Source organism: Callorhinchus milii, unplaced genomic scaffold (genome assembly GCF_018977255.1).
Source record: "Callorhinchus milii isolate IMCB2004 unplaced genomic scaffold, IMCB_Cmil_1.0 Scaffold8, whole genome shotgun sequence".
NCBI classification, from domain to species: Eukaryota; Metazoa; Chordata; class Chondrichthyes; order Chimaeriformes; family Callorhinchidae; genus Callorhinchus; species Callorhinchus milii.
In genome coordinates this window covers 21,337,545-21,457,330 of record NW_024704749.1, presented here as the reverse complement: position 1 = coordinate 21,457,330, position 119,786 = coordinate 21,337,545, and the positions used below count along the sequence as shown (strand labels likewise).

The following is a 119,786-nucleotide window of genomic DNA, read 5'->3' as shown; positions in this document are numbered from 1 at the left end:
TGACATGACAGTAGATGGAGTCTGTGTGAATGCTAAACTATTTAGACCCGGGGAAGCCCGCGCTCTATCTATCTATCTATCTATCTATCTATTTATCTTTCTTTCTCTCTCTCTCTCTCTCTCTCTCTCCTTCTCTCCCTGTCGTTTTATCCCAACGTCCCATTAATCCCAATGGAACTGGGTTGAGTTTGGGACGAGAGTCCCGGGGAAGGAATGAGGGCTCTCTCTCTTTCTCTCTCTCACACACACTCTCTCTCTCTCTCTTTCTCTCTCTCACACACTCTCTCTCTCACACACTCTCTCTCTCTCTCTCTCTCACACACACTCTCTCTCCCGTTTCCTCTCCTGTCCCGTTAAACCTCGGTTGCGCTCTCGACTCGCGGGGGGAGGGGAGGGGGGGGGGGGGTCCTGGGGGGGATGGATGGAGAGGGAGAGTAAGGGGAATAAAGCGGGAGTTAAGCCCCACGAGGGAGGGAGTGGGGGGGGGGGGGGGGTAGGTTAGTGCATCTCTACCCCACCTTTCCTCCCATCCCATCCCCATCCCCATCCCCACCCACCCCTTTCCCCATCCACCCCAACCACCCACCCCACCCCACCCCACCCACCCCAACCACCCACCCCACCCACCCAAGACACCCCACCCCACCCCAACCACCCAAGACACCCCACCCCACCCCAACCCTGGGGGTCAACAGTGGGAAAGGGAGCGAGAAGATAAGAGACGTTGGCACAAACCTGGTGAGTGTGAGAGAGAGGGGGAGAGAGAGAGGGAGGGAGAGAGAGGGTGGTGGGTGGGTGGGTGGGTGGGATGGGATGGGGTGGGGGGGGGTATCCCCTGTTGATGGGTCGCTTACTTGTGTGGTGTGTGTCTCTCTCTCTCTCTCTCTCTCTGTTTGGGATGAAGGCGTTTCTCTGTGGGGCTTCAAGGGCAGATGGCTGGTCGGGGCTTTGACGCAAAGCTCTCTCTCTCTCTCTCTCTCTCTGTCTCCTTCTCTCTCTCTCTCTCTCTCTCTCGTCCCCAACTTAATGCGGAGGATAAATCCCTTTCACATCACTTTCAATCACTCTCTGAGCTTTTATCTGAGCGTTGCCTCCAAGTCTGCGGAACGTCCTTCCCTTCCTCTCGCGCAGCTCTTCTCTCTCTCTCTCCTCTCTCTCTCGCACTCTCTCCCTCTCTCTCTCTCTCTCCCCCTTTTTTAAAAGGGTAACGCAACTCAATTCAACTCACGAACCCCCTCCCAACAAAATAAAGCGGACCCCACTCTGGGTGGGGGGTGGGGTGGGGGGTGGAAAGAGAGGCGGAGCGCCACACACAGAGTGAGAGAGAGAGAGAGAGTGGCAGAGGGAGTGGCAGAGGGAGAGGGAGGGAGTGGCAGAGGGAGAGGGAGGGAGTGGCAGAGGGAAGGGTGGTAGAGGGAGAGGGAGGGAGTGGCAGAGGGAGAGGGAGGGAGTGGCAGAGGGAGAGGGAGGGAGTGGCAGAGGGAGAGAGTGGCAGAGGGAGGGGTGGCAGAGGGAGGGGGTGGTAGAGGGAGAGAGTGGCAGAGGGAGAGAGTGGGAGAGGGAGGGAGTGGCAGAGGGAGGGGTGGTAGAGGGAGACAGTGGCAGAGGGAGAGAGTGGCAGAGTGGAAGGGAGGGAGTGGCAGAGAGAGGGGGAGGGAGTGGCAGAGGGAGGGGGTGGTAGAGGGAGGGGGAGGTAGAGGGAGAGAATGGCAGAGGGAGAGGGAGGGAGTGGCAGAGGGAGAGAGTGCAGAGGGAGAGAGTGGAAGGGAGGGAGTGGCAGAGCGGGAGGGGGTGGCAGAGGGAGAGAGTGGCAGAGTGCGAGGGAGAGAGTGGCAGAGGGAAAGGAAGAGAGTGGCAGAGTATGAGGGGGAGAGTGGAGAGGGAGAGAGTAGCAGAGTGAGAGAGAGAGGCGGTGTGTGAGTGTGAGAGGGAGGTAGAGTGTGTGTGTGTGTGTATGAGAGAGAGGGGGAGGCAGAGAGACACACACACAGCCATCCGGTGCTTTATTTGACGCCAATAAATATTTATTCTGGAAAATACTAAACCCGAACGTCATTTGATGAGCAAATTCTGTGAAACGCTTTGAGACGTCTCAACATTTCACCTTTCGGTATATGAAACGTACGGATTATTATTAGAGCTTTACGCTGTAATAGGTAAGGGATTCTGAAGGAATAATAATAATCCCTGCGTTCGATAAAGAGCCGTATCACGCCATCAAGTCGTCCCAAAGCGCTTCACAGAATATACTGCAAAGTGAATTGACTCGTGAATTGCATTGTGTGGGCGAAAAATTACATCGTAAATGTATCTTCATCGGAATAATTTTAATCCCAGCTGCGAGGAAATAAAATCATTCATTCCTGTAATAACAAACTTTGTGCTAGTTTTATTGAGAGTGTCTATCCAGCTATGTGTCTGCTTGTCCATGAGGGTGGGTGGGTGGGTGATTTGTTCCTTGTCACATTCCTCTGAATTTCTGTTGGAAAAGCTTATTTTTCCCCAAATTCTATGGATAGGAGGATTTTTTCTGGAGGTTTAGAGGTTGACAAAAGAGATATCACTCTACAAAAAAAGTAAGTGTGGTTAAGGCAGGAGATTATAGACCAGTTAGTCTTACCAGCTCCAACTACACACCCATCCCCTGGAACTCCCTCTCTCACACTCTGTGTCTTGTCCCCTCTCTATCTGTCCTCAAAAGCTACCTAAAAACCTACCTCTTCGACCATGGTCTATATTACTTGCAGTGTCTGCATCCATGAGTGATCTAGATTATAGGAACACAGGGTGAATGAAGGCATGGTCGAAGATGAGGGTCTTGAGACGTACCTTGAAGGAGGCAATCAGTGGGGTGAGGCGAAGGGACTGTGGGATGGAGTTCCAGAGGGTGATGGGCAGAAAGGCTGATGGCCTGACCATCGTTGGTGTCAACATGTCAACCTGGCTCAGTCAGCAACACTCTCACCTGAGGGTTACTATTATTATTTATTTTTATTACTTTTATTATTATATGGCTCAGGCAGAGGTTTGGGAGCCGTGGGTATGAGGTGTCTATCATCTGGATGTGGCATGTCAATCAATTAACTATCTTTTTTTATATGATAGACGCACCATAGCTGGGTTTCTGACACATGAGGAAACCCGTCACCGTGTTTAAGAGTCTCCAAATCAAAATGAGAATTCCAAGCATCCCATCTATGCATGGAAATCCCAGAGATAGATTGTCAGAATGCAATGTGCACTCTCTCCCTGGAGGGATTCATCCTATTTATCTAATTCTGGAAAGTATTAGTCGCAGGTTGGCAAGAGCCAAGGCTTGGGGACCCCCCAGCGTGCGTTGTAGTACCTGCTGGAGTCCAACCAGCTAAAACCGTATCGCTTGCCATTGATAATTATCTGTGTATGGTGCGTCTATCATGTGAGTCCGGGTGTGAGGCATCTATTAACCAGACTTAGTTGTGGGTGTCTGTTTAAAGCGCTTTGGGTGAGGGGCGCTATATAAATCCAAGTTGTTGTTGTTGGGTTTGGGTGTGAGGTGTTTCCAGTGCCTTGGGACGTCCTCCTGATGTGAAAGGCACTATAGAAATGTAACTGTTGCTGTTGTTCTGGTTGTGATCTCCCAGTCTCTGGTTGCAATTAACGGGTAGCCTGGAGTTTTGAAGAACATGTAAAACAGCTGGAGCCACACCCTGCTCTGCAATGTTTCCTTTTGTTTTTTTTATGGGGGGAAAAAAAATCTGATTATTTAATGTACTGTTTTGACTATGACTTGGGGGGAATCTGTAGTTGTTTTTCCTATTGGCTTGTAACCCGTTGAGTTTGTGAATTGATGGTGGGGTTGATAGTGAGTGTTGACATGGTTGCATCTATTCTGGGGCATTGTTTATTGAACTTTTTAAGATTTCATTTTTAATAATGCTGGGATGACCTCTCTCTCTCACTCTCTCGGTCATGGAAAGCTGTTGATGAATATTTTAAAGACACAACTTGCATTTATTTGTATAGTTCCTGTTCCGTTTTTTTTAAAAAATCCTAATATCTCAAAGTATTCGCCCGTAAAATACACAGTCTTTTAAGCTAAAATTAAAAACTAAGCTAATTAGTTTGAACATTTTTTTGGGGTGGGTGGGGGGTGAACGTGAATTGGGAGGGGGATATAAATATTCGCCGGATTAACTGGAGAAAGTCTCTGGGAGGTTATTTTGGAATAGCCAATGTAGGGAGGTCTCTTTTTAAAAACAACACACCTAAATCGCAAGCTGAACTGAAGCAAACAGTGACGATCAAAGAATGGGATGCTAATGATCTCTACATTAATAACATTGCATATCATATAACATAGAATATTGTTAGGGGAGTCAAACTCAGCTGCCAAATTGATAGCACCAGCCACGTCCCACAAGCGATTAAAATTGAAGAGAGAGAGAGAAAGGGAGGGAGAGGAAATGAAAATGACAACGAGAATAAATTGTAATTGTAGCTACTATAAATAGGATTAAATCCATTGCAAACGGGAGCCAGCGAAGCCAGATCATTCTCTCCCCACTCAATCTGGGTTGGTCAAACCGTTGTAATATCTATCTCTTTCAGTCAGGAAACCAAATCCAGAACTGTTTATGTGACAGTGACACTGAGACTAGAGGCAGTTAGTTAGTTGTCTCCATTCCCCCAGCCTCAGACTCGAACGCTCTCTGGTTCAGAGACTAAAGGGAGAGATGCTAAACTGCCTGTAAAGTGTGACATGAGTGCCTCCCAGCTGTCATAGCCAAGAGAGCTCAGGCTCACAAGCAACAGGTGAGTAAGTGAGTGCAAGGTTCCCTCCTGTTGCCTCAAAAACCTCCAGGTATTGTGGGGGGTGTGTGAGAGAGAGAGAGGGTGGAATCTGTTCAGTTGTAATAAGACTAAGAATTTCTACCCAGTATTTCAGCTGCTGGCTCTCTCTTGCTTTCTCTCCCCACGCCTCTTGTTACCTTGCACTCACTCTTGCACTCTCCTGTTGCTTGTGGTTTTAGCCGATGCAAATGCTCTTTTCCACTTCCATTAGTTAACTGCCAACCCGTCTGGCCTCCCATCCCAAGAGCTGCCTTAAAGCCTGTGCATGTAACACGCCCTGTTACCGATGACCACAACCCATTGGTCTGCCACTGCTATTGATAATAATAATAATCCTTGCATTTGATATAGCGTCTTATCTTGTCCTTAAGACATTGTGCTTCACAGAATATGCTGCAAAGTGAATTGACTGTGTATTTTGTGGCTGAAATGCGGCAGCCAATTGTGCACAGCAGTGTCCCATGAACAATTGTGGATTGAGTGACCAAATTATTATTATTATTCATTTTAAGGGATTATCATCCCCGGAGAGCAATCCGGCAGTTGATGAACAACCGGATTCCTACTTACAGGGGCACGTGGAGTAAGGAAACTTGCCTGAGGTTTTGCCCTGCCCTGTGTTTCACTTTCAGACCCTCAGAGGCATTTGTTAAGAGCCGATGGAGCCAAACCAATGGATGGAGTTGACAATCCCTGGAGACACGTCACTGGATCAGGTTCCTCATGCACAGGAAGCTGGCACCTAGACTGTCTCCTCTTTTAAAAAGGAATATTTCTGTAGAATGGATGCCACTGTTTTCACTCTCTCTCTCTCTCTGTCTCACTCCTGTTAATGCTATTTAGCAGCACAGCATGATTTCAGTATAACCTGGCCCATTTCCCAATAACGTACTGAATTTCTGAATTGTACAATTTGAATTCCAGACTGCTGTGTGGTGGAGGAATGTGAATGGAAGACACGTGACACAAGGAATCCATCGCTGACTCTCTACGTGGAAGACATTTATAATAATAATAATAATCCTTGCATTTGGTATAGCGCCCGCCTTTCACGTCAGGAGGACGTCCCAAGGCGCTTCACAGGATCTACTGTAAAGTGGAATGACTGTATGTCTTGTGGACAAACCTGCAGCTAATTGGCACACAGCAATGTCCCACAAATAGTCAACCTCACCTGCCCCTGACTCCACTGATAACAGTAACTCAGTGTATTGAGCTTGATTCAACTGAGATTGGATTCCAAGTCCAGAAAGTTCAGCCAAGCTCCCAGCGTGACATTGCTTTACTAATTTATTCATTTTTATTATTGATCAGCTTGAAGGTGGCCTTTCGCAATCACGTGCGAAATAATCTTCACGGAAGATTACATGGGTGAGGCCATGTGTTTGCTTTCAGATGTCAGAGAGACTCCGAACTCAACAGTTGCGTGATCTTTGGTGGTTTTATTCGTGTCGTTAAATCTAGGTGTAAAAATACGGTGCTTATCGGTCACCAAGAGTGAAAAATTGCACGAGTTAAAAGATAATTATTTCAGTTACTCCTTGTTTAGAAGGTTGTGCTGTGCTCATCTGCCCCTGTATTCTGCATGTAGTGACATCACTGAATATTTGGTTATTACTTTGTTTCATTTCTAATTTCCTCATCATTTATCATAACCACCAATAGTCCAGAGCTACACAATGTCTGACCGCACCACAGAGCAATATAATATAAATTAACATAATCCTTACATTTAATATTAATGCCTTTCATGTTGAGAGGACATCTCAAAGAACTTCACAGGATTTACTGCAAAGTGTAGTGACTGTGTATTCTGAAAGCGAACACAGCAGGCAAATTATGTACAGGAACATCCCACAAACAGCCATGAAGTGTATGGCCAATTTTGTCTGGGTGATTGTTGGCCAGAACGCTGGGAAAAATGCTGGGACCTTGGTTTAACATCTCATCTAAAGCACGGCACCTCTAAACAGCAGCAATCCTTAAGAGCTGTATTGAAGCGTCAACCTAGACTTTGAGTTCAAAATCCTGATATAGGGCTTGAACCCACAAGATTGCGACTAAGGGGTGAGAGTGCAACCAACTTACTCTCACTTTTCTTCTTACATTAAACATTAGGCAAGTTTCCTAACTCCACATGCCTCTGTTTACCGAGACGTAAATAGGAACCCGATTGTTAGTTGATTGGCGATTGCTTTTCCAGGGGTGATAATCCCTTATAATAATAATAATAATAATTTGGTCACTCAATCCACGACTGTTCGTGGGACACTGCTGTGTGCAATTGGCTACTGCGTTTCGCCCACAAAATATGCAGTCAATTCACATTCGAAGATGTGATAAGGTGCTATATTAAATGCAAGGTTTATTATTATTGTTGTTATGTTTCTCCGAAAAGCATTTGATCCTTTTTTTCTCTCTAAAAACGCACACTCTACTGATTTCAGCTTCCACATTCCACTCTGCAGTGACACAGCCAACCCTGCTCATTCCTTGATCTTAATGGGGACAGAATAGTGACAGTAAGTGACTGCAATGTAGCAGTTTATTGAGTTAAGTGTCTCGTTTTGTCCATTAAAGCCAGTTTGCATTGTGTAATACATTTAGTTTCTGCTTCCGATTGTGATTCAGTTTTTTTTTCTTCTGGTGAGTATCTTCCATCATCAAAAACCTCAGGATAATTTCATTATAAGTCGCTGGGCAAATTATCCAGCAATTTGTACAATAAAGATCCTTTCAGGCAGGCGAGTCTGCTGACTGGAGATGGCACTAGCTCAGATACGTGAATCCCATTACCATCAGCAAGAAGCCAAACAGATGGAAGTGGGAGTGCGACTGTTTGCCTTAACCTAACCTGTGCTAGTTTACAAAATTCTGATGACAGGCAATAACACTAAGCACCTTCTGCTGTGGGTGTCTTGGCCATTGCTACAACAACCCCCCACCACCACAATCACCATTCCCTCCTTTCTTTCCCTTGTCAATTACCAAATTGTAGTGGTTTTGAAACTTCAGTAAGAGAAGGAAGGATCTTAGATTTTTATAGCTGAAAAGCCAAAGCACTTTACAGTAACAGCCATGAGGTGAATGACCGATTCAACTGGAGAAGTTTTTGATATGTGCAGTGAATTTTTCCCCAATGTCCTGACTAACAAAATACATAGTCACCCTGCTTTACAATATATTCTGCAAAGTGCTTTGAGACGCCTCAACGACACGATAAGGTGCCATATCAAATGCAAAAGTTATTATGATTACTTTTATTATTAACAATCCTCCAGATAAAATTTGCCATTTATTTCTTGGCTGTTTGAGGTACAGTAATGTGCCTAAATTGGCTGCTACCGTGTTTGCCCACAAAAAAAGTCATTCAATCCACGACTGTGTGTGGGACACTGCTGTGCGCAATTGGCTGCTGAGTTTCACCCACAAAATACAGTCAAATCCACTTTACAATATACTCTGTGAAAGACTTTGAGACGTCTCAACGAAGTGATAAGGTGTTACTGTATATCAAATACAAGGATTATTATTATTAAATACACAGTCCACAAATGACAGCAATTACTTGTGGAGCACTTTTTGAGCTGCTTCAGTGTAGTAGAATTACTATATCAAAAGACAGAGTATTATTTTCTCAGTTGGAGTGTGTATACCTTCCGATAAAATTAGCCATCCAGAAATTCTCCTCCAAAACCTATTCCTCCTCCCACCCCACTCCCTTCTGCCATATCAGCAAAAAAGGCTGAAGCTCAAAGGTTACAATTTCAGCTCACTTTGAGCTCTCCTGATCAGCTTGATGTGATTCTAACTCAACGGCGAAGATTAATGTTGTGTGTATCAGAAAATGTTCAAGCTACAAGGTAATCAATAAAAATATAGTTTAAAAAAAATTGATTCAGCATTCCGTGTAGGACAAAGCTGTGGGAGAAGTGGTGACTTGTTCAAAGCTGGAAACTGCCTGATCTGCCTGTTTTTTACACATTCATGGTCTGTGGTTGGTGACAGGAGGAGCCTCTGTAAATGCGATTTTTTGGGGGTCAGCCGGGTGTCTGACACATGCGGAAACCCGTCACCATGCTTAAAAGTATCCAAATCAAGCTGAGATTTCCGCGCATCCATCCTACACATGGAAATCCCAGCGATAGATTGTTGCAATGGTATGGGGATTGAGGGAGATAGTTCCAGAGTTTCGGGTGTAGTGGCTGAAGGCATGACCATCAACGGTGGAACAGAGGGCACAAGGGACAAATAAGAGGCCAGAGCTAGCCGAGCAGAGGCATCGGGTGGTGGAGTGGGGGGGTAAGCAAGTTGGATAGGTAGGGAGGTGTGAGGGAATGAAGTGATTTGAAAATGAGTCAGAGGATCTTGAAATTGATCCGTTTGGTGATTGGGAGCCAGTGGAGCCTGGTAAGGACTGGTATGATGGGAGTATGGAGTTTCATACCAGTAAGTGGTGATGTTTTGAATTAATTGGATTTTGTGTATGGTGGAGCTGGGGAGACCAGCGAGGAGGGCATTGGAATGTCCAGCCATGAAGTGACAAATGCGTGGACAAGGGTTTCAGCTGCATTGGTTGTGGATGGTAATAGAATGGAGGGAACAGGTTTGAGAGGCTAAATGGACTACTCCTGTACCTATGTTCCTATGTTTTCCTTTCCCTCTCTTAACTATGTAATTATTTATGCTTTCTTTCTTTCTTTCTTTCTTTCTTTCTTTCTTTCTTTCTTTCTTTCTTTCTTTCTTTCTTTCTTTCTTTCTTTCTTTCTTTCTTTCTTTCTTTCTTTCTTTCTTTCTTTCTTTCTTTCTTTCTTTCTTTCTTTCTTTCTTTCTTTCTTTCTTTCTTTCTCTCTTTCTTTCTTTCTCTCTTTCTTTCTTTCTTTCTCTCTCTCTCTCTCTTCTCCCATTTAGCTTAGCTAAATCACCCTCCTCTGCACCACAATCCAGTTAGAATGAATGAATACCTTAACATCATGATATTTACCAGCATTTGTGGTGAGGATAAGTGAGGCTTGCACTCATTCCAAAGGCTAGAATGTTAATGAGGTTCGATTGGTCTCGCATTCACAAGAGATATCGGGAAAGGGGAATTTCATAATAAAACAACAGAGGGTTGTTTGTGAGACGCTTGAGTGGGGATGCTGCCTGGTGTGGAGGGTGCTGTGTAAACGCAAGTTGTTGTTTTTATTAAGTGGGGGACAAACAGCCTCTTTATCTGTCACTCTGAAGCTGGTTTGCTTTACTGAACTTGGTGGTCTCGAACTTTCTTTTCGATCGATAACAATTATCGACCGGGGAGATTGATCCAATTAAAGAGATGTTTCCAGATCAGTAAAAGGTTCCGCGGCTGAGCGAACCCAGCCTGACTGCACACGGGCTCCCATCCGCTCGAATGCTCCATTCTCCGCACCATGGAGAGAGCAGAGTAGGGTCAGTGGCACGGATTCCATCTCCTGGGTTCGAGTGTAAAACCAACCGAAATGCGAAGCCAGCCTGGCTGGTGCTTGCTGAAGCGAGCAATCAAGCCGCCCTTTATTGACCGAGTTGGGATTTGAACTCCTCTGGATTTTGATTTGCCGTCTGAAACTTGGTGAATAGCCTGCGGGTGAACTGCACTCTTAGAGGGGAATGTTAAAAATAATCCTCTCCTCGACATGATGCTGCAGCGCTGGGAGCAGCTGCTAACATCAGCCTTGAGTGATGTGCAGGGCGGCCACGGGAAGCAAATTAGAGGGTGGAAAGAGATTGTTGCCGATATTACAAATCCCTTACAAATAATAATAATAATAATAATAATGATAATAATAATAATTTGGTCACTTCAATCCACGACTGTTTGCGGGGGACGCTGCTGCGCGCAATCGGCTGCCGCGGTCCGCCCACAAAATACACAGTCAATTCACTTTACGGTATAATCTGCGAAGCGCTTTGAGACGTCTGGAAGACGTGATAAAAGGCGTTGCGTCCCAGTGGATTGAGTGGTGACCAGAGGGAAGCACGTGGCGTGCGAGTGCGCCTGCGCCGCATGCTGGGCGCCGCGGAGAGAGACTACATGTCCCGGCCTGCTTCGCGGCGCTTTTTCCTGGCGCGCGGGAGGGTGTGTGTGTGTGTGTGTGTGTGTGTTAGACGTCATCAGTGCGCGACACTCGGCAAAATGGCGGAGCCGCTGAGTGTCGGCGTGAACCTGGACGCCTTCGCTCACGCCATCGGCGCCATCCAGCAGCTCCGCTCCAGCGTCACCCGCGTCTTCGACAGCCTGAAGGATGGGATGAGGAACAAGGAGACGCTGGAGGGCCGCGAGAAGGCCTTCATCAGCGACTTCCAAGAGAACCTGCACTCCGTCAACCGCGACCTGAAGTGAGTGTGAAGCCCCGGGGCCCGAGCGGCGAGGCCTCGGCCCTCAGCCCTCAGTCAGCCCTCAGTGTCCTGTGCACAGAGAGACACCGCACTTCATCTCCTGGTGGCCTCTGATCAGGACATGTCAGGCCTGTGAAGCTGTGTCCTCCACCGCCAGGTCTCTACGCTTTGCCCTGGGATTGTGCCCCAACCCCACACACACACACACACACATTCGTTAGTTACCATAATAATAATAATAATAATCCTCGCATTTGATATAGCGCTTTTCACATCTTCTCGACGTCTCAAAGCGCTTCACAGAACACACTGTAAAGTGAATTGACTGTGTATTTGAGGGCGAACGCGGCAGCCAATTGCGCACAGCAATGTCCCACAAACAGTCGTGGATTCAAAATGATCAATTTATTATTGTTTTGGAGGGAATATTATTAGGCTCTACGTGGGGTAAGGAAACTTGCCCAAGGTTTCGCCCTCTGCCTGGAATTGAACTCAGGTCTCTCACTTGCTCTGAGCTACAGGACTCCATGAATCTTGTGCTGCCTGGGCACAGTAATACTGTATGTGCAGGATGCAATTGTTACTTTGTGTGGCAGCTGAGTTTTCAGGGCTTTCCATTCCTTCATCTCTTATTGAATAACAACAACACATTACACTTTCACGTCGGGAGGATGACCCGAGGTGCTGGACAGTGAGGGATTTGCACTCGAGCTGGGGGTTGGGAGGGATCAGGAGGGGAGGAGGCACGGTCGAAGAGGAATGTCTTGAGACGTGCCTTGAAAGGAGGAAAGGGAGGGAGCGAGGCAAATTGACTGGGATCGATTTTGAACTCTTATCTTCTGGAGGATGGGGAGCCAGTGGAGCTGGGCGAGGGTGATAAGGTCACGGAGCCTGGTGCGGGAGAGGACATGAGTTTTTCATAGATTTTCATAGATTCATAGAATGTTACGGCACAGAAGGCGGCCATCACTTTCACTAACCCCAATCACCAGCTTTCTCCCCATAACTCTGCAAACCCGTCTTCCCCAGATACCTATCCAGTTCTCTCTTAAAAGCTGTTATCGAATCGGATTTCACTACCCTTTCAGGCAGTTCATTCCAAATTTGAACAACTCGCTGAGTGAAAAAAATTCTTCTAACCTCCCCTCTGCTTCTTTTGGTAGATATCTTAAGACTGTGAGTTGTAGAGTTCTGGGTGATCTTCAGCATATGGAGGGAAGAGTTGGGAAGACAGACGAGCAGAGAGTTGGTGTAGTCAAAGCAAATATCCTCTATGAGGAAACAAAAGGGCATGCACGCTTAACTGCACAAATGAAAGGGTTTAGTACATTCAACACAAAGTCATGCTATATTAAATACATGCATTAATTATTTGTTCCTGATCATCATCATTTATCGAATGACTCGTTTAGCTGAGGTACCTTTTGCGTAAGATTTTAATGAGAGCATTAAAAGATCCTGTGCTGCTATTTCAAATAACCGTGCAGTACATTTCCTAGATGTCACAGCTCAAAATTTTAGATGAATTGGCTGTTCAGAGAGGAACATGTAGGTGCTGTGTCTGCCCTTCTCACTACTTGTCACACAGATAAACTCAACCAAAATATTGTTCTCAGAAAGGCCCTGGTTAAGTGATTAAGACAGTGATTAAGACAATCTCAGCCATGGCCACAAGAGAAGTAATCTCAGTGAGGGGAGTGTGGTGAGAGAGGAGACTGATGACCTCTTGTTGTTAAACGTGTATGCTAGGATGTTGGGTTAAGGATAGGATCAGAAATGGCTGTGATCTCCGTCCCCCCCACAATCTGCCCACATTCACTCTATGGATTCACAGATAAAGGATGGTGAATTGGAGAAAAGTGCTGTGGGTCCCTGTGGTCCAGCAACTGAGAGCACTCCACTGTAACCGACGGGTTGGTAGGAGATATTCCAATGATTTAGAGGGTGAAGGGTTCATGTTTCATCCTTCCCTGTGCTTTTCCATTAGTCAGAGAAGCCCTTATAAAGCATGACTGGGGAAGGACTTAGCTTTGAATTAAGATTTCTATGAACTCCAGTTAAAATGTAGCCTATTTGCAATATTGAATCACTCAGCAATTCAATCTAATGAGCACTTAGCATAAACCTACTTAATATAAAAGTGATTGGATTCCAATACGTAAAAGTGACTGAAGCTTGGCAGTGATCGAGGATTGTGTGCTGATCACCATCGAAAGACTGAATCAGGATCTAGATTTGCATCTTTTGGCTTGGCTCATGTATATTGAAGAGGAAGAGGCTGTTTGAATCTAACTGCCTCTTCGCCTTAGACCCAAACAAATGATCTAAGTAATTAACTTGTATGTCTTCAGTTCTTGTATGTGAAAATTGCAAAGAAGACAGATGCACTTTAGTGAAATTGCTGTCCAGTGTTGAGATCAGGCATCTCATTGGGAAGATTTGACTGTTTGGCAAAGCTGGTCTTCTGTATTTATGATTTGTGGTTCATGCCGTCACTACTTGTGGTTAGTTAGTGTTTTTCTAGCTGTCCACAAAAGGTTTGATATTTTGACACTTCCCTGAGTAACACTCTCTGTCACTCCTTTTTGAGATGTTACGGCATCAGATAAACCCTACATTTGCTCACATAACGGCAAGTAACTCTTTGTGTGAAGAACTTTGAAGTGATTTGAGGTGCTAATGTGCTGTATCAGAAGAATTAAATTGAGGAGGAAAGATGTGGTGAAGAATAATTGTTAAATAACTTTTGGAGTTGCCGGATGGACTAGGACCCCTGGCCTTTCCTCTGTCCGAAACGTTGATTGTCAGGAGCCTTGGGATGTCCTCCCGGCGTGAAAGGCACTATACAAATGTAATTTTGTTGTTGTTGTATACAAAAAAATTTGGTCACTCAATCCACGACTGCTATGCGCAATTGGCTGCCAAACTTTGCCCACAAAATATACAGTTGATTCGCTTTACAGTATATTCTCTGAAGCACTTTGAGATGTCTCAACGACCTGATGAGGCGCTGTATCAAATGCAAGGATTATTATTATGATGAATTGGAAGCTTATAGTTCCTTATCAGGCAGTGACTGAGCTGCTGCCCCTTTTGCCTTGCAGTGAGCTGGAACGTCTGAGTAACCTGGTGGGACGTCCATCAGAGAGTCACCCACTTCACAACAGTGGTCTGTTGAGCCTTGATCCGGTGCAGGACAAAACGCCCCTATACAGCCAACTTTTACAGGCCTACAAATGGTCCAACAAGGTGGGTGCTCTCTATCAGTCACGCATTGATAGACTCTTATCAGTCTGTCACTGGGGAGAACTCGATTAGTGCCCCTTTGCACTTAGTGATGGCATTTAAATCCAGTGTTCATCACTCCCAGGGGATGTGGAGCTTTCGTTAGCCATTTTCTTTCATTTCCACATTGTTGGTAGTTTCTCTGATTTTCGGTCCCTAGTCTGGAGGAAGGGGTACGGGTCTGAGTTGTGCGTGCAGCGGAGATGTCAGATGAGAGTAATCTCGAGCAGTGCTGGTGGGGGTCATGCTGCTTTTCCACACTTTGCTGTTTTGTATTAAAGTATTGTCCTGTGTACTCAGAGCTCCCTTGCCCGCTCAGTCCAAGAGCACTCGCCTCACAAGCGATTCCTGGGCGGGGCAAAACCTTAGAAAAGATTCCTTACTCCACATGCCTCCCGTTTACCTTGCAGTAAGTAGAACCCGGTTGTGAGTCGATCTCTTTTTGAGGGGTAATAATCCCTTTTAAAAAAAAGAATATTAATTTGGTCACTCAGTCTACGAATGTTTGTGGGACTCTGCTGTGCTTAATTTGCTGCCACGATTCGCCCACAAAATATACGGTCGAGAGAGAGAGAGACTTTACGGTGTATTCTCTCTGTGTCTGTCTGTCTCTCTTTCTGTCTGGCTATTGTGATTGTGTCTGATACCAGCTGAAAGGTCATTCTCTAACCTATTGCAGCTGCTGGACTCCAGCCTCACTGAATATTTAAAGCTGCTCTTTTTTCCCCCCTCACAAAATGTAACCGTAATAAGGGTGGATTCACTTAGACTCGGCGAGTATGGAAAGGGCAAGAGCAAAACGGATCCTGTTCCATTTGCTGAGATATCGACATCTGAATTCTGCTAAATAGACTTTTCAGGATTGTCAAAAACTCTTCATCTCAGAACTCAGTCCATCTTGGCTGCATTTCCCACATGATTATTCCTGCTCCAATCAATAGTGGTGTCTGCGGGAAGGTGAACTCTTTTCAGTTCAGTAAGTTTCCCTTTGGGCCCAGTGTTGCCGAGGCTAATTCCAGCACCTCCTCCGCCATCTCACGTGAGATCAGTTCGCTCAAGACAGCTACGAGCGAGCAGTTTTTCTGAACCCGCACCTTTCTATTCTTTTGCCTTGGCTTATCTAAATAGTGTTTTAGTACATCAAGAACAGGAGGAGGCCATTCAGCCCCCTTGAGCCTGTTCTGCCATTGTATTGGATCATTGCTGATGTGTACTTCAACTCCAGTTTTACCCGCCTTTGCTCCATATCCCTTGATGTCCTTACCTAACAAAAATCTATACACCTCAGTCTTGGGAAACTTGAATTGATCCAACAGCCTTTTGGGGGAGGGAAACAGTCCCAGATTTCTACTGCACCCAGTGTTTTGGTTTTGGTTTAAATTTCTGTTGTCTTTTATGGAAACTTATGGATCCTGTTTTGTGTGAGACGTCTCTTTTCAAAGCTGAAGAGCCCAAGCTTATCTACTAATTCCTAACAGTTCATCCCAGCATGTGGCTGGCTGAGTGCTGTAAGCCTGAGGAACCTGCTCTGCATTTATTCTGGAAACATTTGGCTTCTGGCAAGTATTTCCTCGCCAAGTCACAAAATGTTGAAGCAAAGTCACCAGGAGAAGTTGAGTTGCGTTTCTGAAAAGCCTGGAAGAGCGGTCACATTCCATAGCCAGTTCGGTCCTGTTCCTAACAGCGTATATGTGGGGAATAATAATAATACTAATAATAATCCTTGCATTTGATATAGCGCCTTATCACGTCTTCGAGACATCTCAAAGCGCTTCACAGAATATACCGTAAAGTGAATTGACTGTATGTTTTACGGACGAAACACTTTTAAAAGTGGTGCCAAAGTCAGTGCAGTTTTTGTGCAGTAACCAGTCTGCACCCACAGGTTTCTCAGCCTCTGGGTTAACCTGGAATAGTTGGTCTGCAAGAAGCTCGGAGAGGGAGGGAGGGAGAGAAAAAGAGGGAAGGGCTGAGCTGGGCATAGGGTTTCACGCCTCAGTGGGTGGAGCAGACCTGACCCTGCAATTGCTGTGTGGCCTCGTGCGGAGGGAGGAGCAGAAGTGAAAGGTCGCTGTCACTTTGCTGCCTCTGGGACTGAGAACTCCTCATTCCAACTTCAGGTGAAAGTCGATTCCTTTCCTGAGATTTTGCTTTGAGAAGCAAAGTCAGGCTGTGGTGAAGTTGTGAACTCTCTGGGGAAAAGACCTGACATTTCACATTTGAGTGAAGGTTGTAATTACTATTCAGCTGTTGTTGGAATAGAATGAGACAGTGGAGGGTCTGTGCACACCTTGTGGTTGTGTTTCACTGGAGGGACCATTGCTACAGGTTCCCAGCCCACCCTGTTAGCAGCAACTGACAGTGTCTGAGTGAAAGGCATCACTCGGGGGGTTGGGGGATGGGGCGCATGTTGCTGCAGTGTACAAATAGTCACTACACTTGACTGCGATTTCCCCATGCAACACTTTGAGATGTTTCAGCTTTCTGGGTGCTGTAGTGAATATAAGGACAGAAGTTATGAGATGTTTGCTGAGATGTATCTGGTCGCAGCCTGTTTCGGATGTCTTTTTTTTCAGTGGAAGCATTTTTCTCCAGGCCTCCTCTCCTCTCCTGTATGCTTGACTCTGCGGGGGATGATTTGCTCGTTGTCAGCACACTTCCTGCCGCAGTTGATGTAGTGAGCATTAAGTGTGTGGCACGCTTACGGGATGGGTTTGTAACATTTGCTCAGACCCGTCCCCACCTTGGCATATGTCCATTCTGCACAAAGGCTCCTCTAACACAGACTGCCAGGTGTGCAATGAACACAGTGTAGTTTACATTTACACACCGCCTTTCAAGTCGGGAGGACAGATGGCTATCGTCCAGCAATTGCACCTGTAGGATTCAATCTCTTCCCTGAGCTGTGTAAAGTGCAGCAGTGATGAACGGTCTCAGTGCAATGCTGCTTTGGCCAGAATCCAGCACTTGTGATTAGCACCTTTGTAAACTGCCAGCATCATTTCAGCCAACGTGTGCCCAGTGTTCAGGGCCAGCGAGCTCCGTCTGCCCATCGTTCACCAAAGACGTTCGATTCTCTAAACAGGTCCCAGCCCGACTGAGGTTCGGTGCTGAGTTCGGAGTGGATCGCAGCAGGAGCCTTTCACCTTGTCCAGGGAGCCGGGGGAAACGGTCCCCAGCTTAGCCAACGTTTCAATCTCTGCTTTCCAAGCTGCTGATGTTAACTGTGGTTTTATTAAATCTATCACCTCATTTCCACATTGGGCTTGTCCTTTTGTGGAGGTTTGATATTGCTTTTGTGTGGATGTTTAAGAGCATTCGCTCTCTGTTAGCCTTGGCCTTTTAATTTTTAATTCCTAGCCCGGGCCGATTGGCTTCATGTATATTTGACGAGCTGCCTGATTGCTCACGTGTTACTGAGCACATGAGGAAACGGTGAATGAGCCCTGCCTGCGTTGCTCACAAATTATTGATGTGTGGTCTAGGCTTCCTGTTCTTGAGCAGTGAAATGGAGTTTATTGAGAAGCACAGAGGACGCACTCCCAAGGACACAGACTGAGAGCTCCACTTACTCCCGTTGAACATTCCCCAAGAGTATTGTTGCTGGACTCTCAGCAGTGCTTTTCTCTCTGTGCTAAATTGATTTGCGTGAGAGGCCTCTTATGAGTTCTTTTAGCTCTGGTTAGTAGTAAATTTTCTATGTCTTTGACTTATGGTGCCCTACTTATGTGAGCCTCCCATATGTGAATATTGCTGCAGGTCGGAGCTATACAGTTTGCAGGGGAGAGGCACATCTGGCCCACGAGGCTTTCAACAGCATCTGAGAATGGCAGGCAGGCACGGTTATCATGCTGTCGTGGTCTGTAGTAGATCTGGTGTGAAGACTTTATCCGTGGGAGGCTGCCTTTGCTTTCTTTTATTAGCGATGGTAAATGAGGGGAACGGAACCACTGGGATTCCACACGGCATTGTTGTGACGTCAAATTTATCTTAAAACGCCCATTTAATTGTGAGCATTACAAACAGATGTGTGCCATACAAGAGCCACGAAGTCTGGTTCATCCCGGGCGGGCAGGCTGCCTGCCTGCCAGCACCACTGAATGTGGACATGAAGTGGAGCATTTGGCTGGGGGAGCTGTCCTCCTACGATTTTCTGATGGAAATGAAAGGAAGCGCGCTAATGATTTGTAGAGCCACGCAACTCCTTGTTAAAAGCTCTCGGAGTGCTAATTGTGGTACATTTAGGGAGCAGCAGGCCAGGGCTCCCAGTCCCAGCAATTCAATTACGTGGAATAACCAATCTGTTTCTCATGCTGCTTCTCCACACACACTGCAATGAGAACAACTCAGAGAGATTAGCCCAGGTTTGTGGTATCCGAAACATCAAAGCAGGTATATTAAGTATACATTTTCAGGTCTAAAAGTTTATTCTGAATTATATTAAAAATAATAATCCTTGCATTTGATATAGCGCCTCATCGCGGCATTGAGACGTCTCAAAGGGCTTCACAGAACACACTGTCAAGTGGATCGATTGTGTATTTAGTGGGCGAAACACGGCAACCAATTGCACACAGCAGCGTCCCACAAACAGTCGTGGATTGAGTGATCGGATGTTTTTTTAATATTTTGTTAGTGGGTGGCCCCGCGTCTGTGTGCCGTACAAGAGCCACGGTGTCTGGTTCAGCTGCAGCTCGAGGCGTGTTGGAAGCCTGTCATCCTTCCTCGCAATCCATGCGTTGCCTCCCAGAAAGCTGAACGCTTCAGCCTGGAAGTGGATGTGCAAGTCTGTCTTGCTCCTGAGTTCAGTTCCACATAAGCCAAACAGCCCTGGTGCCTCAAGATGTGGCCTTCAATCCTGCATGAGGCCTCGTACCATCAAACTCTTCTAATTCAATGTACTTTTAGTGCTGGAATCTGGCGCGATTGAGCTTTGTCATGGGTTAATGCGTGCAACTGATGGATCGGCGGGCAGGGTGCAAATTGATGCTGAACAACACACAGGCATTGCCCATACACATACATCACACCACACACCCGTACATCTCTGAGCCGCCATGTACAAACATTCAGCTCACAAATGTTCCAGTGTTGGGAGCTCTTTAATGTTTCAGCCTTGTAATTTACAGGCTGGGGTATTTCCAGTGGGATTACCATAATGGTGCATTCATAATAAATAAACCTGTTGTCTCTGCACGAGATCGATGCCTCAGATCTGACCCTTTTGACTGCTGAATGTCCTACACGGTGGAAAATGACCAGCTTTTCGAATGATCCCAGGCTGAGGTTACAATGCCATTGAGTGTAACGGGGCAGGTTTTCATTCATAGCGCGCTTGTGCTATCTGCACTTGACAGAAATCTGCCTGTGGGCTGAGCACTTTGTGAGCTATCTCGATGTAATTCACCGTCAGTCTGCTCCCTGGAGCCATCCTTTATCTATTTGCTCTTTATCGTGCTTTGTTACCTGTTTAAGCTTTTTTCTCTCCTCTCTCTGTCTCTCTCTTTAGAAATGAATCAGTTGGAGAGCAGACAGGCAATTACTGTGCCAGCTGCTTCATGCCGAATTCTTCTACAGTTTCTCAATGGATGTTTTGCCCTGTCCATTGTCACAGCCACTGCACAGGGTGCCTGACCAGCATGTGGCTCACACCCAGCAGTCCCCTCGCTCTTACTGAGGAGTTAAAAGTCATGAACTGCTAATAATAATAATAATGATCCTTGCAATTGAGATAGCGCCTTATCGCGTCATTGATACAGCTCAAAGCGCTTCAAAGAATATATTGTAAAGTAAATTGACTGTATATTTGTGGACGAAAGTGTCGCATTACTATATCTCCGCGCCCCCCCCCCACACACACAATGGCTATAGCCGTTTTGTAGCCGCAAGACTGGGCACTGACCTACAGAGATCCTTGAGCCTCTTGTGTGCCCTCCCAATCTACTAATCAGGTGGAATTTCTGACTATAGTATAAATTATATATACGTTGGATTAAGCTCCTGAACACCTGACAGTAATAATACTCCTTATTGATAATAATCATTGAGACGTTTCAAAACGCTCCACAGAATATACTGTAAAGTGGTTGACTATTTTGTGGGCGAATCGCAGCAGCTAGTTTTGCGCCCAACAGTGTCCCACAAACAGTCATGGAGTCTGACCAGTTTTATTTTGGGGGGATTTGTTGGCCAGGACACCCGGAGGGAGAAACTCCCTTCTCTTTTTGAATAGTGCCATGGGCTCTTTAATGTCCACCTGCACAGGCAGACGGGGCCTCAGTTAAATGTCTAATCCTAATGACGGCACCTCCGACAATGCAACACTCCCCACAGTGCTGCATTGGAGAAACAGCTTAAACAATGTGATTCCAAGTCCCGATGTGGGGGGGGGGTGGGGGCTTGAACCCACAACCTTCTGACTCCGAGACAAGAGCGCTACCAACAGAGCCAGGCTGCTTTTGTCTCCCAAGTGCTTCGCGCGGAGACTCCCAACATATAGTGACCGTTTTATTGGCAAACGCAGCAGCTATCTGCGGAGCGGAGATATAGTAATGCTACTGTGCTATCTTAAAACCCCAGAGATCGTTTTTTTAAAACAAATACAGATGAGTGAGAACCCCAAGGAATCCCCCCCCTCTCTCTCTCTCTCTCCACCCCCGGACACCCTCCCCCACTCAGAGAGAACAAGCAGCAGGGGACCGATGCAGACTGGATGCGAAGAGAGTGGAGACCTTGTGCTATTGATGCATCTTTCTGTGATACTGAGCCCACAGGCCCATCATCCTCAGCCTTCAGGAGCTGGGCGTTAAATTCAATGCTCTGTTCATTCATTGAGGACCTTTGCGAAAGGTCTGTGCTTGTTTGCTTCTCTCTGAAAATGTTGCTGCCGCTGAACTCAGGTGCCGTATTTAACCATTACAATATATTGTGGGACAGCAAACCAAATCGATGGCCCTCTGGGACTAAGTAACAGACTACAAAATACTCCAGCCCTGGTCTGCTGATCCCTGCTGTGTCGTATTGATCAGGGCAAAATATTAAGTTAGCAGCAATAAAATGCCATTAAATGCCAAACCTAATAGCGGTGCAATGCTGTTAAGGTAGCTTTTGATTGCATTGATACAATTGTTTCGTCAATTTGGTTAGGATTGATGTTGAGTGCCTGAAAAAAAAGTAATCTTGTTTTGTGCCTATGGAATCAGATGAGCACAGAGAAACTGGCTTACATCAGTGTCTGCAACTTTGCCCCTCGAGGGAGAGGTGGGGGAGGGAAAGATCATCTCTGCAGTCTGCCAGAGGCCTGTGAGTGAGATAGATTTCTCTATCAGGCTGACAGCAGCAATCTGCTCTGCTGGCCTATAGGTTTGTAAAATGTTCTTAATAATAATTAATAATCCTTGCACTTAACGTGGCACCTTATCATGTCGTTGAGACGTCTCAAAGCTCTTCACAGAACATATTGTAAAGTAATTCACTGTATTTTGTGAACGAAACGCGACAGCCAATTGCACACAACAGTGTCCCACAAACGGTCATGGATTGAGTGACCAAATTTGTTTTTTTTAAAAGGATTATTACCCCCAGAAAGCAATCTACCAATCGATTAACAACCAGGTTCCTACATGCTGCTCGGTAAATAGAGGCTTGTGGAGTAAGGAAATTTGCCTAAGGTTTCGCCCTGCTTGAGAGTAAAATCTCTTTCCCTTGCATCTTGAAGGTTTATTGGGTGCTTGTTTCAACCACAGCAACAACAAAATTACATTTATATAGCGACTTTCATGTTGGGAGGACGTCCCAAGGCGCTGGACAGACAGAGTTACGGACCTGAGCTGAGGGTGGGGGAAGGTGGAGGGCAGGGGGGAAGCAGGAGATCGAAAGCACGGTCGAAGAGGAGGGTCTTGAAGGTGGCAAAGGAGGGGGTGAGACGCAGGGACTGCGGGATGGAGTTCCAAAGGGTGGGTGGAAAGTGGCAGAAGGCCCGCCCGCCGATAGTGAGGCGAGCAAGGTGGGGGACGTGAAGCAAGCCGGAACCTGCTGAGCGGAGGGAACGAACAGGGTGGTAGGGTTAGCAGGTCAGCGAGGTAGGGCCGAGCAAGACCGTGAAGGGAGCATTGCTCCTCAACAGGCACTGTGCTCTCTTCCACTGGGGAAAGGTTGCTGTACAGATCCTAGTGCCGGGACAGGAGAGGTGAAACAGCACCTCATTAATAATAATAATAAAACTTGCATTTGATATTGCGCTTTTCACATCTTCTAGACGTCTCAAAGCGCTTCACAGAATATACTGTAAAGTGAATTGACTGCATATTTGTGGGCGAAATGTGGCAGCCAATTGCGTACAGCAGCGTCCCACAAACAGTCGTGGATTGAAGTGACCAATTTATTATTGGTTTTTTTTCTTGAGGGAGTATTATCGGGTGTGTGGAGTAAGGAAACTTGCCCACTGTTTCACCCTAGCCGAGAATCTAACCTAGATCTCTTGCTTGCCAGGCGAGTGCTCTAACCACTGAGCTACGGGACTACAGGATTAATTGAAATCCTCACATTTTTCTTGCAATGCGTATTGCACTGAGAGCTACAAGAACGTTTGGACCACGTGGAGTCCTGTAGCTTAGCGGTTAGAGCACTCGCCTTGCAAGCAAGAGACCTGGGTTTGATTCCTGGTTGGGCAAGTTTCCTTACTCCACATACCTCTGTTTACCTGGTAGTAAGTATGAACCCGGTTGTTAGTTGATTGGCGGATCGCTTTTCCAGGGGTGGTAATCCCTTATAATAATAAGATTAATAATTTGGTCACTCAATCCACAACTGTTTGTGTGCAATTGGCTGCCGCGTTTCGCCCACAAAATACACAGTCAATTCACTTTATGGTATATTCTGTAAAGCACTTTGAGACGTCACAAAGATGTGATAAGGTGCTACATCAAATGCAAGGATTATTATTATTATTATGTGCTGCAGAGACTCCAGACTGAAGGCGTATCTCTCATGTCTGGCTTCAGCAACTTAGTGAACAAGCTTTCTTCACTGACTCACCAGTGAAGATTTACAAGATTCACAAATAAGTTGCGTTGATTGTGATTCCTGCTTTGTTGGCATCAGGGAGCAAAAGTCAAAATTCTGTAAACGTTCTATTTAATCCGATCTTTACGTTGGAAACCAATGACTCTGGACTGATGAGTTTGGCTGTTAGGCCTGTGGGGGAGGGGGGGGGGAGATGGGGTTCATGTTGTGGTGACACATGCATGAAACTGCCCCCTGCGTGTGTAACCTCTCATCCGCACTGGCGTTATAAGGCGCTATATCAAATTCAAGGATTATTATTATTTTTAAATGCTGTTTTGGGCTCAGTTTCAGAGGTCGTTTGTGGTAATGAAATCCACATTCTAAGAAGCCTCTGTGTGTATGTACAATAATAATAATAACCTTGCATTTGATATAGTGCCTTATCACGTCTTCGAGACGTCTGAAAGCGCTTCACATAATATACTGTAAAGTACGTTAGACTACATTAGAATATTCAGCACAGAAACCGGCCATTCGGCCCAACTGGTCTATGCCGGTGTTTATGCTCCACATGAGCCTCCTCCTGCCCTTCCTCGACTAAGCCTTCAAGCATAACCTTCTATTCCTTTCTCCCTCATGTACCTCTTTAGCTTTCCCTTGAACACATCAATGCTATTTGCCTCAACAACTCCTTGTGGTAGCATGTTCCACATTCCCATTACACTGTGTGAAGAAATTTCTTCTAACTTCCCTGTTTGATCTATTTGTGACTATTTTATATTGATGGCCCCTGATTTTGGTCTCCCCCACAAGTAGAAACATCTTCCCTATGTCTACCCTATCGAAACCTATCATCATTTTGAAACACCTCTATCAGGTCACCCCTTACCCTCCTCTTTTCAAGAGAAAAAAGTCCAAGTATGTTCAGCCTTTCCTGATAGGTATAACCTCTCAGTTCTGGGATCATCCTTGTGAATGATCATCTTTTGCACCCTCTCCAGTGCCTCTACATTCCTTCTATAATATGGGGACCAGAACTGCACACAGTCTTCAAGTGTGGTCTACCCAAGGTTCTATAGAGGTTTACCATAACTTCCCTGCTTTTCATTTCTATCCCTCTAGAAATAAATCCCAATGCCTGGTTTGCTTTTTTTATGACTTTATTAACCTGGGTTGCTACTTTTAGTGAGTTTGTATGTCTACCCCTAGATCCCTTTGCTCCTCAACCCCATTTAGGTTTTTATTTTCCAGAATGTATGTGACTTCCTTGTTCCTTCTACCAAAATGTACCACCTCACACTTTTCTACATTGAAATGCATTTGCCATTTAAATGCCCACTCATCAAGTTTATTAATGTCTTGCTGTAATTTGTTGCAGTCCTCCTCTGTGTTAACTACTCCCCCCGATTTGGGGTCGTCCGCAAATTTTGAAATTGTACTGATGATTCCCGAATCCAAATCATTGTGAACAGTAGTGGTCCCAATACCGATCCTTGTGAAACACCACTGCCCAGCCCCTGCCAGTCTAAGTAGCTACCCTTTACCCTTACTCTCTGTAAAGTGCATTGACTGTATATTTTGTGGGCGAAAAAAAAACTTCCAACTTTCTTGCCCTTCTATTTCAGCCATTTATTTATCGGAAGCTCGCTGGCAGGTTAGCAAGCTCGTGGCTCCTAGAGCCTGTTACTGATTTGCAGCCTTTTGTTCTTCCAGGTTTTAACTGTATTTCTAGAAGTTTTGATTTGGTTGGAATGGGATGCGATTGATCTGCGTGAGTGGTCTCATTTGCTAAGGGCACACACATCAAGTCAAGAACAAAGGAGAAAGGGTGGTGTGAGGAATTCAGCGGACAGCAAAGTCAATGATTCCTTGCTGGGCTATATCGACAGAACTCCATTAACTGAACAGTTCCTTCTTCCTGAGTACATTTACATGGCTGTGCTCCAGTGAGGGTCTGAACAATATCCCTGTTTATAACTCATCCTTCCATTTGATGTAGACAATGTTAAAGCATCTCAGAGTGCTTTACGGGGTATTGCTGTCGTGTGTAGTGATCGGGTTTTCGATGTGAACAGGGCAGTGAGTTGGCATATGGTAAGGTTCACAAAGGGAATTAAGAGAGCTGTCAAAGTCACTGGCCATGTGATAGTATGACAACTCCCACGGTTGCATTCTGAGACCTGTTGTTTGACGTCCGAACTCAGGAACGGCTGGTGCAAACAAGTAAGAGTGGACAATAAAGATCTTACAATACTGTGTGGAAAACCAGTTTATCTGGAGAAATGTTAGCTATAATAATAATAATCCTTGCATTGATAGAGCGCCTTATCACGTCGTTGAGACATCTCAAAGCGCTTCACCGAACCTGTTGTAAAGTGGATTGACTGTGTATTTTGTGGGCAAAACGCGGAAGGAAGCCAATGGCACACAGCGGTGTCCCACAAACAGTCGTGGAGAATACTGGGAGAGGTGCCCTTGTCTTTCCGCACAGTATTATAAGATCTTTATTGTCCACTCTTACTTGTTTGCACCAGCCGTTCCTGAGTTCGGACGTCAAACACAAGATCTCAGATTGCAATCGCTCTCTGTGGGAGTTGTCATACTATCACATGGCCAGTGACTTTGACAGCTCTCTTAATTCATCTGTAATTTATGACTTTTAATCCATAGTCCAAAATTTTCCTCCTCTTCCCAACAATATATAAAATTATCTGTATCAGGTGATTGTAATCTAACCTGATCCCTTTGCTTCGCTGTGTTTATCCCACTGTTAGGTGCGCATGTGCAATCTGGCTCTCAGTGTAGGGTGAACCCCAGGGGTGGCTTCTCTCACAGTACACAAGATGCACATGACATTGAGTTCTGTAGCATAGTGGTTAGAGCACTCACTTTCAAGTGAGAGGACCTGTGTTCGATTCCCCAGCAGGGCGAAACCTTAGACAAGTTTCCTTCCTCCACACGCCTCTGCTTACCCAGCAGTGAGTAGGAACCCTGTTGTTAATCGCTTGGTGGATCGCTTTCTTGGGGATAGTAATCCCTTCAAAATAATAATAATGCGGTCACTTAATAATAATAATAATAATAATCCTTGCATTTGATATAGCGCTTTTCACGTCGGGAGGACGTCCCAAAGCGCTTCACAGAACACACTGTAAAGTGAATTGACTGTATATTTGTGGGCGAACGCGGCAGCCAATTGCGCATAGCAATGTCCCACAAACAGTCAGGGATTGAAAATGACCAATTTATTATTGTTTTTGGTTTTGGAGGGATTATTATTAGGCTCTGTGTGGAGTAAGGAAACTTGCCCAAGGTTTCGCCCTCTGCCTGGAATTGAACTCAGGTCTCTCACTTGCAAAGCGAGTGCTCTAACCACTGAGCTACAGGACTCCACAATGAGAGCGAGTGGGTGAGAAAGAGAGGACGAGAGCGTGAGAGATGGTGTGCGTGTGTGTGTGTGTGTACGTGACAGGCTGCGTGTGAGAAATAGAGTGTGTGTGAGAGTGTGAGCGTGAGAGAGAGAGTGTGAGCGTGTGGGACACTGCTGTGTGCAATTGGCAGCCACGTTTTATCCACAATATACACATTCACTACACTTTACAGTATATTCTGTGAAGCGCATTGAGACGTCTTGAAAAAGTGATAGCAACAACAAGATTACATTTGTGTAGCGCCTTTCACGTTATATATATATATGGCGTTATATCAAATGCAAGCAATATTATTATTATTTTTTCCCTTGCTCCTTTCATGGGCACAAGGCGTGTCATATGGCAGATGGTGAGACTCATTCAGGATTTAGTTGATGCTTTGTGGAGACGTGGCCAGAGGCTCTGTCACTGGAGCAATCGCAACAGAGGCAACTCTTAGTTTAATTTTCCAGCCCTAACATTTGGCCAGGGTTCGCCTGACACTATGGGTGTGCACATGTGTGTAGGTGTGTGTGAGTGGGGAGGGAAGGGGGCATATACTAGATTTACACAGCGCCCTTCACGTGGAGCAACGTCTCAGAGCACTTAACAGTAGCAGAGCCCAACACCGAGCCTGAGGTGGGGTGGGGTGGGCGGGGGGGGGGCAGGGGGGCGAGGGAGGAGGTGACCGTAAGCATGGTTGAAGAGGAATTTAAAAGTGGGGAGGGAGGGGGCAAATCGGGGAGATTGAGTGAGAGAGTTTGAAAGCTTCGGGAATGAGGGGGAGAGAGAGAGAGAGTTCCAAAGTTCATTTGCATCCTCCAACCTAAGCCCAGAGCTGTTGCTGTAAGAGCAGTGGCCAGTTGTATTTCAAGGCATTCTTGTCTTCCCACCATGTCATCAACAACAGCAACTTGCATTTATTCAATGCTCTACGTGCGGGTAGTTTCTCGGAGCACTTCACAGTGGTCGAGTCTGGCAACAAGCCAGGGGGATAGGAATGGGGAGGTCACCATAAGCACGATCAAAAAGGGAGGTTGGGGTTTGAAGGTGGGGAGAGAGGGGTCCAGGTGGAGGGATTGAGGGAGAGAGTTCCAGAGTTTTGCGGCATAGCAACTGAAGGCACGGCCACCGATGGTAGAACGGAGGGACAAACAGGATTGAGGTCTGCCCTGCGGAATGAGAAGAAGGGACAGCGCAGAGCTGGCTTCTGCATGCAAAGCCTGGAGGAGTTTTGCTGACTTTCCTCCCACGAGCTGTAGAGGTAGCTGGAAGTTTTTCTGGATTTTCCCACAGTCTAAGCATGGAGCAGAGCCACTGGAGGATTAGGCTGGATTAGCAAAGCTCTCGGCTGCCTGAATATGTTCTAGCGAGTATTGACGTTGTCCTTTCAAACAAAATGCAAAGCACCGGTAACTGCTGACCTTGCAGATTGTGTGACCGCGCTGTCCGAATAAATAACATCACTCGCTCGCATTCGTGTGCGGTACTTGTAGAGAGAGAGAGAGAGAAAGAGAGAGAGAGCTGTGTCCTTGCTAAAGGTTAGCACAGGGCACGCCCGTTCTCAGCAACCACCACCCGCACTGTCGTTGGTCTCTCCGTTTCAGCGTGAGCTGAGAAGGATGTCGTGCGAATGGTAATGTGCTTCCATACCACACCATTGTTAGGCCACGGGGAAAGAGGACAATAAGAATTTCTTCGGCCCGATCATCTTTTCTTTTCGTAATTTACGCTTTGCCTGATGTTTGAAGTAAGAGAGAGCATGCGACTGGCATTCACATGTGTGGGTGTGTGAGAGGGAGAGAGACACACACACACACACTAATTTTCTTTTTAAGTGCCAGCGTTTTAATGGCAGCAATGATGAAACGCAGATTAAGTTTACAAAATATTCATTTCACTTTCGAGTAAATCACGTGAAGCTCTTTGAGGTGGCGGCCTGACGTGAAAAGCGCGGTATCAAATTTCAGGACTATTATTATTTCACTATAAATCGCAGTAATTGTTCTTCTCCCTTTTCACCTGAATCAGACTCTTTATAACCTCTTTATTTCCAGCTAATTGTGGCCGTGCTGCCTCTAAATGCAAGGAGCAGACTGCAGTGAATGTCTGGGGTCTGTGATTGTTGAGGACCTGTGGACCATTGTTGAAATGCTGGAAATTCGCCTGACCGGCTGGCTCCTGGTCTAATGGATCTCTCTCTCTGTTCCTTCCCATTTCCCAAATAAATAATGAATACAGATATTCAGAACTGGGGTTTGAAGGAGCCCACTAGCCAAAGCTCTGGTCTCCGGATGCTGTATTATCTGTTGAATTATGCAGCTGAGAGCGGTTTCCTGAGGGAAGTCGTTTTTGCATTACCAGAAAGCCTTGCTTACCTGGACTGTAAACTCTTTACACCTCAGTATTTCAATTGATCCATAAATATTGACGGTGAGGGCATCCCTTTGATCCCGATGTTAAAATATAGCATGGCCTGCAGACTGTACTTGTGGCATTTACCAGTCTGAGCAGAGTTTTGTACTGTGTGCATGATCTAAACAGCACATCTTTCTCTCTCCTAATTCTCCCCAGCGTGAGAGAGAGAAGACATAGGGATGGCCTTGGTATGTGCTGTGTCAGCATTGCTGGCAGAACCAGGTGAAATGTTTGAGCTTGTCACTCAGGGCAGAAACTGCAGAGTGTTTCATGAATAATGGATCAGTGAGGAATTTTTTTTTACTGAGGCTTGCGTGATCAGATCAGAGTGGCTGTCTGTCCTCTGTGGTTTCAGAATTGCTCCTGAATTCCTTCACTGACTCCAGCCTTCGCAGTGTGCTGGGGATGACAAGATCTTCTTTAACCCCCCTTGGTCATGAGGTCATTCCTTGTGTTGCCTGGATCAGCACTTTGCTTCTCATTAAACACATTCCATCGACACAAGCCGCAAATCGAGTGTCACCAGACACCTTTTCTCTTGTTTGACGGCATAATTTTTTAAATATATTTTAAAAAAAGTTATAGCAAGCAGTCTTGTAGGGCAAATGCTTTACCTGTCTTCTGTCAAGAAGGTCGTGGATGTTAGCCTCGAGGTCGCCTGTTGCTGCGATTGAGCGGATTGTGTCACACCTGGGCACGAGGCTGTGCGCTGGAGTGCAAAGTGACACAGGGAGCTGGATGCGAGAGAGCTGAGAGGAGCATTGAAGTCACAGAGACCAGCCACCGAGGTGACTTCGATGTATCACTGTGTTCATTCAGCCCATGGTGCGGACGGGATATTGAGAACCGTGCACTCTGGATCAATCGGTGTCCTTTCCCACTAGGAAGTGTCAGTGTCACACACAATACTTGCCTTCCCATATGAGCCAGGTTCGAATGAAGTTCCATTTGATTTTGGAGCTTCCAGATTGAAGTGGGAGTGCCCGGAGCTTTCACTTCTGCTGTTACAGTACTTCACTTTACTGGAATCTGGATTAATCTTTCATTAGAGTTTTGGCCAACTAATGAGCTTGCAACACATTTGCTTTTCTGTGCAGAAGTTCTCAATCACTTATATTGATTTATCATCGAGTTAGGCATAGTAGCCTCTGCTAATCCTGCACTTAAGATTCTTCTTTAAAAAAATGCCCTATGGTGTGAGTATTTTGCCAGAGTCATTTCAAATCCCTGCCTGGGTGTAGTCTGCCGTATTTCTCCTAATATTTGAGATATGAAAGAACCAAAAGCGGTTTCTAATCCCCGTGATGTGTGGTGCAACATAATTTCCTGGCATGTTTATATTCTCCCTAGGGATTGTGTGTGACAGAGGAAGTATCCCTAGCGCAGCGTTGAGTTGTGTCGGCTGTTTCTCTGTCGAGCACCCTCTATCCAGCAGCCTTGCTTCTGCTGCCAGGCCTTTTATAGACCTGCTGAAATATTTAACAGAATCCCAATGTCTTAAGCAGTTTCTTTGGGATGCATTTAGGTTTTTAAATCTTTTATGTTTTATTACAATAATCCACTTACCGTTGTCACCTCTCAATCGACGTGATGTGAGTGGCTTCTGTGTGCCAAAGCCTGTGCTGCTGATACGGGCTATACAGCTCCATCAATATTAATCGGGCTAATGTAAAGAAAACGCCTTGTTGCAAGATTGTTGTTAATGAGCCAGCCGTTCGATGCGGATCCGGCTAATATATGAATGCACTTTTTGGTTAAAGAAAGGTGCAGCAACTTAAAGGGCAAGCGTGATGCTTTGTGGGTTACAGCGCCAGTAAGTGGTGGGTTGAGTGGAGGGATCCGAGTTCCACTTCAGTGTCCGCTTATTCTCCTTCTCCTCACAAGGATCTTAATCTCACCTGAGCTGGGTTGGGAGAGGGGAGTGATCTCAGTAAAGGCCGATTGTGTCTCCTTTGGACAAGAGAGAGGCATTTTTCCCACTATTGTAGCCAACAATCCTCCAGATAAATTGGGTAAACCACTTCATGGCTGTTTGTAGGACATGGCTGTGCTCAAATTGGCTGCCTCTTTCGCCCGCTCGAATGAGGCAGCCAATCACTACTCTTGGCAGTAATTTCGTGTGGAGTGCTTTGGGAGGGTTTGGCATTGTAGGCACGATATCAAACTCGGGGATTATTATTGCTGTTACATAAACTGAAGATGTGAAATCTTTCTTTTTTTTAAGAGTAATAGTCTTGAGTTGGACACAGATCGGATCTCATAACTTGTCCACCTTTTCACCTAATGCACCGCACCTTCACTCAATTGCACCCAGCAGATAGATGCTAAGCATATGTGCACTCAGTCAGTGTGAGTAGGAAGCAGCTGGGAAATAATGTAAAGATTCTGGCTGCGAGGACGCCTGTGGAAACGGCAGTTCTGTTTTACAAAAGGTCATTGAAAGCCTGCCTGACTGTGCCACCGGTATCGGCTTGTAAACCTGTCTGTAAATTCCATTTAGTTACAAAAGACAGAAAACATGCCTTTCTGCTGTTAGTGCATATGTGCATCTCACAGAAGGGACTTCAAACCTTGCCGACAGCAGTCATTTGAAAAGTGCCGGATTTCCAGTCATTTGAACAGACCGTGTGTGTTGTGTATATGGTGTGGGACTTGGCGCGCCATTGGCTCGCAACCAGTGTGCACGGAAGGCTTCAAGAGCAGATGCTGTTGTTAGAGAGCGATTCTATGTTCTGATCTCCACCAACTGCTCAGCTATGTGCTGAATTATTAATGACTTTGTGATATCGCTGCAGAGTTTGACAGCGAACGGCAGTTTCCTAAAGTCATTTCTTACATTTGATTTTCTTGCCAATTAGGACGTTTTGCAGTGAAAATATCAGGACTTCCCGACTGTTCCTTCCCCGTACTCTCTTTGAGCAGCATTCATTGTGCTGTACCTCTGTTGCACACCACAGTCCAATCTTTAACTAGACTGCAGAGGTTAGGTGACCCATCTTACTGGTAATCTGGTAACTGGTGCAATGAGGAGTGGCCCTGCCCTGTGATGCTTTGTCTGCACACACTGCGTGTGTGTGTGTTACTGCTGTTCATAGTTTTGTGCTGATGTTATAGGGACCAGCTACATTTGGCACAAAATCCCTCCATTCCTCAGGCTTCGTATTTCAATTGAAACTGCCCAGTTCTGACCCAGCTGCAGCTGCTATTGAGAGAGTTGGAATATGTACAGCCTCTGTCCCCCTGCTCGGGCCCGGAAGGAGCGAGAGCAAGAGAGAATTCAGTCCTGGTCATTTGAACCCAAGTTACTTTTATATAGAGTGCAAAGTATTTTCAGCAGCTTTTGCGTGCACTTGATGTAATGTGCCGGTGGGGATGTTCAACACAATGAGAATGCCTACGCAAGCCATCAGAGACAGTATACAATGAAGGGTACACGTGAAGCAATAGAACCATTTGCGTTCCTCCCATCTTTTCGTGTCTGAGAGGAGGGATTGAGGTACAATTGGAAGCATTAATAATAATAATCCTTGCATTTGATAGGGCACTTTATCACGTCTTTGAGATGTCTCAAAGCGCTTCACAGGATATACTGTAAAGTGAATTGACTGTATATTTTGTAGGCGAATCACGGCAGCCAATTGCACACAGCAGTTTCCCACAAGCAGTCGTGGATTCAGTGACCAATTTATTTTTTTTGTTGAAGGAATTATTATCCCCGGAAAAGTGATCCGCCAGTTGACTAACAATCGGGTTCCTGCTTACTGCTAGGTAAACAGAGGTGTGTGGAATAAAGAAACTCACCCAACATTTCGCCCTGCTGGGAATCAAACCCAGGTCTCTCACTTGCAAGGCAAGCAGTCTAACCATTGAGCTACAGGATGCGTTGAATTTTGGTGTGTATTTTCTGATCGTCCAGTGAATCTGTTTCTTTCCACTATCTCACGTGACTTGGTTACCCGATACACAATATAATCTTCAGATCTTTTCCATATTGTCCTCGGGCTGCTAATCTTACCAAATTTGACGTTTAAATTAATTTAAAAAATTCGGTCTCTTAATCCATGACAGTTTCTGGGACACTGCTGTGTGCTGCCAAGTTTCGCCCACCAAATACACAGTCAATCCACTTTGCAGTATATTCTGTGAAGCGATTTGAGACGTCTCAACTAAGTGATTAAGCGCTATATCAAATGCAAGGCTTATTCTATGTCACACATGCTTTGGTCTTGCTGGGACCCCTTAATGAGAAACAACAACAAGATTACATTTGTATAGCAGAATTTCAGACCCGTGCTGGGGTCGGGGTTGGGGGGGGGGTGGAGAAGGGAGGGGAAGGGGGTGACTAATGGCATGGTCGAAGAGGAGGGTTTTGAGGCGGGACTTGAAGGAGGCTAAGGAGTGGGCGAGGCGGATTGATTGGGGGATGGAATTCCAGAGGTTGGGGGCAGAGTGGCTGAAGACTCTCCCACCAGTGGTGAGGTGAGTGGGTCGGGGGACGTGGAGCAGGCCAGAGCCGGCTGAGCGGAGGGAGCGGGCGGGTTGGTAGGGGGTTAGGAGGTCACAGAATTGGGGTGGGGCGAGACCATTGAGGGCTTTGTAGGTGAGGACCAGGATTTTGAATTGGATCCTCTGAAGGATAGGGAGCCGATGAAGTCGGGCGAGAATGGGGGAGATGGGGTCATGGAGTTTGGTGCGGGAGAGGACACGGGCTGCAGAGTTCTGGATTATCTGCAGCTGTGGAGGGAGGAGTTGGGAAGGCCGACAAACAGAGCGTTTGCATAGTTGAGCCTGGAGGTGATGAAGGCATGAACAAGAGTTTCAGCGGCCTGAGGGGTGAGGTAGTGGCGGAGTCGGGCAATGTTATGGAGGTGAAGGAAGGAAGAGTGGGTCATGGCTTGGATGTGGGGAAGAAAAGACAGTTGAGGGTCGAACAAGACACCGAGGTTCCTAACTGGCTTGGTGAGTTGAAGTGTGCAACCATGGAGGTTGATGCTGCCAGAACCTGAGGTGCAGAGGCGCTGTGGCGAGCCAATCAAGAGGGTCTCAGTCTTGTTTACATTCAACTGTAGGAAGTTTGCCCTCATCCAGGACTTGATGTCCGACTGGCAGTCTGTCGGGACAGCAGTGGTCCTGGAGTTCAGGGTGGAGGCAGAAAGATAGAGTTGGGTGTCATCTGCATACATATGGAAGTTGACCCCATGTCTGCGGATAATGTCACCGAGTGGGAGCATGTAGATACTAAAGAGGAGAGGGCCAAGGACAGAGCCCTGGGAGACGCCAGATGTGACAGTGTGGGGGCTGGAGAAGAAATTGTTAGAGGCAACAAAGTGGAGATGGTGAGAGAGATAGGAATCGAACCAGGCAAGGCCAGGTCCGCGAAGATTAAGTAAGGAGGAGAGGCGGTGTATGAGGATGGACTGGTCGACAGTGTCGAAGGCGGCAGAGAGGTCGAGGAGGACAAGGAGGCAGAGGGAGCTCTGATCACAGATGTTCAGAATGTCATTAGTGACTGATCAGGGCTGTTTCCGTGCTGTGGGCAGCACGGAAGCCGGATTGGAGGGGTTCAAAGAGGGAATGGCGAGAGAAAGGAGTGGAGCTGGGAAGCGATGACTCGTTCCAGGACCTTGGAGAGGAATGGGAGATTAGAGATGGGGCACTAGCTGGAGAGTAGGGATGGGTCCAGCTAAGGTTTTTTCAGGATGGGGGCGATGATAGCTGTTTTTAGGGGGGGTTGGAACTGAACCAGTTGACAAGGAGAGGTTGATAACAACGGACAGGAGAGGGGCCAGAAGATGGAGCTGGGCGATGAGGAGAGAGGTGGGGATGGGATCGAGGGAGCAGGTGATGGGTTTGAGTTTGCGAACAATAGCGGAGAGGGAGGAGGGAGAGATAAGATCGAAGGAGTATAGGGGGGGATGGGTGGGGGGCGGGTCATGAGAGAGAGGTGATGTGGGGGTGGCTCTGGACGGGGAAGAGGTGGCTGAACGTATCCCCTCAATTTTGGTTTCGAGGAAATCCGGCACCTCCTCACAGTTGGAGTTTGAGGAGAGGATGGGTGAGGCGTGGCAAGGTGGACGGAGGAGACGGTTTGTGGTGGAAAAGAGAAGCCGAGGGTTGTCCTTTGCCTTCTTTGCACCAAATCCTCCTTCTACTCCAAGGTTACCTTGGAGTAGAAGGAGGATTTGGTGGAGGCAAGAGCGCAGCGGTAGATCTTGGTGTGGTGAAGCCAGATCTGCCGATGGACCGTTAGTTTGAAATTGGTCCAGGCGCGTTCGGCAGCTCGCACTTGTGCCTTGAGGGAACGGAGATGGCTGGCGTACTAGGGGGATTTACGGGAGTATGAGGCAGTTCGGGAGGTGAGGGGGGCAAGGAAGTCCAGAATGGAGGAGAGGGAGTTGTGGAGAAAAGAGAGTGAGGAGGGGAGATCGGTCAGGGAGGGCCAGAGGTGTAGGAGTTCAGATCACTCCAGAGCAGTGGAGAAGGAGGAATTTTTTTTTCATGGACGATATGTGATGGTGGAGGGTTGAGAAAGAAGAAGGGGTACGGAGGTGTTGAGGGAGATGCAGTGGTGGTTGGTGGTCCAAGATGGCTTTATCAATGATGGTGATGTCCGAGGCCCCGGGTGATCACCAGGTCAAGGGGGTGGCCACGATCGTGGGTGGGGGAGTGGATGAGGAGGGAGAGGTTAAGGGAAGAGAGGAGGGAGAAGAAGTCGGCAAAGGTAGAATAGGAGGGGGTGAAGTGGAGGTTGAAGTCGCCTAGGATTAGGAAGCGTTCAGAGCAGAGGGAGAAGGAAGATAGGAGGGTGGAGATGTCATTCAGAACTCTGCAGCTCGTGTACTGTCCCGCACCAGGCTTCGGGACCACATCACTCCTACCCTCGCTCGCCTCCACTGGCTCCCCATCCCCCAGAGGATTGATTTCAAGATCCTCATCCTCACCTACAAGGCCATTCACGGCCTTGCTCCCTCCTACCTCTCCAACCTACTATCCCCCTACCTACCTGCCCGTACCCTCCGTTCCTCTGGCTCCGGTCTGCTCCACGTCCCCCGCCCCAACCGCCCTACTATCGGTGGTCGGGCCTTCAGCCTCTCAGCCCCGAGGCTCTGGAACTCCATCCCCCAGTGCCTTCGCCTTGCTTCCTCCCTTTCCTCCTTCAAGGCCGGTCTCAAAACCTTTCTCTTTGACGGTGCCTTCAGCTCCCCTCTCGACTCTCTTCCTCCTCCTCGCTCCCTCCCTTCCCTCCCCTCACCCTGACCATTTCCCCCCTCCTCTCTCCTCCCTTCCCTCCCCTCACCCTGACCATTTCCCCCCTGCTCGGGTCATGACCCAACTGTGCAGCGCCTTGGGACATCCTCCTGACGTGAAAGGCGCTCTATAAATGGAATCTTGTTGTTGTTGTTGTCTGAGAGGAAGGTGGGGGAAGGCTTGAGGGGGTGGTAGATGAGGAGGATCTTGAGGGAGAGCCTGGAGGGGTGGTGGAGGGTAAGGTGTTCAAAGGAGGGGAAGGTTCTGGAGGAGTAAGGGGAAAGGCCGAGAGGGGACCGGGAGATGAGAGCCACACCACCGCCACAGCGATTAGGCCGTGGGGTTTGGTGAAAGGTGTAACCTGGAGCTGTGGACTCAACTAGTGGGAAGGTGTCGCCTGGGGTGACCCAGGTTTCGATGAGGGCGAGGATGTCGATATTTTCCTTGACGGTGAGGTCATGGATTGGGAGTATAAAATTGGAAGCAATTGGGAGTATAAAAACACCTGCATAAACTTGCATTTAAGCGTCTCACAATATGCTGCAAAACTTTAGTCAAACCCTTTTGAGAATACCGAAGCGTTTGGTCTAGAGATTTGCTTGTGTGGTTTTCATCTGCAATCTCTTTCTAAAGTGCAGCATCTATTGTGCTATTATATTAAGGTCACAACCAATAAATAGCCTGTTCCCATCCGTCAGGGCCCCATACTTGCACCTCCTCCTTTGGGAAGCCTTGGGGCTGCGCTGGGCGCTGAAATCCGGCAGTATACAGTGGAAGCCGTAACATGGTGAATGTCGAGCTGTCAGGCTGCTCTTGTGCACCGCTAGTTGATGGTTGAGATAAGCAGGTGTTTAACTGCTCGCTCAGCTGTGCGACTCTTAAGTGCTTGGGGCATGAAAGGGAAGCGTTAATCAAATTGTTATCTCGCACTAAATGAGTTTACAGTGTTGGCTGGGTGCAAAGAGAATCGCGGGGTAATTGAGAATGATCTGGCAGTTAAGCTGTCAGTCTGCAGATAACAATACCATTGATAGACTTTGTTGAAGATTAAGTGTCCCTAAATGGGCGAATAACTCCCAAGCTCATAAGGTGGGTGTAAGGGCACAGGGAAAGACCGACTGAGAACAGGGAAATGCCGTGAGCTTGGCATTCCCTACTTACACTCCTTCTCAGAAGCTTTTTTCTCCTGACTTTCTGGTTGTGCTGTACTGAGCAGGACAGTGTAACATGTTGCTGTGGAGTGCTTCTGTCGTTGCAGTTTAAAGTCAGCTTCCGTTAAGGTTCTCACCAACCTCCTACCCCTGGGCTGCAAACACATGTATACAGTGTAGAATGCAATAATTGATTTGTCTGGTGTTTTGAAGGGATTGCAGAGCTGTCTGTGTACGATGGACATGACCCTGACTGAAGGAAGTTCTTTCAGTCATTGCAGTGTGCGCATTTCTGTATTTTAATGGTTAAAACACTCGCCAGGCAAGCAAGAGACCTGGATTTGATATCGCTTCAAAAAAAGTGGTCACTCAATCCACGACTGTGTGTGGAACCCTGCTGTGTGCAATTGGCTGCTGTGTTTCACCCATGTGTAAGGATTATTATTATTATTATGCACCGGCTTTGCATACCTGGCAATTGTGAATCCTATCAGTAACCCCCTAGTGAGAAGAAGTGTGCATCCCTCAGCCACTTATTGTGGGCCGGAAGGTTTCCTCTGATCACGTATCAGATTGTGACGCTACCTTGTTGTTGCGATCTAATTCCCGAGTCTTTGTCCGTCCCTCTCTCCTGAACGCTCTCCAGATATTTTATTTGATGAGAAAGTTTAACCAGCCATGAGGCATGAATTACAGTGCCTATTGAAGGTTAATGACTAATAGGCAGAGGTTCGGGACGGATGTAAAATCTCTGTGAGTAGCCGATTGTCTGCACTGTCTGGATTTTGAGCCGTTACAGTTCTGCGTTAGCAGAGTTTCCGTTCACGACCTGCCTTGCGTGTCTCTCTTTTGGCCCTTCTCATCGGCTTCCCTTCTCTTCGCTAACAGGTTTTTTTTTGGTCAGCCAGGCATTTGACACAGGCTTACCATTACCAGGCTTAAGACGAGAATCTCCAAACCCAACTGAGAATTCCATGCGTCCCACCGACACGGGGAAATGTCAAAGATAGATTGATGGAATGGAATGTGCACTCTCTCTCCCTGGAGGGACTCATCCTGCTTACTTAATTCCGTAATGTCTTAGGCACAGATTGGCAAGAGCCAAGGCCCAGAATGTGTGTTGGGGTAACTGCTGGAGTCTAACTAGCTCTCTCCACATTGGTTGGCAAATTGGAACCGGTGCAGGGAGCAGAATAAACCTTTTAAATTTTGATTTTAAAAAAACGTTCATTTGGCTCATCACAAATCTGTATTGTTTTTCCCTATGTGAGCCACCCAATCTCATCCCACTCTCCTGCTCGTTCTCCACACCTTTTAATATTCCTCCTCTTGAACCACCTATCGAGTTCCCTTTAAAATAATCTATGAACTCTGCTTCAAGTATGGTTTCTGGCAGAGAATTCCACATTCTAAACAGTCTCTGTGTAATTTTCCTCTCTAACCTTCCTTTTAATTTATTTTTTAATTGTCTTGTGACTGATCGTCAGTCAATAGGAATAATAGATTACTATTTAACCTGTCATGGTACAGTCAATGCTATTCATAGATTTCTATCTCCAACTCTTCCTATAATATCTGTGGGACAGATACTTGAAGCTGAGCACTTGCAATGTGCCCTTGTATGAGGGTCTTGGCCCTGGTGTGGTGGTCCGGCCACAGGAACTGTTGTTCAGACCCCATCCCGTGGCTGGACAGATGAATGCTTGCGGAGTAAGAAGATGCGAGTTTGAGGCATCTGAGGAACCTGACTTGCAGCAGCGCGAGGGTTAACATTCGGAGAGCAGTGCTTCCTTCCCATAGTGTTAAATACTTTCAGAGGTGCAAAATTCAGCTCTGCAGAAAGCTAAGAGCTTATTAAACTATCACTCTGCTGTCACTTTCCTTCGTCGTGGCGCTCCATCACTCTGTGACGAACGGCTTTGTACGTAAACTATTTCTTTGCAGAGTTTGTTAGCCGTGTTTGCTTTTGCCTGCCCTGATTTATTGAACTCCCATTTCACCAAATACCAGAGCACGGCTTCTCCGCTGCCTGGAAACGATTCATTAACCCGCGCTCGCTGTGTAACACCTCACTAATCTGACTCGTGCTATTCCATTCACACATCCACCCGTGTTCCTTTCCCCCATATTTCTTAACCAGTTTGAAATGTCACTGCTCCATTCGGCTACTTTTGTATTCTCGTGATTTATTACCGACACGGTGATGTAAGTGTGAGAAGTGAATTATGTGGAACCTATTGCAAACATCCTCTGCTTTTGCCCAGCGTTTTAGAAACGCCAGCGTCATCAATCACAAGACAAACCGGGTTAATTTCAATCCAGACTCCCATCCACAAACTTTACAGCCGGGGTTTGATCGCGAGCCCTTTAATGCATGCTGTTTGCAAGCGAGGATTGTTTTTAAATAACACCATGATAAATTGTCCCTCGCCAAATAAGCCTGGATATGAAAGTAGAAGATGAAATGTGAAAAGATGAAAGACGCGCAGGTTTTATTTTCTAAATGGGAAAGTGCAACTCATTGTAAGGTGATCCATAAGCCAATAATTGCTCACTAGTTCCCAGACTTCAGCTCAGAGCGTGCTTTCCAGCAGAATGAATGTCTCTATTGGTGCCCTTCAGTATACAGTAAACCTCATAAAGTCGTATCAGTTGGGACCATACATTTAATATAACTTAATAACAATAATAATAATAATCCTTGCATTTGATATAGCGCCTTATCACGTCTTCAAGACGTCTCAGAGCGCTTCACAGAATACACTATGAAATTAATTGACTGTATATTTTGTGGGCGAACACACCACACCTGGCTTACAGCATGGCCAGTGAGACATTGGACCCAGCCCGTAGGTAAATCTTTGGTTTGTATTTTGCTTGGGTTGAATTTCCCCCGAGTGAGGCGATAGGGAAGGGTTTGATTTGTGGCATTAATGGAAGAAAATCAATGACAGATCCACTGCAGCAAATGTCCTGTAAGATTTCGACCCAGCGTTCACTGAGCCTTGCACTGAGGACGCTGCCTTCCAAAGCTGAAATAATAACAATAATAATAATAATCCTTGACATAGCGCCTTATTACATCTTCGAAACGTCTCAAAGCGCTTCACAGAATATACTATGCAGTAAATTGACTGTATATTTTGTGGGCGAGCGCGGCAGTCAATTGGGTCCCACAAACGGTCCAACCAACAGCCCAACAAACACTCAGTCTCCTGTGTTGAGCAGAGCGGAACAACACATCACAGTCGCTCGGCCCAGCGGCCTCACATTGTGCTGGTTCATGTTAAAGATCCCGGGGAGAAACGAGTTTCTCCTAGAGTTCTAGCCAACAATCCCCCATATAAATTAGTGCCATTGATGGCTCCGTGTGGACTTTTTATTGTGTAAATTGACTGCTGCCACATTTGCCTACAAAACCAGTTGTGTGACACTTGGGTACTTACGAGGCACTTTTTTGACGGGCTGAGGTTTAAACTGCATTATCATAATGCTATTAATCCGATCTGTAACGTTTTCTTACTTACTTTATCCCAGCGGTTGCACTCTGGGCTTGACCTCCCAGCCCCGCTCTGGGTCTCATGGGGTTAACTCGCTGAAGCGTCCAGGAGTTGTTTAACACCTGTAACCCGCTTGTGTTCATCGTAGAACAAGTGGGAAAGATTGGAAATTCACACCCATCTCAGGCCCAATTTAAATTGTATCTCACAAGCCACTTCCCAAGCGCAGCCTCGCACAACTCTCAGCATCCACCCACTCAGATTAGCCCGAACTCCCTGAAGCCCTGGGTGTTGATTGCTGTGATCCGAACACAGCAGGAATGATGGTGACGCAATACACCCTCCGCTGGGAACTAGGTGGTAAATATGCATCTGTCCTTGGCTGTCTGAGGCAGTCAGTCTGGGTCTAGGATCTGTCCCCCAGGTAGTCACTGAGGAGGTGACCATATAGAATGCAGTCCATTTCCTCTTAACAAGAGAGAAGAGGATTTGATCCTGTTAGAAATTCACCTTCTGGCTGTTGTGAATTGATGTAAAAAGTGTCGCCTAGTGCAAATTATACTGTAAGCATTTAATGTAGAAAGAGAAATACTAACCCCTCTTACATGTGTGGATCAATTTGTGCTTAGTTTGAAGGTGTGAGGCTGCCGCAGAGAGGAGGAAGCTTTTGTTACATGATTGTTACGCCTTCAACGGTGCAGACCAAAGGGTTTAAGGGCTGTCTTGGGTGCCTTGAGCTCGAGAGAAATCAAAGGCAGCAGCTTAGAACAGACTGTGAGGAGGTTGGTGCCCACAGAGGCCACTCACAGCCACACAACCGATGAGGAATGAGGTCCCATCCACCCACCGGACAGTGGCTGATTCTTGAATATCAACTCAAAACTCTGAGGGGAGTTATCAATTGCTCCCTGCACGTGAAATGGAAGTGAAGCCCATAATTGTGCACGTGTGCTATGTGTGTGTTGGTATGTGTGCATATGTTGGTGTGTGTCGGTATGTGTGTATATGTTGGTGTGTGTCGGTATGTGTGCATATGTTGGTGTGTGTCGGTATGTGTGCATATGTTGGTGTGTGTCGGTATGTGTGCATATGTTGGTGTGTGTCGGTATGTGTGTATATGTTGGTGTGTGTCGGTATGTGTGTATATGTTGGTGTGTGTCGGTATGTGTGTATATGTTGGTGTGTGTCGGTATGTGTGTATATGTTGGTGTGTGTTGGTTCTGTGAGTAAGTAGACGGATGCTGGTCATGTCTCTCTAGGCCGGAGCAGTTACCCACCATGACCTGTTCCCAGGGATGGAAAGGGAGGGATGGGCTGCCCAAGAGCAGGGTGTTGATCTGCCATTAGAAAAATTGAAAGCAGACTGCAGGCTTTGGCTTCCGTCACTTTAAAAAATAAGACACGAGATTCTGTGAAGAATTATGGAAGGGGGGGTGACCAGGAAGTCTAGCCTCGACTGGTCTGCTCTCTTCCCCCTCAAGTCCCGAGCCTGCTCAGTAAATCCTCTGTTCAGGCTTTTTTTGTTATTGTTCTTTTCTCCCATCCCCACAGGTAGTTTTCCACACACTCTCTCTGGTACGTGGCAGAGAAGAGGAGATGTGCCGTGCTATAGGGAAAGGGGAAGGACACTGGGGACAGAGCGAATTGAAGGCTGGTTGGTGTCCTGTAATGTAGTTAACAATTCCAATGGTTAACATTACATTCCTAGGTCTAACCTCTGTGTCCATCTCCGCTGCTGCCAAATCCTTGTCGGAGGTCACACCGCTAATATTTTGCTATAAGCAATCACATGAGAGCTACCAGAGTTGCTACTTCTTTTAACCAGCGTGTTTGGCTCTAACTGGGAGTCTGTCTCTTCCATTCTATTTGATCTTGAGTGTAATTATTCCACAGTCTCTATTGTCAGTCACTGCTCGCCCTGACACCTCAGATGTACTGTATGCCCTTCCTTTTAATCTAGCGCTTGCTGAGTAACGAGCCTGTGCTGTCACTATTGGTTTCTACTATTTAAATTCATATTTATTTATTTAAGTTGAAATTGTTGCCGGTGCTTTTTTTTTGTGTGTGAAGCACTTGCCCTCGAACAGCGAGCAAGGACGGTGCCGATCTATGCATTGATTAGTGCTGGAGGTCTTCGTGTCATCTAAGTGTACAACAGGCCGGAGCCCCAAGGTCTCTAGTCTGGGACTCTGCTCTGCGTGATTGGCGCTATATAAATGCAAGTAGTAGTAGTGGTAGTTGTTGTTGTCCTGGAGCCCTGCAGCCTGTTGCACAATGAGAGCAAAATCATGAAGTCAAACAAGAAGAAACTGGGAGGGAGGGGAGGGCAGTGGGTGAGTGGGGCAGAGGAGGTTGGTGGGGGGAACGGTGGAGCAGGTATGTTGTGAATGGAGTGGACGGGGAAATCAGTGTATGTGAATTGTCAGACACAGCGTTAAAATATAAAGATCATATGTAGTCACGTTAAAGAATTCGCACAAGCCATTGGGTGAATTATTCCGCCTCTCTTCCCCCCCCCCCACCCCAGTCTAATAATAACCATTAAAACAGGACAGAGCTCATCTTGAAATATAAGTACATTTTAAAAAAAAAGGATTTATTTTGTGAATGATTTTGTGAAATGGCAAACGAACGAGAGGAGAGGGCAGTTGGTGGTTTGGAGTCAACCAAGTTATCACAGCTTGTCCTGGAGCTCAGTGGTTGGAGTACTCGCCTCGCAAGTGAGAGACCTGGGTTCGATTCCTGGTAGGACAAAACGTTGTGCAAGTTTTCTTACTCCACACGTCTCTGTTTACTTAGCAGTAAGTAGGAACCCGTTTGTTAGTTGATTGGCAGATCGCTTTTCCGGGGGTAATAATTCCTTCAAAAAAGTAAAAATAAGAATTTGGTCACTCAATCCACGACTGTTTTGGGACACTGCTGTGCGCAATTGGCTGCCGGGATTTGCCCACAAAAAACACTCAATTCAATTTACAGGATATTCTGTGAAGCCCTTTGAGATGCCTCAAAGACATGATAAGGTGTTATATCAAATGCAAGGATTATTATTATTGTGGCTGAGCTGTGACTGTTTTTCCGGCTTAGTGACACAGTAACCAGGGTGCAGATCATTGGTGCTGTGACCAGTGTGTGTCTCGGGGACGCCGAAACTCACTGGAACATCTGTGGGCCCCCGTTCCCTCCCTGCTCCACGCTCCTGCAAACCCCTCGAGGCCTCAGCTTCGAGCTGGTAATGATCGAAACACAAGCTGCTGACATTTTTGAAACACCGTCTTTTGAACTTGTTCATCTCAACGTTAATTGATTTCCCATTACAGAAATCCAAGCAAAATGAAAAATGTATTGCTCCTGAATGAGCAGTTAGTCCAGCAGAAGCCAACAGTCAAAGCAAAGTTGATTATATTAAGAACGCCATGCATCTTTGTCAGTGTCGGGCCTATGCTCTGCTATAGATCCACGTCCATTAGGGACCTTCACTGAGTCAAGTGAATTAGAAGCTGATTAAATAATGAAACAAAACCCCTAAACCCAACATTTTAACCAAATCCATTATTAAGCAGCTTTTGTAAAAACTTAGGTACTTGTGGATAATGCTCAGGCCACCCTTCTCTCCCACCTCTCCCCCACGTCTGGTCCTTACTGAAGTTAGTGCGATCGCCTTGCAAGAGAGAGGACCAGGTTCGAATCTTGGGCAGGGCGAAACCTTAGACAACAACAGAAACAACAAAATTACATTTGTATAGCGTCTTTCATGTTGGGAGTTTCCTTTCTCCACATGCCTCTGATTAGCTGTAGGAACTTGGTTTTCAGCTGTATAAATGCAAGTTGTTGTTGTTGTTAGTCGATTGGCAGATTGCTTTCCGGGAGATTGCAGTAGCTTTTTGCCCACAAAATATACATTCAGTCCACTTTACAGTATATTCTATAAAGCACTTTTCGTGATTAGGCGCTATATCAAATGCAACTAGCAGGGCAATGCCTCAGTCCCATGTAGTGACTGACAGCCTAGCGCCAGCATTGAGTGAAGTGGACAACTCTGTAGTTTTTATTTGGTCAACCGGGTGTCTGACACACGTGGAAACCCATCACCGTGCTTAAGAGTATCCAAACCAAGCTGAGAACTCTATTAGCCGCAGGTTGACAAGAGCCAAGACTCGGGGGACCCCAGAGTGTACGTTGGGGTAACTGCTGGAATGTAACCAGCTAAAACTGCATAGCTTTTTTTAAAATTTGATTTATTTAAACTCAATTTTATTTATTTATTTAAACGCAATTGGCTGCCGCGTTTCGCCCACAAACATACAGTCAATTCACTTTACAGTCTATTCCCTCCCTTCCCATTTTCAGGTCTCTGCTGAAGACCTTTCTTTTCGACCGTGCTTTTGGTCACCTTCCCCCCCCCACCCCCTTTGGCTCGGTCCCAGGATCCATTACTGTAAAGCGCTCTGAGACGCCGTCCGCCGTGGAGGGCGCTATATAAATCCAGGTTGTTGTTGTTGTTATTCTGTGAAGCGCCTTGAGACGTCTAGAAGACGTGAAAAGCGCTATATCAAATGCAAGGATTATTATTATTATTATAGCTTGTCATTGATACACTTGGTGTAGTGACTGGAAGCCCAATGTTGGCACTGAACCCTGTGGGGAGTTCAGTCATGTCTGCTATTGAATTGAAGGTTCTATTGATTAAGTGAAATGATGAATTGGACGCCAAGCTGAGACGTGCTGTGTGTGAGGTATCAGCCAATTGCTGAAAACCCTTCACACGCAACTCACCACAAAGTGGCGCAAGAGTGACCGCGGTCTGCAGCACTGTATATGGTCAATTCCTGAGCTTCGCAGGCAGAGAGTCTATTAAGTATATTGTCAAAGAGTTGGGTAAGCCAATAAGCAAGACGATTACTATCTACCTATCTTCAACAAGCTGAAAAATCTCATTCAACAGAGCAGTGTAATAATAATAATAAGGTAATAATCCTTCAAAAAATAATAATAATCTGGTCATTCAATCCATGAGTGGGACACTGCTATGAGCAATTGGCTGCTGTGTTTTGCCCACAAAATACACGGTCAATCTACTTTACAGTATATTGCGTGAAGCGCTTTGAGACGTCTCAAAGACGTGATAAGGCGCCCTGTCAAATAGAAAAGATTATTATAGGTGTGTGACTGAAACTCGCAAAGTTTGCTGTATCTCTGTATTTGGTGAGGTGGCGAGGTTAGAGGGGGTTGGGAGTAGGGGAGGGGCTTGGACAGCACACTGCTCGCCCTGGAGAGCAGGGTAGGAGTTGGGTGGGTAGGAGCATGTGGTGTGAAGCCAACTGTAGTGCCTGAAAGTCCTGCTCCCAACACTGCCACTCAAGACAGTGTGGAGCTCAGTGTTTTAGCTTCAGTACAACACAAGCCAATGAGGGGTGCTTTATTCTCATATTGGCTGGTGACCCATTAGCAGGATCCGTTTCCCAGCGTCACCCTGGCGGTGATGTTTTTATAATAATAATAATAATCCCTGCATTTGATATAGTGCTTTCCACGTCTTCTAGACGTCCCAAAGCGCTTCACAGAATATACTGTAAAGTGAATTGACTGTATATTTGTGGGCGAACGCGGCAGCCAATTGCGCACAGCAATGTCCCACAAACAGTCATGGATTGAAAATGATCAATTTATTATTGTTTTGTTTTGGAGGGATTATTATTAGGTGTGTGGAGTAAGGAAACTTGTCCAAGGTTTCACCCTCTGCCTGGAATTGAACAGCTGTGAATAGCTGAGTTATAGAGTATATCTCTCGTTGCTCCTCCTCTGACTTGCCCCCTTCCTTCCCCTTTTGCAGCTCCAGTTCCATGCCGGCTTAGCCTCCAGCTTGTTGAACCAACAGTCGCTGAAACGTTCTGCTATGCAGATGGGAGTCTCGGCGAAACGTCGTCCCAAGGTCCAGCCCAGCACGCTCGCTCTGCCACCTCAGTAAGTAAAGCCGTCGCCAGCCTTTCCCATCGCCGTGTGTGGCGTCTCTGGCTAGTTTCATTCACATCTTGTCGGTGTGGGGGTCAGGGGAGATGGGGTCAGGTTCTGGAAGCTGTGATCAGCGCAGGCTCACTGCAACTCTGCTCTGGGTTTAGCTTGCCCAACTGATACAACAACAACTTGCATTTATATACTCTTCGTGCAGAGCAATGTCTCGGAGCGCTTAACAGTGCCGGAGCCTGAGGCCGAGCCAGGGGGAGGGAGGAGGTGACTGTAAGCACGTCGAAGAGGAAGGTCTTTCACTTCTCTCAGGTCTCCTTAATCTTTAGGGGAAGCCTCCGGAAACTCCCCGAGGGGCTTTGAGCGAGTTCACCTGAACGTGCGAGAGCCAAATGGAGGTGCGCGCACTAAAGCGTGAGCACTCACACACAGCACGCCCGTGAATCGAGCGAATAAATCGAATCCAAGGTGAAAAGCACATTTCACTCAAAATTTCTTTTATGGGTGGAAACCAGCGGCGGCCGCAGCAGGAGCAGAGTTGCGAGGTACAAAGTGGGAGCAGCTCTTGGGGAAATTGGGCCTTGGCAAGTTTCCTTATGTTTCAGAATGGGAACGCAGGGTCCCCAAGCTCGGCTCCCTCTGCTTCTCATTACATGGCCGGCCGTGCTGAGCTGCCGCAGCTAACGTTCCTGTGAGGTATCGGACCCTCCCTGAGGCAACGCTAAAATCTACCAGCCCGTTAACAGTGCCAAGTGCTTATCTATTCCTCAGCAAAACTGCCCTACAGCAACAAGTCTGTTGTGACCGTGTACAAGCGTGTTGCGCATTTCTTTTGCTCAGCTTTTCGGGTATCTTGATGCAAGCGAAAACCCATCACTGTGCTTCAGAGTGTTTAAGTCGGACTAAGAGTTCCACATCTGTATGCCGCCCACACGTGGAAATTTCCCTACATATGGAATGGGATGCAACGCGCACACTCTCCCTGGAGGGACTCACCCTGCTGACCTAAATCTGGAGAGCATTGGGTGCAGGTTGGCGAGAGCCAAGGCTTGTATGGACTGCAAAAATGATGGACAGAAGTGGAATTGTGGATTGGTGCAGGGGGCTGTGTGTGTAGTGCAGTACAGTGGCTATGTGTGTGGGCTGGTGCAGGGGGCTGTGGGTGTGCGTGTGTGGGGGCTGGAGCACAGGGGCTGTGTGCCTGGCCTCGTGGCACATTTGGTGAATTGCCAATGCTCCACCCATTTGATACACGGACACTTAAGCTGCTTAACTGTAGATTTGAGTGCCGGGGTCAACCTATCACAGGGGTTTATGGGATAATACGCTTTGTGCTCCCTTTTCTACCGTGAGTTTGTCTCCCTGCAGTTCCCCAGGCAGTAATCCTTCCCCCCCACCCCCCACCCCTCCCCGACACCGGAGTCTATGGGCACACAACTTCCCTTCTGAATCCCTCCCTCCACAGCCTCCCCCAATCCTCCCGGGGCGGTGTGCACGCAGTCTCCCTCCTCCTACCATGGGGAAGTGCGTTCCCATCAGTAATGTCGGCAGCAGTCTCCGCTCTGTACTGTATTAATGTTGTAACTATAAGGAGCAGTGCAAGCTGAGGCTGTGCTATTCTTGTCTAATATTCACAGTAAGTCAGTTGTAAGTTGACAGAGATTCCATTCAGTCCCTCAGGACTGAGGGCATGTCCTGCATTTGTCTGCTTGGAACCAGTGATGACGAATTTTGCATTCAATATAGAATTATACAGCACAGAAGAAGGACCTTCGGCCCCTCGTGTCTGTGCCGGTTCTTTGAAAAGAGCTTCCAAATCAATCCCACTCCCCCCGCTATCTCCCCCTAGCCCTGCAAACTTGTCTTCCCCAAATAATGATATTAATATATATTTCTCTTTTGTTTGTGTGGAGAAAGAAACTCAAATGTTAAGGTGAAACAGCAGAGACTCTTTCTTTCTCCCTCTGCGCTCTGTGATGGTTTGAAGGTTTCATTTGTATAATTAAAACAACCAGGGATTCAGTCCAAGAGCTTCCCGCTGAATAATCCGTACAGATGTTGCTAAACTGCGCATCTGTGCCATTCAAGGAGAGTTGCCCTGCGATTCCCATCATTCGGGGCTTGTAAAAACAGGAACGCTAGAGATTGCGTGTTGTTGTATAGTGTGACCACTTCATTTATTGACGATAAAAATAATAATAATCCTTGCATTTTATATAGCGCCATATCAAGTCTCTGAGACGGCTCAAAGGGCTTCACAGAATATAGTGGATCGACTGTGAATTTTGTGGGCGAAACACGGCAGCCAATTGCACATAGAGATTCACACAGAATGGCTGTTGCCCTGCACACATTTGTGTACTATTTGCAGTATTGGACGCGAGGAGATTGAAATGTATTGCCCGTGATTTATTCAAGAGACTGGTTCTCTGCCAGTCAGATGAAATAGCTGAATCTCAGCTGCTGACATTTGAGTATTGGAGCCTGAGGATTAACCTTGTAAATAGGATCATTCGGGATCTAATATACTGGACCATACGGCCGGACGCTGCAATGGGGACATAACCGCACCGCTCTTTACGTCGCTCGGAAAAGCGTGCAGCACAAGAAATTCTCAATAGTTTTACTCCAGGTTTCTGAGAACAACAACAACAACAAAATTACATTTGTACAGCGCCTTTCATGTCAAGAGGACATCCCAAGGTGCTGGATGAACAGAGTTATGGCTCCGAGATGAGGGTCGGGGTGGGCAAGGGTGGAGGGCAGGGGGGGAAGCAGGGAGATCGAAAACATGGTCGAAGAGGAGGGTCTTGAGGTGGGTCTTGAAGGTGGTGAGGGAGGGGGCGAGATGGAGGGACTGCGGGATGGAGTTCCAGAGTGGCGGAGGGGCGAGTAAGGCGAGGGACGTGAAGCAGATGGAGCCCACTGAGTGGAGAAAGCGAACAGGGTGGTAGGTTATTCGGAGGTCTGAGAGGTAGGGGGAAGCAAGACTGTGGAGGGCTTTGAAGGTGAATTCTTTCTTGGGCAGAGTTCAGGATAACCAGGCTGAACGATCAGCGGGGTTTACATAAGAACAAAAGGATTTGCTATTGGAAAAGAAGACCAAGGTCCATCTAGTTCGCATTGCACCATCCTGGTCGTCGCTTGACATGTCGTGCTTAATCTTTTTCTGCCGTTTATAGGTCAATGGCAGGATTAAGGTCTATAGGAACAGGAGTAGGCTATTCAGCCCATCGAGCTTGTCCCACCACTTTCCCAAATCACGACCAATCCACACCTCAATTCCACCTCCCAACCCCCACCCCCCACTTTTTCTCTCTCTCTCTCTTTCTCTCTCCTCTCTCTCTCTCCATATCACCTGATACCCCTGTCTATCAAGCATTCATCAGTTTGCCTTTTAAATTATTCAATTGGGGGCGTGAATTCCACACTTGCTCTGTGAAAAATGTTTTCCTTTTTTACTTCTAAGCGGTTTACCCTCAAGTTTAAGTCTATGGCCTCTAGTCCTCCATTCTCTTGCCAGAGGAAACAAGTTGCTCACTATTCGCCCGTCGGATCCCTTTAGAGTTTTATACACCTTGATCAGATTGCCCCTCAGCCACCTGAACTTGAGACAATCCAATCCAAGTTTTTTTTCCATCCTTTCATCGTAATTTAGGCCCTCGACAACAGGAATCATTCTAGTAAATCTTTAAGGGCAATATATCATTCCTAAGATTTGGTGCTCAAAACTGTACACAAGATTCCAGCAGTTTGATTGCTGTGCTGTGTGTCAGCCTCTTGCCTGCATGGCGAAATAATAAATTGGTCACTCAATCCACGACTAATTGTGGGACACTGTTTACGCAATTGTCTGCCACGTTTCGCCCACAAAATACACAGTCAATTCACTTACAGTACATTCTGTAAAGCACTTTGAGACGTCTCGAAGATGTGATAAGATGCTGTATCAAAATGCAAGTATTATTATTATCTCAAGCACCTTCTGGCTTTAGCCGCCTTTCAGACCACCTGGTGGGTTTAAAGCCACGATCACTGAAGGAAGGAGTTCTGCCTTGTCTCTCACACTTTTCTTTTAATCAAGTAAATCAAAAGATCAACGGATAGAAACCAAGAAGTAAAGGTATGGATAACGACCCATCCACTGGTGAGCAGAACACTCCTTATCTGGTTCTAAGCATCGACGTTGTGTGCCCTAATCCTAATTAGCAGCAAAATCTTCTGCAAGCACTGAAGTCTTGTGCCATGTTTTACAGCACGTTTTCACGAGCTGATAAGAGGATATAGCATTGGCTCCACGACCCTGTTTTGTGGCAGTGGATCAGGTGAAGCCTGCAATAGACCAGTGACACGTTGTGCAAAGAGGTCATGCAAATTAGTGGCACAAACCTGTACTCTGTCTGGATCCCTATACCCTCCTCACGGATTTAAAGGCCTCTTTGGCTGTCCCTATCCTGTGATCTCCAACAAAAAACTTGAAATAACTGGTTCGTTTGAGACAATTAAATCTACTTTTTTTTGCAGATTTTTAATAATAATAATCCTGCATTTGATATCGCGCCTTATCACGTCTTCGAGACGTCTCAAAGCGCTTCACAGAATATATTGTCAAGTGGGTTGACTGTGTTTTGCTCAAACATTTGGCTTTATTTGCATGCGTATTTTGTAATCATAGGAGCATGTGAACAGCCCCTCGAGCTTGTTCTCCCCTTCTATTAGATCATGGTTGATCTATACCTCAACTCCAATTAGGAGTTGGTCTCTCTCTCCACTTGTTTGAGAGCCAGTTCTTACCCGAGTCCATCCCATGCAAGTTTCCACCAAATGCCTGCAGGAAGCCATTAATCTTCCCAACATTAGCCTAGCTGCTCGCTGCTTTTTTCCCTGCTCAGTGTAGATTCCATTAAATGTCACAGCTGCCTGACAGTATGTGAATGAGCGAGCGGCTGCAGACGTGTTGAACAGCAATGCCAACACGACCTTTGCACAATCAGAACTTGTCCCAAGTGGACTTTCCCAGCCCTTCGCAGCTTAATCAGAACAAGCGTGGCAAAAAAAGTGATGATGGCTCTTAATTCACTGGGTTCTGTCTGGTCTTGCCAAGCGCTCTGATACGCTACCCTGGGTGGAGGGCGCTACATAAGTGCAAGTTGTTGTTGTTCTGCGCTCTGTATAAGCGTATCAGAGCACTCACCTCGCAAGCGAGAGGACCCTGGTTCGATTCCCAGGTGGGTGAAACCTTAGACAAGTTTCCTTACTCCACACGCCTCTGTTTACCTAGCAGTAAGTAGGAATCCAGTTGTTAGTCGATTAGCAGATGGTTTCTGGGGCTAATAGTTCCTCCAAAAAACAAACAAATACATAAATAAAAATAATAATAATTTGGCCACTCAATCCACGACTGTTTAGGAGACTACTGTGTGCAATTGTATATTGTATTTTTACAGTATATTCTGTGAAGTGCTTTGAGATGTCTCAACGACGTGATAATAACAATAATCCTTGCATTTGATATAGTGCTTATCATGTCGTCTAGACGTTAAATCAAATAGTTGTGGATTGAGTGACCAAATTATTTGCAAGAATATTATCGGACATTTGTAATGCAGTGGGCACACTCTCACTGTTAAATCAGCCACTCCCTGTTTGCATTTGCTAGTTTTCCCCATTTCCCTCTGCTCTCACCTCCCACAAACTTTAGAATCCACCTGATCAAGCCTGAGTCACCTCTATGACCAGATACTTATTTCAGTGGCAGCACGATGTATAATGCCAGCTCTGCGCCAGCCTGTCACTCTATGCCGCTAATTGTCATTTGCTTTATTTCTGCCGCTGCTATTATGTAATTAATTTGTCCTTTTCGTACCTCATTGATTGTGGTAATTATCACTCATTACTTCATCGATTCTACAAGATGTCTCTTTGGTGTGGATGTAAAGTGCACTGATTTCCAGAATCCATCCAGTTCGCATGGAGTTTAACTACTTCTGGTATTGAAACAATCACAGAGAGATGGACAATGAGTGTGGCTCAAGCTTTACCTCACTTACAATATAACACAGGTTTAAGCTCAAGAGAGAAAAGGTGAGCCGATAGATCAGCATTAACGACTTTACACAGAAGGTGCTGAATATGTGAGGTGAATGTCCCAGGGAGGTGGTAGAGGCAGGTTGTGTCAGTAAATTGTAGGAGTTCTGTAGCATAGTGGTTAGAGCACTCGCCTTGCAAGCGAGGAGACTTTGGGTTCGATTCCCAGCAGGGCAAAACGTTGGGTAACAACAACAACTACTATTACTACAACAACAACTTGCATTTATATAGCTCCCTTCACGCGGGGTAGCGTCCGGCGCGCTTGACAGTGGCAGTAAGTACCCGTAAGTAGGAACCCGGTTGTTAGTCGATTGCCGGATCACTTTCTGGGGGTAATAATCTCTTAAAAAAAAGTAATTAACTTTTAAAAAAATATGTAAAATTGGCCACTCAGTCCACGACTGTTTGTGGGACATTGCTGTGCGCAATTGGCTGCCACGTGCTGCTCACAAAATACACGTTACGATCTATTCTATGAAGCGTTTTGAAACGTCTCAATAAATCGATAAGGTGCTATATCAAATGGAAGGATTATGATTATTATCATTATTATTATGGCCTCAAAAGCCACTTGACTACATCGAGGTACCTGATAAAGCTTGGTATTGTATTCAGCCAGTAGGCACGTGATGCTGTATGCTCTGATTCGATGGATTACTCTGCACTGTGACATGTACGATGCATGTGCTTGATCCTTTCATGTGTTTCCGGCTCTCCCTCAGTGCAGTGCGCTGAAGAAACAGGCAAAATATTCTGCACGTAAAGGGATTATAGAGTTGCATAAAAGAGAAGCCAGTCATTTATTAGATTTCATCCACTCTGATCCTGAATTAGGAGGGTTGCTGATTGACTCGATTTAGCCATGCTTAATTACAAAATACAATTAATACAATTTACATTTATACAGTGGCCTTCGTGTCGGGAGGACATCCCACGGCAATTGACAGTGCTGGGCACTCGAACGGGGACAAGAGGGTGGAGAGGAGAAATGTGACCGAAGGCACGGTCAGAGAGGAAGTTCTTGAGGCTGACGTTGAAAGAGGTGAGGGAGAATGCAAGTCGGGGGGATTCCGGGATGGAGTTCTAAAGAGCGGGGGCAGAAAGACTGAAAGCCCGATCGCCGATGGTGGGCGGCAGGATAGGGCGGGGGACATGAAGCAGGTGTCCACTGAGTGAAGGGTGGTCCGCTGGATCACTACAGATTGAGGAGGTTGACATTCAACTGGAGACGTTCAACTGGTGACATTCAAACCTTTCAATTGGTACGACATCAAACACACCTGGAACCTTGCCAGAAAACACTACTTGCAAACCCTTCTTTCAATTCTACAGCAGCAATTCATTGCAGAGAAACCAAAGTGGGTTTAGTGCGAATAAAGGCACCATTTTCACAAGCACCCGCCTCCATGTAAATCAGGTCTGAGATGAACATAGCAGCTCTAACTAACACCTCACACCACCTCAACCTCTTCCTCAACAGTGGCAGAGCACGAGGGTTTGAAACAGCAGCAGTTTACAAATGTAACTGGGTCATTTTCTCTTTTCCAAATTGCACTAAACATCTGCTGAGTTTCACAACTCTCGTGTCCTCCAGCAGCCAATCAGAGCAGATTAATATCCTGCAGTGTTAAAACTTTCTGTGTAATTCTCGGTAGACTTTTACTAGTTTGCAAAAGTGCCAGGGCACTGGGGTACAGCGCTCACTATAATTTCACTAAGCTGTTTTCAGAGAATTTCTCTTAATGGCTGCATGGCACTGGATGTGCTATCACTGGCTGAGAGTTTTTTTATGATCACCAACACCATGCTTCACAGTATCCAGAACAAACTTGAGAGTTCCATGCTTACAAATGTAATAATAATCCCTGCATTTGATATAGTGTCTCATCCACGGCTTTGAGGCGTCTCAAAGCGCTTCACAGAATATACTGTAAAGTGAATCGACTTTATATTTGTGGAAGAATCGCTTCCCATCTCCATGCGGAGATTCCTGTATTCAGAGGTTAGCAGACGTGAATCTAGCTGTGAAACTCTGAGCTATGGGGAATGTGAGGAGAGATGCCACTCTGCTGAGATGGGAATGATAGTTGAGCATTGGATGGACAAGAAGCAGTGACATTGCCTAGGGTGGTGCTCTAGGTCCTCTTTAACACTGTGGCCCTGATAAACATAGCGAGTCTGGGACAACTCTGGTATCAATGGAGGTGTGCAAGGACATCGAGTAAGCAGACGAGCTGATTAAGGGTAAATCTGATTTCAAGTGTGTTGTGATGGTGGTGGTAGTGTGTGTGTATGTGGGGTGGGGGTGTGTGTTGGTGTCTGCCACTCGCTGCTCTGCCCAGCGAGTGCAATGGATCGCTGTCACTGAGGAAGATGGAGAGGGAGGCGATTGAGGTGTGATTAGGATCCAGTCACTGAAAGTGTCCCGGCAATACAAATCCACCGTCCACAAACCGATCCATCTTGCCGGCATCTCAAGAGCATTTTGCGTCTGGCTCAAGGACATTTTTATTACAGGTCGAAACATTTTTTTTTAACCCCTTCAGAACCTGCTAGGATATTGTTTGTTGCACACCTAGTCTGTGACAGCGCAAACCAAGTGTATGTAACTGAGTGTAGGAGGCACTACTTTCAGGCCTCTGGTGTGCTAGTGATGTGGGGCGAATGATTCAAGTGCTGACATAATAATATGAATAATAATTCTTGCATTATATATACCGCCTTATCATGTCTTCGAGATGTCTCAAAGTGCTTTGCAGAATTGACTCTACTTTGTGGACGAAATGCGGCAGCCAATTCCGCACAACAGCGTCCCACAAACAGTCGCGAATCGAGTTGACCAATTTATTATTGCAGGAAGTGAACAGGGTCGCCTGCCATGAAGATCCCGTGAAACAATTGGAGGGGGGAAAAAAACGAAGGGAGTTTCTCTCTCCCAATGTTCTGGCCAACAATTTCCCCAGTTAAAATCGGTCATTCACTTCATGACTGTTTGTGGGGCGTTGCTGTATGTCGTGTTTCTCCCACAAAATACACAGTCAGTTTACTTATGTTCTGTGTGGCGCTTTGAGACGTTTCGATGACGTGATGAGGAGCTTTATCAAACGCAAGATTCATTATTATTATTATTATTATGTCTTGTGAAGCGCTTTGAGAGATCCTCCCGACATGAAAAGTGCTATGTCAAATATCTGGATTATTAATATTAGAAAGATGGACTGCAGTTTAGCCAGCTATTACTAAATCTGAGATGGAGGGTGATTGTTAACTTAATTAGTTGGTAAAGAGCAGAGCTGTGTCATTATGATTACTTAGCCACGCGTGGGTAGGACCAGTAGTGAATGCTGATCAAAGGGAAGCTTTTGTGAAGCAGTTTAAATGGAAGTTGCTAATGATGCCTCACACCCTGTGAAGCCTGTCCCTTGTGGATACCAAGTGCCAGTCAGCTTATGTTTAACAAGCTCTGTAACTGTGTCGCTTCTGTGCTTTGCACCCAAATCTGCTGTCCAGTCTCCTATTAACAGCCTCAGTGCCCGCTGGGGCCTCTCGTCTCCCTAACTCTTACCCCTCTCCTCCATTCCTGCATAGACACTTGTCCACACTCTAGTCCCCTGGGCACTCAGTAACTTTCCCCGCACTTCATTGCCCGCACAGCTCTCAGCCCGAGTCACATGCCAGTATTTTGTGTGCGTGTGTCTGCCCGCGCGCATGCGTGTGGCAATGTTATGCCGACACCTATTAATGACTTGCCAGCTCCGCAGTGTTTCTGGTTCACACCAGCAGCACATTTTTAGCAACACTTTGTGATGTTTTTTCCAGTGATTACATTCCAGATCCTGCGCTGAAGGACAAGGCGAGGAGAACATCCATCGGTGAGCGATGTTTCCCCCTCCTCTCTTCTCCCTCTCCCTTCCCTCCGCTCCCCACACAACCCCCCCACCCCCACCCCCAGGCTTTCATTAGTTGCCTCAGTTTCGTGCATGTTACCCGAATCACAGACCACTGTGAAAGAGATGGAAGCCTTTAGGGGCCGACCCTGCCAAAGGATGCCGGGAGTGAGGAGTAGTGGTATCTTTCTGGTAGGCCAACAAGATAATAGTATTAATCCTTGCATTTGATGTAGCGCCTTATCACGTCTTCGAGACGTCTCAAAGCGCTTCACAGGATATCATAGCAAATAACAAAATAGCATAGATTTATGCCATAAATCCAGAAACATTCAATGAAGAAACATTTATTTTGTTGGCCAACTGGCCAAAGAGCCTGGCCACCACTGGTCTAACACATGACCTCGTTTTCCTTTCCCCACTCTCTTCCTTCCACTGGCTCTCGCCTCATTTGCATTTGTCCTGTCTCTCAACGGAGTAACAGAGCCACATTCGCAGCCAGACACAAACGCACACACACACATACACACACAGGAAATGCCGTGCATCTCAATTGGAGCCCATCACATCATGTCCCATCCGTTCTGCATTCAAACCTTGGTCCCAAGACGTGAGAAGGTGGAACTCACACCCTCGCCTTTGACTCTCCACTTACCCCCAAGCACTGCTATTGCACTTATTACACGGTGGTGTAGAAAGCTAATTCTCCCTTTATTATCGCACTGTCTGTCTCGAGGTTTTCAGAGGGTTACATAAGATCTGTGAACAGCAGATTATTTAAGCCTGTATTAACCTATGTCATTTCTGACAGTCCGATTCAGATGGATGTAGAGACAAGGCAGTTTGATACCAGATTGTACTAGTGTTTCTGATGCATGTACTGAAGGAAAGTCTCCCTCTCACACACAGACACAAACACACACAAAGCCGAGACCTTCAAATTCCCGAAAGGTTTTGAGAGGAGAGATTGTGAAAGATTATCCCTTGGGGGGGACAGGGAGAGAAAGAGTTCCTTCAAGATGTTCTATCTGATGGTTCTCATTTTTGTAGTCTGCGCACTTTCATAGGCCTGTCATGAGTTTGAGGATTCTGTTGATACGGTTTGTGTAATACTAAGTCTCCTTTGCATTGTCTGCTCCTCAGTTCTGAATACGGTGATGCAGAAATGCCTGGCAACTTAAAGCCTAGACTGCTCGACAAGTGGATTAAGCTCTTGATTTATTTATTGGGTTTTCTTTTGAAATGCAACAAGGGGCAAACTCAACGAAAGGTGATTGTGTGTGAGCGCGAGGGACCGAGTAAGCAGCAATGTGAGTGAGATCTGCTCTCTGGAGAGTGATTGATCAGTTTGGGGATTGAGATTGAAGAAGCCAGCAGCGGTGATGAGATGAAGACAAGTCGGTAATGTCTGAAATAGCTGCAGACCGGGGAAAGTCTGCAGGTAACTAATTTAGGAAGTTCACCCTTTGAACAAATCCATCAATTAACCTTGCTTTCTATAGCACCACTAAAAATCAGCTCAGACACTTGCAATAAATATTCTGTGCAGGTGAAGTGACAAACTTTCTGTAGCAGCAAACAGCAGCTGTCTTACACTTACTATTAGCAACATAAGAGGGGAAGTTAGGGGGAAATGTGGCGTTTTAATATATATACAGAATATATTATAAAGTGGATTAACTGTATATTTTTTGGGTGAAACGTGGCAGCCAATTACGTACAGTAGTGTTTCAAAAACAGTTGTTGATTGAGTGACCAAATTTATTTATTCATTTATTATTATTCCCGGAAAGTGAACCCGCCAATGGACTGACAACCGAGTTCCTACTTACTGCTAGGTAAACAGTGGCGTGTGGAGTAAGGAAACTTGCCTAAGGTTTCATCCCTCCCAGGAATCCAACCTGGGTCCTCTCACGTGCGAGGTAAGCGCTCTAACCACGATGCTACAGGACTCCACACAAGTGTTTCGACCGAGGTTCACCTTCACCTCTGAGAACTGGGTACAAATACAGCCCAGCCCAAGAAGAGGCAAGTGAGCCAGTGTATTAAGAAGCATCCTTCATGACTAGGAGTGGCAGTCCCAGGGCTCGTGCTCTCATGTCCTTTGGTACTGATCTAGATTTTGATCACTGTGTTTTATTTTAAACACTGTACGTTCCATGTGCCTATTATAAAAATGATCCTGTTGGAAACAGGTCAGCTCGTCCTTCCCTGTGATTAACAGTCGTTGCGTGTGCCCAAGGGATTCAACAGGGTAGTTACAGAGAAACTATTGCCTCTGGTGGGGGAATCCAGAACAAGGCGGCATCATCTTAAACTTAGAGCTAGGCCATTTAGGAGTGAAATAAGGAGGCAGTTTTTTTACCCAAAGGTAATGGGAATCTGGAACTCTCCTCCCCCCCCCCCCCCTCCCAAAGGCTGTGGATGCTGGATCCATTCTAATTTTCAAGAATGAGGTGAATACATGTTTGTTAGGTCAGGGTATCAAGGGATATGGGGCAAGAGTGGGTAATTGGAGTTGAGGTACAGATCAGTAATGATTTTTTATAGAATGGTGGAAAAGGCTTGAGGGGCTGAATGGTCTCCTCCTGTTCTTATGTTCCTATGAAATTCTTTTCTACAAGTATAAAGTGGGTCTAAGAGTGGCCGCTGGCGATGGGGCAGTCGCCCTCCAGAGTCAGTCGTTGAGGAACACATAAGGACCACAGTGGGCTTCTCGGGGTCCTGTAGGTCCCTGTGTTTGTGGTGAGAGAAGGATTCGTTGTGTTTGGTAACTTGACTAAAACTTTTTTTTGTTTTGCTCAGCCGGGTGTCTGACACATGCGGAAACCCATCAAAGTGCTTAAGGTATCCAAACCAAACTGAGAATTCCATGCATCCCACCTACACACATGGAAATAAGCGCTCCGGGATTCCACCCCGCGAGAAGGGAGCTATATAAATGCAAGTTGTTGTTGTTGAAATTCCAGAGATACATTGTTGGAATGGAATGCGCACTCTCTCTCTCTGGACTTGACTTGTTACTGAGCTGGCCGCTGTGTGTTTACTTTGCAGGTACGTGGACGATGTGATTGCGCGGATTGACAGGATGTTTCCCGACATGTCCATCAGCCTCTCGAGGCCAAATGGATCCTCCGCAGTGCTGCTGGTGAGTGTCTCGTCTCTGTCATGCTCCCACACAAGTCAGAGCATGGAGTCTTGTAGCATAGTGGTTAGAGCGAGCAAGAGGACCTGGGTTCGATTCCCGGGCCGGGTGAAACCTTGGACAAGTTTCCTTATTCCGCGTGCCTCTGTTTACCTAGCAGTAAGTTTGAACCCGGTTGGGACACTGCTGTGCGCAATTGCCTGCTGGGTTTCACCCACAAAATATGCAGTCAATTCACTTTACAGTATATTCTGTGAAGCGCTTTCCAACGTCTTGAAGGCTCTATATCAAATGCAAGGATTATTATTAAGTCCCTGGAGCCAGTCAGTTTGCCAAATATGGGCTGTGACGCTGAATTGTCCCAGACAAATGCCTCTCACAGGTCACTGTGCTCAATGTCACAGCCAATAAGCTTCAACTTGAACTTAAGCCGAAAGAGGCAAAGTTGCTCAGAATCTATCTGGTTTGGAACGTCACGAGTGAAATTTTCCTCTCCCTCTCTCTGTCCTTGTCTTTCTCATTGTCCCTCTCTCTCCCTCTCTCTCTCTCTCTCGCTCTCTGTGTTTCTCCCAAACTCTGTGTAGAGACTGAGTAAGATACGGCTTTGATCTCTTCATGTGCGGTTCAGGTAATTTCATGTGTGGTTCAGGTAATTTCCATTATAAACGATTGCCACACAATGTCATTCTGGTAAGTGCGAAAGGCGAAGTGAGGAGCCAGGATTATCAGGAACAATGTGAGATGGTAACATTATTCCCACTCCACTGAGCAGCTCGACTGTGAATAATCAGTGAGCACAGCATCTGTGGCACATTGTAGGCTGAGCCACACCATTCAGCGGTGACCGCTGTATGTGAATTGGCACGTGTGTGTGTGTTGGTGCATACTGCAGCACACAATGGCACATGCGTACAGAATGGACTCCCCAAGTCAGACCAGCGCTCCAGTGTGGAGCTGCCGTTAGCGAGATCGTAAGCGTTGCAGAGACCCTGACACAGGGTAACAAAGCCGCTCAACACAACAAGAAGGTGGATGGTAAAAGGAGCATCTCAGGGATATGAGCTGGGAGGTAAAAGATGCAACAAAACTTCTTATCCTCATTCCCTTCTAGCCTGTAATCTCCCGCAGATTGTCGTGCTCGGTGACGTGCTGATCTGCATTTGAAACCCCATCTGTGGGGTTTGAAAGTACATCGGGTTTAGCAGAAGCACAAGTTAGTGATTAAGCACATCTGTCAAGGTCCAGTTCATAAAAAGAGTGTTTTGGATCAGAAAGCGTCAAGGTAGGGGGCCAGTCATGTACTGTCAGTGATCATTAGATGCAGAGATTCAAGAGAATCTGGGTGCCTCCAGCTGACTCTTGTACATAACAAGCTTCATCTCAGCTCTAACCTGGAGCTAGTTACAGGGGACCTGAGCAATCTGAGCACATACTGCATCTCTGTCTTTAAACACTGCAGGAACAAAGCTTCCCGGCTTTCTTTATTCCTCGTGGACTCAAAGCTCAGACTTTGCAAAACTACTGCAGCTTTGGGTCAGCTCTCGACAACCAGTAATAAGGCTCCATATTATTTGTGTAGCGCTTTCCAAGTTGGGAGGACATCCCAAGGCGCTGGACAGTCAAGGATTTGGACCCGAGCAGGGACTTGGGATCAGGAGGGGTAGAGATATAGAATAGAATATATAATCTTTGCATTTGATATCGCGCCGTTGAGACGTCTCAGGGCGCTGTATTTTTGTGAGTGAAACGCGGCTCTCAACTAGTAGGGAGAGATGACTGTTTAGTGATTTGAGAGGCCGGCCAGGCAAGGTAACAGAGGTTAATAATGTGCAGCCTGTTGGGGTTCCTCATCATGCAGCTGGTGGCCTCTGGAATCTGAAAAGACCACCGTCAGTGATCAGGCCTTCAGCCTCTCTGCCCCCACTCTCTGGAACTCCATCCTACAGTCCTCTCGCCTCCTTCAAGACGTGTCTCAAGACCCTCCTCGTCACCCTCCCTGCCTTCCACCACTCCTGATCCCAACCCCCAGCTCACGTGCAGATCCCTGACTGTCCAGTCCCTTGGGATGTCCTCCTGATGCACTAAACAAATGGAATTTGTCGTCATTGTTGAAAAGGGATCCTGGTCGCAGAGGGAGGAGGGCAGTGAGCAAGGAAGGGGTTAAACCCGCACAGCCGCTGATCTCACGGCGGTGGAGGCTGAACAGAAGGGCCTCTGTCACTTTAAGTTGCTGCCGCTCGAGCAACCAGGGGGCCCGGGTTTATGAAATAATTGGATATTGATTTGATGGGTTTCTTTGTCGGAGTGAAGTCAAGTGTTTGCACCAAATTGAAAATTAATGAGGGTGACTGGCATCTTCTCGTTGGCACCTGTCGTGTGACCAGCCTGACCTCAGTCGTGTCAGGATGTGAGGCGGAAGGTGGCATTGCGTCCTGGGCTGGCACCACATCAGGAGACATTCGTGCAACTGTGTGCAATGCCCCACCACCGCCCCCCAGCCCCGGCCCCCGCCCCCCCCCACCATACGTTTTGATTTCTCCCTACCTGTGCGTCTCACATACCTGTATTTGATATAGCGCCTTATCATTTCGTCGAGACGTCTCAAAGCGCTTCACAGAACATATCGTAAAATGGATTTGCTAAAGGTTTCGCCCCACCCGGGATTCCAACCCAGGTCCTCTTGCTTGCGGGGTGAACTCGCTAACCATTACACTATGGGACGTGCTACATGGCAGGTGGACAGTCTTTTGTTTCCGGAATCACTTGGTTGTATGGACGGCCTGCCTCCCCTCCTCCGGTTCTTCATTCATCCACGCCTAGCTATAAACAGCTGGGAACCTGGCGCAGCATGTACCTGTTAGTATCCAGCATCTTCTATACTTAGTACAACTAAATACATTGTGCTGCAAATATTTGTGCAGAAACACCTTATGCTGTGGAGGTGTTGAAGGACTGACAAGTGGCAGGTTGCAGTGTGGGTGTTTTGCCACGTTTCTCTGTTGTTGCTGATCTCCTGAAGTCACTGACTGGCCTTGCTGGGTGCAGGCCTGCGTAAGTAAGCCTCTGGTAAGGTTAACACCTTTCCCTTCCCATCTTCACGTGCCCCGTCCTCGCCTGCTGTCCCAGGAAAGGAATAGTGAGCGGGATCTCTTTAGCTGTTTTCTGCATCGCTATCCAGGGAAGGTTGATCACCCCCATGGTAGCCTCTGGAATCAGTTAACCAGGCACAAACCAACAACAACAAACCACATTTACGTCGGAAGGAAGTTCCAAGGCGCTGAACAGTCAAGAGTTTGTGCCCGAGCTGGGGTTTCGAATCAAGAGGGTTGGAGGGTGGGTTGGGAGGGTGGCCGAAGGCACAAAGTGGAAGATCTTGAGGGAGGCAATGGAGGGGGTGAGGCAGAGGGGCTCCTCTAGAGAGTGGGGGCAGAAAAGCTGAAGGTCCGCCCCATTGCCAATGGTGAAGCAGGCAAGGCTGGGGACATGGAGCAGGCCAAATCCCGCTGAGAGGAAGGCTTTAAAAAAGACAACGAGGATTTTAAACTTAATCCTCTGAGGGAGGTGGAAACTGGTGAGGATGGGGGTGATGGGTTGACATAGCTTGGAACCAGTGCTGGAACCTGTAGACTGGGAGTTAGGTGGTGAATGGAGAGACAATGGGCAGACGCAGGGCTGGGGAACCGGGCAAGGCGGGGTGGGTTGGTGAATTTGCCGTGCTTAAGGCAAGTGGAGGAAATACTGAGACACTGAATAATAGATGTGACCTAATTTGTGCAAAATCTCTGGCGTCACTCACAGAATGCGTTCTCCGAGAGCCTGACTTTGTGGCTCTGCGATGTGGCTCCAGCTGTTGCTGTTGATGTGACTGGATTATTTTCACAATTGATTTCAAACTGTTTTAACTGAGTTTGGCTTCTGGGTCAGAGAATTTCCCCCTGTTTCCCCGCCCACCCTGCTCCACCCCCTCAACATGTTCTCTTCTCTCTCGGAATCACTAACTTGGACAAGAGCACTTGATAAAAATTATAATAATCCTTGCATTTGATTTGGCACCTTATCACATCGGTGAGACGTCTCAAAGCGCTTCACAGAATATACTGTAGAGTGGATGGATTGTGTATTTTGGGGGCAAAATTACGCACAGCAGTGTCCCACAAACAGTCGTGGGATTGAGTGACCACTTCCACAGTCTCAGTTTATTTGACCATGGAGGAGAGGGGCCGATTTCAGTGTTGGCTGAGTTAGATATCCTTTACACTTTCCCACAACAGACAGGAGCAGGGAACCTAGGCAGGGAGTGACTCTAATACCGAGACTAGAGACGAGCTAACTCTGCACAGGGGGCAATAACGCTGTCCACAACCTGAGATCTGTATCGACTGGGAGAAGAGAGAGAGAGAAAAAATGAAAGGGCAGCATTATTCAATAGGTTGGCCCAGGCAGAGGGTGGAAACTCAAGGGACAGACAGAGAGAGAGAGAGAGAGAGGTGGCATGTCACACCATCTCGCGTGTAATTGCACTGAGATTGCTCGAGCTCCTTGAAGCTCCCGTCCTTTCTGATCAAACGCAAAGCTAAATAGCCATGCCAGCTCTAAATGTGGCTTTAACATATTCTTCCCAAGGTACACGGCCAGCACTAGAAGCTTTCAGTCAGTCAATCAGTCAGTCAGTCAGCCTGACTCTGATCGCCTTCCTGGCAAGATTGGCGGCTGGCTGATTGTCCCTGACGCCACTTTCAGCATCAGATCTGATTTGACAGCCGCTGCGGGCTGTGCAGAGGGTCTGCCCTAGAAACAGACACTTTCAACACACGAGAACCATTCAACCCATCGTGTCCATGCCATTATTCCCTTTATTATTCATCCCACTTTCTAACTCTTTCCCCCATGTTCGTTCTTGTTTTTTTTTATTACTGCTCTGGTGCCCCTCAGTTCCCCTTTCAATGGTTCTATTGAGCTTCCAGAGCTTCACTTTTGGTGATTTCCACACCCTCATAATGCTCTGAGTGAAGACATTAAGCACGATAATCCTTGCATTTGATACAGCGCCTCACCACGCTGTCAGTGTTTCAAAGCACTTTACACCATTTACTGTGAAATGCAATGACCATGTATTTTGTAGGCGGACGCAGTGACCAATTTGCACACAGCAAAGCCCTTGCAAATGAGTGGGAAAGTGGGATGAATAATAAAGCGAGCAGTGGGACAGACATGATGGGTTGAATGGTCTTCTGTGTTGAAAGTGTCTCGTTTCTAGGGCAACCCTTCTGCACGACCTGCAGCAGTTGTCAACAGTTTAATGTCTCCTCCAAAGGATGGCATTTCCAACGATCGGCACTGCATTAGAATAGGCTCAAAGCTTGAAGTCCCGACATGGGGCCTGAACCCACAACCTTCTGATTCTTAAGGCCAGAGTGCTGAGACAGGCTGACACCCTTCCCATCTCTTCCCTGTTTTTGCTAAATATCCTAAGACTGTTTGCCCTTTTTACCGATGTCCCAACTGAAGGAAATGGTGCCAAGGAAATAGTTCCATTAGCAAATTCCCAATGCGCTGATTGGGATCGTGATTGAGTGATGGATTGGGACTCGAGGGCCAAGCCGGCGTGCCTCACCTCTCCTCCCTGTGCCATTGGCACGCTCTGGTGTTCTTGTTTTCTACTAAATGGACATCTTAATTTGTCGGTGGGTGGAATATAGAATCATAGAATTATACAGCATGGAAAAATGTCATTCGGCCCATCGTGTCTGTGTCGGCTCTTTGAAAAGAACAATCCAAATCAATCGCCCTCCCCCACTCTCTCTCCACAGCCCTGCAAACTTGTCCTCCCCAAATAATTATCTACTTCTCTCTTAAAAGTTGTTATCGAATCGGCTTCCACCACCTTTTCAAGCAATGCATTCCAGATCCAAACAACTCATTGTCAAAAAACATTCTCCTCACCTCCCCTCTGTTTCTTTCAACAACTATTTTAAATCGGTGGCCTCGAGTTACCGACCCACCCACCAGTGGAAATAGTTTCACCTTGTTCACCCTATCGAATCTTTAATTTTGAAAAACTTCTATTAAGTCTCCTCTTAACCTTCTCTGCTCCAAGGAGAATAATCCTCGCTTTTCTTGCCTCTCCTTCTCTCGCCTCCTTCGTTCCTGGTACCATCCTGGTAAATCTCCTTTGCACCCTCTCCAATGCCTTGACATCTGTGGTGCCCAGAACTGAACACAATCTCTAGCTGAGGCCTAACCAGTATTTTATAAAGGATCACGATAACTTCCTGACTTTTGTATTCTATGCTCCTATTTATAAAGCCTAGTATCCCGTATGCTTTTTAACAGCTTTATCTACCTGTCCTGCCACCTTCAAAGAATGCTGCACAGTCCTTGCTCATGTTCCTCAGATTGTGTACGTTCAAGGTCATCACCTTGTTCTGCCAACTCTACACTGTACAAAGGCACCTCTAACAACAACAACTTGCATTTATATAAGCGCCCCTCACACAGAGTAGCGTCCCCGACCTCCAGATCTGCCATTGTTGCTGGAGTCTGCTGAGTCTGTAGAGCACTATTGAGAGCAGGATTAGGCTCTGTCTGTGGTCACTGAGCCCCACTCACTGAGATGTAGGAACAGCTGTGCTTGTGGGATAGTATTCGGATAAGAGCAGGAGGGAAGTGCTCCTATGCCCTTAACACACAGCCAAGCAAGGAATGGAACAAAAGGCAAAATACTGCAGATGCTGGAAATCCAAATAAAAACAGAAGTGGCTGGGAACACTCAGGAACCGACTTGTCTCTGACGTTAACTCAGTCTCTGCTCTCCAAGGAATGGAATTACGTTTCCTATCTAAATTTGAATGTAATATTAGTCAATCAGCATCGTTTTCCTCTGCCGTGAATGTGTTCGATTCCCTTCTATTCCTGCTCCCGAATGCACGGTGCTCCTTTGATCCCCAATTCCGGATCCCTCCTCATCCCGGTACCCTGCAGATTGAGATTTCTTTGAAGGATTTCAGAAGTCCGTTCAAACAGTTAAAATTTCTCCAGCAAAGTGCATTTTAATAAACCTAAAATTCAATCCCATTTATCATTAGGTAATCCTAAAAAAGTCCAGATTTATTGGAGTCATATTAACATCAAAAGTCGGTTCCTGTATTTTGACTCAACTGTAATCCTTTAGGCTTTCTAGGAAAACCTAACTCACAGATGCAGTGTTTAGACTGACATTGAGTCCAGTCTGACGGCTTTAACAGTCTGTCACGAAATCCGAGTCAGTGTCTGAATCGCAGTGAACATAATGGTGCGAGGAAATCGTTAGTGAGTGAGTTAGTGCAGGAAAAGAGTGTGTTATATACAGTCTTAATATTCTATTGTGTTGGTTGTACGATTAAGAAATCAATCACTTCTTTTAAATAGGCTCCCGTTTCGCGCATTTCCTCCCATCCCCAAACCCACCCACCCACCCCCAGCCTAGTTAGAGTTAAATGCATTGCTTTCCTGGGTTCTGAGCTGTAGTCACGGTCTGCACACGAGATGTCATTACCCAGACATTTTTCTCCTGCTGAAAGAACTCATTAGACACCTTGATTAATTATAGACGGTGGCAATGAGATTGGTTACATATATATGCAGTCGAACATTCACATAACTCTATAATTATTGTAGCCCGGGGGCCAAGCGACCTGATAGAGTGAGTAACTTTACAAAGTGTTCTCTGGGATTAAAAGCTCATTATAGCCAGCAGCCACACTTCACACGGCTGATGTATGGAGCGCTCTGCAATACACTGCACGCAGCTCAGTGTGTTGACAGCTTAGAGGTTTTTTCTCCGCCACTGCTTTCAGTAGATGGACCATGCTGAATGCCAGTGTTGCTTGGCTCCGAGCGAGACTGCTCGCTCAGTAAATGAGTGATTTGGTTTAGTACAAATTAGATAGTCTTCTGTTAGGAAATAAGGTCTTGGGATACAGAAGTAATAATAATACTTGCATTTGAAATAGGGCCTCATCACGTCTTCGAGATGTCTCAAAGTGCTTCACAGGATATACTGTCAAGTGAATTGACTGTATATTTGGTGGGAGGAACGCAGCAGCCAATTCCCAACAGTATATAGTTTGGGACATGACAGGATGGTGGAACTGGATAGATGCAGTGGGGTGAGAGGGCGAGTCACTATGGTCTTGGTGTCTTGATGTTTGGTATCAGCTGGTCCCAGGTGAACAGGCAGCCATCGCTTCCTCATTGGATGTGACGAGTGTCTGGAATCCACACCTAGGAGGCAGCGACGTCACTGTTGCTGCTGGGAGTGAGGGAGGGTTGGGGTGGTGGGGGGGTGTTTGTGTGTGTGAGAGAGAGAGAAAAGGATGCATCACAGTGAGTTTCGTGTCTGTGGGGTATTCTGGTGCCTGTGGGGAGCGGGGGGTGGGGGCAGTGACAGCTGCTGTTCAATGCGGAGGGACCGGGTTCTCAACTCTGGGTAGTGGGTATGGAAGAGGAGCTCTGTAAATGTTCAATTGAACGACTCTCCTCATGTCCGCCCGTCTGCTTTGTGTGTTCTAGGTGACCCTTGGGAAGGTGTTGAAGGCCATTGTGGTGATGAGGAGTCTGTTTATCGACCGGACCATTATCAAGGCTTACCACGAGCACGTGCTGACGGACGATGGGAAGGTGGGATTGTTGTCGGGGGTGATGGACTTCTGCGTTAATCAGACACTTATATCAATTACCAATTCTGTCTTTGAGGCAATGTGTTCAGAAAGGCACGGACTTGAATACAGAAGGATAGGATTGGGGATACGGCCTCAGTTAGTTTCCTGAAATTGTACTAAAGACCGGAAACTCCTTCACAGTTTGAAGTCCTTGGTGCGTTAAACCAGTCGTTTAGTGTGTCAGCAGCTCATTTCCCTCCACACACTCACATACCTTGACACCGACATTCACCCCTCACACACACACTTACACATACACTCATTCACACTCAGACACCTACACACACTAACTCACACACACACTCACACACACACCTAAACATACTCACACACACTCACTCACTTACACACACACTCATTCACTCACACCTGAACACATACTCATACTCACACCCCATCTCACACACACACACACACACTACTCACAGACACCACACTCACACAATCACTCACACAATCATTCTCATTGGCACAGTATAGCAAGCCATGCACACACACAGGTGTGCAAAGGAGTTTTAAGTCTCGACTTCAGAAATCATCCAGACACTTTGAAGTGCAGACTAGGAATGTTACTTGGAAGTTTTTTCTTAATTTGTACAGATCCTTTTTTTTCCACTCGGTACATAATAATTAGTGGCTAAACAGTGAATAGTTTCATCTCTGCGCACAGCTCACACATGGCCATGAGTCATTTCCAAATGCTAATATTAACAATTTGGCTAAATTGTTCAGTTTAACTCTTCATTGAACGTCTAGCGGAGTGGAAGTGTTATAATTCTCGAAGTAGCACAACACACCTGATTTAAAGGTGCTATTTTTGTGGCGGGGGTCAGACAGGTGTCTGACACATGCGAAAACCCATCTCCGTGCCTAAGAATATCCAAACCAAACTGAGAATTCCATGTATCCCACCTACACATGGAAATTCCAGAGATAGATTGTTGAAATGTAATGCACACTCTCTCTTTCTCTCCCTGGAGGGATGCATCCTACTTACCTGGATGTATCTGGATGTATCCAGGTAAGCAGGATGATAGATTTTTGGTAGATCAGGGTATGAAGGGATATGGGGAGAAAGTGGGTAATTCTAATTGAAAGGATTAGTTGAGGTACCATGATCTAATTAAATGGCGGAACAGGCTCGAAGGGCTGAATGGCCTCCTCCTGTTCCTATGCTCCTATGTTACCTAATTCTGGAAAGTGTTAGGCGCAGGTTGCAATGAGCCAAGGCTTAGGGAGTGTGCATTGGGGGTAAGTGCCGGAGTCGTAACCAGCTAAACCCATATAACTCACCATTGATATTGCTAATATGTATAACAGAAAACCACTTCCATTTTTATACTAATCCTTGCATTTGATATTGCGCTTATAATTAAAATTGCAACTTGTATTTATACAGTAACCCTTCAGGCAGGGTAGTGTTTGGGAATGCTTAGTGTGGATTCCTGATATGGAAACATCACAGTGTTTAACAATAATATTCTGCCAAGTGTAGTGACTATATATTTGTAGATAAATGCACCAGCTAATTTGCACAGAGCAATGTCCCACAAACAGCCATGAGGTGAATGATCAGTTTATTTGGAGGAATATTGGCCAGATCACACCTGTCTTCTAATAGTGGCATGGTATCTTCAACAGGCAGAAGGGACCTTGGTTTAACATCTTATCTAAAGGACAGCATCTCCCAACACACCAGAGCTCAGTACTACACTGGAGTGACAGCCTAGGTTGTGGGCTAACATCCCCACCTTCTGTCCTGGAGCTGAGTGTGTTGATCAGATAGCCTCTAAATTGGATTTGGACGGAGTAAGCTGGTATATCGCTCACCTTTGTCTCCGTAACAGCTTATTAAACTGCTTTGAGATATAACCCCGATGTGAAAGGCAAGGATTCTGGTACTGCAGTTCTCGTCTGAGTCAATAGGTGGCGCACTTTGGAAGAGCCTTCCCCACAACTTCCTCACAGTGACCAGCGCTGGGGGGCCAGTCAACGAATGGCAGGCAGCGTGTCTGAAGCCCATGGCAGTGTTGATGGCTCTATCACGTTAGAGCTCTGGTGCTGTTTGTGCTCCGCATTCCCTGCAGCTTTTGCTGCACCTGTGCAGTGCGTCAGAGCCAAGCAGCTGTCTACCCGCAAGTGCAATTCTGAAAATGACTCCAAACATCTCATTTGAGTGCACAGGAGAGACAATCTGTCTGTGCCCTCTGAACCGAGTAAAGCACGTGAACCAATTGCATCATGAGGGGTCTGGAAATACCAGCCCTTCTCCGGGGAAAGCGAAGTCAGGGTTAGCGTTGGGGGAGCAAACGTCAGCTTGAAGCAATAAAATATTTATGATCCTGACTGTGCCAGTGTTTATATATTTACTTCATCTGAATCGCAAATTAGGTTAAATGGCTCTTGTATTTGCTATAATGTGGTTACACACAGTAATAGAGAGATCATTAATATGCCGTAGCAGCTAAAGATTAAACCTAACAAATGCATTAATTAAAATATATCCTCTGTTTGGGGGTGGGGGGGAGTGGGGGGAGGGTTGATGACCTCGCTGTCTGCGGTGGTGCCTGCAATGTTGTGTGCACCCGGCTCGCTAATTTATCACAGCTAAAGATGTACGTTCAGCCCTGCCTTCGTGAGCTTCGGCTCAAACCACCAGAGCTGTGTTGCGTCAAGACATTGTTAATTACACAGTAACGGGAGCAAAAAGGCTGCCAGGCACCTCCCAGAGTAGCAGCAGCAACAACAGCAGCAGCAAAGGGAGAGGCATTCTATCAAAGGAAAGCTTCAAAGATGTTGAGATCTGTCTCCTGGGTCATTTCTGATCCCCGATCCTCCAGACTTCAAAGTGGGATATCTTCGGAAGAGGGGGAGTGAGTAGGGGGGGAGGGTTGAATCTGGGTTCTTTAATCAGTCCTGACACGGGGGCCTGTTTGATATCAGATGCAGGGAACGGTTTGATTTGTTATATCCTTTGAAATCATTCTGACGACCTTCAAAAACCTTCGTTACTCCGGCTGGCGGAGAGGGAAAAAATTGCGGCAAAATGGCTGGGATTTAATTTAGATTTAGAAAGTGCTGGGTTTGTGCTTTCAGCAGTTTTTTCTGCTGTTACAAATGCAGGGCTTGATTGAAAGTGAAAAGTTGAGCGATAATGCCGTGTGAAGGTGCATTATTTATTTTGTTGGTTTTTTTTGGATTCATTGCTGGAAAGTGTGAGAGTACTTTTCATACAAGATGAGCAGGTCAGGCAGAAGCTGACAAACTAGACATCCTAAACAGCTTCTTCTGATCTCACATCAGCTGCTCTCTCTCTCTCTCTCTCTCTCTCTCCCTCTCGGCCTCTCAGCACTCCTTTCTTCCAATATTTATACGTTTGGGTTCGTTGGCTAGCAGGCAGAGAGGGAGAGGAGCTTGGAATGATCTCTTAAACCCTTTTAACCTGTTTTGTTGTACTTTGATTACAACTGAAAGACATTTTTACGTTTTCTCTCTCTTGTCTCTCCAGCTGGTTTGCGCTGTGCTGGGATGTGCATCTCTGATGTGTCCAACCAACAAAGGTGGAAAAATACCTATACTCAGCCAGAGAGAGAGCCTTACAATTTCTGTACTATTCCCCCACAAACTCCATACATTATTGGATTTGCACTGTGCCTCTGATTGCCGTGGTTGAGACTGTTGGGGGGTATTACTGATTTTGAATGAGCTTTAAAGGGATTTAATTATAGGGAGTGGAGTCCTGTAGCGTATTAGTTAGAGCACTCACCTCGCAAGCGAGAGGACCCGGGCTTGATTCCCTGGCGGGGTGAAACCTTAGGCAAGTTTCCTTACTCCACACGCCTCTGTTTGCCTTGCAGTAAGTCATTAGTCAATTGGTGGATCGCTTTCCGGGGGCTAACAATCCCTTCAAACTAAATAGATAATAAATTGGTCACTCAATTCACGACTGTTGGTGGGACACTGCTGTGTGCAATTGGCTACTGCATTTCGCCCACAAAAATACACAGTCAATTCGCTTTACAGTATATTCTATAAAGAATTTATATTGTGAAGCACTTTGAGATGTCTCAATGACGTGGGTAAGGCACTACATTAAATCTATGGATTATTATTATTACTATTTAATTCCATTATTCTGTTGATTTTAAATCCCTTTCGTGCACTGAGTTCAGGAGTTTCTGGTAATAACTCCTCAGCTAGAGCCATGGCTTGTCATCGCTGCAGAACAGATGAATGTTTATAACGCCTCTAATGAGTTTCATTATATTTGTAACATTCTGCTAAAGACTCTGAGAATTAGCTGTAACACAGGAAGTGCAGACAATGACAGCACGTAGATTTATTTGGTCAGCCGGGTGTCTTGACACTTGCGGAAACCCATCACCGTGCTTAAGAGTATTCATACCGTACTGAGTTCTACACATGGATGCCGTTTCTAATAATCCTTGCATTTGATATAGCGCCTTATTGCGTCTTCGAGACGTCTCAAAGCGCTTTGCAGAATATACTGTAAAGTGAATTGACTGTATTGTGGGCATTTACACATAGAAATTTCCAGTATCTGGGATGGAATGCGCACTCTCTCTCTCCCTCCCTGGAACTACACACCCTGCTTATCTAATTCCAGAAAGTATTAGGCCCAGGTTGGCGAGAGCCTGGGGACCCCAGGGTGTGTGTTTGGAGTAAAACAAGCGTCAATACTGTCTGGCAACCTTCCCTCTGCTTTTCCATCTAGGACCACCCTACCCATCACAATTTTGCAGTGTTAACAGAAGCCATATGGGAACAATCCCTGCTGCCAGTGACTGCTCCTTCAAGTCCTGCCGATGAGCCAGGCTGGGCTGGTCTGTCATCAACAGTACTTTGGAGTACTGTGGACCAGCTTGGCTCAGGAACCTGTCTATTGAGATTGCCAAGTAGCATCAACTTATTCCATGCTACGCACATCACCTTTTGTGCCTACTCAGCCCCAAGGAGACTCGACTTACCTTTCCCCCAGATAGATTTGAGTCCTCATTAGGTGGATAGCAGATAACAGGACCTCCCTTGTGAGCAGCAACGCTCACAATACCTGGCCTGCTGGTGAGAGCCTCTATGTACCCAGACTGCGGATAGTGGACAATGTTGGGATGGTTTGTGAATGTATCTAATTACTGTCTTTTCTTTACTCCATAGCTGGACATCTGGTCTAAGTCCAGTCATCAGGTCTTTCAGAAGGTGAGTACATGGTGGCTGATCAGAGGTCTGTAGGGTATCGCAGGAAGTCACCAATTATTAATAATAATTATAATAATAATAATCCTTGCATTTGTCCTCCCAATGTGAAAGGCGCTATGCAAATGTAATTTGTTTTGTCGTTGTATTTGATGTAGCGCCTTATCACGTGCTTGAGACGTCTCAAAGCGCTTCACAGAATATACTGTGATGTGAATTGACTGTGTATGTTTGTGGGCGAAATGCAGTAGCCAATTGCGCACAGTCATGGATTGAGTGACCAATTTTTTTTTTGAGGGATTATTACCCCCCCCCCACCCCCGGAAAGCGATCCGCCAATCGACTAACAAACAGATTCCTACTTACTGCCAGGTAAACAGACGTGTGGAGTAAGGAAACTTGCCTAAGGTTTTGCCCCACCCCAGAATCGAACCCTGGTCCTCTCACTTGCTAACCACTACACTTTCCTAGAAGGACAGAGACCTGAACGCATCTCAAATCTCCATGTGGCACCTGATGTGAGTGTAGCACACGTGTCGCCGGAGGCAAAGCACCACGCGGTGTGTGTGTGTGTGTGTGTGTGTGCATGTGGGACGGCAAGGGACACTGTGTGAAGGGACGAGCACTGGCTGTGAGACTAGCGGCAAGATCGGCCATCACCGTCCAGCTAGTGGCTGCTGTTAGTCACATCTCTGCTCCCCCAGCTTGTCCCAAGCCTCAAATCATGTTCCTCATTGTGCTCATCAGGAGCCTGGATCCCTGCGGTTCTCAGCCGCTGGTTTGATCCTTTCAGAAGTGGCTTCATTTCCCCCCGTCTCTTTGAGAATATATCTGCTTCTCTTCTTTGTCATGTGCTCCCTTCTGTCCGTCGCTTTCATGTGTTGTGCCGAGTCTCATTAACTGCGAATTACAGCCAGCCAGCATATGCTGCTGAATCTATCCCCATTTGTTTCGTTTTAGGCAAGAGTTTTGTTTCTTTTCAAGGGATTTTTTTTCTCTCTCTCTCTCTCTCTCTCTCTCTTGCGCAGATCTATAAGCACGAGATCAGAGAGACGTTTACAAAGGCCGTTTGGCATAATATAAAAAAACAAATTGTGAGGATTGGAAAAAAAAGTAAAATGGAACCTTCTGGCATCCGCGCCCACACTGGGATCTGTAGTGACCTCTCCTCCACCTGTTCCCAGCGCTCCTGAAGCTGGGAGCTCTCCCAACTGTGCAGCTCTACAGACTTTAGCCCTTCCTAGCGCTCCAGGACACTACCCCGCGTGAAGGGCGTTATATAAATGCAAATTGCTGTTGTTCCTAGACTCACCCCCTCCTTAGCCTCCTTCAAGTCCCGCCTCAAGACCCTCCTCTTCGACCATGCCATCGGCCTCCCCCCTTCCCCTCCCCTCCCTTACCCCCCCAACCCCCAGCTCAGGTCTGAAATGCTGCACTCTGTCCAACACCTTGGGACTTCCTCCCGACGTGAAAGGCGCTATACAAATGTAATCTTGTTGTTGTTGTTGTTGCGGGCCCAGTCCCTTTTACACACAGCCACCAGCAGAACACGTTTGAGAAAGATTTTAGGGCAATGTTTGGTTTGGTCTTTTCTTCCCCCATTTTACTCTTTCAATTCGATCACTCAATCCACGACTGTTTGTGGGATGTTGCTGTGCGCAATTGGCTGCTGCGTTTCGCCCACGAAATACGCAGTCAATCCACTCTACAGTACGTCCTGTGAAGCGCTTTGAGAGGTCTCAACGACGTGCTCAGGCGCTATATTAAATGCAAAGATTATTATGATTTTTATTATAGCTAACAGCAAGCTCGTTTGAGAAACGTTGTAAGACAACAGTGCAAGAAGAGATTGGGAAACGTAATGAAACTAAAGTACGAGCTGGGAGAGTGCTGCTCGAGATTGGAGGCGATCGTTTAGCAGCCGTGCATTCTGTCCCATGATGGCAGCCGTGCATTACGCCTGATTGAAACTCGCCCCCACCCCCACACCCTCTGCCCTCCACCCCTCCTAACCGCAACTCCCAGCTCGGGTCCGAAACCCCCTGACTGTCCAGCGCCCTGGGATGTCATTCCGACCTGAAGGGCGCGATACAAGTGTAATTTGTTGTTGTTGTTGTTGACTGCCGCCGTTCTCTCCGCAGGTGACGGATCACGCCACCACGGCCCTGCTACACTACCAGCTGCCCCAGATGCCGGACGTGGTGGTCAGGTCTTTCATGGTGAGTGAGGGACTGTACTGTACAGAGTGAGGGGCTGTCCAGAGTGAGGGGCTGTGCAGAGTGAGGGGCTGTACAGAGTGAGGGGCTGTACAGAGTGAGGGGCTGTACAGAGTGAGGGGCTGTACAGAGTGAGGAGCTGTACAGAGTGAGGGGCTGTGCAGAATGAGGGGCTGTACAGAGTGAGGGGCTGTACAGAATGAGGGGCTGTACAGAGTGAGGGGCTGTACAGAGTGAGGAGCTGTACAGAGTGAGGGGCTGTGCAGAATGAGGGGCTGTACAGAGTGAGGAGCTGTACAGAGTGAGGGGCTGTACAGAGTGAGGGGCTGTGCAGAGTGAGGGGCTGTACAGAGTGAGGGGCTGTGCAGAATGAGGGGCTGTACAGAGTGAGGGGCTGTACAGAGTGAAGTGCGGAAAAACATGGAAACTTGAAAGCTTCAGGGCAGGAGGCAGTGGTCGTGTGTGTTTTTCCGAAGTCACTCCTTTTGATTGATTCCACCTTCCAACTCTCTTCCCTCATCCCTCAGTGGTTTTCCTTGGGCCTGGCTCCCATTCGGAATAACTCCAGCATTTGCGTGGCTTAGAAATATAGGAACAGGAATAGGCGATTCAGGCCCTCGAGCCTGTTCCACCCTTCTATAAGATCATGACTGATCTGCGCCTCAAGCCCAATTACCCTCCCTTGCCCCGTATCCCTTAATACCCTGACCTACCCTAATACCCTAACAAACATCTATCCACCTCAATCTTGAATGGGAAGGTGTGAGTTCAACCAACCACCCCAGCACTTGATGCTTGACCTCCCCCCCCACCACCCACCAAAGCCTATGAGATGTCTTTGAGAGCTGAGGACCACCATGATCATTCGCTGTGCAGGGTGATGCCCTGAGCTTGCATGCTCTTGCATTGGGGGGGGCGGTGTCAGGAGGCAGCAGAGAGGATTAAGCGTGCACATCGTGGGCTGAGCGCATGCTGTGTCCAATGTGTGGCTGATCCACGTGCCTGTTTCTGCGATTGTATTGCCGAATGTTATTGAGAGCAGCACTGCAGATTTCCACCCCACCCCCCACTTAAACTCACTCCTCCGTTACGCACTTTGGCAGAGCCGTTAAAGTTGGGTTTAATTTCAGCCGTTTCCTAGAAAAGAAAAAGCAATTTGCTCTGCGCAGTTTTAATTTTAGTTGCATCTGATTTAATATCATCGTAATCTGCGAGATTAAAAGGCCACATTCCCTGAGGCTGGCAGTGACGCTCTCATCCACTGACGGGATCTTTTCTGCCACCAAGCTCCTCGCTGCCTCTCGCTACTGAGGCTTTGCCTCGCTTATTAATAAGGTTTTCAGTCTGCAACTGTTGGGCCTGCGAGTCTCACGGATAACACACAATTAAAGATGGATTTACAAGCAATAAAGAGTGAGTCCCTCTGAAGTGTGACACGCGGGTGATGTGTGCGTGTTCGCAGCGTGCTGGCCTTGTCCTTGTTAGGGAGGACGTGCTCCTTGCACACTGCAGACAGTGATCGCATTGATAGTGCTGTCTGACAACCTTTCCTACTGCTTGTCCAGCTAGGACCACCCTCCCCATTAGGGCTTTTGGGTTAACAGGAGCTAAGTGGGAGGATTCCCAGCCCTTCCAGGTCCTGCCGATGAACCAGGCTGAGCTATGCTGTCATCAGCAGTGCCCTGGAATACTGCGGACCGGCCTGACTCAGAAACAGGACTAGAGACTGGCACAGAGGGCTGGTTCGATTCCGATCTTCCATATTGGTACCGCAGAGCAAACCAATTTTTTTTTTCGCTTGTTTCCTGTGTCTAGCTGGTGTAACAATGATAATGTATTGTATACTATCACGACATGTCTGGGACACTGCTTTGCGCAATTGGCTGCTGCGTTTCAGCCACAAAATATACAGTCAATTCACTTTACAGTGTACTCTGTGAAGTGCTTTGAGACGTCTCGACGACTTGATAAGGCGCGATATCAACTGCAAGCATTATTATTATTATTATTTGAATCCACGCCTAGGAATCTGCATTGAGCTGCAGTTTATCTGACTGGCATAAAATCATAGACATTAGGCTGAACAATGCAGCGTAAAATTTTTATGATAATAATAATATGATTAGCAGCATCCCACAAACAGTCATGCAGTGAGTGACCAACTTTTTTTTCTCTGAGGGTTTGTTACCACCGGAAAGCGATCAAACAATCGACTAACAAACGTTCTATGCTTTAAACTCTTGAGCAACTTCAGTTTCAAATCAGAGTGTGTGAGAGTGTCTGATTTGCTTGGCTCCACAGACCTGGCTCCGAAGTTACATCAAGTTATTCCAGGCTCCGTGTCAGCGCTGTGGCAGATTCCTGCAGGACGGGCTGCCTCCCACGTGGAGAGACTTCCGCACCCTCGAGGCCTTCCACGATACCTGCCGGCAGTGATCAGCCCACCCACCGACCGACTGATGCACCTGCGCGACTGAGCTCGTCGCATCCCGGTGTGGGTGACACCCGGCGGGCAGCCCGTGCCGTGAGCACCCGTGCATTCAGCGCGAGAAGGACTCTAATTTGCGGGAGGAAAAACTATTCCCAGACGTGTTATTGTTAGAAAGTGCCTCGCAGGAGTAAAGGTGGCCATGCTGCAGGTCTGATTGGGGGAATGTTCTCCCGTCTGAATGTCCCCTTTAAGTTCCAAGTGTCGCTTTTTATATATTCTCTTAAAAAGTACTCTGCTGCCTTATGTTTATAGCTGTATTTTTGTCGTGTATTTCCTCTTCCATCACCTGTCACTCGCCCTCTTGGCTTGTGAGGTTGATGCTCTGTGCCGAATCCTGTGGAGAGGGTTGGTGGGTGTGGAAGCAGCCGTTGGGATGAACCCCCTCTCCTGACAGAGCGGAGCTTTTGATGTGTAAACTCAGGGACCCCGCTCTCCGTCCGCTTGCTGAACCGGTCAGTTTCTTCCCCTCCATTCCCTGCCCTTCTGCATCACTTTGATCCCAAACAGATCATCTCTCTACAGTGGTTTAGTGGACAGTCTGTCCCCCACAGACTCCGAGGTCATGGTTCCAGCTCAGGCCAGCGTTTGGACTTAGGTCTTCTCAGGCTCTTTAACCATCCCAGATACGAGGGAGGGAGGGAGTGGAGGGTCATGCTTGTTGTTGCATGTCCCAGGCGAAAGGGAGAGCAATAGAGAGAGAGGCAGGGGGAACTCGCAGAGCTCTGTATGACGTGTGCTGTTCTGCCTTCACAATCTCAGGCGATGCCGGGAATAGCACAGGTCATACAGAGAAGATCTTCCATCTTCAAAGGAAGATGAAAACGCATCTCGATCTGCTGTACCGTTATTGCCCAGCATTTCTCTGGTTTGCTGCGGGATGCCTGCTCTGCACTGGCTTTGTTTCACAGCCTCATAGAGTGGAATACTCTGTCCACACAGAGAGAGAGAGAGTCACACAGCTCATTAATTGAGCATTCACCCCAGGTCCTGTGGTACTTCCATAAATAAAGAGTAAGTCTTAAATTTACCTGCACCTCTGTTGTTTTTGATGCGCAAACTCTTGGCATTGGTGCAAGAGTTGAACTGTGATTGTGGTGTGGCACAACTGAGCACTGAGAATTCTACTCCTGTTGCGCAGACACGGGAGACGTCTCGTAGACGTGATAAGGCGCTATATCAAATGCAAGGATTATTATTATTATTATGTATTATATAAATAGCAGTTAAGCCAGATAGGCTCGAAACTAAATCATCTTAAATGTCAGACCAGACAACTAAAGCCCAGCACAGCTAAAGCTGCCTTATTGTTCTGTTCAGAGTACACCGGCATTAATTCACCTGATGTGAAAGTACATGTGCTGTACGTTGATGCACATAACGCTGAGGTCGTTCCTCCACACACACACACACACAACAACAACAACAACAAGATTCCATTTATAGAGCGCCTTTCACGTCGGGAGGACGTCCCAAGGCGCTGTACAGTTGGGTCAGGACCCGAGCATTGGGGGGAAATGGTCAGGGTGAGGGAGGGAAGGGAGGGAGCGAGGAGGGGGTAGAGAGTCGAGAGGGGAGCTGAAGGCACCGTCAAAGAGAAAGGTCTTGAGACCGGACTTGAAGGAGGAAAGGGAGGAAGCGGCGAAGGCACTGGCGGATAGAGTTCCAGAGCCTCGGGGCTGAGAGGCTGAAGGCCCGACCACCGATGGTAGGGCGGTTGGGGCGGGGGATGTGGAGCAGACCGGAGCCAGAGGAACGGAGGGTACGAGCGGGTAGGTAGGGGGATAGTAGGTCAGAGAGGTAGGAGGGAGCGAGGCCGTGAATGGCCTTGTAGGTGAGGATGAGGATCTTGAAATCGATCCTCTGGGGGATGGGGAGCCAGTGGAGGCGAGTGAGGGTGGGAGTGATACACACACCATACACACACACACACAAACACACACAGCTTCTGCACAAACGCACAGTCAGTTCATGCAAATACTCTCCCCACATAGGAGTCCGTCCTCGTCCTGGGAGGTGAAAGCTTGATTGCACGCAGTGTGGTTGTGGTTCACCAGTTGTGTATAAACATTGCTGTAATGGGCTGGGACCTGCGAGCCTCCAGTTAAACGTGACGGCTGTATCTCTGCACTCTTGACACCTGCTCTATGTACCACTCGCACCAGTTTCTAGTGGTTCCTTTACATGAATGTTAAAGGAATTGAATGTGTAAGGTCTGATCTGTACTGGCATGTTCCAGTCATTGGGTGGGGGGGGGCGGTTACTGACTGCAGCTTCACCGTCTCTGGGGTCTGGGGGTCGACAATTAACTCATCTCTGGCACGTCATAGGGGGCGTGGGCAATGAATGTAATGGCTTTGAAGAGCTTGTGCCCTTAGTGGTGGCATTCTGCCTTGTGTGGTTGTGGAGTATAGCAGAGTCCCAGCCATCCACTGCCTTCCAAACGAAGCGTGGACTAGAGAGTTTTAAACCGACCATCCGATCAATCCCTCAAGGTAACAATCTGCACCCTCTGCCCCTGTTCCTATAATAATCTGCCTCTTAAATGGTTCAAGGGAAGGTTTAACTACATGTTCATTTACTCTTGACTCGCAGGTAATGGGAGAATACATGCAAAAGGCATTAAATCCGATTGATCAAACTAAGAGGATCTCAGCAAGTCGTTTCAGGCAGCATGAGTACAATTAAATGCCAATGACCCCATCATTTAATTGTGTGTTTGCAGGTTCCTGCTCAAGATCCTTGTATAACCTTGCAAAGTCCTGTAGCGTATTGGTTAGAGCGCTCGCCTTGCAAGCGAGAAGCCCCAGGTTCGATTCCCAGGCGGGGCAAAACCTTAGGCAAGTTTCCTTGCTCTCCCGTTTTTGGGGGGAGTGGGAGAGGAACTTTGTTTTTNAAGGATTTAGATTGTAGTTTTTGAAGCGTAGTGTGCGATGGAATAGTATTTTTTTTAGCTCGCCTACCACACTTTGTTATGTTCTCAACAAACAATGTATAGAACACTCTTTTATTTTAGGTCTCCGGTCCTCCAAAATCCAACAGTCACACCAAGTAGCCTCTACTCAGTTCTTCCTGCTTTCTCTCCCTCCCAATCTCTTTCCATTGGGCCTAGTCAATTGGTCTTTATTTTTTAATTAGTATCCAACACACTTAATGAAATATGGTCAAACCACTACATTAATAATAATAATAATCCTTGCATATTATCAGGCGTGCGGAGTAAGGAAACTTACCCAAGGTTTCGACCTGCTGGGAATCGAACCCAGGTCTCTCGCTTGCAAAGCGAGTGCTCTATCCACTGAGCTGCAGGACTCCACAAGTGAGAAGCTGGTTCACTTCCTCAGTTCAGGAATCTGAGGATGTTCATCAAGCGATAAGGTGCAGAGTTATAATGATAACAAACATCCTTAAGGGTATTTGATGAATATCACGTCTTCGAGAAGTGTTTCAGAGAATATACTAAAGTGAATTGACTGTATAATTTGTGGGCGAAACGCAGCAGCCAATTGCACACAGCAGTGTCCTACAAACAGTCATGGATTGAGTGACCAAATTATTATAAAATGTTATTTTTTTAAGGGACTGTTATCCTTGGAAAAGCGATCTGACAATCAGCTAACAACCTGGTTCCTACTTACTGCTAGGTAAACAGAGGAGTGTAGAGTAAGGAAACTTGCTGAACGTTTCAGCCCACGCAGGATTCAAACCCAGGTCTTCTGGATTGCGAGGCGAGTGCTCTAACCACAGAGTTACAGGAGTTGTGAATCGGATCGCAGGAAGCAAGCTGGAAACACTGTTTTGTCCTCTTATATTAATTCCTCTATTCTTTCCTCCTCTCCCTCTCTCTCTCTGTCGTTTCTCCTGACTCTGCCCTCAACGGGAGCAGTCACCATTTCATTTCGTACACATTACACCGACTTTATGGCTCGTCATGTCAGTCATTAGCGGGGAAAGGTTAGCAAATCTTCTTTTAATTAAAAGGTGAAGCCAAACAAACAGGAGTTTAATTAAAGGGCTGGGGTTTTCGGGGGAAAGGAAATTCTGCGCTTCAATTTTCTCGACGATATTGGAGCAGTGTAGCTGTGAAGGTTTTAATTTTCTATTCCCAGTCCTGCCGCAAGCTCATGCATTTTTCAGCGTTCTTCGCTGCTCTTTTCTCCAGTGCTGCGAATGGTATTGATCGCATGATTAAGTCATCAAACTTCAGTAAACAAGCTTCGTTTTCTGCCCCGTAGCTTTTCCTTTTTAGGGTTGTTCTTCTTCATCAACCAACGTCGCAGCATTACTTGGGCGGCGTTGCAGGCACTCACTGCACTGAGCACGACTGACTGCACTGCATGTGGAATTCTGTAGCGTATTGGTTAGAGCACTTGCCTCGCAAGCAAGAGGACCTGGGTTTGATTCTCGGGTTGGGGCAAAATGTTAGGCAAGTTTCCTCACTCCAAACACACGCCTGTTTACCTTTACATTCTGTGAAGCACTTTGAGACGTCTCGGAAGACGTGATAAGGAGCTATATCAAATACGAGGAGTATTATTATTATTCTGCAGGGCTGCACTAGACCAGTCAGTTTTTTTTCCATCTGTTGAATGGAACTCATACCTCCAGCAAATACATCCCATGCAGGCAGGCTAGCCTGAAAGTTAGTCCATGTTTTCTGGAGCAATAATAATAATAATCGTTGCATTTGATAAGACTTATCACTCTTCCAAGCGCTTCACAGAATATACTGTAAAGTGAATTGACTGTATATTTTGTGGGCAAATTGCGGCAGCCAATTGCACACAGCAGTGTCCCACAAACAGTCATGGATTGAGTGACCACATTTTTTTTTTGGAATGGATTATTACCCTTGAAAAAGCAATCCGCCAATCGACTAACAACCGGGTTCCTACTTACTGCTGGGTAAACAGAGGCGTGTGTGTGTGTGTGTGTGTGGAGTAAGGAAACTTGCCTAACGTTTCGCCGTGCCCGGGAGCGAACCTGAGTGCACTCCTGCGAGGCGAGTGCTCTGACCTCTACGAGTGCTCTGGGTTTCAGTATGTTACAACTGGACGTATTTATATTCTGTAGAGCTGAACCGAAAAATGATGCGAGGTGTAACCTGTGTGACTCCACCTGAAGCTTGGAAATCGAACAAAAAGATTCATGAAGCAAGCACCTTGAGGCCGGGTTTTTTCCTAAACTTCTGTGTTTGTTTTCAGCCACTATGCCCCAAAACTCTGGAACACTCTTCCTCTATCCCTCCACCTTGCCACCTCCCGCCCCAACTTCAGGTCGTGCCTGAAGACCTTCCTCTTCGACAATGCCAGATCTGTGACTGGATGAATATTTCAGCAGTTTCACAGCTGCTGCAAAACTAATCTTCAAGTAAGGGACCGGTTAAGTCAGTGGAACTAAGCAAGCACTTACAAAATACTGCTCAAGCAGAAAGGTGTCCTTTCCCATTACCCTGCTAACCTTTTATCCAAAATTCGTTCACCCACGCGGAGAGAACGCTAATGATCAGAATAAATGTGAATCGAGCCCTGTGGATGAAAGGGATCCTTTTTACTCATTTGTGTTTTACCATAATATCAGGAAAATATCCGCAACTGAACAGGTAGGTTTAGAGAAGAGGAGTCAGGATTATTCCAGTGTCCGTCTCTCTTGGATTCTGAAAAGTTAATTTAACTCTTCCTTGGTGACACATTTGAGGGGGAACAACATCGACATCATAATAATAATCCTTGCATTTGATATAGTGCCTTATCATGTCGTTGAGATGTCTCAAATTGCTTCACAGAATATACTGTAGAGTGGATTCATTGTGTATTTTGTGGGCGAAACATAATAGTAATAATCCTTTCAATTGATATATCATATCACATTGTTGAGATGTCTCAAAGCACTTCACAGGATATAGTGTACCGTCTCGAAGACCTGACAAGGCGCTATATCAAATACAAGGATTATTATATATTATTTTTAACTCTCAATTGGAGTTTATCAGTCGGAGTTTTCAACTTCAAGATCCTCACTCTAGTGTTTAAATCTTTCCATTACTTGGCTCCCACCCCTATCTCTCTAACACCCCTGTCTCCCCCACCAGTACCCGCTGCTTCTGCTCTACTGGGTCCGGCCTCCTCCGCGTCCCCCGAATCCTCCGCTCCACCATCGGCGGCCGTGCCTTCAGCCACTACGCCCCGAAACTTTGGAACTCCCTCCCTCAACCCCTTGGCCTCTTCCCCTCCTTCCCCATCTTCAGGTCGCGCCTGAAGACCTTCCTCTTCGACCGCGCCTCCTGGTACCTTCCCCCTCCCCCTGGCTCGGGCTCCGGCTCCGCCATTGTTAAGCGCTCCGAGACACCGCCCGGCGCGGAGGGCGCTATATAAATGCAAGTTGTTGTTGTCAAAGAAATCGAGCTCAGCTCCCGATGTCAGCTTTTTTTAACTGGAGCCGACGTGACCTGTAGCTCGTCATGTACTATTGACACTGTGGGTGGCGCAGGAAGGTGTAAATGAAGTGAGAGCCAGGAACACAGCGCTGTTCTGAGCATCCGCTGAGATGGCAGGTGCTAACGGAGCGTGTGAGACTCAGCCCTTTGCAGCCCAGTGTGGGAGACGGCAGCAGTGATGCAGGCAAAACACCAGCTCGCATTCTGAATTCGTTTCTAAAACAGATTCACATCATCATAACACATAACAATCCTTGCGTTTGATACAGCGCCTTATCGCGGCATTGAGGGGTCTCAAAGCACTCACAATATGTTGCAAGGTGGACTGACTGTGGACGAAACGCGGAAGCCAATTGTGCACAGCAGCGTCCCACAGAGAGTCGTGGAGCGAATGTGAACAATTTTTTTTGAGGGATTATTACCCCCGGAAAGCGTTTCTCCAATCGACTAACAGCCGGGTTCCTACTTACTGCTGGATAAACAGAGGTGCGTGGAAGTAAGGGAACTTGCCTGAGGTCTTGCCCCACCCCCACCTCGGGAATCGAACCCGGGTCCTCTCGTTCTAAGCGCTTTGGGACGTCCTCCCGACGTGAAAAGCGCTATATCAAATGCAAGGATTATTATTATTACGCCTCAGGACTCCACATGATGGTTCTGCGCCCCTACCAGAAACTCGGGTGGGAGACCTCTGTGTGAGGGTGCGGAAGTGATGGATTTAGCAATCAGTCAACTTTTTGGTGGATGTTTATCGCCCATGGGCAACCGGATTCAGGTGCGAATGAAGCCATGTCACCTGAGCCAGAGGCCAAGACATTGGGCAATTTATGTTTTGATGAGTTTGTGCGGTGATGAAGAACATTAACATTGGAGAAATCTGATTGCTCCCAATCTCAGTTACTGCATGCACTTCCAGGTCGGCTGCTCCTTTCCAGCTACTTTCCTTTCCTTTCCTTTCCTTTCCAGCCACCTCCTTTCCACTCAACACTGTGCCTCAACACCCAGAGGCAAAAAAAGCACCAGACCTACTGCATCAGTATGTGTTTGCATTCCTCATATCAGCTGTCCTGTGACCTGGTCTCAATGGGAATCCCAGCCTGTGCTGACTTTGATAATAACCCTTGCATTTGCATTTGATACAGCGCCTCATCACGTCGTCGAGACGTCTAAAAGCGCTTCACAGAATATACTGTAAAGTGGATTGACTGCGTATTTTGTGGGCGAAACGCGGCAATCAATTTGTGTCCCGCGAACAGCCGTGGAGTGAGTGACCAATTTTATTCGGGGGGATTTTTGGCCAGAACGCCGGGAGAGAAAATCGCCCTCGTCTTTTCGAATAGCGCCACGAGATCTTTAACATCCACCTGAACAGGCAGTTAAACCGTGCTGGGTTTGACGTCTCCTCCGGGGATAGGATGAAGTCCGAAGGATTTAATGACTGTAGAGGAGTGTGGAGCTGTACGTCGTTATTCCTCCTCCCTCACCCACCTTTACATCGCAGCAGAGCAGAGGCCAAGTTGTGTCCCCGGTTGAGATCAGCAAATTCCGTTCACATCAAGGACGGAACCCAAAGACATCTTGGTCTGTGCAGCTCAGTTGCGCAGCAACCAGGGCAGCTATTCTCAGGCTCTGCCGAGCAACGTACAGGCCAGCATAGCGTGTAGTCCACATTATCAACGGTTAGCAAGAATCAGAGCTAATGATTTGGGTTCAGCAGTCGGGTCCCGGGTTCCCGCTGTGTGCAAGGGCACCCAGCTAATGAGACTTCTTCTCAGAACTTTTGTTCAGTGCCTCCCTGTGTGCAGTGGGTGAATCTCGCTGCGCGGAGACGGGGAGAAAAAAAAGTAGGGCAGCTCCAAAAAAAACTCCGCACAAAACAGAACCAAAATAAAATATCGTTAATTAGCAAATGAAACAGCTGAAGAGAGAGATGTGGTAGCATGTGATCTCACGGTATCTGAGAGAGTGTTGCACTGTGTTGTTAAGATCAGCCTTACTGCTATTGATGAGCTTCAGCACCTGCGATGGATTCGCAAGTCCCGACATCTCACACTTATGAAATGAATAAATAAAGAAACTAATCGGCTTAGGCTGGGTTATCTGTTAGCCTTGCGGGTCATTTCCTACTAATGAACCAATTATGATGCTCCTGATTAATTCTTAGTGTCCAGGAATGGAACTGCAGGGACACGACTAGACAGCCAGTCGGTCTCATTAGAAGTCTCGAAACCGCGAGGTGACTAACTATGCGGCACCTCATTTGCCGAGGTGAGAGGCACTGCCTCATGAGGTTTGCGGGTCAACTGCATTTTCTTAACTCAGGTTTGTCTGGCTGCACATTGATGCCCACCAGAGTCACTACACTTTACAGTACATTCTGTGAAGCGCTTTGAGATGTTGGTCACTCACTCCGCGACTGTTTGTGGGACACTGCAATTGGCTGCCGCCTTTCGCCCACAAAATACACTGTCCATCCACTTTACAGTGTATTCTGTGAAGCGTATTGCGAGGAACATTGTTGTGATAAATCCATCGGTACCGTGTTACCGTGTGGATAAGAAAACAAAAGAAATGTTAGAGTTAATTTGTATTTAAAGGGATGATGTAACAACTGAGAGAGATGACTTGAAATTTGCACTTTGCCTTTGTGAGACCACGTGTGGGGTATTGTGCGCAGTTCCGGTCTCAAAAGAACACTGTTCTGTTCAAGAGAGCACAATAGAGGACTGTTAGTATGGTTCCAGATCACTCTGGGTTTCCCCAAGACACCCGGCTGACCCCCAAAAATTCAGTATAAGGGGAAGAGTCTGAGTGGCCTCAGTTGAGAAACATTCTCTGGTCCATGGCCTCTAGTAAGTGAAAGGACATCTTTGTAAAGTATTTCGCTCACTTGCGGAGAAAGCTGGCCTGGTCTGCTGGCAACTCGGAGATTGTTTAGGAGCGAATGCTGGCACACAAGGTCCCTGTGTCTGGGGAGTTGGACTACTTATTGCCAGAGAAAGTGCTTATTTATTTATCTGAACTTTAGAAAAATGTCAATCAATGTTCCTCTCCACTGGAGAATTTTCTGACATTTTGTGATTCGCCAGCAGTTTGGGTGGGTGGGGGGAATCAAATGGATATTTTGAACTGAAGGCAATTCCTGAGGGATGGTTTCTTCTCTCTCAATACTTCGCACAGAAGATGATATCTTGTTCCAGCTGGCTTCTCGCTCTCACAGTTGTGAGGGTTTTATTCACTGGCACACAATGCCCAGCCCTTTAATAGTACATGGAGTTATCATCTCCAACAGTCTCCTCTTTAACCTCTAAGTGCTCCAGGACGTTACCCAGCGTGAAGGTCGCTATATAAAATACAAGTTGTTGTTGTTGTTATTGGATTGAGTTCCACCGACACTGGCAGCCTCTGGTATCCTGCGCCATTGTCCATAATAATAATAATAATAATCCTTGCATTTCATATAGTGTCTTCACATCAGTGAAACACCTCAAAGCCCATCACAGGGTATACTGTAAGGTGGATTGACTGTATAGTTTGTGGGCGAAGCCGGCAGCCAATTGCAGATAGCAGCGTCCCCACAAACAGTCGTGGGTTGAATAGATTGAATTGGCAAGTCATTGCCAAGGTTCATAATGTGTTGGCAATGAGTTGAAGGTTCATTTTGTGGGCAAAACTCAGCAGCCAATTGCACACAGTAGTGTCCCACAAACAGTTGTGGATGAGTGACCAATTTTTCTTGGGGTGGGGATTATTATCCCTGGAAGCAAACCGCCAATTGACTTAGCAATCGAGTTCCAACTTACTGCCAGGTAAACAGAGGTGTGTGGAGTAAGGAAACTTGCCTAAGGTTTCGCCCCGCCCGCGAATCGAACCCGAGTCCTCTCGCTTGCAAGGCGAGTGCTCCAAGCACTACGCTACGGGAAGTCACTTTAACGTATCAATGTACTAAGGTGACCTTTCACTAAGGAGATCAGCTGGTGTTGTCAAACGGTGCAGTTTCACCCTGTGCCAAAGGTTGGATGTAGCACATATAATGCCTCATGTAATTTGCGACCCTTTGGTTTAAATGTCGGAACAAGTGCCAAGTCCCGTTTAAGTTCCTAATGCTTGTGGTTAAGGGAAGGTTCGGAGTAAAATCTTACCATTAATCTCTGAGCTGTGTAATGTTGACTGGGTCTGTAATATCAGGTGCGAGGCTGAAACGAGTGAAAAATTATGACATTGTTTTAGCAAAGGGATGGAAAGTCTTTCACTTCCATCTTAGCTGCTGCACGTAAACCTGGATCTCCAGTGCACTCAATAAAACTGATGCATTGAGCCGTTTCAGTAGACATTAAATCCCATTGATTTCACGCCAGTGAGGTGCCCTTGACCCTATTTCACTTTCCTTCCTTTGTACTTTCTCTCAGAGGGATTTTCACCCATTTATGGCTGATAGGAATCCTGGAACTTAGTGGTTAATGTATTCACCTTGCAAGCGAGAAGACCTGGGTTTGATTCCCAGTCAGGGCGAAACCTTTGGCAAGTTACTTACTCCATACACATGCCTCTGTTTATCTAGCAGTAAGTACAACAACAACAACAACAACAAGATTATATTTGTATAGCGCCTTTCACGTCGGGAGGATGTCCCAAGGCGCTGGACAGTGTACAGTATTTCAGACCCGAGCTGGGCTCGGGGGGGGGGGGGGGGGTTGGCCGATGGCATTGTTGAAGAGGAGGGTCTTGAGGCAGGACTTGAAGGAGGCTAAAGATGGGGCGAGGCGGAGTGATTGGGGGATGGAATTCCAGAGGTTGGGGGCAGAGTGGCTGAAGGCTCTCCCGCCAATGGTGGGGTGGGTGGGTCAAGGGATGTGGAACAAGCCGGATGAGCAGAGGAAGCGGGCGGGTTGGTTGGTAGGTGGTTAGGAGGTCACAGGGATAGGGTGAGGCAAGGCCATGGAGGGCTTTGTAGTTGAGGACCAGGATCCTCTGAAGGATAGGGAGCCAATGGAGTCGGGCGAGAATGGGGGAGATGGGGTCACGGAGTTTGGTGCGGGAGAGGACATGGTTGTTAGTCGATTGGTGGATCGCTTTTCCGGGGGAAATAATCCCTTGAAAAAAAAATAATAATAATATTTTGGTCACTTAAGCCACGACTGTTTGTGGGACACTGCTGTGCACAATTAGCTGCCACGTTTCATTGATAAAAATTACGGTCAATTCACTTGACAGTATATAACTGCAACGTTTTTGAGACTCTCGAAGACGTGATAAGGCGCTGTATCAAACGCAAAGATTATTATTATTTCTGGAGTGCGTGAAGAGGTTTTTTTCATATAGATAAAGTGCCTGAATTGCAATACTTGTCTGCCGGCAATCCATACAGATTAGGATGTAACTGTTTTCCTCTTGCAGCCACATACCCTGGAGACACAGTGAGTGTTCGATGAGCTTTGTTGATAACCGCTTCGTATTGACAGGGAACCTTCAGTCTCCGATCAATAAAATGGGATGAGTATCCTTGATGCCCACTGCAGATGTGCCCTCCTCCCAGCTCAGCCGTTCTCATTCCAAGACACCCAACTTCCAACCCAGTTATTGGGCACAGACATTCCATCCGAGGTAAGTTTCTGTGCATGTGATGTGCTCCCACTCAGCTTAACACGTTAATAATAATAATATTCATAATAATCCTTGCATTTGATGTAGCGCCTTATCACATCTTAGAGACGTCTCAAAGCGCTTCACAGAATATACTGTAAAGTGTATTGACTGTATATTTTGTGGGCGAAACGTGGCAGCCAATTGCGCACAGCAGTTGTTTGGTACAGTTACTCTCGGGTTCCATAATACAACGACTTGCATTTACACAGCGTCTCAGAGCGTTTAACAGTGGTGAAGTCTGACTCTGAACCGGTGGGGAGGGAAGAGGTGACCGTAGGTACGGTCGAAGAGGAAGATCTTCAGGCGTGATCGTAAAATGGGGAAGCAAAGCGTTGGGATTGAGGGAGAGAGTTCCAAAGCTTTGGAGCGTAGTGGCTGAAAGTGCAGCCGCCAATGGTGGAGCGGAGGGGATGAGGGGCGAGCAGGAGGGTGGAACCAGCCGAGCGGAGGCGGCAGGAAGCGGACTGGGGAGTAAGCAGGTCAATAATAATAGTAAGTCTTGCATTTGTCACAGTGCCTCTTCATGTCGTCGATGTCTCAAAGTGCTTCACAGATTTTTACTGTGAAGTGCAGTGACTGTGTATTTATTCTGTGCCGGAAAAAGCATTGCCAAGCTGCTGCTGGGGGATAGGGTTGATAGGGTACTCTTTTGTCATATTGAGTCTCTGCACAAAGTGTCTGGCTCTTATTTGTGTCCAACACTAAAGAGTTAATTGTTACCAGCCGTGGTGTGTCCCTGCGCTCAACTCCTGCTTCTCTCCCAAGAACCATTTTCCTTGCGGTAAAAAACACGGAGTCCTTGGCAGCGCAGTGACCTGCGAAATGTCTCCCAACGTCGATCCATTGGCTTAAAGCCTGACTCCAGCCTGGATTGGAATTGTCAGTCAATCGAAGAGAAAGGTTGTAGGAGCTGAGGATGTCGGAGTGTCACTAAGTCTTTGCTCGTGGACTGAGGGACGGATGCCCAGTGTGGGGCCCACTGGCAGTAAGAACGGTCAAGAGCGGCACATGTCACAGGGTGGCCTTCGGCAGGGCAGGTGAACGATAAACTGTTTTATCTTGTCCAGAACAATAGAACCAGAGGAAATGACCTGCAATCGAGGGATGAGGGTAAATTCAGAACAAATCTGCGGAAACACTACCTCAGTGAGCGGTGTGGTAACAGGATGGGACAGTCTCCCTAGGGAAACAAGACGGGGGAATCAGAAAGTGTGGATTCCTTCAAGAACAAATCAGGCAAAAATTTGTTAGGAAACAATATCTCGGGATACAGTGTACAGTTTGGGACCTGACGTGTGTATACACAATGATAATAGTTCTTGCATTTGGTATAGCGCCTTATCAAGTCTTCGAGACGTCTCAAAGCTCTTCGCAGAACACACTGTAACGTGGCGCGACTGTATGTTTTATGGGCGAAACGCATGTGACTGCCAGGACGGTGGAAGGTGAATTGGATGGACATTGGTATTCTTTTGCCTTGCAAATTCTTATGTTCTTATGAGTGAAGGGATCCAGGGTTGTTTGACGCTAACTTCACTCTGTAGTAAATATTTGACACCTCACTCTCGTCCGTGTTAAAAGTTGCCCATTTCTGATGTTTGGCTCGATTCCAAACGCTGCCCACTTATTACAATTCCACCTGCGGCTGCTCAGTGTTGACGGCATTTGATTGAAACCCAGACTGTCTAAAGGAGGCAGACAGCTATGCGGTGTGGGCTGGAGCTGGTCAGGACAGTGTGACCGGAATGAAATGAAACTCAGCGTAATATTGGGATGTTGGCCTCCATTCGGGAAAAGCAATTTAGTTTTCTTATTAAAAGGAGCGACGGCAGCTCTTTGCAATTGATGATAATTCCCTCCCGCCCTTGCCCCCATCCATCCCCCACAGCCACACACACACACATACACAGACAGACACAGACACACACACATAGACACACACAGATACTCACACACTCAGGTCCTGATTATAAAATTCACAATAATAAAATCGTGATCGAACAAGGGTTGTAAATTATCACCAGAGGTTCCCAGTGCGAGCGTTAACCACATATATTAGAATTCAGTCACCAGCTCACAGCAAACGTTCACAAAGTCACGGTTTAGTATTCATGTTTTAACCCATCTCCTTCTCTGTGGTATTTAACCCTCAGTGACCAGCTGGACAGGGTGACAGCATCATCATCCATGGTTGCACACTCCACCTTACGAAGCCAGTCCAGGAACTTGGCATCTTGTTTGACCCTCAACTATCCTTTCTACCCCACTTCATCAGTGCCATGACCCGCTCTGCCTTCCCCCACCTCCGCAACATCGCCCGGCTCTGCCACTGTCTCACACCGCAGGCCGCCGAAACCCTCATACATTGAAGCTTGGCTATGCAAACTCCTTGCGTGTCGGCCTCCGCAACTCCTCCCTCCAAAGGCTGCAGTTCATCCAGAACTCTGCAACCCGTTCTTGCCCGATTCCACTGGCTTCCCATCACACAAAGGATACAAGTTCAAGATCCTGGTCCTCATCCTTAAAGTCCTCCCGACCTTAACGGTGCTATACAAATATAATTTGTTTGTTGTTGCTGATGACTGGTTCGAACAACCTGTCACTCACTGACAAAGCTCAAACACACAAATAAATAATAATAATAATAATTATAATCCTTGCATTTGACATAGCACCTTATCACGTCATTGATACGTCTCAAAGCTCTTCGCAGAATATATTGTAAAGTGAATTGACAGTGTATTTTATGGCCGAAATAACCAATTGCGCACAGCAGTGTCCCACAAACAATCAAGGATTTTTGGAGGAATTATTACCCCCGAAAAGCAATCCACCAATGGACTAACAACCGGGTTCCTACTTACTGCCAGGTAAACAGAGGCGTGTGTGTGTGTATAGAGTAAGGAAACTTGCCTAAGGTTTTGCCCTGGCCGGGAATCGAACCCGGGTCCTCTCGCTAGCAAGACGAGCGTGCTAACTACTATGCTGCAGGACTCCGCTGTAAAAAACAGTTGGGCAAGGTAGCAGACAATCTCCAAGACAGTAGTTTCTTTTCAGACTCTTTTTTGGGGGCTTAAATGCTGACTACAGTCAGAATCGGAGGTTCCTGGAGGAATTCCTGATTCCTACCCCGCGAGATGCTGAATTAATAAATCTGATACCAATGGCAACACTGTTGAAGTGCCTTGATTAATGACTGTGTCTGGTGATATTATACCCGCCCCACGCTAAAACAGTATCAGCAGCCACTGTTTAAACTCCCCCAAATAAATGGATAAAAATGAGGCTGCACTTAACCACGATTAATCTCAATTACAATGTTCATGAGATTTCCTCTTGAGGTGCAGTGCTTGGGAAGAAACATTACTTTCTCTCCCACCCGGAGGCTCCGCACGTCAGCTGCTTGTGTGTTTGAGTTGTGGTTGAAAAGCACCCCCACCCCCCCGTCCACTTTCTTGAGCCTTTGGTTTCTTTCTCAACTCCGTGTGATCGAGGTTCCGCTGTGTGCTTTCCATCCGAGTCCCGTAGGGTAGCGGTTAGCGCACTTGCCTCGCAAGCGAGAGCACCCGGGTACGATTATTCCCAGGCAGGGCGAAACCTTAGGCACCATTCCTTACTCCACACGCGTTTACCTACAGTAAGTAGTCACCGGGTTGTTAATCGATTGGCGGATCGCTTTCCCGGGATAATAATACCTCTAAAAAAAAATGTGGTCGTTCAATCCACCGCAGGTTTGTGGGACTCTGCTGTTCGCAATCGGCTGTTGCATTTTGCCCCCAAAATACACCGCCAGTTCACTTTACAGTTCTGACGAAAGGTCATTGACCTGAAATGTTAACTCATTTTCCTCTCTCCATAGATGCTGCCTGACCTGTGGCGTGTTCCCAGCGACTTCTGTGTTTATATCACTTTACAGTATATCCTGTGAAGCGCTTTGAGACGTCCCAACGATGTGATAAGGCGCTATATCAAATGCAAGGATTATAATGATTACTTTATTATTTATTCACCAGCTGGTTAGACCCCCTCTACGTATAAGAGATACTGTTCAGTTTGACCCTCTCCAGGCACTGAACAGTTTTCCTCTTGAAGCCAACGTAATAAGAAACAACACAGCTTATTATTGCTCTTCTATGAATTCATGGGGAAAGAGGATAAAGCGGAGAGAGAGAGAGAGAGAGAGAGAAAAACACACAGATGCCGATGTATTTTTGTGTTCGAGTTGGAAGCGTTGTGTTGATGGATGTGGCTCCAGTTTGCTGTTGGTTTCCTCTGAGGGTTAATGATGTAAATCACATTGATCTGCCCTTCTATCAGCTCTCTCCTGATTTCCATCGCCTCGCAAATATTGCACCCGGTAATCTATGGAAGTCCCTTTTAAGAGCCAGAAAAGCATAGGTCATCGCTAACAATATGGTAATCAGCGGCCAATCGATCACTGCTTAATCAGCTGATCAATAGGACCTGGTGCTGTGTGTGTGGTTCAGGGAGCAGATGCCACCTGGGAGAAAGACGCTGAGAAATGTTCAGCAAATTGATGCCGAGAGCTCACTGCCGACATCCATCTATCGCTGACATATTTACTGTATAAATGAATAGGTAACTATCAGGTGCTAAGTAAAAGCAGTGTCTCGGGAGGATCGTTTAGTTCCCTTGGTGTCTGCGCTGTGTGCTCGGAATGATTAAGATTGCGTGTTCTGTGCTGAGAGGCTGATTGCTCACCCTGGTCTCCGTGCCTGAATTAGCCCAGAGCCCGGAAACCGCACGGTTGTTTGATTTTATGTTTGGATTAGGAAATCTGGAAAGCGCTTTTAATAATATGGCTTGTTTGCTCACAGTCTATCGCTGCTAGAACCGCAAGCAGCCAAGTCCCTTCTGTCATCCATTACTGCCTTCTGGTAGGATCTTCTGGAATGTGGCTGAGACCTCAGGAATGCTCTCTCAAGGCATCGCTGTCTGTGCTGATTCTGGCAGAACTGCCCCGACTGAACCCTTTTCCCTACGCTTTCCTCCCCCCACCACCACAACCACCAACATTCTACTCCGGCCAAACAGGCAATTCTAATAATAATAATCCTTGCATTTGATTTAGTGACTTATCACCACATTGAGACGTCTCAAAGCGCTTCACAGAATATATATTGTAAAGTGAATTGACTGTGTATTTTGTGGGCGAAACACGGCAGGCAATTGCGCACAGCAGTGTCCCACAAACAGTCGTAGATTGAGTGTTGACCAAATTATTTACTTTATTTTCTTTTTTTTAAAAGGGATTATTACCCCCGGAAAAGCGATCCGCCAATTTACTAACAGCTGGCTTCCTACTTACTGCTAGGTAAACAGAGGTGAGTGGAGTAAAGGAAACTTGCCTAAGGTTTCAGCTCACCTGGGAATCGAATCCGGGTCCTCTCGCTTCCGAGACGAGCGCTCTAACCAATGCGATACATGACTCCACAACAAGGGTCTGTAGCTAATAGGGTAGGGAGTAGGTTAATGAATATTCACATACAGTGAGAAGACTGAGACTGAATTAAATGCCCACCAGGAGCTTTGGGGAAGGGGGCAAAGTTGTTCCCACTGGGGTTTGGCTCAATCATTGCTGAGAATTCAACAAACGCAATTAACTTTTAATGTTCTTTCCGTTTTCTCGAAAATAATTTGAACCGGGTGACTGAGCTGGCGAACCTTCGAAAAAAGTGTAACGTGAGGGATTTGTGATGCCAGACTGGGAAATAATTCAATCACCAACGTGTCTTGGGGATAAGAACGGTGTCAGCTCATTACGAATTACAGTGCGATGCAACTTTATATTTATAGTGTCTTTCACGTCGGGAGGACATCCTGTTGACAACAACAGAAACACCAGCTTGTATTTATAAAAGAAAAACACACAGTCCATTCACTTTACAGTATATCCTGTTAAGCGCATTGAGACATCCCAATGATGTGATAAGTCGCTATATGTAAGACCCCCATCCTTGCCTGACATCACTGGCTTCCCCCTCACACAGAGGATACAATTCAAGATCCTGGTCCTCACCTTCAAAGCTCTCCACGGGCTTGCTCCTCCCTACCTCTGTGACCTCCTAACCCCCTACCAACCTGCTCACTCCCTCTCCTCAGCGTGTTCCCAGCCTGCTTCACGTCCCCCGCCTCACCTGCCCCACCATTGGCGGGCGGGCCTTCAGCCACTCTGCCCCCACCCTCTGGAACTCCATCTCGCAGTCCCTCTGCTTTTCCCCCCTTCCTTGCCTCCTTCAAAACCCATCTCAAGACCCTCCTCTTCGACCGTGCCTTCGGTCAGCCTCCTTCCCCCACCCCCCGCCCTCCCCAACCCGTCCCCCAGCTCGGGTTTGAAACACCGATTGTCCAGTGCCTTGAGATGTCCTCCCAACATGAAAGGCGCTATACACGTAATTTTGTTGTTATATCAAATGCAAGGATTATTATTATTATAGTTATACAGTAAACCTCACATAGGTTGTATCAACAAGAACAACACCAAGAACAACAAGAACAAAATTACATTTGTAAAGTGCCTTTCACGTCCCAAGGCGCTGAACAGTCAGGGATCAGAACCCGAATGTGGGTGGGAGGGCGGAGGGGGGGTGGGGGGCCGGGCAGGGTTGGGATGAGGAAGGGCAGAGGGGGGTAGGAGGGCGGCTGAAGGCACGGTCAAAAAGGAGGGTCTTGAGTCGTGCCATGAAGGACACAAGGAAGGGAGCAAGGTGAAGGGATTGTGGGATGGAGTTCCAAAGGGTGGGGGCAGAGAGGCTGAAAGCCCGGCCGCCGATGGTAGGGAGGGTCGGGTGGGAGACCTGGAGCTGGTCAGCGCCTGCCAAGCGGAGGGAGCGGACAGGTTGATAGAGGGTCAGCAGGTCAGAGATGTAGGGTGGGGGGCAAGGCCATGGAAGGCTTTGAAAGTGAGGAGGAGGATTTTGAATTCTATCCTCTGAGGAATGGGGAGCCAGTGGAGTCGGGCGAGGGTGAAGGTGATGGGGTCACAGAGCCTGGTGCGGGAGAGGACACGAGCTGCAAAGTTCTGCTTGTGGAGGGAAGAGCTGGGGAGGCCGACAAGGAGGGAATTTCGATAGTTGAGCCTCATCACCTCAAAGCTGAAGTGGGGGGGGGGGGGGGGGGAGCTGACAGGTTGTTACGGGTCGATATGGTAGCGTCTCAGAGTGCTGAACCTGTGCGCTATTGACCTGTGAGGCTGAGGCTTTGCTCCCTGGGGGGAGGGAGGGAGGGAGGGAGGAAGGAGGGGTTGGGGGTGGAGGGGTGGTCAACAGGGTCTCCTTGGAGCTGGATAGATGTTTCTATTTATCTGCCTATTAAAGACTTCAGTTGATTCTGCAAATACAGAACAGCCTTCTAGTGGTTGGTTGTAGGTGGTGAAAATTTGGGCAAAAGTGTTAGAACTCTCTGACGTATGGGGGAACGGCTGAGGCAATAACACATATTGCTCCTAACTGAGTAACACTCGAGTTTTGCGAAGCAGATGGGGGTCGGGATGGGGTCCTGATCCCGGGCCTGATCGGAAATGAACAGCTCCGGGTGCAAATGGTGTTTGGTTCCCTCTAGTGGTACACATAGGCGACTGCACCACCACCCCCCCACCCCCCACCCCCCCACTCCTTCCCCACCCCACCCCCAACAGATTGCACTGTCAGAAAGAAGATTGATCACGTCAAAACTTCTCCAAGTGTTTCCCAAGAAATCTTCGCCAAGTGTAGTGACCTTTGGTATGGGGTTCCTAAGATCATTAAGAAAGGGAACAAAACATCGACAACTTATAGTAATCCTTGCGTTCGATACAGCGCCTTATCACATCGTAGAGATGTCTCAAAGCGCTTCACAGAATATACTGTAAAGTGGATTGACTGCATATTTTGTGGGCGAAACGAGGCAGCCAATTGTGTGCAGCAGCGTCCCACAAACAGACATGGATTGAGTGACCAAATTACAGTACTATTATGTTTTTTTGAAGGTATTATTATCCCCTGAAAGCGATCCGCCAATCGACTACCAGGTTCCTACTTATTGCTAGGTAAACAGAGGTGTGTGAAGTAAGGAAACTTGGTTGAGGTCTCGCCCTGGGCATTTACATAGTTATACATTTATATACCTCAACAAAACTCCCAATTTGTCTCAGCCAACGTTTTCTCTTCCAGCCTCGGCACAGTCTTGTGCGGTGTTCCTCAAGGCTGTGTCCTCGGTCTCCTCTTCTTCAGCCTCTACATGCTCCCCCTACATGGGGTCAACTTCTACATGTACGCGGATGACACCCAACTCTATCTCTCTGCCTTCACCCTCGATTCCAGACAACTGAGGTCCTGACAGACTGTCTGTCAGACATCAAGTCCTGGATGAGAGCCAACTTTTTACAGCTGAATGTCAGCAAATCTGAGGTCCTCCTGACTGGCTCGCACCAGCACCTCAACAACAACAACAACAACTTGGATTTATATAGCGCCCTCCACGCCGGACGGCGTCTCAGAGCGCTTCACAGTAACGGATCCCGGGGGGAGGGGGAGGAAGGTGACCAAAGGCACGGTCGAAAAGAAAGGTCTTCAGCAAGGGGGGAGGGAGTGAGGTGAAGGGAGTGAGGAAGCACCTCAGCACCTCAGCACCTCAGGCACTGGCAGTATCAGCATCCACGGTTGCACACGCCACCTCACCATGCCAGTTAGGAACCCGGGCGTCTTGTTCGACCCTCAACTGTCTTTTCTCCCCCATATCCGTGCCATGACCCGCTCTGCCTTCCCCCACCTCCGCAACATTGCCCGTCTCCGCCACTGCCTCACCCTTCAGGCCGCTGGAACCCTCATACGTGCATTCGTCACCTCAAGGCTTGACTCCGAAAATCCCTCCTTGTCGGCCTCCCCAACTCTTCCCTCCACAAGTTGTGAATCATCCAGAATTCTGCAGTTCGTGTCCTCTCCCGCACCAGGCTCAATGATCCCCATCACCCACACCCTCGCTCGGCTCCACTGGCTCTTCATCCCTCAGAGGATCGAGTTCAAAATCCATGTCCTCACCTTCAAGGCCCTCCATGGCCTTACCCTCTTCTACATCTCAGACCTGCTGAACCCCTATCAACCTGTCCGCTCCCTCCACTCAGCAGGCTCATGACCTGCTCCATGTCTCCTGCCCGACCCGCCCTACCATCAGTGACTGGGCTTTCACCCTTTGCCCCCACATACCACAATCCCTTCGCCTTACTTGCTCTCTTGCCTCCCTCAAGGCATGACTCAAGACCATGCTTTCAGTCTCCCTCCTACCTCTCTGACCACTCTCACACGCCCCCCCCACCCCACGCTTCGGTCCTGATCCCCGACTGTTCAGCCCCTTGGGACGTCCTCCCAATGTGAAAGGTGCTTTGCAAATGTAATTTTGTTGTTGGTGGAGGTGGTGCATCTGATAGTACTTAAAAGAGTAAAGGTACAATATATACTGTGACTAGAAACTTTAAAGCGGTATCGGGCCTTGGTGCGGTCTAGAGCGCTATGGTTTCTCTATTCCGAAAGGAAAGCTATTCAGTTGTTAAAGGGTGTAAAGACATGATCTTTGCATTTGATGTGCGGTAGTACCTACAGTGTTCAAATAATAATAATAATAATAATAATCCTTGCATTTGATATAGCGCTTTTCACGTCAGGAGGACGTCCCAAAGCGCTTCACAGAACACACTGTAAAGTGAATTGAAATGGCTCAAAGTCCTTCAGAGGTAAATGCTAGTGAGTATGGTTTGGTTACAGCGACGTGCTACAAACAGCCATGAAGTGAATGGTTGATTTATCATGAAGATTGTTGGCCAGAACATTTGTCGTCGTTGTTGTTGTTGGGGCAAACTCATTTTCCCCCCATTTAGAATACGTGAAAAGCGCTATATCAAATGCAAGGATTATTATTATTATTATTATATTTAGCCATGAACTCTTGGTTTATCCTGAACAGGGATGTGGAACCTTACAACAACAAGAACAACAACAACTTGGATTTATAAATATTATTTGTCTCGGATCGCTTAACAATGGTGGAGCCTGACCCCGAGCCAGGGAGAGATGGGGACAGGCACGGTCGAAGAGGAAGGTCTTCAGGTGTGATCTGAAGATGGACAAAAACCTTAGTTTAACATCTCAAAATACACAGCCACTACAAGATATACATTTGGCCCACAAAATACACAGACACTACACTTTACAGTCTATGCTGTGAAGCGCTTTGAGATTTCTTGAAGACGTGATAAGGCGCTGTATCACATGCAAGGATTACTATTATATTATTATTATATCTCTTCTGAAGGATGGTGCCTGACAATGCAGTGATTTCCCCAGCGCTGTGCTGGAGGGTTGAGCCTGGATCGTGACCTCGAGTAACCCATTGAGACATAACTCATTCTGAATTTTGGTGCCTCGTACAGAGACTGTGATCCAGATGCTTGGAAAAGGAAATAGATAAATCTCCAAAACAATCTATTACTTGAAGGGATAGGTCACGGTTGTGTATTCTTAATCCAGTGAATCTTTATTTCATTTATTTTGGAATGAATAAAACGCCTGGATTATTAAAGAGCGTCAGGCTAATTACGGACGCGATTACCTTACTAAACTCCTGTCGTGAATTTCAGATTTATTTAATGGGCACTGAAACTGATAAAGCCCTCTTGATAGAAGCTCTTAACCACTTAAAGGGCAAGTTGATGCTCCCTCTTGCTCTTCTACCTGTCATTTATACCTGTGTCTGATATAAATGTTTGAACTAAGACCCTGACGGCCTTGCTGACTAGCAGCCCGAAGCTTTGCTGTTCCGAATCTAGTCTAATCTTTTATAATGATGGTGGGGAAAAATGATTAAATGTGTGTTAAAGTATGAAATCCTCAGCAGTCTGTGCGTCTTGTGCAGCGTCACTCTACCAATGCCAACCACATTATGCAGACTGATGTTCAGGGGATCCTCAACTGAATGAGGAGAAATAATAATAATAATAATAATAATAATAATTCTTGCATTTGATACAGCGCCCTTATCACATCATTGAGACGTCTCAAAGCGATTCACAGGATAGGCTGTAAAATGGATTGAGGGCGAAACGCGGCAGCCACTTGCGCACAGCAGCATCCCACAAACAGTCGTGGGTCGAGTGGCCAAATTTATTTTTCTTTTGGGGAGGGATTATTACCCCCGGAAAGCAATCTGTCAATCGACTAACAACCGGGATCCCACTTACAGCTCGGCGAACAGATGCGTGTGGAGTAAAGAAACTTGCCTAAGGTTTCGCCCCGCCTGGGAATCGAACTCGGGTCCTGTCGCTAACCATTACGTTACGGGACTCTGGGAGTGAGTGAGGGAAAAAGAGAGAGAGAGAGAGAGAGAGAGAAAGAGAATGAGGAGCGAGAGAGATAGAGAAAGTTTGAAAAGTAAGTGATTAGTGTGAATGGGTCGGCGAGACATTGATTAAAGCGTTGCGAGGCGAAGGGCGCTGTATAAATGCATGTTGCTGTTGATTCAGGGAGCGTCTGCGTGCCTGAGGGGTGAGGACAGAAGCTACCTCCTTTGAGGGGAGCGAGGCGCTTGTTTGCAGACTGGAAAAAAAACTGCTGGGGGTGGGGGCCGGGTGGTGGTGGGGGGGGGGGGTGCTCTAGAAGATAAAAAAAACATCTAGCGGGACTGGAGTGGTGGAATCAATTAAATCTAAACTCGGAGAGTTGTGAGAATACTAAGCTCGTCAAGTTTGGCGGCTGTAATGTATTCTTCTGTCAAAAAAACAAGTAAAAAGACTCCCGCAAGTTACCGACCTTAATGCTAACAACCAGTGACTGGGTCCAGCGTCACACGGTGCAGGCAAGAGCCTTTCAACTAAATCTCGTTGCTCCTGAATCGCATGTGTAATTGCATCCCAATTTAAACAGCCGTCGCCCGACGCACACCGAACACAGTAGTCAACGTTAGAAAATTCTGCGCAGCAAGTTGCAGCGCGGACAGAGTGAGAGAGAGAGCGGGAGAGAGAGAGAGTGGAATGTCAATGTTATGCTAGTGATTAAACAGAAAGATGCAACTGAGCATCTTAACATGAAGCTTACATGCGATTTTGTTCACAGGAGCTCGTCAAGGTCTGTATAAATAATGCATACAGTGTCTCTCTCTCTCTCTCTCTCTCCCTGACTGGAGTGCGCCTCAGGCTGTTTTACATTTCCAGATAATTTTTCAGCAATCTCTTGGAAGGGGCCAAAAAAATATTGGAGCTCATTAATTTTTACTAATCTGCATTCTTTCTCTTTAATAATGCATTGATTGCTGTTTCTTTTTTAAAAAATTCTACTGTTAGCCGGACGGGGTGGGGGTGGGGGGGGGGGAAGAGGTCAGTGCTCCCCATGGAATGTCTCCCGCAATGCAGTCCCATCACGTGGGCAACAATGCAGTCTGAATGCAGCAATGCAGCGTTACGCAGTTATGACAGTCATTGTCAATGCGTGGCCCACAGCATGGCTCCTCACCCTCACTCTCCCCTCCTCACACCACACGGCCCCCACCCCCCACCCATCAGAGTCCCGTAGCTCAGTGGTTAGAGCTCTCGCCTCGCAAGTGAGAGGACCCAGGTTCGATTCCCGGGCAGGGCGTAACCTTAGGCAAGTTTTCTTACTCCACGCACACACACCTGTGTTTACCTAGCAGTAAGTAGGAACCCGGTTGTCAGTCGATTGGCGGATCGCTTTCTGGGGGTAATAATCCCCTTCCCCCCCCCGAAAATGTAGTCACTCAATCTATGACTATTGTGTGCAATTTCCTGCCGCGTTTCACCCACAAAATATACAGTCAATTCCCTTTCCAATATATCCTGTGAAGCCCTTTGATACGCCTCAATGACGTGATAAGGTTCTATATCAAACACAAGGATTATTATTATTATTATTCACACGTTAATCATCAGCTCACGGCTGTATGTGGTATGTTGCTGTGGGCGAAATGAGTGCCAGGTCGTCTACAAATGCACAGTCACCGCACTTTACAGTAAAATCCTGTGAAGCGCTTTGAGATGGCTTGGCGACGTAAGGCGTTGTATTAAATGCTGTGATCGTTGTTACTTGTAGCCACTGAGGGCCTGCGGAGTCTCAGTAATCTCCTCATTAGCTTGACTTCCCTGCCAGAAAAATACAAGGCAAAATCGGACCTTTCAATGTGAGCTGATAATCCTGTTCACAAAACCTCAAAATACAACACTGACATTTCAGCAAACATCAGGAGAGCTTTGTGAGCCTTTCAGACTATATCCCCCAGCCCCCTCGCCCTTGGCAGGGAGATTCCTGCGAGAAACTCTATAACACTTGATGCCCAATTGTGCCGTTGGTTATTGTCTAAAGCTTGCAGGTTTTGCACACAGTTTAGCAAAGTACCAGTCAGACGCTCTACGCAATTCTTTTTCAAGGAGTTAGTTGTTGGCCACAATGGAACAAAAGGGTGATGTGTCCTGTTGTGCCGTCTCCCACTGGTGTCCATTCCCCTGTCAAACAAAAGCCCAAAGCCAAAGTCATAAGTATTAATAAATAATCCAACAGTTTTGTTATACATTGGACACAAAAGTGGTCTCATAACTGAGGGGAGATATTCAGCTGAAACAGTTGGTTAGGGACCCTTCTGCCAACAGGAGGTGAACCAACAACTTTGAGCAACAAAAGCTTAAAGTGCTTGCACGTCGTCAGCACAACCTTTAAATAATCCCCACCCCCCACCGGAGCCTGGATTGCCGGCAAGATCTGCCTTGTAACACTTTGCTTGCTAGTGTGTTCTCCCAGGGCAAGTCTGGCAATCCTCCATCTTCTTTACCAGTGTCAGAGGAAGCCCGTTCAGCCGTAATAATAATAATAATCCTTACATTTGATAAAGCGCTTCATCACGTCTTCGAGACGTCTCAAAGCACTTCACAGAATATACTGTAAAGTGAATTGACTGTGTATTTTGTGGGCGAAACACAGCAGCCAATTGCGCACAGCAATGTCCCACAAACAGTCACGGATTGAGTCACCAAATTATTATTTTGTTTGAAGGATTGTTACTCCTGGAAAAGCGATCCACCAATTGACTAACAACCAGGCTCTACTTACTACCAGGTAAACAAGGCGTGTTGAGTAAGTAGACTTGCCCAAGGTTTCACCCTGCCTGGGAATTGGACCTGGGTCCTTTCGCTTGCGAGGCGAGGGCTCTAAACACTACACTACAGGTGTAACCCTGGTTCAGTCTCTGTCGGGATCTCACTTATTATGGATGAGAACTAACTCCTGAAAAATATCACATAGAGTTCTGATTAGCACTGAGAACCTGAGGCTTTGCGCACTAACTCTGAGCTCTCTCACCCCTGAATCAGAAGGTGATAATAATAATAATACTAATCCTTGCATGTCTTCGAGACATCTCAAAGCGCTTCACAGAATATGCTGTGATGAGTTCAAACCCCACTATTCTATATTCTTTTTCCATCATGTGTTGTCAGTCACTCCATCACTTGAGCTCTCTACTTTTATCACAATTTGTTTTCAAAACACACTGTCGCTACACTTTACCAAATATCCTGTGAAGCGCTTTGAGATATCTCAACGACCTGATGAGGCGCTATAGTAAATGCAGGGATTAGTAGTAGTAGTAGTATTCCAGGTACTCTATTAAATGCAAAGATAAATACAAGGATTATTATAAGTAACAGACTGAAATTCTGAGAAATTCTTATTCCTGAACAATTAGAGACCAAAATGGGAGAGTTAAATGGATGGCTGCATTTGGCCATTTCCCATCACCGAACTTTCTTATCGCCTGTTAAACCCACCGCTGGCTGACCTCTGAGGTTTTCTAGCTGTGGTGCAGCTCTGTGGAGACGAATGAGTCAGCATGAAGTTCAAGCGGAGTAAGAACGAAACTGTTCTCCTTCGCTGTCTTTCTTAGAAGTGTCACCACTGGCCTCAAACTGCACATTCCCCGAGCCCGTGGGGGTTTCCTATGTGACTGTGAGCGAGCAATCAGGCAGGCACTGACTTCTTGTCTTGTCACCATTTGTAAGGGTCTGCCTGTCACCACAGGTGAACAGATTCTTCCTGCAGATGAATCCAACATCAGTCTCCCTGTTGCAGGAAGCAACCAACAACTTGTATTTATGTAGAGCCTTTCATTGCTCAGTCGCGCTCACCTTTTACAAGTGCAATTGTTGTTGTTGTTGATGCGGGTAGAGTCTCAGAGCCCCAATCCCCTGCTTATCAATGGGGGCACGACAAGAAGCTACCCCGCATGAAGGGCGTTATATATAATACACATGCAAATTGTTGGTGGCACATGAGGCTAATGTGAGGCAGTTAAAGAATTTTTTGGATGCAGCTCAGAGTTCTGAGTCACTGTCATCTCATTTCTGTGGGTAATAATTCCTTCAAAAAAATATAATAATTTGGGTATCACTCAATCCACGACTGTTTGTGGGGACGCTGCTGTGCAAAATTGGCTGCCGCGTTTCGCCCACAAAATATACAGTCAATTGACTTTACAGTATATCCTGTGAAGCGCTTTGAGACGTCTCAAAGACATGATCAGGCGCGGTATCAGATGCAAAGATTATTTTTTTGTTTATTATTTAGGTGGGACTGAGCAACGGCCACAGAAGCTGCGGGGAGAGAATGAGGCCGGTCAAGCTCATCAGCTCCCCCGCCCCACAACCCTATTCCCATCCCCGTCAATCGCTTACACAGAAGCCTGGGAGTCAGCTGCGTTATCTAGGGGTGGTGCTTTGAGAAGCCGTCCGCCGTGACGGGCGCTATATAAATGCAGATCGTTGTTGGTGTTGGTGTTGGTGGTGTGTAGTGGTGAGAAGCCAAAGATAGTGGAAGCCCCAATGTGAGGTGCAAGGAGCAGCTGGTTGGGTGAGTGCATTGCAATCCAAAGGGAATAATCCAGATGAGATGTGGATCAGGCTGTTGCACCCACATCCGTAGCTAGATTCTGACCTCCAGAGGATTGGGTTTCATACCAGTGTTGTCGTCAAATGGCTCTAGGTGACCGCACACTGGTACTGTATTTCTCTGTACCCCGATTAATTTGTGGTGGGGGAGAGACAAATTCAACTCATTATCAGGGCACAATCCTGATCGCTGGCTATGCAGCCTTCTCAGGTAGAACTGTCAGTAGAAGCGGACAAATAATAAAAATAATGCTTGCATTTCATATAGCGCCTTATCATATTGAGCCGTCTCAGAGAGCTTCACAGAATAAACTGTAAAGCGAATTGACTGTGTATTTTGTGGGCAAAACCCGGCAGCCAATTACGCACAGCAGCGTTTCACAAACAGTCATGGACTGAGTGACCAAAGTGCAGGCAATAAAAGTCCAACAATAAAACGTAACTATTCCAAACTCCATACTACAGCAACACAGAATTGCCCACAAAACACACAGTCACACCACTTTACAGTTTCTCCTGTGAAGCGCCTTGAGACGTCTCGACGAGGTGATAAGGTGCAGCATGAAATGCAAGGATTATTATTATAACACGATTAAATGTTGCGGCGTCAAAATGGCTGAAGACACGACCGACCTGTGAAATGGGCTAACGTAGCAAAGCTTTGATATTGCAAAGTCTTTGAACTCTGCTGCCGGGCAGGTGCTGCGATCTACAAGGTTGATATCCAGATGGACTTTGCTGCTGGTGTCATCGCCCCCTTTGAATTTAAACACACTGTGTCCTTTGCCCGTCTGCGCTGCACCTCCATTGATATTCTGCTCCTGCAATCTCGCCTTGGCTTTATTCTGGGAAAGAGTTTTTAAATGAGAACAGCCTCGGGGTCAGCCCCAGGCAGTCAAGGTGGATCAATGAACATCTCTTTAATAGAATCAGCTGCCTCTCGATCTCCGGGCAGCACAGATTCGCTTCTATCAGGTTACAATGGTGCAGAAACAGCAGTAAATTAAGGACGGTTTTGATCTGTTCTCACCCATTCATTTCTGTGCCACAAACTCCTGTTTGGAGTAACTTGTTTTACTTATAACTTTTACACTAACACGCACTCTTTGATCTCTAGTGTCCAGGTAACATAACATCCTACTGTACTGTAAATGAACACTTCCAACAAGGCCTTTAATAAAGTATAGTACTAGATCAGAGATTTATTTTACTAACTGCCTGTGCTTACCAGGTGGTAAGACAACAGCGAATTTACATTTATATCGCGCTTCTCACGTCAGGTAGAAACTGTCTAAAGAAAGAAGCGAAAGCTGGAAATCCAGAGCTTGAAATGTGCAAAGGTTTGAATGAGGGGTGGGTTGGGGTTGGGGTTGGGGTTGTGGGGGGGGGGGAAGGGTGTAAATTGTGCTTAACTTCTCCCAGTTGCTTGTATAAAACATTGGTCTGGATTTAATAATAATAATAATAATCCTTGCATTTGATATAGCGCTTTTCACGTCGGGAGGACGTCCCAAAGCGCTTCACAGAACACACTGTAAAGTGAATTGACTGTATATTTGTGGGCGAACGCGGCAGCCAATTGCGCACAGCAATGTCCCACAAACAGTCGTGGATTGAAAATGACCAATTTATTATTGTTTTTGGTTTTGGAGGGATTATTTGAAGAGTCAATCATGGTAGCTAAATTTACAGAAAACTAGGAATTAGCAGTGGAATGAGACGAGGTAGCCAAGATCTTAGAAAGAGCTCAATAGGGTTTGCACTTGAGATGATGACTGGTACATAAAGACAAATGTAATACCATGTAGGATGGTACAGAACCTGACAAGGGGAAAGCTAAAGGAAATCTTAGAATAGTCAGTTGATGCCTCTATCACAATGTTCAATAAACAAGCAGTAATTGTTTCACTTATAACTTTTACACTAAATAACTCATAGATATCAAACACAAGTTGTTATGGATATAGTATTTCATGGCTGTTTGTGCGGAACATGGCAGTGCCAAAATAAAAGTAGCTCTTTTAGCCATTTAGCTCTTACAAAATAGCGCTTTAAGCGCTCTGGGACTCTACCCGGCGTGAGGGGCGCGATATAAACACAAGTTGTTGTTGTAGTATTACTTGTAATAACAATAATAATAATTTTCACGGGAATCAGAGAGGTGGACAGTGTCAGCATTGGAGCCACGAATTGGAAATGTCCTCCCGACTTCATAATTGCAACCGGTTAGAGGGGGTTAAAGGGTGAAACGAGACATTGATATTCAGAATATTTTTTCGGGTTGTTGGCATGCGGGACGACCCAAGCCCGCGGTCATTCTGGTAAGACGGTCGGCCCGTTACCCGAGCTGTTTGCGTGGAACGGGGAGGGCGGTGCCAAACATTTTAAAAAAAAGCTACCGCGTTTTGCTGACAAAATGCACAGTCACTACACCCAGTCAGGCGCTGCGGTGGGTTAATTGCCATTCATTCATTCATCGATGGCCACCAAGTGAACAACAAACACAGGGCGGCGCAGTTGCACCTCTCGGTCAGTAGGGGGCGAGGAAGCTTTGGGCGTCAATGTGGGCCGATTGGGGCGGGTTCACGCGCAATTGGGCGGTTTTTAAAAAAAAAGAGCGGGTGCCTAATTTTTAATTTAAACCTTCCAAACGTTTTTATTCCCCCCCCAACCACCCCTTTGAAGACCTTTTCCTGACGCACAAAGTTTCAAACGCACTGAAACTAAATTGGGGGCCACTCCCGGTGCTGCAATGCAAAATATTGGGCTACTTCGAGGCTACTATCGGGCGACTGAGGCGCAAAGCCGTTGCCATCTCCGGGTGAGGCTGTAATGGCGGACGCACGGCTGCAGGTGGCGCCCGCGGCGGTTGCTGTGGAATGGCGGCGGCCCAGCGGCAGGTGGCGCTGTTGTGGGAGGAGCGGAGGCCGGCGGCTGTCGGGCTGGGGGCCGGGCCGGGCCCCATCGTGTCCGCGCTCTGACTCCTTCGCAGCGGGCGGGCGGGAACCACCTCTGAGCGGCGGTTGGTACCGAGAAGCGGAGGCGCCGCGGCGGCCCCCGGCACCGGCGGCCGGAGATGTCCGGGAGGCTGGAGAAAGCAGGTGAGTGAGTGAGGGAGGGAGGGCGGGAGGGAGGGGGCGGGGAAGGGGGAGACGGCTGTCTGTGTGTGTGTGGCTGCCGACGCCCCCCTCCCCTTCGGGCCGCGGGAGAGGCCGAGGCTGTGTGTGAGGGGAGTGGGCCCGCGCGGCGCCTTCTCTCCCCGCCCCCCCAGTGAGGAGAGCCCCCCCCCCCCCCCCCGGCTGGCGGTCCGGTCCGCTGCGGGCGGTTGGCATTGCGGAGGGGGCGCGGGCGGGGCCGGGGAGTGCCCGCAGTGGGGCATCAGCTGCTGATAGAGGCCGCCAGGAGGCGCACTGAGCACTCCCCCCCCCCCCACCAGCCCCCAACCCTGTACCCCCCCCACCAGCCCTGTACCCCCCCACCAGCCCTGTACCCCCCCACCAGCCCTGTACCCCCCCACCAGCCCTGTACCCCCCCACCAGCCCTGTACCCCCCCACCAGCTCCCTGTACCCCCCCCACCAGCCCCCAACCCTGTACCCCCCCCCCCACCCCCCCCCCAGCCCTGTACCCCCCCACCAGCCCCCAGCCCTGCACCCCCCCCCCAGCCTGTACCCCCCCCCCCCAGCCCTGTACCCCCCCACCAGCCCTGTACCCCCCCCCAGCCTGCACCCCCCCACCAGCCCTGTACGCCCCCACCAGCCCTGTACCCCCCCCACCAGCCCTATACCCCCCCCAGTCCTGTACCCCCCCACCAGCCCTGTATCCCCCACCAGCCCTGTACGCCCCCCCCACCAGCCCTGTACCCCCCACCAGCCCCAGCCCTGTACTCACCCCCTCCCAGTCCCCGACCCTGTGCCGCCTCCCCGACCCTACACCGACCCCCCCCCAACCCTGTATCCCCTCCACCAACCCTATATCCCTCCATTCCTATAACCCTCCCAACCCTATATATCCCCATACTATAAACCCCCCCAATAACCCTATTATCTTCCCCCCAACCAAACCCTATAACCACCGCAACCACCTTATAAGCCCCCCCATCATCACTTATAATCTCTCCGCATACCATAATTTCCCCCAAAACCATACCCCGTTAACCTTCCTCCAACCAAACCTATAACCTTGCCTTCCCTATAACTCGCGCCCCACCCCCTCTCACCAACCCTACAGCCTCCCTCAAAGCTCCTCACCCCCCAACCCTATGAACCTTCCGATGCTTCCAATTCTAACGCCCCATTAACCCAACCCGAATGTACATTATGTCTGGGGATTGGGAAGAAATGGAGAATAATCTCAGTCAAGCGGACTTGATCCTCCAGCCTCAATAATAATAATAATAATAATAATAATCCTTGCATTTGATATAGCGCTTTTCACGTCGGGAGGACGTCCCAATGCGCTTCATAGAAGACACTGTAAAGTGAATTGACTGTATATTTGTGGGCGAACGCGGCAGCCAATTGCGCACAGCAATGTCCCACAAACAGTCGTAGATTGAAAATGACCAATTTATTATTGTTTTTGGTTTTGGAGGGAATATTATTAGGCTCTGTGTGGAGTAAGGAAACTTGCCCAAGGTTTCGCCCTCTGCCTGGAATTGAACTCAGGTCTCTCACTTGCAAAGCGAGTGCTCTAACCACTGAGCTACAGGACTCCACAATAACCAGAAGTGGAAGTGCTTGTGCACCACCAAAAATTCTGAGTATTGTGACCAAAATGGAATAACTGAGAGTTGGTCAGTTATTGTTGTTGTCTTTTTTTTTACTGGACAAGGAGTCCACATCAAAATTTGTCAGCTTTTTCCAGTGACTGAGTGAGTGTGGATGAGTGGGTGAATGTACATGTGAGTGTGTGTGTGAGTCTCATGTTAATGAAAGTATTTGGTTGATGACGGCTGCTGTATAAATGGAATCTTGTTGTTGTTGTTGCGTGAATGTTACTGTCTGTCTAACTCATCCTGATACTTTGAATACATTTTGCGTCATTGACGATGAGATTAAACCCAAGGCAGATCTAGTGTGTTTTTTTGAAGATGTGGCTGTGGATGTTGGAGCGGAGAGAGACGATCAGAACTGTTTCTGTAACCAAAGTATTTCCATACCGTCAAAGCGTTCTATTAAAGGGAAATAACAGCTGAAATATGGAGCTGTCCCATGGCGGGTTTAACTGGAATGTAAAAACTGATTTGATTCCATGACCGTACTTGCTGGGAGGGAGAAGAAAGAGGGTGGCATTACATATCTATCTTAATAAGCGTAATCAGTGACTTGAAACCCCAGTGATATCAGAGCTTTGCCAGGTTTGTGAACCAGGCCTTATCAGTGTTGTGTTTTGGTGGTCAATGTTTGTGTTAATCTTGCTGCCAGGAAGTCTGCAGACTTTACCAAACTGCTGTCTACTTCCCTCTGTTATCTCAGAATTGGGAACCTTGTGTAACCACTCAATGCACAAAGCACTCCTGATCACAGTTATAACCAGTGGATGACATTTCATGGCAAGCGGCTGGGTTATTGAATGCACCCGGCAGTCTTGACCAAGAGCATAGGGCCCAATGGTAGACGAATGGTTTTGCCCAAAGTAATCTATACTGTTCTATTTCAGCGTTTCAGTTTTAACCTTTGAAACAATCGCACCAGTGTTGAAAGCGAGCTTCCCACAGGATGGTTTAGTCTGTTCTCGAGTCTGAAGACTGTTCTTGGGGAGTATCAAATGAGGTATACACTGGATCAGTATCAGAAGACAAATTGCGTTGTTGAAAATCAGGCTGTGTCAGAATGAAAGCGTTAAGTGTTAAATTCGTGGTGGAATGCGCCGGTTCACTTCACCGGCCTCTCTTACTGAAGACTTAAGTGTAACAATAAGAAAATGGACCTTTAGGCTTGTTTAGGTCTTTAGGTTGTTTTGGGCGGTTTGGATGGATCCCTACAGCTGTTGAATCTGCAAGTGAGGGGCCTGGGATTATGCAGCCAGGGCTGGGAACCAAGGTTGCTCAAAGTGCTGTGGCGATGCTATAGCTATATTGCTGGTGGCTGAAGTGAAATGACTCAATTATTGAAGGTGTAAACACTGTATCAGGTCACCTTCTTATTCTTGACCAAATTCTGCATTTGACTTGTCATTAAAAAAATTGGAATAACTTCTGTGAATTGCACACAGGACTGTGCAAAGCAACAAAACTGGAGAGTTTCAAATAGTTAATTTGACAGTGAGAAACGCTGCACCTAATGAGGTAAAAAACTTGTCTGCTGCTGCCGTACATATGTTTAAGTTCTTTTCTCTCTTAAACATTTCCCCCCTCCCCTGTGTGCCATGTAATGTACCAACAAAAGGAAGATTTTTTTTAACAGTTATTAGGACATGGAATGCCCTAATTGGTGGTTGTAAAGCAGAATCCAGACTAGTTTTTAAAAGACAATTACAAGAATGTTTGAAAAGGAAAAAACATAAAGGCATATGGGGAAAGGGTGGTGGATTGGGACAAAATCAATAGCTCTTTAGACAGTCGACTCAGGCACAATAGACCGAACGACCACCTTCTGCGCTGTTAAATTCTGTGATTCCTGTTAAAAGGGCAACTGGGTTCACTGTTCTTTATGTGAGCTCTAACCAAGGATCAGAGAGGGAGAGAAGCTGTAACTTTTTTGAAAATAAATGCTCGAGATACAGTCCAGTAGTGTAGTGGTTAGCATGCGCGCATCGCAAGCGAGAGGACTCGTGTTTGATTACCGGGCAGGGCAAAACCTGAGGCATGTTTCCTTACTCCACCTCTGTTTACCTAGCAGTAAGTAGTCGATTGGCGGGAAAAAAATTCTGGTCACTCAATCCACGTGTGCAATTGGCATTTCTCCTACAAATATGCAGTCAATCCACTTTAAAATATATTCTGAGACGTCTCATTGGCTGATAAAGCACTATAATCAAATGTGAGGATTATTATTAAACGTGCTGAGTGGTGCAACAACAACAACAATATTTCATTTAGAGAGCGCCTTTCACGTCAGGAGGACGTCCCAAGGCGCTGCACAGTTGGGTCATGACCCGAGCAGGGGGGAAATGGTCAGGGTGAGGGGAGGGAAGGGAGGGAGCGAGGAGGGGGAAATGGTCAGGGTGAGGGGAGGGAGCGAGGAGGGGGTAGAGAGTCGAAAGGGGAGCTGAAGGCACGGTCAAAGAGAAAGGTCTTGAGACCGGCCTTGAAGGAGGAAAGGGAGGAGGCGGCGAAGGCACTGGGGGATGGAGTTCCAGAGCCTCGGGGCTGAGAGGCTGAAGGCCCGGCCACCGATGGTAGGGCGGTTGGGGCGGGGGATGTGGAGCAGACCGGAGCCAGAGGAACGGAGGGTACGGGCAGGTAGGTAGGGGGATAGTAGGTCGGAGAGGTAGGAGGGAGCGAGGCCGAGAATGGCCTTGTAGGTGAGGATGAGGATCTTGAATTCGATCCTCTGGGGGATGGGGAGCCAGTGGAGGGGAGCGAGGGTGGGAGTGATGTGGTCGCGGTGTCTGGTGCGGGACAGTACACGAGCTGCAGAGTTCTGAATGACCTGCAGTGTGGAGGGAGGGCCGGGAAGGCCGGCGAGGAGAGAGTTCCCATAGTCCAGCCTTGAGGTGATAAAGGCGTGAACCAGAGTTTCAGCCGCGTGAGGGGTGAGGTAGTGCCGTAGTCTGGCGATGTTCCGGAGGTGATGGAAGGCGGTGCCAGTTGTGGTGCGGATATGAGGAAGAAAGGACAGCTCAGGGTCGAACAGAACCCGAGGTTCCTGATGGCTTTGAGAGGTGGAGAGTGCAGCCTTGGATGCTGATGCTGTCAGCGCCTGAGGTGCGGAGGCGCTGACGTGAGCCAATCAGGAGGGCCTCAGTTTTGCGCACGTTGAGCTGAAGAAAGTTGTCTCTCGTCCAGGACTCGATGTCGGACAGGCAGCTGTCAGGACATCGGTGGTCGTGGAGTTGAGGGTAGAAGAGGAAAGGTAGAGTTGGGTGTCATCCGCATACATGTGGAAGTTAACCCCATGTCTGCGGATGATGTCACCAAGGGGGAGCATATAGAGGGTGAAGAGGAGGGGACCGAGGACAGAGCCCTGAGGGACACCGCATGAGACAGTGCGGGGGGTGGAGGAAAAGCCGTTTGTGGAAACAAATGAAGACGGTGGGAGAGGTACGACCTAAACCACTCAAGGACAGGGCCTTGAAGGTTGAGGTGGGAGGACAAGCGGTGGAGGAGGATAGCGTGGTCAACCGTATCGAATGCGGCCGATAAGTCGAGGAAGACGAGAAAGCAGAGGGAGCCCTGGTCGCAGATGGTCAGGATGTCATTAATGACCTTAACCAGGGCAGTTTCTGTGCTATGTGCAGCACGAAAACCCGACTGAAGGGGTTCGAATAATGAATGGGTGGAGAGGAAAGAGCGCAGCTGGGAGACGACAACTCTTTCAAGGACCTTGGACAGGAAGGGGAGGTTGGAGATGGGCCGGTAGCTGCGACGCATCAAAGGAGGGTTTTTTCAAGGTGGGAGTGATGGTGGCAGTTTTTAAGGGAATGGGAACAGAGCCAGAGGAGAGGGACGGGTTGATGATGTCTGTGAGAAGTGAGGCAAGGAGGTGGAGCTGGGAGATAAGGAGTGGAGTGGGGATGGGGTCAAGGGAGCAGGTGGTGGGTTTCAGGGACAGGATGAGTTTGGTGACAGAGGGTGGGGAAACGGGTTCGAAGGTGTGTAGGGGAGGATGGGTAGGAGTCGGAGTGTGGGAGGGAGGGGGTGGGGGATGTGTGGGAGTTGGAGGGGCAGTGACCGTGGAGCGGATTCCCTTGATTTTGGATTCACAGAACCATATAGGTGTATAAGACTAGCTTTAACTACAGTGTCATGCCGACAATGACCGCTGCTGACTTCTCCTCTCCAGGAGGCAGTAATGTGTGCTGAGGGATAGTTCCATGGAAGAGGCTTTTTGAGTATCTGTCAGTCACTTTCTCTCAGAAAGTGCAGTGATGAGAAGTGAGCACAATTATTCCAAGTGAGGCTTTTTGTAGAGTGTCAATGGAGGCACTTGGACATAGAAGCAGCCCTGCTGACGTACATGCCATGCCTTTGGCAGCTGCCATGAAAATTCCAAGAGCAGCGACGGAGTTACATTCATGGAGATGTCTGGCCCCAGAATAGAAGCCATGTGTCGTGACTCACTGATCTAGAATGAGGTTAGGGTCCTGAGCTTGTACAGACTGAGAGACGTAAAATAACTGCAAGTTGGAACTTCAGGGCTTTGTGGATAGAGACATTCACGGTGCGTTTCATTCCAGCCAGCGGCTGAAGTTCAGGCGGGTTATGTGAAATATCAGGGCCTGAACCTGGGGGAGCCAGGGCAGACTTCAAGAGAATTACCTTCTGCTTGGAATGCTGCCCCTTTAAAAGCAGTGTGTGTCTAAAAACACACACAAAAACACACACGCACACATTACATAAACACACGTATGTGTGTGTGTATATTTTATGTTTATATAAAAAAATATACACACATTATGTATGCAATGCATATATGTAACGCTTTGATTCTTTGGGTGCCAGTAAAGACGTCCATGTCATTTCACAGCTGCTATCAAATACTTCTCTTCACACAACCTTTTTTTTTCACTTTAAGGAGTTAGTGTCGTTGTCAGTTTGGGTTCCAATTCTTTTGTGTTGTAGCCAAGCATTACACAGAATGGTGAATCTTTACCAAATGCCCAGCGAACTGTACCCTGCCCCCTGGGTGTAACTTGTCAATTGGCCAGTTCGGAGAGGATGTGTTTTGTAACTATTTTGGAGATGTTTACCCTCTGTGCAGCAGCAATACAGTTGCCGTGGACATTTGCACATCCGGAACGTGCGTATCCCAAAACCTCAGTTATCTAAAAGCCGTTCTGTCTGCCTGTTTGTAGCAAACCAGTGCCTGACTGGTGTGGATTCTTGTCATTCTCTTGGCTCTGAACGTTGGCCTGGCGCCAGTGGAGCACTGATTCACTGTAGCTGAATCGGAGTGATAGTTGGCTGTTCCATACTATCAGCTTCATTCTGCCTTTGTACTGTTGAGGGTGTAAAGATCGTATTCAGATTGTAGCAAGAGCATAATTCTGGAAGTTCTCCAGAAGCAGAGTGGCAGGAAGTGCTGCTTATGAACTGAGAATGGATTTCCTCGTAAATGGGCTAGCGAGCTTGTATAAAGCGAGTGAACTGGGTGGGGGGGAGGTGAGAACAAGCCAATGTGAGCAAACAAGTGTGTGTTTTTTGTGTGCACGAGTATGTCTGTGTATGTGTGTGTGAACGAAGCTCACAAGTGGTATAAAAGTGTGTCGCACTGATGGGCGCAGTTAAAGGTGGTAGCCTGAGGTGTACAATTAGGTAAAACCGGGTGTTGCATTCAGATAAGTTTTCAGTTTTTTCTTGATTGCATATTTCTTGATTTACGGCATAAATGAAGAAATATTCAATCCATAAAATGTATTTTGTGGCCGACCATAACGGTTTGTCTAATGCTTGAAATGCAAATCTTTTGTGAGTCATTTATTTTTACATGGCTGTCTGACTTGTGGTTAAAGTTACCTTCACTAATCAGGCACAAATGACTGCTGCATCAAAGCATCCAGTGTTGTTGTTGCTTTGCTGCATCCTGTTATGAATCTTCAATGGTCTCATCATTCTATTAACCTGTTGCAATGTGGAGCTCACATGTGATGTTCTTATACATCAGCAGCAGTCTGTCTCCCTCCTCTCTGATATAAACACAGAAGTCGTTGGAAACACGCAGTAGATCAGGCAGCATCTATGGAGAGAGGAAAATGAGTTAGCGTTTCCGATCTATGACCTTTCGTCAGAATCAAAATGGCAAACAACAATGACCCCTCTGATATTGTTGATTGCCATTCTCATCAAGTTACCTAGAGTCGTACAGCACGGAAACAGGCCATTCAGGCCAACATGTGTGTGCCGGTGATCTCATCTATTCTGATAGTTATGCTTTGTGCAGACTCTATGATTATGGGATCACCGGATGTAGGGTGATTTGAGCTGGGGAGCTTGATCGTCCACACAAGGACTTACTTGGAATTGTGATGTTAGAACAATGGACTTGTTTTGAGCTGTTGAGGAACGTGTGCAGTGTTTACTTGAACAGATTAGCACTTATAACGCTGTGAGTGCGGAATGTGCTTGACTCCTCCTCAGGTCTGTCTGCACAAATGGTATTCGTTCCTCCGGCCATCCTTCGTGTATTCTGGTCCTGTACGATTATCTATTTTTACCATAGGTTTTCAATCAGAGACTGACTACGAGTGGATTTCGCAAGTTTTATTTTAACATCATAATCTCGTAAGTGGTGAAAGAAAGAATGTTGGTCTTTCCTGTGGTGCCCGTGGAGTCCTGTAGCATAGTTGTTGTAGTATTCACCTCGCAAGTGAGAGGACCTGTTTTCACTTCTGGGCAAGCTGAAACCTTAGGCAGGTTTCCTTACTCCACACGCCTCTGTTTAGCTTGCAGTAACTAGGAACCCGGTTGTTAGTCGACTGGCGGATCACTTTTCGGGGGTAATAATCCATCCAAAAAATAATAATAATAATTTGGTCACTCAGTTCATGACTTGTTTGTGAGACACTGCAGTGCACAATTGGCTTCCATGTTTTGCCCCCAAAATATAGTCAATTCACTTTACAATATATTTATGTGAAGCGTTTTGAGACGTCTCAATGATGTGATAAGGCTCTATATCAAATGTGACTATTATTGCTATAATAAACATAACCGATGACGCATTCACATCCTTTGGATCTTGGGAGCAATGGAGAAGGGGAAGAAACAAGAATTCAGTGTAGTCGTGTACTGATGATGCAGTTTGGATGTACACATTTGTTTTCATATTGACTCATTTATATGTGTGTGTGTGGCGCTCTGCGATTGTGAAGATCATTTCCTGGCCTAGTCTATAGGCCAATTGCCGTAAATATAGACTGAATTTGTGAACCTTTGAGCTGAGTTAGTGTCGCACCCTGAGGGTAAAAGTGCTATAATTAGTGCTAGTTTTACCAAGTATTGCAGCCTTAGTTGCAGGATGCACTTGTATCGGACAATATTGAATGCGGTCTTTTTAATGTTTACTTGTGTAGCTTTTCACACCTGAGCTTGTGGGGGGGGGGGGGGGGAGAGAATTTTTTAACTCCATGCTGTGACTGCCTATGCTCTGTTTCCCTGTCAACCCTCAACTCTCCTTAATCAACCTTTCGTTCTATAATCCTTGCATTTGATATAGCGCCTTGTCACGTCTTCGAGATGTCCCAATTGCTTCACAAGACATACTGTAAAGTGGAATAGGAAAAATGGTTTAATTTAAACTTTTTTGTAGTTTAATGTCTTTATTTTAAGTAAACAGTTTTAGCCAAAAAGCTAACGGAAGTCTGAGGAGTGAGTGACCGAGTGAATCTTCCTGGGCACGTAACCATGACACAAACTCCACAGGATTTGCCATAAAATTCTCAATGGCTGTTGCAGGAGCTGAGAAATATCACAATGATACAGTTGGAGGAATGACAGGCTGACACGTTCAAGTGTCACTTTTGGGGCAGAAAAGGGGAGCAGTGCTGCCAGTAACTTGAGAGTGCTTAATGCCAACGCTACCCAAAGTGTCAGCTTGGTTCAGTTAATAGCTATTGTCAGCGCCTTGGGACATCCTCCCGACATGAATGTAATTTTATATTGTATTGTGGGCTATTGCGATGTGCAAACTGGCTACCGTATTTGCTGACACAAAATGGTTATTCCGCCTGATAGTAATTATCTGTGAAGTGCTTTGAGATATT

General features: G+C 47.1%; 2 protein-coding genes across 3 annotated transcripts in view; both read left to right on the top strand.

Moving 5' to 3' along the window:
- The first annotated feature begins 10,973 nt into the window (after positions 1–10,973).
- med27 (mediator complex subunit 27) lies at positions 10,974–79,938 on the top strand. Its single transcript, XM_007902755.2, has 8 exons — positions 10,974–11,190; positions 14,295–14,439; positions 47,039–47,169; positions 60,201–60,294; positions 68,842–68,949; positions 74,166–74,207; positions 76,346–76,423; positions 78,722–79,938. The coding sequence occupies exons 1-8, from the start codon at positions 10,988–10,990 to the stop codon at positions 78,854–78,856; spliced, it is 936 nt and encodes a 311-aa protein (XP_007900946.1). The 5' UTR covers positions 10,974–10,987; the 3' UTR covers positions 78,857–79,938.
- A 29,924-nt stretch (positions 79,939–109,862) lies between these two features.
- Positions 109,863–119,786, top strand: part of rapgef1b (Rap guanine nucleotide exchange factor (GEF) 1b) — a 60,140-nt gene continuing 50,216 nt past the window's right edge. The window contains exon 1 of one of the 2 annotated variants that reach the window (XM_042337603.1): positions 109,863–110,022. In XM_042337603.1, the coding sequence (XP_042193537.1) occupies positions 109,998–110,022 (25 nt within the window). In that variant the 5' untranslated portion in view covers positions 109,863–109,997. The remainder of the gene's footprint in view (positions 110,023–119,786) is intronic. The other variant, XM_007902760.2, reaches the window with a different exon arrangement.

Bases quoted from the DNA above. Each gene is read 5' to 3' on its own strand.
- med27 (XM_007902755.2), top strand. From the start codon at position 10,988: ATGGCGGAGCCGCTGAGTGTCGGCGTGAACCTGGACGCCTTCGCTCAC. The intron at 60,295-68,841 runs GTGAGTGTCTCG...TGTGTGTTCTAG, and splicing joins GATCCTCCGCAGTGCTGCTG to GTGACCCTTGGGAAGGTGTT. The intron at 76,424-78,721 runs GTGAGTGAGGGA...TTGGCTCCACAG, and splicing joins TGGTGGTCAGGTCTTTCATG to ACCTGGCTCCGAAGTTACAT.